A 143,041-nucleotide genomic window follows, 5' to 3' on the forward strand; every position below is an offset into this window, starting at 1 on the left:
GGAAACAAAACTCAAAAACCCCCCAACGAAACTTAACCAAAATTCCCATGCCCATAACACAACCCACAAGGTACAAACATATCTACTCAAAATGAAAAACAACACAACAACACACTCACAAAACGGCAAAACAACAAAACTCAAAAATCCCCCAATGAAACTTAACCAAAATCCCTGTGCCCATAACACAACCCACAAGGTACAAACATATCTACTCAAAATGAAAAACAACACAACAACACACTCACAAAACGGCAAAACAACAAAACTCAAAAATCCCCCAACGAAACTTAACTAAAATCCCCGTGCCATAACACAACCCACAAGGTACAAACATATCTACTCAAAATGAAAAACAACACAACAACACACTCACAAAACGGCAAAACAACAAAACTCAAAAATCCCCCAACGAAACTTAACTAAAATCCCCGTGCCATAACACAACCCACAAGGTACAAACATACCTACTTAAAATGAAAAACAACACAGCAGCACACTCACAAAACGGCAAAACAACAACACTCAAAAATCCCCCAACGAAACTTAACTAAAATCACCGTGCCCATAACACAACCCACAAGGTACAAACATATCTACTCAAAATGAAAAACAACACAACAACACACTCACAAAACGGCAAAACAACAAAACTCAAAAATCCCCCAACGAAACTTAACCAAAATCCCCGTGCCCATAACACAACCCACAAGGTACAAATATACCTACTCAAAATGAAAAACAACACAACAACACACTCACAAAACGGCAAAACAACAAAACTCAAAAATCCCCCAACGAAACTTAACCAAAATCCCCGTGCCCATAACACAACCCACAAGGTACAAACATACCTACTCAAAATGAAAAACAACACAACAACACACTCACAAAATGGCAAAACAACAAAACTCAAAAAAAACCCAACGAAACTTAACCAAAATTCCCATGCCCATAACACAACCCACAAGTTACAAACATATCTACTCAAAATGAAAAACAACACAACACACTCACAAAACGGCAAAACAACTGAGCATGCGCATTGGTGCCCAGCCGCAGAAGAGAAAGAAAAAGGGGGAAGGAAAGAGGTAGAGAAGGAAGAAATGAGAGACAGAGGGAGGGAAAGAAAAAGGGGGAAGGAAGGAAGGAGAGAAGGAAAGAAAAAAGAGAATGAAGGAAGGAAAGAGGGAGTGAAGGAAGGGCGAAGATATAGAGAAAGAGGGAGGGAAGGAAAGAAGGAAAGAGAGAAGGAAGAAAAGAGACCAGAAGAGAAAGAAAAAGGGGGAAGGAAGGAAGGAGAGAAGGAAAAAAAGGGAATGAAGGAAGGAAAGAGGGAGTGAAGGAAGGGGGAAGATGTAGAGAAAGAGGGAGGGAAGGAAAGAAGGAAAGAGAGAAGGAAGAAAAGAGACCAGAAGAGAAAGAAAAAGGGGGAAGGAAGGAAGGAAGGACAGAAGGGGAAAAAAAGGGAATGAAGGAAGGAAAGGGAGTGAAGGAAGGGGGAAGATGTAGAGAAAGAGGGAGGGAAGGAAAGAAGGAAAGAGAGAAGGAAGAAAAGAGACCAGAAGAGAAAGAAAAAGGGGGAAGGAAGGAAGGAAGGAGAGAAGGAAAAAAAAGAGAATGAAGGAAGGAAAGAGGGAGTGAAGGAAGGGGGAAGATGTAGAGAAAGAGGGAGGGAAGGAAAGAGAGAAGGAAGAAAAGAGACCAGAAGAGAAAGAAAAAGGGAAGGAAGGAAAGAGATAGAGAAGGAAGAGGAGAAGGAAAGATGAGAGGGAAGGAAGGAAGGAAACAAAGGAAAGAAGGAGAGAAAGAGGGAAGGTTGGCCACAGCAACACGTGGCGGGTAAAGGTTGTTATTTCTATTATTATGATGATGCTATTATTCCTCCGAGACCCTTTTAGGCCAACGTTCCCTCTGCGGAAACCATGCCCACTCCAAGCCCCGCTGCGCCGCTTCCCGCACACACACACACCCTGCCGCACACACACACGCAACCCCACTCCTCCCGCCGCTGCACACACACACGCAACCCCAGGCTCCATCACTCCCCCCCGCCGCCGCACACACACGCAACCCCACGCCCCATCGCTCCCCTGCCCCAATCTTACCTCCTTTTACTTCAGGCCACCTCCAAACCCCACCCCGCCCCTTCCCGCCCTGTCAAAATCTAGGAAAGACAGGAAGGAAGGAAAGAAGGAAGAAAGAGAAAGGGAGGTAAAGAAAAAGGGGGAAGGGAGGAAAGTTAGAGGAAGAAGAAAAGGAAAGAAAAGGAAAGATGGAAGGAAAGAAAAGAGAGACAGCAGAAGAGAAAGAAAAAGGGGGAAGGAAGGAAAGAGATAGAGAAAGAAGAGGAGAAGGAAAGATGGGAAGGAAGGAAGGAAGGAGGGAGGGAAAGAAGGAGAGAAAGAGGGAAGATTGGCCACAGCAACACGTGGCGGGTAAAGGTTGTTATTTCTATTATTATTATTATGCTATTGTTCCTCTGAGACCCTTTTAGGGGGAATGGGAGAGGTGTCAGGTCCCAGAGGCAATGCATTGCATTATTGTTATTGTAATGATGGTGGTGAAATAAAAGGAAATAAAAGTGAAAGAAGGAAGCAAACAGGGAGGGAAGAAAGGCAAAGGAAGAAAGGGGGAGGGAATGAAGGAAAGAGAGAAGGATGAAACCAAGTAGTGAAAGAAGGAAAGAAAGAAAGAGGTAGAGAAGGAAGAAAGGAGAGAAAGGGGGAGGAAAAGGGGGAAGGAATAGGTAGGTACCTCTCTTTCATAAAAGTCCAGATATCTACCTCAACTTTGATAAGTTTTACTATAGGCCACAGCAACGCGTGGCAGGGCACAGCTAGTTATTCAATAAGAATACTGCACAGGGGCCCATGGCTGTGATCTGTGTCACCTAGATATTTAAAGTGCATCTTGGAAGACAAAGAGTGCCTCCCAATATGTACGATACTTCATGCCTTTCATTCCAAATGGCATCAGGGTTTCATTTTGGGATGAGCTAGACTACAGCGGGCTGAATGGGAGGTTTTGCTATAAACACAAATGTTACCTTAAGCTGTGGGATACAAAAAGCCAACTGCATGAAGCAGATAACCCCAAATGCAGCTTTCAAAGTAGCTGCTAGGAGCGATGATTATTAGTTACCAAGTCAATCTAATATGGAAAATGGTTCCCTTCTGGTGTTGCATCTTTTCCTTGACAAGGAGATAAATATCTCTCAAGATGTCTACCACTTCACAGCATGTGCAGGTCACATTTTTAAAGCATCCCTACTGCTATTCCAAATTAAAATTTGTGTCTAACTGGTCTTTAAAAAAATTCACAATTTTGATGAATGGGTTACTTGTAAGGTATTTCAGGCTGCTATATTTGAGTTCTGTATTTGAGAACGTCTTTGGTTTTGGGCCTGCTCAAATTCTCTGATCATGTACTATGGAACCACATAATGCTACTTATCATATCCTGTAACAATTTCATAACTGCAACTTTTTAAAACTTAATTGATAAGGCTTGGGAAATTACCTTGCAATTTTATCATATTCAGATTCCTCAGGGGGGAAAGTAATTTCACATATACAAAATACACTTACAGTATTATGAGCCATTCCTTCGTACCTGCATTCACTTCACACTGAAATCCTGTTCCTTGGTACCAGTCTACAGGGGCATCTCCAATGGATTAAAAAGTGTTCATGTATTGGACTTCTTCCAGAGCCCTGTCCCTTTTTTCTATTAAGCACTGCTTGACAACTGTATCTTGGTTTTTCCAGGGCCTCGGCAAGTATTCTTGCTGCTCATATCAAGTATTTCGTGGCAACTTGTAAAGACTTACACTTACCATAACAGCTCCTATTTCCACTGTCCAATAAGTCACTTGAGCCTTTGGCTTTTTATGATCTATATGATTTCTGATGTGAGAAAGAGCTGTTCAAGTGGTGGCTGCTTCCAGCAGAAGAACATATGAGCCATTATATCATACAAAGTCACCCCTGCTTTGTTAGTCCTGGGACGGGATATTACTTTTTGCTGACAGTTGTGTCTGCTCTCACCTTATAGGACATCCAGTGTTCTTTGGAATTGGCTTTGACATGTTTCCTGCAGTTTCCTATCATTAGCTTTGACATGTTTCCTGCAGTTTCTATTAAATGTATCTTCAGATGGGTTTAGCTAGTATTTAGCTTGTGTGTGGGATAGCAGCCAAACAGCCTCCTGTTCAGGTGGATGACTTTGGCTTCACAGAGGAGCACAAGTGGGTTTACATGTTGAGGTTCGTGTTAAGAACTTTGGCTATGTAATTTAGCCAAAAAAAGGTATATGTTAGACTAGTAACTTGCAAGTTATCAATCGATCTGATTCACAGAAACCATTAAGAAAGATTGCTTACCTGTAACTGTGTTTCTGCAAGTGGTCATCTGTGAAATACATTACTGCACCCATTCACACCCTCCCTTGTCATGTTCTGCTTCTCTTTAGATGCTTGGCTGCTCCTTGGGTGCCATGGAACAGGCTTAGGAGGGAATTGTAGGGATGTGGCTCCCAAGGGGTGGGCAGGGCATCTACCCATATGTTCCATTAAAGCTCTAGAACGGGTCTGCACAACTTCCTAGGTGTTTGGGACCCAGACTCCCAGAAGCCCTATCCAGCTTGTCCAATGATCAGGAATCCTGGGAGCTGGGGGCCTCTGGGTTGCACAGGCTTCCTCTAGAAGATCCTGGATAGTGCTCCATGCAGGATAACAAGGGGAATGCCACAGTAATCATGGATACAGAACAATACAAGGAGAAGGTCAGAAAACTCCTGGACCCTACTATATACAGAAAACTTAAACAAGACCCAACTGCCAAAATAACCAAGAAGACCAACACTCTGATTAAGAACTCCTCAATCAACTTCGACATGTGACAACAGCTATGTAAATCAGAAGCCCTTCCACCTAGGTTTTATGGAATCCCAAAAATTCATAGGAATCTACCCCACTCAGACCCATAGTGAGTGCCATTGGATCCCCCACGTACGACTTAGCAAAATTTCTTGCTGCACAGTTGCAAAGCCATATTGGGCTCACTACACACTACATCAAGGACTCAGCCCACTTCATAGAAAAAATCAGCAATCTCAAGTTAAATACCAACGACAAACTGATCAGCTTCGATGTGGTGTCTCTATTTACCATGGTCCCGGTAGCAGACACTATGGCACTCATCAACCAGAGGTTCCCAGAAGACATCATAGTTCTGTTTCACCATTGCCTCACCACCAGCTACTTTCAGTGGGACAATGAGTTCTATCAACAGAAAGATGGAGTAGCTATGGGGACCCCTCTCAGCCCAGTCATAGCTAATTTCTACATGGAACACTTTGAAAAACAGCAACCAAAAAGCCCACTATTTGGTTCAGATATGTGGATGACACTTTCACCATTTGGAGCCACGGAGAAGAAGAATTCAACGGGTTCCTGGACCATCTTAACAGCATCCACCCAAACATCCAGTTCACCATGGAAAAAGAAAATGAAAGAAGACTGCCTTTTCTAGATGTCCTAGTCATCTGCAAACCAGATCAACAATTGAGTCACACTATTTACAGAAAACCCACACACACAGACAGATATCTACATAAAAACTCCAACGATCACCCAAGTCAAAAAAAGAAGCACCATTAAAGCCTTGGCAGACCGTGGAAAACTAATCTGCGAACCCCACCTCCTCCAAGATGAACTGAACCACCTAAACTGGGCTCTACAGGCCAATGGATACTCAACCTCAGACATCAGAAGAGCTGCAAGACTGAGAACAAGCCACGAGAATAAAGATGAAGATCCACCCAGAGAAAAAGGGTTCTTGCCATACATCAAGGGAACCACTGACCGCATAGAGAAGCTGATGAGGAAACACAACATACAAACTATCTACAGGCCCACCAAGAAAATCCAACAAATGCTACGTTCAGCAAAGAACAAGAGGGATCCTCTCACTTCTGCAGGAGTCTACTGTATACCATGCAGCTGTGGACAAGTCTACCTAGGGACCACCAAACGCAGCATTGCCCAAACACGAATCAAGGAACATGAAAGGCACTGCAGACTACTTCAACCAGCAAAATCAGCCATAGCAGAGCACCTGATGAACCAACCTGGACACAGCATATTATTTAAGAACACAGAAATGCTGGACCACTCTCAGAACCACTGTCAGACTACACAGAGAAGCCATTGAAATCCACAAGCATGTGGACAATTTCAACAGAAAGGAGGAAACCATGTAAATGAACAAAATCTGGCTACCAGTATTAAAAAAAACCTCTAAAATTGCAACAGCACAACAACAGAGAGGAAGCAGGCAGGGACATCTAATTACCTCTCAACAAAAGTTTGCCCCAGGCGCAGTCAGGCCATTGTATGCTAATCAAGGTGGTCAGTTGAAACAACACACCTAGCTCCAGCAGAGAAGAGTCCTTTGTCTCACCCTGGTCATTCCACAGATATATAAACCCTTTTGCCTAGTTCCAACAGACCTCACTACCTCTGAGGATGCTTGCCAAAATGCAGGCGAAACATCAGAAGAGAATGCCTCTAGACCATGGCCATACAGCCCGAAAAAACCTACAACAACCCAGATAACCTCTTTGTTGTCATTTCACAGATGACCACTTGAAGAAAGACAGTTAGTTACAGATAAGCAATCTGTCCTTTTATGTTCTGCCGCTAAAACGCTTTTTAACTTTCAACTTGCTTTTTAAAAGGCCATCTCATTTTAAAAATAAACTTCATCTTTAAAAGCACACTGCCATTTATTTGGCAAATTCTCTCAGAACGCGCAAGTTCAATTTGATAGCACTGTAGCACAGCTGCTGTGTTCAATGACCTTTGATCATATTTCCATGTCACGCCTTCAGGCAGTACAAATGGTCCCTCAACTTGGATCTTGTTCTAAAAAGACACAACCTGGGATCCCCTAAATTGTTCCCAGTAGAAGGAGGTACACTGAACATGATGGACCAAAAGGCCTCACCCAGCAGAGTCTCAGGAACTCTGCTTGCCAGATCTGATATGCCCATTTTAGGCTAATCCTTTGAAGTGGGCACCTATAGTAAATGCATTACTGTGCTGATTCAGGCTGAGCAATAAGAAAGGTCACAAAGGTGGCTGTCTTGAGCAACAGTTCAGAAGGATTGTTTTGTGTTTTTTCACAATGGTCAAAGTACATTGTCTCAATTGTGAAGCTTGTTGCCAAAAGGTACCAAATCCCAACTGAATAAATCATAGAACCATTGAGTTGGAAAAGACCTCATGGGCTATCCAGTACAACCCCCTGCCAAGAAGCAGGAAAACCACATTCAAAGCACCCCTGATAGATGGCCATCCAGCCTCTATAAAAGCCTCTGACGAAGGAGCCTCCACTACACTCCGGGGCAGAGAGTTCCACTGCTGAACAGCTCTCTTTCCAGTTAGGAAGCTCTTCCTAATTTTCAGCTGGAATCTCCTTTCTTGTAGTTTGAAACCATTGTTCCGTGTCCGAGTCTCCAATCAGCAGAAAACAAGCTTGCTCCCTGACTTCCTCTCACATATGTAGCCATGGCCATCATGTCTCTTCCCAGAGGAGACATGGAATTGGAGGAATTCTTAGAGGAATTGGAAAAATATATTGTTGTACCAAAGTGATTTGATACATTCTGATAGTTTTGATCTGTACATAATATCACAGGGATTCAGAAAAGGTTCCACTTGCTTTTAGCAAGTCAGAAGACTAGCTGAGCCCCACAGTTGAGGGAGCAGACAACCCTGAGATATACTCCTCATCCAAGGGGGAAAATCCCATGTGAATTTATTTATTATTTATTACTGGTGCTTTTACCCCGCCCTTCTCAACCCCCGGAGGGGGACTCAGGGCGGCTTACAAAAAAGGCAGAATTCGATGCCTATACATAATAATACATAGTATACAAAATATAAAATATAAAAGAACAATATACAAAATGTAATTAAAACGATTATCACAATAAAACATCAGCACTGGTACCTAAAACATTATATAAACATCGTATAAACATCATATAAAAGCATTCTTGTAAACAGCGTTTCGTTTCCAGAGTTCCACATAACCAATCCATTAGTCATTTCCTAGCCATCAGTAGAGTTCTTCTTTATTTACCCGCTTGTCCAAATGCCTGGTCCCAGATCCATGTTTTTAGTTTTTTCCTGAAAGAAAGGAGCGTAGTTGCAGATCTGATTTCCCCGGGGAGAGAATTCCATAGGCGGGGGGCCACCACCGAGAAGGCCCTGCTCCCCGTCCCCGCCAATCTCACTTGTGATAAAGGCGGGGTCGAGAGCAGGACCTCCCCAGAGGATCTTAGGCTCCGGGGTGGGACGTAGAGGGAGATCCGTTCGGACAGATACACTGGGCCGGAACCGTATAGGGTTTTATAGGTCAAAACCAGCACCTTGAATTGTGCTCGGAACTGGATTGGCAGCCAGTGGAGCTGACATAACAGGGGGGTGGTATGCTCCCTGTATGACGCCCCGGTGAGCAATCTGGCTGCCTCTCGCTGGACTAGTTGAAGTTTCCGAGCAGTCTTCAAAGGCAACCCCACGTAGAGTGCGTTGCAGTAATCTAATCGGGATGTAACAAGAGCGTGGACCACCGTGGCCAAGTCCGACTTCCCAAGGTACGGGCGCAGCTGGCGCACAAGTTTTAATTGTGCAAAAGCTCTCTCGGCCACCCCTGAGACCTGGGGCTCCAGGCTCAGCGATGAGTCCAGGATCACTCCCAAGCTGCGAACCTGTGTCTTCAGGGGGAGTGTAACCCCGTCTAACACAGGCTGTAACCCTATGCTCTGTTCGGCCTTCCGACTGACCAGTAGGACCTCTGTCTTGTCTGGATTTAATTTCAATTTGTTAGCTCTCATCCAGTCCGACAGAGCGGCTAAACACCGATTCAAGGTCTGGACCGCCTCCTTGGTGACAGGTGGGAAGGAGTGACAGATTTGGACGTCATCTGCATAGAGATAGCATCTTAGTCCGAAACTCCGAATGATCTCTCCCAGCGGCTTCATGTAGATGTTAAATAACATCGAGGACAAGATTGAACCCTGTGGGACTCCACACAACAACGGTTGTGGGGCCGAACAGGTGTCACCCAATAACACCTTCTGGGTCCGTCCCTCAAGGAAGGATCGGAGCCACCGCAGAGCAGTGCCTCCGAGCCCCATATCCATGAGGCGGCCCAGAAGGATACCGTGATCGACGGTATCGAAGGCCGCTGAGAGGTCCAGCAGAACTAACAGGGACACACTCCCCCTGTCCAGTTCCCTGCGCAGATCATCTACCAAGGCGACCAAGGCTGTCTCAGTTCCATGTCCCGGCCTAAAGCCAGACTGTGCCGGGTCTAGATAATCAGTGTCTACCAGAAATCCCTGGAGTTGTGTCGCCACCACACGTTCCATGACTTTGCCCAAATAGGGGAGATTGGAAACTGGCCAATAGTTGTCGAATTGAGTGGGATCCAGTGATGGTTTCTTCAACAGCAGTTTTATAATAGCTTGCTTTAAGCTCGCTGGAAATATTCCTTCCTGTAAGGAGGCATTAACCATCACCTTCACCCACTCTGCCAAACCCCCTCTGGCTTCCTTGACCAGCCAGGATGGGCAGGGGTCTAGGATGCATGTAGTGGGTCGCACCTCTCCAAGGATCCTGTCCACATCCTCGAGCTGAACCAATTGAAACGAATCCAACAAACCTGGACAAGCAGATGCTCTCGTTACATCCCCAGAGACCGCCGTTAACATGACGTCAAAACCCGACCGAATCCGCTCAATTTTATCCGCGAAGAATCGAGCAAATGCTTCACAGCGAGCCACCGAGTTGTCTGAGGCCTCGCTTTTTGGCGGATGTAACAGACCCCTGACAACTCGGAAGAGCTCAGCTGGACGATTTTTCGCAGATGCAATATTGGCTGCCAGAGATGTTTTTTGCGCAGCCGCTATTGCCACTTCGTAAGACCTTAAAAAGGTCTTCAGAAGTGTTTGAGCTGGTTTGGTGGGGTTTCGACGCCACATGCACTCTAGCCTCCTCTTTTCTCGCTTCATTGCTGCCAGTTCCTTAGTAAACCAAGAGGCTGGTTTAGCTCGGCTATTCGAGAGGGAGCGTTCCGGGGCGATCATATCAATGGCCCTGGTCAACTCACTATTCCAGCGAGAGACCAGGACATCGACAGGATCGCTAGCCAAGGAGGTGGGAGAATCCCCAAGAGCCATCAGGAATCCATTTGGATCCATAAGTCTCCTGGGGCGGACCATTCTAATGGGTCCACCACCCCTGCGGAGGTTGGGAGGTGCAGTTAGTCTAAACCTGATCAGATGATGATCGGTCCATGGCAAAGGAGCGATGGTCAGCTCCTCCACCCCGTCACCCCCATCCCATCCTTGAGAGAATACCAAATCCAATGTGTGCCCGGCGCTATGGGTGGGACCAGATATTAGTTGGGACAGGCCCATGGTTGCCATGGCGGCCATGAAGTCCTGAGCCGCGCCGGAAAGAGAGGCCTCGGCATGGACATTGAAATCTCCCAGGACTAAAAGCCGTTGGGAGCTCAATGCCATGTCCGAGACCACTCCTGCTAGCTCAGGTAGGGAGACTGTAGTGCAGCGGGGTGGTCGGTACACCAACAGAATCCCTATCCTGTCCCGGTCACCTATCCTAAAGCCGGCACATTCAAATGCAGTTGATTGTGGGATGGGACGTCTGATCAGGGGGATAAAATCCTTATAGACAACTGCAACTCCGCCTCCCCGCCCTCCAAGTCTTGGTTGGTGCTGCACAGAGTAACCCGGTGGGCAGAATGTTTCTGCAGCAGAAGCTCGTGATCAGAACACTAACCGGGGTCAAAGCTAAATGAAAGAAATATAAATTATTGTGACATTCTATCATGACTCCCCAGGCCCTGCTGATACTTTGCATATAGGCACACAATTTCCTTAAATACAAACCAGTACCTGCTGGAGGCAAAATCATTCAATTGCTTATATGTTGGCAGCTCTGGAAGCAGAACAAACAGCACGGGCTTCTTTCCAACCAACTAGACCTGTCCTGGAAAATAGCACAGCTCACCTCAAGTATTTCCCAGCTTTTGTCTCTAGCAGAAAAATTTCCACTTGGCGACACACTTGTAAAATAAATTGCACTTTAATAAGAAAAACCATAGTGCAGCAACAGGGGAGGTTCAGACTGCAAAGGTCAGTCTTACTGTGCTGCTCCTTTAACCAAGGTACGAAAGGCATCTCACAAGCTAAGTCCCCAAAAGTCAGGCTCCACTACCACCCAAGATAAAACTGCTGGGGGCAGTGGAAGGAAAGTGTGTATAAAGTTCCCACTGAGTCTCTGGGACAACTACCCTGGCACGTTGCTGGCCACTGCAGTCTCCCCATGACACAACGGCAGTGCTCAGGGCTAGACATCCCTTTCCAGATTCTTTGGTTTTCTCAGTACAGGAGCAATGTCAAGAGGAAGGATCTTGTTCCATGCCACTCCGAAACAAGCGCCTCACGTGGACCGTTGCATTCCCTTCTCAGTGCCAATGAAGACAGTGATATTTGTGTAGAGAGGGTGCAATTCCTTGGAAAGCAGCTGGTACTCCAATGTGTTCATGCCATCCTGTTTCCACGTTCTTCTTGTCTTGGCCAGCAAGTTAAATCTGGAAGAAAAAGTAACAAGAAAAACCTATTCAAGCATTGCCTTCTCTCTCTCTACTGATACGTTTGTAGTTTAGGGGGAAACTGCATTCTGTTTACAGTAATTTCTAGTGAAATAGTATTATTTAGACAATATTCTGCAGTATGGTAAAGAGCACACAATCAGTTTTCTATAACAGAGTATATCAATTATTTCCTATCGTGGTCAACTGTGAATCGCACAGACAGCTCAGGCGCTCCCGCGCCATTTTTTTTCCAAGATGGCACGGGAGCAGCACCTCCTTTGTCCGCTCCCAAGGGGGATCTAAAAACTTTCCCCTCGACCTCCCCATCGGACCCCTTTCCACCACACTGAGTCCTCCTGAGGGACTTGTGGAGATCCAGGGAGGCTTTCAATAAGAGGACCAGCAGCGATGGCCTGAAATTCGCCGTTTCCACCGCGGCACGGTTGCGAGCTCTTACCTCCAGCCGACATCTTGGAGGCGAGGCTTGTGGGGCCTGCATTGGCTGGCGACCGGGCCCTGACGAAGAGCTTTAGCGGAGAGCGGATTGGCGACCCTGGGAGCCCCAAATTCTACCTGGTGAGGCTCCCGGCCCTTCCACCGCCCCGGGGGAGGTTCCATCGGGCCTACTAGGCCCCCGCCGCTCCTGCCGCCCCGGGGGAAGGGAGAGAAGGAAAGGGCCCGGCCGAACTCCATCGGGCCTGCTAGGGCCCGCCGCTTTGCGCCCCCCCCCCTCCCGCCGCGCCGGGGGAGGGGAGAGAAGGCAAGGGCCCCCTGCTGATCTCTTTTTTTTCTGTTAAAATTGTTTATTTTGATTATGGTATATAACAGAAAAGCAAACCATTGCAAATCAGATATAATCAGGTACCAATATTTTTGACGTGTACATGCCTATCTACCTTATTCAATCAATCAGTTAATTTTGACGTTATGTACAAATTATTATCATTTACATATCTTAATACACATAAACTTGCTATTTCCGGCTGTTTTCCACTACTTTCAGTCAGAGCTTAGTATTAAATTTTTTCATAACATACAGGAAATCAGCACATGGCATTTTACACACATACCCCAGACCTTAGACTCAACCCAAAACCCCTATCCTGAACAAACTAAACCCTCATCCCCACACCCGTGCACCCTTCACCATGACTTCCCGCACTGAAACACTATGAAGCCTTTAAGCCTATTTATCTATCCTTATTCATGGTAAACCTAAATTCCTAATGGAGCTCCTCTATATTACTGACTCTCTATTCAGATATGCCATGGCCAACCTCCATTTTTCTAGAAAGTCCTCATTACTCTTATTCCTCCTGTTATAAGTTAGTCTGGCCATTAGCATATATTCTCGCATTCTTTCCCTCCAATCCTTTTTGGTTAGACCTTTTTCCCCTTTCCAATCTTTGGCTATGGTTAATCTTGCCGCTGCAAAGCTATATTGATATATTCTTGGTCCTTTTGATTATTATTTTCTCTCTGTAGACCTAGCAGACACAGTCCTGGGCTTTTTTTAATCTTGTTATGTAATATTTTATTTGTCTCCTTAATTACCTTATCCCAAAATTCCTGTACGATCACACAGGTCCACCACATGTAGAGAAATGTCCCTTTCTGTTTCCTTCACCTCCAGCAAATACCTTGTTGTGATTTGTCTATTTTAGCTAATGTAGCTGGGGTGATATAACATCTGTAAAACATTTTGTATTGATTCTCCCTGATTGAATCCGGGGGAGGGGAGGGGAGGCAAGGGCCCCTGGCTGATCTCCATTGGGCCTGCTAGGCCCCGCCGTTGAGCGCCCCCCTCCCGCCGCTCCGGGGGAGGGGAGAGAAGGCAAGGGCCCCCGGCTGATCTCCATCGGGCCTGCTAGGTCCCAACGTTGAGCGCGCCCCCTCCCGCCACTCCGGGGGAGGGGAGAGAAGGCAAGCGCCCCCCGGTTGATCTCCATCGGGCCTGCCAGGCCCTGCCGTTGAGCGCCCACCCTCCCGCCGCTCCGGGGGAGGGGAGAGAAGGCAAGGGCCCCCCGACTGATCTCCATCGGGCCTGCTAAGCAACGGAGAAGTGTGGAACGTTGACAATATTTCCATCATTGTTGCTGTGATCTTTGCCATCTGACTCTTTTAATTTTGTTGTTTTAATTTTTCCTACTTTTCTCTTTTTTGGCTAGTCACTATATAGTTATAGTTTGGCTGTATGTTTGTATGTTGTATGTGTTGTTGCTGATTGTATCAGGAGGTACGAAGAACTAATAGGGTTATATATATAGGAATTGGAAGTAGAGGATACTTGCATGAACACCTTGCATGAAAGGTAACCTGTATGAAGTGACCCAGGAGAGCACATGGGACCGGCTGTGGTAAAGAAAGTGGAGACATAGGAAGGGGTGAATGGTAGTTGGATGTATATACTTGTGAGAAGTGTGAGGGTGAGTATTAGCTGGTGAGAGAAATTTGGAGTGTTGAAAGAATGACTGACTGTGACGGATGTTGGATGTGAGTGAGAGTTTGGTAAGAGTGGGTGTATGTTAGTGGTGTGAGTGGCATTTAATATAGACATGGGAATGGCTGAAACAGAGTCTCATGTGAAGAACGACCTACTGCACTTTTACGACCTCCTGAAGGAATCGTTCAGTCTTTTGTTGCTTCAACTTAAGATCCTGAATGAGAAAATGGACCACCTTTTTAGAGGCTTTGCCTCCCTATCAGGAATTTCAGTGCAATCCGATCCCCCAAGGACAGACAATCTTTCGTGTGCAGATCTGGCCAAGGATTTGGGCCCAAGTGAGGAGAAAGGCACCTTGGACCTTGGGGTGGAAGGAGGAATGGATGATGAGATGATTGAGGGTGGGGGAGGGTCGTCGGGCATACATAGGAATGAGAACATCTTAGAGTGGCAGTGGACTTTGATGGCCTCCCAGAGGACAACTAATAATGTAACATCAGATCATACTGCTCAGCCAACTGCAGCTTATGCCCAGGAACAACTTCTCCTAACAGACAATTTTGCGGTAGACATTGCTGACCTAATGGTAAATAGAGGCAGATGAACCTCTAGGAGGGCGGTCTGTGACTCATTAGCCCAAATCTTAGGAAAAAGACCACGGGAAATAAGATTGGAAGCCATAACATGGCTGCGGAAGGACTTTCAATCTCCTGACCGCTCCACTCGTCTTATAATCACACCAGAAGACAATTTATGGCTTGGTGAGCTAAGGACAATGTGATCCTGTCTAAAGAAATGGGGCATCACCATCAGAAGGGTAGTTGTGGACCCCTATATTCGCCCCCTCTTTGACACCGGGGTACCTTCCCGCCTTGTTCCATCAGGTCCCCGTGAGAATTCCACAGACAGTTCCCCGGTTAGGGCTCCCCCTCCTGGTTTGTATCATTTCGAGACCCCATCTGCCCCAGTTGTCCCCACACAATCAACCACTCTTTCCCGCCCAAGAACACTTCCCTTGTTCAGCCCACTCAGTTCCCTCGCTGACTCTCTGTCCTCCCCATCATCGGAAGCATCCCCATCTAACACCCAAGGGAGACCATACTCCAGCCCTACCTCTCCTGAGAGTTGACTAGCCGCAGATCCCAACCATGTAGGGGGGGAGTGGGCCCGGAGGAGGGGGACATCATTCAGGTCTTGTGGGGGAGGAGATCTGTGGGTCACCAACATCCCAGGGAGAAGCGCAACAGAGTTCTTGCGACCCTGGAGAAGGTAGGAAGTGGTAGGCTCCATGGCAGTCCCCTCAGTCTTAAGGTCCTGCTGATTAATGCCAGATCCGTTAATGGTAAGACCGCTGCCATTCAGGACCTGATCCTGGATGAGAGAGCGGACCTGGCATGCATCACTGAAACCTGGCTGGATGAGCTGGGGGGAGTAAATCTCACTCAGCCATGCCCACCGGGCTTCGGAGTGCATCAGCAGGCCAGACAGGGGGGGCGGGGAGGAGTGGTCGCAGTAGTCTTTCGGCATTCCATCGCCGTGACCAGATGCGCTGTTCCGCAAGCACCTGGGTTTGAGTGTGTCCACCTGAAGGCGGGGAACCGTGACAGTGTGGGGTTTCTGCTGGTGTACCACCCACCCTGCGACCCAGCAGTTTCCCTGTCTGAGCTGGCAGAAGTGGTCTCCAATTCGGCCCTGGTCTCCCAGCGCTTGGTGGTGCTGGGAGATTTTAACATCCATGCTGAGACCTCTTTGCCCGGCACAGCTCAGGACTTTATAGCCACCATGACGACCATAGGACTGTCATAAATTATATCAGGACCCACCCATCAGGCTGGACATACACTTGACCTAGTTTTTATGGCGGACAGTGGAATGATCAGAGTGGAAGAACAAAACATCCTTCCAGTGACATGGTCTGATCACTATCTGATCAGTCTTCGACTGTCTGCGACCCTCAACCTTCGCAGGGGTGGAGGACAGATTAAAATGGTCCACCCCAGGAGACTGATGGATCAGGATGGATTCCTAAGGAATCTTGGGGTTCTTCCTGTCATGGAGCCTGGCGATTATATCGATGCCTTGGTAGATCTCTAATAAGGAGATGTCCAGGGCGATAGATACGATCGCTCCCGAATGTCCCATCTCGTTGCATCATGACAGATCGTCTCCCTGGTTCACCGAGGAGCTGGCTGTGATGAAGCATATGAGAAGGGGGCTAGAGCGCAAGTGGAGGAGATTTCTGGACATATCTGACCAAGCAGGGCTAAAGCCTCTCTTAAGGCATATTCCGTGGCTATGCGGATGGCCAGGGAATCTTTCACGACCATCCGTATAGCGTCTGCAGCAAATAGATCATCGGAGCTGTTTCGGGTTGTCGGGGAGCTTCTTCACCCACCTATGGTGGAGGAGATCGTTGACGACCCAGCAGCTTGGTGTTGCAACTTCGCACACCATTTTGCAGGCAAAGTTGCTCAGATACGCCTTGAGCTTGACTCCAATTCCATCGCAGTGCCAGAGGAGGTGACAGAGGCATCTGCTTGTCCAACTTTGTGGGATTATTTTAGGCTTGTTCTTCCTGAGACCATAGAGGAGGTCCTTGGGGCTGTGAGGGCGACCACTTCGACTCTAGACCCTTGCCCATCTTGGCTTATTAAATCTGCCAAGGAGGGGTTGGTTGATTGGTTTGTGTTGATTGTTAACGCATCGCTGGAGCAAGGGATTTTTCTATCCAACTTGAAACAGGCTGTGGTTCGCCCACTCCTCAAAAAGCCTTCCCTTGACTCCACAGTGCTGAACAATTATAGGCCAATCTCCAACCTCCCTTTTTTGGGTAAGGTGCTGGAGCGGGTGGTCGCCTCCAAGCTCCAGGGCTTCCTAGATGACATCAGTTACCTAGATCAGGCACAGTCTGGCTTCAGGCCTGGTCACGGCACCGAGACAGCCTTGGTCGCCTTGGTGGATGACTTCCGTAGAGAGCTGGACAGGGGGAGTGTGACCCTGTTGGTTCTCTTGGACATCTCAGTGGCTTTCGATACCATCGATCATGGTATCCTTCTGGGTCGCCTTTCTGGGATGGGTCTCGGGGGCACGGTTCTGTCGTGGCTCCGGTCCTTCCTGGAGGGACAAACCCAGATGGTGAAGCTGGGAGACGCCTGCTCGGATCCCTGACCTTTGACCTTGGGGTCCCGCAAGGCTCTATTCTTTCTCCCATGCTCTTTAACATCTACATGAAACTGCTGGGAGAGGTCATCCGGAGTTTTGGAGTTGGGTGCCATCTCTACGCAGATGACACACAACTCTACTACTCTTTTCCACCTAATTCCAAGGAGGCCTCTCGAGTGTTGGACAAGTGCCTGACCGCTGTGTCTTATCTGAATGAGGACGAACAAGCTGAAGATCAATCCCGACAAGACAGAGGTCCTCCTGGTCGATCGCAAACCGGACCGGGGTATAGGGTGGCTGCCTGTGTTGGATGGGGTTACACTCCCCCTGAAGCCACAGGTCCGTAGCTTGGGTGTCCTCTTGGACTCATCGCTCACGCTTGAGGCTCAGGCATCGGCAGTGTCCGGGAGAGCTTTTGCACAATTGAGACTTGTGCGCCAGCTGCGTCCATACCTCGCGAAGGCTGATCTGGCCGGGGTGGTCCATGCCTTGGTCACCTCTAGACTGGATTACTGCAACACGCTCTACGTGGGGCTGCCCTTGAAAAGCGCTCGGAAATTCCAGCTGGTCCAACGGGCAGCAGCCAGGATGTTAACCGGGGCTCATTACAGAGAGAGGTCAACCCTCCTGTTTAAGGAGCTCCACTGGCTGCCGTTTATTTTCAAAGCCCAATTTAAGGTGCAGGTGCTTCCTACAAAGCCCTGAACGGTTTGAAACCACCCTACCTGCGTGACCGTATCGCTGTCTACGAACCCACACGCTCCATGAGTCATCTGGAGAGGCCCTGCTCATGATCCCGCCCGCGTCGCAAGCGCGCTTGGTGGGGACGCGAGACAGGGCCTTTTCTGTGGTGGCCCCCGACTCTGGAACACCCTCCCGAAAGATCTCAGACAAGCCCCTACATTGGCAGTCTTCAGGAAGGAATTGAAAATCTGGCTGTTCCAATGTTCCTTTTCAGATTAGGAACCTCCAGCACCAAATCCTAGAAGCACCTTAGTAGAACCAAAATCACTGCACACTGCACACCGCACTTATATTTAATCCCACATCCCTCCTGCCACATCAGCACTTTTAACCCTGTACCCCTACTTCGGACGGCCCAGTTTTAATAGTGTCTTGTATTGTTACTGTTATTGTTTTCCTGCTTAACTGTTTTTAATTTGCTTTGGGTATTGTATTGTTGTATTGTGTTTTTGGGGCTTCGGCCTGTGTAAGGTGCATCGAATCCCTTGGGAGATGCTTGTTGTTGTTCATTCGTTCAGTCGTCTCCGACTCTTCGTGACCTCATGGACCAGCCCACGCCAGAGCTCCCTTTCGGCCGTCACCACCCCCAGCTCCTTCAAGGTCAGTCCAGTCACTTCAAGGATGCCATCCATCCATCTTGCCCTTGGTCGGCCCCTCTTCCTTTTTCCTTCTACTTTCCCCAGCATAATTGTCTTCTCTAGGCTTTCCTGTCTCCTCATGATGTGGCCAAAGTACTTCAGCTTTGTCTGTAGTATCCTTCCCTCCAATGAGCAGTCGGGCTTTATTTCCTGGAGGATGGACTGGTTGGATCTTCTCGCAGTCCAAGGCACTCTCATAACTTTCCTCCAACACCACAGTTCAAAAGCATCTATCTTCCTTCGCTCAGCCTTCCCTAAGGTCCAGCTCTCACATCCATAGGTTACTACAGGGAATACCATGGCTTTGCGGATCTTTGTTGCCAGAGTGATGTCTCTACTCTTTACTATTTTATCGAGATTGGACATTGCTCTCCTCCCAAGAAGTAAGCGTCTTCTGATTTCCTGGCCACAGTCTGCATCTGCAGTCATCTTTGCGCCTAGAAATACAAAGTCTGTCACGGCCTCCACGTTTTCTCCCTCTATTTCCCAGTTGTCAATCATTCTTGTTGCCATAATCTTGGTTTTTTTGATGTTTAGCTGCAACCCGGCTTTTGCAAGATGCTAGCGGGGTACAAATAAAGTAATAATAATAATAATAATAATAATAATAATAATAATACCATATGTGCGAATTCACAGGTGACCACTCAGGAAACTATGGTTAAAGGTAAGCAACCTATATTTAAGTGGCTTGTCTGAAGAAAGTTCACAGGGTATGATGAGGAACACATAGGTTGAAAAAGGGATAGAAGAGTAACACTGGTCAAAAAAGTCCAGTTTTAAAAACAGGAACTTTATGGTAATGAGTTCTGAGTTAAAGAAATTATCTCAGGAAACACACAACTGGACCAAAAAAAACAACAACATGGAGCCCTCAGAAGAAAATATTACCAATGAATAAGAACCAAGCAGCATTCAGTGCTGTTATAGCTTAAATTTAAGATTGATTAGAATTAGTAAGCTTTCTATAGTGACAAGCATTTAGTCCTGATTATTTGGCTCCAGAAAAATGGGATTGTAGGAGGACCTGCCACACAATGACAAAAAAAACACCCATAGCATAAAAATAAAAGCACCTATATAGCTCTAACATAACTGCACTGGATCCCTTCTTCCTCAACTTAGGTGCATCTTAAGGAATTGTCCCAGGTTGTCATCTCTAGTGTGTTAATCCTAGCTAAACACACAGATTTCTTTTCTTTCACTAAGTTCAGTTGAAAATAATACAAGTCATTATATAAGTTTGACGACAGTCAGGCATCAATGTCACATGGACAAAACAATAAATTATTCTCCATGAGTTGTTGAAGGCTTTCATGGCCAGAATCACTTGGTTGCTGTGAGTTTTGTGGGCTGTATGGCCAGGTTCCAAAAGCATTCTCTCCTGACGTTTTGCCCACATTTATGGCAGGCATCCTCTGAGGATGCCTGCCAAAGATGTGGCCAAAACGTCAGGAGAGAATGCTTCTGGAACATTATTATTATTATTATTATTATTATTAACTTTATTTGTACCCCGCTAACATCTCCCGAAGGACTCGGTGCGGCTTACAAAGGCCAAGGCCCTCAACAGAACAACAACATAGCAAGTACACAATAAAACTCAAGCAAACCAATAAACATTAAGCAAAAACAATAAAACATTAAACAATAACATCATGACACAGTTAAAACTAGGGCCGGGCCAAATGTAATGAATAAAAAATTAAAAGTGCTGGACATGACAGGTAAATGTAAGGATTTTAGGGTAGGTGCGATGTGCCGGCAATCTTAAATCTCTAATAAAGTGCATTTGGGACATGATGCTGGGAGTTTCCTATTCTGGAAAGGCACACTGAAACAGCCAGGTCTTCAAGCTCTTCCTAAAGTCTGCCAACGTTGGGGCTTGTCTGATGTCATTGCCATACAGCCCGCAAAACTCACAGCAACCCAATATTCTCCATGAGTTGTTTACTCTGGTACCTTCTGCATCACAAACACATCCTGAGTAGCACAGATTCTGCAGGTATTAACAAAGCTTGCAGGGAATAAAAAGGAAAGTGTTTGTGTACATTTGGCTATCTGGGTTTGTGTAGCAGAAACCTGGTTGTCCAAAAGTGGTTTCTTCCCCTAAGAGTTCTCTCCCACTCACCTCTTGGGGTTCTGCTCATTGCCCTTGTCATGTCCATGTTTGATCATACGGTAATGGCCATGCTGAACAGATGGGCGGGAGATCACCATCCCGCTCAACGCCACCCTGGAGGAGAGCAGACAGACATTTTGGCATCGGTTGGAACCTGAAAGTGCCTCCAGCACATGTACACGTATGTCAACATTCAAGACACCCCATGCAGTACACTCGGTTTCAGCATCTTCAGATCTATCCCACTGCATTTGTGACATTCTTCCTACACCCCAGAAAAAATATATAAACTCGTTTCCTGATCCACCCCAATCCCTGCCCAGCTTCTGCTTGTTTATTTTTTTATGACATTTATATCCCGCCCTTCTCACCCCAAAGGGGACTGAGAGCGGCTTACAAGTTATATGTACATACAATATATTATATTATTAGCACAGCACAATATTAGTATTATATATTACTATAGTGTACTATACCACTATACTGTAATGTCATTAGTAATATTACATGTAATATAAAATGATTATTATATTATTATATTGTATTATTAGTATTATATTGTTTTACAATATTATGATCAATATTCTATGTACATATAATATATTTATTAGCATGGCACAATATTAGTATTATATATTACTAGCTGTGCCCTGCCACGCGTTGCTGTGGCCTATAGTAAAACTTATCAAAGTTGAGGTAGATATCTGGACTATTATGAAAGAGAGGTACCTACCTATTCCTTCCCCCTTTTCCTCCCCCTTTCTCTCCTTTCCTCCTTCTCTACCTCTTTCTTTCTTTCCTTCTTTCACTACTTGGTTTCATCCTTCTCTCTTTCCTTCATTCCCTCCCCCTTTCTTCCTTTGCCTTTCTTCCCTCCCTGTTTGCTTCCTTCTTTCACTTTTTATTTCCTTTTATTTCACCACCATCATTACAATAACAATAATGCAATGCATTGCCTCTGGGACCTGACACCTCTCCCATTCCCCCTAAATGGGTCTCAGAGGAACAATAGCATAATAATAATAATAGAAATAACAACCTTTACCCGCCACGTGTTGCTGTGGCCAATCTTCCCTCTTTCTCTCCTTCTTTCCCTCCCTCCTTCCTTCCTTCCTTCCCATCTTTCCTTCTCCTCTTCTTTCTCTATCTCTTTCCTTCCTTCCCCCTTTTACTTTCTCTTCTGCTGTCTCTCTTTTCTTTCCTTCCATCTTTCCTTTTCTTTCCTTTTCTTCTTCCTCTAACTTTCCTTCCTTCCCCTTTTTTCTTTACCTCCCTTTCTCTTTCTTCCTTCTTTCCTTCTTTCCTTCCTGTCTTTCCTAGATTTTGATAGGGCGGGAAGGGGCGGGGTGGGGTTTGGAGGTGGCCTGAAGTAAAAGGAGGTAAGATTTGGGCAGGGGAGCGATGGAGCGTGGGGTTGCGTGTGTGTGCGGCGGCGGGGGGAGTGATGGAGCCTGGGGTTGCGTGTGTGTGTGCAGCGGCGGGAGGAGTGGGGTTGCGTGTGTGTGTGCGGCAGGGTGTGTGTGTGTGCGGGAAGCGGCGCAGCAGGGCTTGGAGTGGGCATGGTTTCCGCAGAGGGAACGTTGGCCTAAAAGGGTCTCAGAGGAATAATAATAGCATCATCATAATAATAGAAATAACAACCTTTACCCGCCACGTGTTGCTGTGGCCAACCTTCCCTCTTTCTCTCCTTCTTTCCTTTGTTTCCTTCCTTCCTTCCCTCCCATCTTTCCTTCTTCTCTTCCTTCTCTATCTCTTTCCTTCCTTCCCTTTTTCTTTCTCTTCTGGTCTCTTTTCTTCCTTCTCTCTTTCCTTCCCTCCCTCTTTCTCTACATCTTCCCCCTTCCTTCACTCCCTCTTTCCTTCCTTCATTCTCTTTTTTTTCCTTCTCTCCTTCCTTCCTTCCTTCCCCCTTTTTCTTTCTCTTCTTGTCTCTTTTCTTCCTTCTCTCTTTCCTTCTTTCCTTCCCTCCCTCTTTCTCTACATCTTCCCCCTTCCTTCACTCCCTTTCCTTCCTTCATTCCCTTTTTTTTCCTTCTTCCTTCCTTCCTTCCCCCTTTTTCTTTCTCTTCTGGTCTCTTTTCTTCCTTCTCTCTTTCCTTCTTTCCTTCCCTCCCTCTTTCTCTACATCTTCCCCCTTCCTTCACTCCCTCTTTCCTTCCTTCATTCCCTTTTTTTCCTTCTCTCCTTCCTTCCTTCCTTCCCCCTTTTTCTTTCTCTTCTGGTCTCTTTTCTTCCTTCTCTCTTTCCTTCTTTCCTTCCCTCCCTCTTTCTCTACATCTTCGCCCTTCCTTCACTCCCTCTTTCCTTCCTTCATTCTCTTTTTTCTTTCCTTCTCTCCTTCCTTCCTTCCCCCTTTTTCTTTCCCTCCCTCTGTCTCTCATTTCTTCCTTCTCTACCTCTTTCCTTCCCCCTTTTTCTTTCTCTTCTGCGGCTGGGCACCAATGCGCATGCTCAGTTGTTTTGCTGTTTTGTGAGTGTGCTGTGTTGTTTTTCATTTTGAGTAGATATGTTTGTACCTTGTGGGTTGTGTTATGGGCATGGGAATTTTGGTTAAGTTTCGTTGGGGTTTTTTTGAGTTTTGTTGTTTTGCCGTTTTGTGAGTGTGTTGTTGTGTTTTTTTTCATTTTGAGTAGGTATGTTTGTACCTTGTGGGTTGTGTTATGGGCACGGGGATTTGGGTTAAGTTTCGTTGGGGGATTTTTGAGTTTTGTTGTTTTGCCGTTTTGTGAGTGTGTTGTTGTGTTGTTTTTCATTTTGAGTAGATATGTTTGTACCTTGTGGGTTGTGTTATGGGCACGGTGATTTTAATTAAGTTTCGTTGGGGGATTTTTGAGTGTTGTTGTTTTGCCGTTTTGTGAGTGTGTTGTGTTGTTTTTCATTTTGAGTAGATATGTTTATACCTTGTTGGTTGTGTTATGGGTACGGGGATTTTGGTTAAGTTTCGTTGGGGGATTTTTGAGTTTTGTTGTTTTGCCGTTTTGTGATTGTGTTGCTGTGTTGTTTTTCATTTTGAGTAGGTATGTTTGTACCTTGTGGGTTGTGTTATGGGCACAGGGATTTTAGTTAAGTTTCGTTGGGGGATTTTTGAGTTTTGTTGTTTTGCCATTTTGTTAGTGTGTTGTTGTGTTGTTTTTCATTTTGAGTAGGTATGTTTGTACCTTGTGGGTTGTGTTATGGGCACGGGGATTTTGGTTAAGTTTCGTTGGGGGATTTTTGAGTTTTGTTGTTTTGCCGTTTTGTGAGTGTGTTGTTGTGTTGTTTTTCATTTTGAGTAGATATGTTTGTACCTTGTGGGTTGTGTTATGGGCACGGGGATTTTAGTTAAGTTTCGTTGGGGGATTTTTGAGTTTTGTTGTTTTGCTGTTTTGTGAGTGTGTTGTTGTGTTGTTTTTCATTTTGAGTAGATATGTTTGTACCTTGTGGGTTGTGTTATGGGCACAGGGATTTTGGTTAAGTTTCGTTGGGGGATTTTTGAGTTTTGTTGTTTTGCCGTTTTGTGAGTGTGTTGTTGTGTTGTTTTTCATTTTGAGTGGATATGTTTGTACCTTGTGGTTTGTGTTATGGGCATGGGAATTTTGGTTAAGTTTCGTTGGGGGGTTTTTGAGTTTTGTTTCCTCGTTGGATGCCCCTAACAAATTTATATATATAGACTATATTGTACTATACCACTATACTTGTTCTACACAGGCTCAAGGGCAGTGTTTCTCAACTTGGGGGTCGGGACCCCTGGGGGGGTCACGAGAGGTTGTCAGAGGGGTCGCCAAAGGCCATCGGAAAACATAGTATTTTCTGTTGCTCATCGGGGTTCTGTGTGGGAAGTTTGGCCCAATTCTATCATTGGTGGGGTTCAGAATGTTCTTTGATTGTAGGTGATCTATAAATCACAGCAATTACAACTCCCAAATGTCAAGTCTCTTTTCCCTAAACTCCAACGGTGATCACATTTGAGCATATTAAGTATTCATGCCAAGTTTGGTCCAGATCCATCCTTGTTTGATTCCACAGTGCTCTCTAGATGTAGGTGAACTACAACCCTCAAATTCAAGGTCAATGCCCACCAGACCCTTCCAGTACTTTCTGTTGGTCATGAAAGTTCTGTGTGCCAAGTTTGGTTCAATTCCATTGTTGGTGGAGTTCAGAATGCTCTTTGATTGCAGGTGAACTATAAATCCCAGCAACTACAACTCCCAGATCACAAAATTAGTCGTTGTCTCCCAACCCCACCACTATTCAAATTTGGATGTATCAGGTATTTGTGCTACATTTGGTCCAATGAATATAAATACATCCTATACATCAGATACTTACATTACGATTCATAACAGTAGAAAAATTACAGTTATGAAGTAGCAATGAAAATAATGTTACGGTTGGGGGTCACCGCAACATGAGGAACTGTATTAAGGGATCGCGGCATTAGGAAGGTTGAGAAACACTGCTCTAGGAATTACCACATGCCTTGGGAGCCAGGATTCCAGAGGTCCCCCCTGCACTTATGACAGGCCTGCTTGTGCGCAATAGGTGACTGAATGCCTGACAATATATCTGTTTGCTCTTCTGTCACTAAGATTTGGCAGGAGAATTCTTACCGGGCTGCAATGTCGTCATCTTCACCGCCCCAGCCCCAGTAGTTGTTGGAAAAGCCATTCATCTTCATATATTGCTCTGGACTGAGTGCTGCAACACCTCCAAAGTAGGACTTGTAGGGAAGCCTAACAGAATATTAATTGAAATTGGCATTTATAAAGCAGTAGGTTACAGAGAATCTCAAGAGAAAATCCTACAGAATATCTTCTGGCATTTAGAATCCCCTGAGATAGAACAGGGTTGCAATCTAAGGATGATAAAAGAGCGACATGGGATAGGGGAAAAAAGGAAAATAGATTCAAATGTGAAATCTTATGTAACTGTTACATAAACTGAATAAAACAGCAAATTCTGTGAGAGAAGAGGTAAAATAGCAGTAAAGGTAAAGGTTTTCCCCTGACATTAAGTTCAGTAGTGTCCAACTGGGAGTTGGTGCACATCTCCATTTCTAAGCCGAAGAGCTGGCATTGTTCATAGACTTCTCCAAGGTCATGGGGCCAGCATGACTTCATGGAGCGCCGTTACTTTCCCGCTGGAGCGGTACCTATTGATCTCACATTTGCATGTTTTTGAACTGCCAGGTTGGCAGAAGCTGGGGCTAACAGCAGGCAGTCACCCCACTCCCTGGATTTGAAGCGCCAATGTTTCGATCAGCAAGTTCAGCAGCTCAGTGGTTTAACCTGCTAATCCACCAGGGGCTTCATGTTACTCTTAACAGCGGGAGTTCACGCAGCTCTCCGGATTCGAACCTGCAACCTTTCGGTCAGCAAGTTCAGCAGCTCAGCAGTTTAACCCACTGTGCCACCGGTGGCTCCTCAGAATAACAGTGAGTCCAGTCAAATTAAAACTCCACTGTACCCTCTCCTCTCCCTCTGACATAGAAATGATTTTAGGTCTTTCATGAGCAGCACTAGTTTATTTCAGAGGAGGCCATTTTGAAGCTATAGTCTTTCTTGCAGCAATATTCATAAGCAATTGAAGCCCAAAGTACGGATTCAAGCCCAGGTCTCCCTGAGCTTAAGTCTAACAATAAAGCTATTACAACACACACTATTCCCACTGGGTTAGAAGTAGGAATAGTGTAAAAAGGAACTCTTTTTAGCACAGTTTTATTTTTGAAAAGAACAAAAACATAAAGGATATCTATTTTGGAAAAGGAAAGAGTTGAGGTGGGCAGAAATAAGAGAGGGACACTCTGGGGGGAAGGAATATCATGCCCGTTTAACTCACTTGTAGCCAAACTTGTCCATAGCAACAGCCACGTGTTTAGGAAACCGGTCACAGGTATACATGTTGCGATCATCTTCAGGGATAAGGTCCACATCATGGAAGAAAATACAGTCCCAGTCCTCATCCTTCATAGCCTCCTTAAAGCCCACATTCAAGAGTTTGGCTCTAATAAAAATATAGTTCTCAGCCTGAGAAAGATGAGTGATAGAATCAAATGCACATATTCACAACCCACACTGAAAGACTTCTTTCATGACACAATTTTTTTCACAATTAGACATTACTGCTCATGATATGCATTCCAGCTTTACGAACTTTTAATAGGACCTCAGTTGTCCAACTCTAAGGTTCCCTGGCTGACCGCATCCCACTTCAAGGATCTCAAGGATACTGGCTTACTCCCAACACTCCCTTCTGTTCTACTGTTGTCAGTACATCTGGCTTGGGTTCAGCTCTTCAGCACAACTTGCTGCTTACTGCCCCCCCCCCCCCCCCCCCCCACTATTGCCTAGCACTGAAACCATCTTTGGCTATCTGTCTATTGTGAGAATTACAAAGGAGAAAGACAAAGATGAGACTGCTTGGGTTGCACTCCATTCTCCTAACTGCAGGGAAAATACACCAATGGAGAAACAGAGAGAGGGTATGGGGCCACTGCAAGGTTCCTGCAACTGGCAGAGAGGAACTGTGGCTCTCTTACCCACTGATGTTGCTGGAAATGTAAGATACTCCAATTAGGTAGAAAAAAATGAAATGCAAAAATACAGAATGGGGGAAGTCTGTCTCGATAGTACGTATGAAAAAGATCTTGGAGTCCTTGTGGACAACAAGTTAAACATGAGTCAACAATATTATGTGGTAGCTAAAAAAAGTGAATGGGATTTTGGCCTGCATAAACAGGAATCTATTGCCTAGATCCAGGGAAGTCATGCTACACCTCTATTCTGCCTTTGAAAGACCACACCTGCAATCACACTGTGTCCAATTTTGGGCACTGCAATTGAAGGGAGATGTTGACAAGCTGGAATGTGTCCAGAGGATGATGACTAAATAGATCAAAGGTCTGGAGAACAAGCCCTAAGAGGATCGGCTGAAAGAGCTGGGTATGTTTAGCTTGAGGAAGAGAAGGTTGAAAGGAAACATGATGAGGGCCATGCATAAATATGTGAGGGGAAGTCATAGGAAAGAGGGATCAAGCTTGTTTTCTGCTGCCCTGAAGACAAGGACTCAGAACAATGGCTTCAAACTACAGGAAAGGGCCCCTCCCAGGGCCATTGAGGTCTCTTCCAACGACTTAAATCAAGACATAGTTTTCTTAGATCTACAGAGACACTCGCTGGAACACCCCAGCAAGCGAGAGTCCAAAAGTGGCAGGCCCAAACCCAGCACCTCAATTCATGGGTGATACCAGATGAGAGACTCCCCCCTGGGCACACAGAAGATTGGGCGACTTGGAAGGCGCTGAACAAACCGCTCTGGCACCACGAGATGCAGAGCCAACCTTCAAAAATGGGGCTACAGGGTGGAATCCTCGGCATGCGAGTGCGGAGAAGAGCAAACCACTGACCACCTGCTGCAATGCACCCTGAGCCCTGCCACATGCACGATGGAGGGCCTTCTTGTGGCAACCCCAGAGGCACTCCAAGTGGCCAGATACTGGTCAAAGGACATTTAACCAAATACCAAATTTGCAAAATCTGTGTGGGTTTTTTTCCTTTTTTCTTTCTCTTTCTAATCTCTGTGTTTGTTTTTGCTCTGTTAATTGTAATACAATGGTTGCTGATGACACGATAAATGAAAATAAACAGGAAAGGAGATTCCACCTGAACATTAGGAAGAACTTCCTGACTGTGAGAGCTGTTCAGCAGTGGAACTCTCTGCCCTGCAGTACGGCGAAGACTCCTTCTTTGGAGGCTTTTAAGCAGAGGCTGGATGGCCATCTGTCAGGAGTGCTTTGAATGAGATTTTCCTCCTTCTTGGCAGGGAGTTGGACTGGATGGCCATTGAGGTCTCTTCCAACTCTATGATTCTATGAAAGACCCTGCACTCCCAGTTTTAATTTCAACATTTGCCTCTTTCCTGAGAAATAATTATGCTATTTAATTACAGGTAAAAAGTGACCCATTGAATCTATTGTTTTTGTGATGAGCCAACACATTGGCCAGTCCAATTGATTCAATGGATCTGTTCTAGTAAGAACATATAGTAGGATTTATGTCCGCGTTTCCTCCATTTCCAGCACAATCCTATGTTTCCTGCCTCCCAGGGCTCTCAACTACTACTATACCTGATGGATGGTGTAGATGCCATAGCTAAGCTGCTGCCTTTGTAAAAACGGGTGCAGGTAGTAGAGCAGATACTTCAAGTGCTGCTCACAATTGCAGTGGGGAATGATCACAGCTGTTTTATGGGTGGAATCACAGTCTGGGGGCCAGTAGTGACCCCCTTTGCTCACATAAGGATTCTTCCGCACAATATCTTCCAGTATCAGGCCTGGAGGAAAGGACACACGAATGGGGCCTCCTGCAGATGGAAAGAGACGTGTCAGTAAACACACCATGTGTCAACAGATTGGAGGCCTCCCTCACAGCAAACCAAACTTCCAATAGAAAACAACTCAACATATTTTCATTATAGATCAAACAGAGTTACAAGACTAATTTGTTTTTTATTCTAATGTCTTTATTTTCACCACCCACTTTATTTCTGGTCATATTGTCAACCTTCAATTATGTTATCATTATTTATTTATTTGACCAGTCATATGACCATTTCAAAATACAGCTTCAATGATGTATTTAACATCTTCAGTTACCATTTCTAGGAGAGGAAAAATAAGTGAAAGGAGAGTCAATTCTTTTTGTTCATGAATGTGTAAACATATACAACTGACTAAAGAGTCTGTTTAAAGATGGACCCATAAATTGCAAGTTCCATTTTTGTCGGTTCCTGAAACTACAGCTTTCTTTTTTTAAAAGTGTTTTTATTGTTTTATCATAGTTATTACATTTGTTATACATTTGTTTATAACAGTTACATATTATTCAACACACTCTTTAACATATAGTCTTATTGTTCTACTTAAACATTCCCCCCCTTTTTTTTCCACCACTGTGCTCCCCTCCCCACATGTCAAGCCACAACTTTTACATATCATCTGTCCAAAATCTCATTTCTTCTTGTGGCGGTAACTTTTCTTCTTTATTTTTTAAACCATTTGCTACAAATTTTCCCCATACAACATCAAAATCACTTTGTTTCCATATACCTTTTTTAACTTTTAATATACATGCAAGCTTATCGTTTATTGCCAGTTTCCATGCTTCCTTGTACCACTCCTCTATTTGTATATTTATTTCTTTTTTCTAGTTCCTTGCTATGAGCAGTCTTGCTATTAGGTTCTTGTAGGTTTTTTCGGGCTATAGGGCCATGTTCTAGAGGCATTTCTCCTGACGTTTCGCCTGCATCTATGGCAAGCATCCTCAGAGGTAGTGAGGTCTGTTGGAAATAGGAAAATGGGTTTATATATCTGTGGAAGGACTGGGGTGCAGCAAAGAGCTCTCTGCTGGAGCTAGGTGTGAATGTTTCAGCTGACCACCTTCATTAGCATTTGAAGGCCTGCCTGAGCCTGGGAAAATGTTCTTTTGAGAGGTGTTAAGATGTGCCTGGTTGTTTCCTCTCTGCTGTTTTGCTGTTGTAATTTTAGAGTTTTTTAAATACTGGTAGCCAGATTTTGTTCATTTTCATGGTCTCCTCCTTTCTGTTGAAATTGTCCACATGCTTGTGGATTTCAATGGCTTCTCTGTGTAGTCTGACATGGTGGTTGTTGGAGTGGTCCAGCATTTCTGTGTTCTCAAATAATATGCTGTGTCCAGGCGGGTTCATCAGGTGCTCTGCTATGGCTGACTTCTCTGGTTGAAGTAGTCTGCAGTGCCTTTCATGTTCCTTGATTCGTGTTTGGGCGCTGCGTTTGGTGGGGTGCTTGCTATTGTTAATAGGTTTGTTATCGCTTCTTTATCCTCCTTTTTCAGTTGTTTATTGTTATATAATGATAATAATGCTATACTAGGACTTTTCTCAATTTTCATATTCATTATAAACTCTATTTCTCTAAATACTTTATCACAAAAATTATTTACATATTTACATTGCCACCACATATGTATATATGTTCCTGGTTCTTGACACCCTCTCCAGCAATTTTTTGAATTATTTTTATTTATATATGCTATTCTTACTGGTGTCAGGTACCACTTCCATATTAGCTTATAATAATTTTCTTTAACCCGTATTGATAAATTTTTTAGATGTCTTTGTCTCCATAATTGTTGCCACTCTGTTTCATTTATTTTTATCTCTAAATCTTCTTCCCAAACCTCTTTAAGGGTATTGGTTTTTGTGTTTCCTTCCTTTATTTCAATTATTATTTTATATATTTTACTAATTGTTCCTCTCAAATTTTCATGCTCTTCTACAACCCTTCCATTCTGTATTATTTGTTCAAATTTATTAAGTTTGCTTCCATTTTTATTATTTTTTCCCCAATTTTTGAACCATTGTTTTAGTTGTATACAATGGAACCATGTCAATTTTATTTCTTTAAACTCTTTCATAATCATTTCCTTCTTCATTCCCACCTTTATCCAATCCCCTATCTTGTCTAATTTTTTTTCCCTTAACTTTTTATCCATTACTTTTTTTAGATTTTTTGGAAACTTCTTTTCCATTACAATTGGGATTATAATTGACCCATCCGTTATTAACTTTCTGCTATATTTGTTCCATACTTCTAATGTATTGCTCATCATTGGGTTTCTGATTTCCCTAATTTCTTTTCTCGTGAACTGTTTGAAAAATATATTCCAAATTTCTTCTTCCACTTCTTCTGAGTCTTTACTAAGCCAATCTGCTCCCTCTTTTTTAACCATTCCTTCTATAACCAATCTTAATCTACTCGCCTCGTAATATTTTTTATATTAGGTAATGCTAATCCTCCCTCTCTTTGTGATCTATACCATAACTGTTTATTTAATCTATTTCGTTTATTACCATAGCAGTACTTATTTATCATTTGTTGCCATCTATTTAATTCTCCTTCTGTAATTTGAAGTGGCAGCATCCTAAATATGAAATTTATCTTTGGAAGTATTTTCATTTTGACTAATGCTATCCTTCCAAACCAAGATAATCATATATCTTCATACCCTATTATTGTTTTCTGAACCACTTTCCTCAATGTTACTACATTTACCTCTTCCATTTCTTTTAAATCCTTTGTTATTATTACTCCCAGGTATTTTAATTTATTCTTAATTCTTATTCCCATTTTACTCTGTTCTATAAAGTCTTTTTCTTCTTTCTTTGTATAATTGAGTAGCATCATTTCTGACTTATCCCAATTAACTTGTAAACCTGTTGTTTTCCCAAATATCTCCAAATGATCCTTTATTTTATCCATTTTCTTTACTATATTTTCTATAAATAGCAATGTGTCATCAGCAAATAGACTCACCTTCTGTTTCTCCTTTTTTCCCAACCCTTCTAGACTCTTGTCTTTCCTAATGGCATTTGCAAATAATTCTATCACCATGGCAAATAAAATTGGCGACAAAGGGCAACCTTGTCTTGTTCCTCTTGTCTCTTTTATTTCATTTGTCACTCCGTCGTTTATAGTTGCCACTGCTGAGTTTCTTGAATAATATTGTTCTAAAATTCCTTTTATTCTATTTCCCATTCCAAATTTATTCATAATTTCCCTTAATGTCTCCCATTCCACACAATCAAATGCTTTAAAAATATCTAATGATAATACCCTACTTTTTTCTTCCCCTCTTTAGCCAAACAAATTTTATTTAATACTCTCCCTATCAAATTTGACATTTGTCTTCCTTTTACAAATCCACACTGATTTTTTTTATATATACTTATACATGCATTTACTCATTCTATTGGCTATTATTGCAGATAAGATCTTTGCGTCCTGAATAAACTAACGATATGGGCCTATATGACCCCGGGTCTGTTAAATCTTTATCCAGTTTAGGTATTAATATTATTAATGACCTCCTCCATGATTCTGGCATTTTATCTCCCTTCATTATTCCATTATACAATTCTAATAATTTTGGAGTCAAAACTTCTCTAAAGCTTTTGTAATATTCTGTCCCTAAGCCATCCAAACCTGGGGCTTTCCCAACTTTTAAATTCTTAATAACCTCCTCTTCTGTCTTCTCAATAGGTTGTTCCAGTAGCTCTTTATCTTTCTCCTCCAACTTACTCTCCCAATTTTCCTCCACATATTTCCTGATTGTTTCTATAGAGCTAGCTTTTGTTTGGTATAATTCATTATAAAATTCTTGTTTTATCTTTTATCATATTTATCATGCCTTCCATTTTCTTTTTTTGTGTGGATTTGGCTAACATCTTGGAATTCCTATCACTAAACTCAAAATATTCCCTCCTTAAATATATTAAATTTTCTTGTACTTCGTATATTTCCATTTTATCCAGTTCCTTTTTTGCTCTCAACCTTACATAAGTTCATGTATCTCTATTACATATGCTTTTTCAATCTCTTCAATTTCTTTTTCTAGATTCCTTTTCCTTTCTTCTTCCCTTTTTGAGATTAATTGTCTCTTTTATACATAACCCTCTAGCCACCGCTTTCATAGTGTCCCATAGCACTCCTTTTGTTGCCTCCTTTTCATTAAAACCCCACGTTTCTTGCCATTCCGCTTTCACTCTATCCACTATCTCTCTATGATTCAATTTTTTTGTATTTAATCTCCACCTCCTCATTTTATCATAGTCACATTTCAAAGCGATCTCAATTGACACCAGGGCATGATCCGAAATCTTAATTGTTCCGATATCAGCATTTAACACTTTATTTAACATATTTTTAGAAACAAAAATATAATCTATTCTTGTATACACCTTATGCACAGCTGAATAATACTGTATGTATATCTATTTTCATTCCCCTTTACCAATCTCCACACATCCTTTAATTGTCATTTATTCATTACTCTACTTACGTCCGTTGTTTCAATATTTTTGATGTTAGCATAGTTTTATCCCTTTTTGGGTCCATATAACAATTACAATCTCCTCCAAATATTACATTTTGTTGGTGATAGTTCTCTATTTGCTCTAACACTTTTTCATAAAATTCTTGCTGTTTTACATTTGGTGCATATACATTTACTAATACATATTTATCTTACCCTATTTCGCCATACATTATTATGTATCTGCCCTCCTCACCTTTAATACCTTGTTTATGACAAAATTACATTTCTTAGCAATTATTATAGCTACCCCTCTTGATTTTGATGACCCAAAGGATTTTTCATAATTCCTTATCCAACTCGATTTTAGCTCATTCGAACCCGGTTTATTCTGATGTGTTTCCTGTAGGAAGATAATGTCTCCCGCGTCCTTCAGTAAGGCTTCAATCCATCTTCTTTTAATTACCGTCCCTAGACCTTTAGTGTTAAATGTTCAAATTCTTAATTTATGGAACCTCATTTCCATTTCCCTTTAAAAGCTTTTTTGTGGCTTGAACCAATGTGAACCCTTGTCCCTTGTACTCCCCTCCCCTTCCCCCTGCTCCCCCCTCCTCATTCCCCCCTTTCTCCCCTTCCATTCTTCAGGACTTCTAGTCCCAACCATGGCCCCCGGCCTTCCCAATTGGGGAGGGGGGGTGTGAAGTCATCCCATGGCCCAGAGTCTCCCTCCCCCCGAGTGCTCATTTTTAAGTAAATAAATTTGATTGCAGTGCTTTAATTTCTTCTTACATCTCGATTCCTCCAATGGTGCTGATTATTTCCTTCAATTCTCCTCCCTCCGGTCCTTTCTCCTCCTCTTCCTTTTGATCTCTCTCTTGTTTTCTTACTATGCCAAGTATAACGATCCTATAAATCAGATCTCACTCGCTGCCACCAATTATAAAGAATCTAGCAAATCACCAATCAATGCTGTCACCATTAGTTTCTTCAAAACTGATTAAAGTTGCTTTGGAAATCTTCAAGCATAGAGGGACACTTGAGTCAGGTTTTGATGAACAATAATCAACAAAGTTTGTTATTTAGAATGGGTATAAATGCATCAATATCTTGGCTGTTACAGAAAGTTGTGTCTTAAAAACGTGATGTTACAAGAATAGTTCTGTTTTTGTTACTTAAGAGATTCTTCTCTCCCTCCACACAAGAATACTGACAGGATAGTTTGTCTGACAGTAATTCTTAAAACAGCACAGATTGTCCTAACCTGCATCTATCTTCCTACTTCTCAAAACAAAACAAGAATCCTAACAGGACTGAATCTCTGTCAGAAATTCTTCAGTAGCCCAGATAAACTTAATCCTAGTTCTATCCTGCTACTACCCAGCTATACTCCTAATAGCTGTTAGTTTGCTTTAGCTACCCTGCTGGCAAACTTCTGGCTAGGCCTTTGCCTTTTTCTTCTAACCCTTAACACCAAACTCCTAAACACCCCTTCTCTTCAAACCCCAAACTCCAACAAAACTCTATAACTTAAAACGCTCCTTTTTTCCCTCTCAGTTCCTCCTAAACTCCGCCCCCTTTTTCTCCACCAATCCCGGCCATTCCCTGCTGGCTTCTTGACTAGGCCACGCCTCCTGCTCTGAACTACACTAAAATGGCCGCCGAGGCTTCACCATGCCCACATCCTATCTGTATTAAGCTTTCAGGCTTCTCTAGGCTCTCCATCCTGGCTGCTAAAAGGTAAGGGTTCTTTACATCCCTCCACATCTCAAGATGTTTTGCGGAGTGAAGAGGTTTGCTGACCTCTTCCGAAGCAAAACCTACTTAATATCCTAATCTAACTAGACCCTCTAACTAATCTACCTTCCCTATAGTACACAACACCTCTGAATATATTTTGCAATAAACACATTTGCAAATGTTAACATTACATATCAAGCAATAAATACATACAATAAATACACTCCTGTAAAAAGAAAACATGTTAAATACATTGCAGTTATGCATATAAACAATCTATCATAGCAAACACAATACCTTTTCCAATCCTGGATTCTAATTTTTACTCAAGCCTCTGGACAACGTATCTGCGATGACATTTTGAGTGCCCTTTATATGTTTCACCTCAAAATCATAACCTTGAAGTGCCAAGCTCCATCCAATTAACTCACTATTGGTGCTCTTGACATGATCTTCTCCTGATATTCTATGGATATACAATCTCAATATTTTTATATATATCAATCTTTTAATATCATCAAGTCTTCTAAACTTATGAACAAGTCTAAATAATTTGGAGAGATTCAAGTCTCTGTATCCAATCACAAGTTATTTCATTAATAAGAGTCTTTCTGTCTTCCATGAGGTTACAACACTGTAGTAGGAAGTTTCCTTCATTCTTATAAACAATCTATCCAAACATTTCTATATTTATACAGTGACTTTCTAAATACTCTTTGCCTATTGCAAAACCTACATACCTAACACACTTCAATATAATGTATTTATACATCATACCTATTGTATAAAACATATACAGTTCACCATTGTAATGACACCATACATTTTACAAGTCTGCAATAAAACAGATTAACCATTTTTTAAACATTACAGTACTGTATATTCTGGGGTACAAGACGACTTTCTAAGCCAGGAAAATCATCTCAAACGTGGGGAATCGTCTTGTACCCCGGCACAAATTTTGTTGGATCATTTTTCCCTCGTGTCCCTCGCCCTTGGTGTCCCCGCATGGTGGAGCCTGAGGAGGAGGGAGGGCGGAGGGAGGGAGGGAGGGGGCGAGGAGGAGCAGCAGCAGGCTTCGCTACCAAGCTGGCAGCATGGTAGCCTACTGGGCTGTCGTCATCCTCGCCGGCATTGAGTTGGCTCCGCCTCCGCCCTCTAATCCCAGAACAGGAGCCAAAGCTGAAGGGGTGGGGCCTCTGACTACTCAGGCCCCACCCCCCGCAGAGGGTCCCGCCCCTGGTCCCACCCTCCCGCTCTGGCTTTAACTGCTGTTTTACCAGGCAGGCAGGGGGTGTTTGGTCTGCTGCTAGCTCTGCCTCTGGCCTCAAGTTCAGAGCAATTGCCGAGGGAACCAAAACCGGAGCATGGGGCGGGGCCACGAGGGGCGGGGTCCTCTTCTCCCACTGCCTCCTCATTCCGGTTTTGGTTCCCTCAGCAATTGCTCTGAATCTGAGGCCAGAGGCAGAACTAGCAGCAGACCAGTGGCAGAGGGGACAGCACAGCATGCAAACACCCCTGCCGGCCTGGTAAAGCAGCAGGACTTGAAGCCGGAGCAGAGGAGCAGGACCGGGGGTGGGGCCGTCTACGGGGGTGGGGCGGAGCAGCCAGAGGCCCCACCCCCACCCCTCTGGCTTTGGCTCCCTCCCGCAGCAGCTGTTCTGAGATGGAGGGTGGAGGCAGAGCCAACTCAATGCCGGCGAGGGTGAAGACAGTCCAGTAGGCTACCACGCTGCCAGATTGGTAGCAAAGGCTGCCGCTCCTTCTCCTCGCCCCCTCCCTCCCTGCACCCTCCCTATGACTTCCTCTCACATATTTATACATGGCTCTCATCATGTCTCCTCTCAGCCTTCTCTTCTTCAAGCTCAACATGCCCAGCTCTTTAAGCCGTTCCTCATAGGGCTTGTTCTCCAGACCCTTGATCTGCTCTCTCCTCCCTATGACTTCCTCTCACATATTTATACATGGCTCTCATCATGTCTCCTCTCAGCCTGCTCTTCTTCAAGCTCAACATGCCCAGCTCTTTAAGCCGCTCCTCATAGGGCTTGTTCTCCAGACCCTTGATCTGCTCTCTCCTCCCTATGACTTCCTCTCACATATTTATACATGGCTCTCATCATGTCTCCTCTCAGCCTTCTCTTCTTCAGACTAAACATACTCAGCTCTTTAAGCCGCTCCTCATAGGGCTTGTTCTCCAGACCCTTGATCATTTTAGTCACCCTCTTCCTCTGGACACATTCCAGCTTGTCAACATCTCCCTTCAGTTGTGGTGCCCAGAACTGGACACAGTGTAATTCCAGGTTTGGTCTAACCAAGGCAGAATAGAGCATGGGGAGCATGACTTCCCTGGATCTGGACGCTATGCTCCTATTGATGCAGGCCAAAATCCTATTGCAATCAATCAAAATATTTATTTCGGTCATTGACCAGCACAGGAAATAGTGTCAGATTTCCAGACAAACCTGGCATGTTTGGTACATTAAAAATATAAATATAACTACTAAAAACACAATATGGGTGAGGGAGCGGAAAGGAAGGGGAAACAGGGTAAAAACATACAATGCCCAGATTCATCACCAAATTGTAGATTCAGGGAAGAAGATTACTGGACACATAGTTAACTTTTGGAACTAGTCATTCCCTGGCGGATTTTGTATGCTGCTGCACAGAACTTTGCAACACTGTAGGTTGTAGCTGAATTAGTATCTGCAAGTAGCAGGGAGGTATAAAATTGTCCTGAATGGCCTGGGTGCTTGTCTATCAGAGGTAAGATAAGCCTGGCACGGATATCCCTGTAGAACGGGCACTGAAGGAGCACATGTTCTATTGTTTCTACATGACCCAAGTCACAGGGGCAGAGCCTCTCTGGGAAAGGGATCTTCCGGTAGCGGCCTTCGAGTACAGCTGATGGGAGAGCGTGGCATCGGGCCAGGGTGAAAGCCCTTCGATGAATAAGAACCTCTAAGTATGTTAAATATGCCATAGGGGAGGCAAGGTATCTGCTGTCTTCACTGATAAGGAAGCTTGGAGCCGAGGCCAGATCTAGTTGGCGCTCTGTGTCTGTGATACGTTGTTTAATAAGTGCTTTGGCTTGATTGTAATCCATAGCTAATAGTAGACCTGGAGAAAATCCCAACGAGGAGATTTTGGATGCTACCGCCTGCTTCCATGTGGATTGGAAGTCATCCTCCATGGTTAGTGGGGCTTTCTTCCTCGTTGGAAGCAAATAGACATTTATTATCATCAAGGTATGATACTTAAGTTGAATTAGCACTGCCATTGCAGTTGTTTTTAATGAGGGAAGGGGCCTTGTTATGGCACGTAAAGTGGTAGAGACTAAAATCCCTAATCCACCTTTTGCTCTTCCATGTGTAGCTCCTGGCTCTGCCCCTACACAATACGAGTGGAATCCATTAGCTATCAGATCACCTACTGCCCAAGATTCCTGAATCAGAATAATATCATAGTGGGAGAGAAAGTCTATAAAACAAGGGTCTCTAATGGATGCAAGCCACCCAGCCACATTCCAAGTCAATAGGCTGACCCCGTGCTGGCCCTGTAGCTGTCATAGTCCCAAGGAATCTATGGCCTGGTCACGATCCTTCTGTATCAGGTCCAGGTCATTGTTTGGTGAGAAAGAAACTTGGCCTTCTGGTGAAGGGGCTGGATGGACCAATGCCACATGAGTAATGAAATGTGGGTCATTGGCGAGTAGAGAGCCAAACTCATTTGCTGTCTGCAAGCCCTCACCTATGACCTGTGGAGAGGCAAGCTCCATCTGGGGTTGAGGAGAGTCCATAGTGTGTGGAATATTTAAAGCAGCACCTGCAGGAGTATCTTTGATCTGCTTTTCTGTTACTTGAGTCATTACTGGAATCACAGATGGATTACTGTCATTGTTGTTTTCTTTTGTAACGGTCTTAGAGGGGGGCTTGACTTGGGAGGAGCCGTGGAAGAGTCTGTATTAGGGTCTGCTTTAAGTTCCAAATCAACGTAAGCAACTGCTGGGTGACAATTCCTGTCTTGAAGCTGTGTTAACTGTGTTAGGTTTCTTTCTTGTACCCATGTATCCAATGTACTTCGAGGAATGAGATAATTGACTGTCAGATCCTTAAATACCCTACTGATAGTTATGCCATGCCTGTTCCATAAGATGTCCTTCATTTGAGCCAGGCGGTCTGACATCTCAAGGGAGTTGAAGGTAAGGAGGATTCGTTTTACACCATTCTGTGTTGGAAGAAAATGGTGATCTTTTAAGTCAATAAGTTTGGGCTGGGTTCTGAGCAAGTAAGCCAGTGATTTTACAATTTGTTGTTTATGGTTCCAGCCCAAAGCATTTTGATTGAGCTGCAGAACTATCTGGGTTTTTTGCAGAGTGAGGCATGCTTTAGTTTCAACTGTTGATTTATTACTGTGATTAACAGCAGCTGTGGTCAGAGGAGTGTCCTCATGTGAGCACCTGGGCATCTCTGCAGGCTTGACTCCCTGAAAACATTGTGGGGGGTGCAAGTCAAGTAGCCTTTGAATCTGTTGTGAGATTTCACCTAGTCTGTTCAAAATCAGCATCATTGATTCCACTGACAGCAAACATATCTCCCGATATTTCTGCATATCATGGTCTAGGGAGGGGCTGCACCCCGGAGAGTTCAAATGACCATTATCTCCATTACCCTCTGGCATTTGTCCTGGGCTTGTCTCCTGGTCAGAGAGGGGGGAACCCACATTAAGTGAGTTTATCGAAGGTGTTATCAGTGCTCCACTACTCACAGTTTGTGATGTTGCTATATCCAGAGAGTTCGGAAGGTAAGCATCCATTCTCATCTGTTTCCGTGCTTTTGGTGATTTATGGGACCCTGTTCCATTGCTGGGGCTGGTCCGGGACCTTTTCTTACCTTTGAATGTCATTTTGGGTTATAAATCCTGGGGGAGTTGTGGAAAAACAGCTATTTCCAGGAGCAAATTCCGGAGCTTATCTTAGGAGCTGCTCGTTCGTCGCCATCTTCCCTCAGCACCATACTCAGCTCTTTAAGCCGCTCCTCATAGGGCTTGTTCTCCAGACCCTTGATCATTTTAGTCACCCTCTTCCTGGACGCTATGCTCCTATTGATGCAGGCCAAAATCCTATTGGTTTTTTTTTTTTTTTGCCACCGCATGACATTGCTGGCTCATGTTTAACTTGTTGTCCACAAGGACCCCAAGATCTTTTTCACACATACCGCTCTCGAGCCATGCGTCCCCCATCCTGTATCTTTGCATTTCATTTTTGACAGAAGTCAAACTGGAAAGTTCTTATTAACCCAGGGTCCCCGTTCCTCTTTTCTGATCTCTTTTCCCCTTCTAACAATTAAACATCACCTGGCTATGTTCTTGAGAAACTCTAAAACAATTCAAGCTGTCACAGTGATTTAAGAATAAAGACATGTCAAGATGTGACCCAGTAAACATGTGCCATGCCAAATGCTACATTTCTGAAGGATGAGGGTCCAATCTGCCCCTCTCGTCTGATAGGAGGTCCTGATTTATAAAGACTGCTTATAGATAAAAATTCTACAAATGCTTTGCCTTCACCTCAGTACTCATAGTACAAAGCCTGACTTCTATTTGCATGCAAGCTTCTATGCCAACATAAATGTAATCTGAACCATTTAAAGCCTGCTTTCATACTTGCCAGCATGATGTAAAGGATCCAGAGTGTAAATGAAATTCAAGGGAGGAAGAGCAACTATAATGTCCAATGTAAGGTACAATGTCCCTCTCATAGGAACCTGCATGTCAGAAGAATTTGAATTAAAATTACCATATTGAATTCAAATCTGATTTTTTTTTAAAAAATTATTTGGTGTGCATTGGAAGAGGGGTGGTCTTATACGGCGAGTATATCCCAAACTCTATATTTTAACTGGAAAAGTTGGGGGTTGTCTTATTCGCCCAGTCGTCATATGCCGGAATATACGGTACATTATACCTACATTATCTTTCTACATTAACACTTTCATTACTCAATGTGTTATTTGGTCTGGCCCTTGTAGAGAATAAAGTTGCTTTTTTTTCTTTTACCCAATTCCAATTCTCCTTTCCTTGATACCCAGTCTCAAATTACAACCAGCCAGTACACTCCCCACAGTACCACATTCTTCTCCTTTCTCCTCTCCACTGCTAGAGTTATCCTCTTTCCACCTGGTCTTCCAATTATCAGGAACAGTTCTGCTTTTAAGAAGTCTTAAGGCTCGAACAAAGATTTGCTTCAACGTAGCATCATGTTGTTGTGAAGAATCAGTACTTCCTTGAATATCCTCTCCTGGCCTTGAAGAGAACTCGCCACCATTGGAAGAATGAACAAAAACACCTTCTCTCTTCATTGCAATCTCATCACTGTAGTCCGGACGAATCTCCAAAGCTGGAAATTGTAGATTTTTCCTTTTATCACCAATAACATCGTCAGTGTATATTATTTTTCTCGACAGTCCATCAGCTTGGTTTTTTCCATCTTTCTCTGGTGTATGATTAGATCTTCTCTCTACGTTTATTTTCTTTTCAGTTATAGGCATATTGAAATGTTCAGGTTTAGTAAGGAGGATTTTATCTAATGGTTTATTCTCAACAAAATGTCTCTCTTCTTTTTGACGGAGTCAAGAGTGTTTGAGAGTCTTATCTTCACCGTTAACTGTTATAGTATACGAGCTTGCTTCAGTCAAATTGTTGATGATTGCTTTTTGATAGGGTTCACTTAGATTCTTAACTTCAACTACAGTTCCAATCTTTAAAACTTCTTTTGTGTGATCTTCTGGAACCCTTATAGTGAAGGAATCATGTTTGGAAGTTATCTTAACTTCAACTAGTCTTTCAGGTGCATGGTCCTTTGCTTCACTGAAGGCACTTTGATATTTTGTACCCTTATCAGTTTCTATTGTCAAATCAAGAGTCTGCTTTTCTTCAGCTTTCTCTTTTGATTGTATTTCATTGCCTTTGTCAATAAGCTCGGCAGAGGTAATTTCTTTACGTGGAGCTGAAAGAAATACACCTATTAAGGTCAAGGATTCTTTTTTCTCCTCAGAGTTTATCACTTGTCTTTCCAGACCTATTGTTTCTATATTCTCTTCACTGGCTCTCGCTTCCCTGGCAACCATGACAGGCCCCTTGGTAACTTTCTGTACCACTCCCTTAGCCACGCCATCCAGCCCAGAGTGAGCTCCTTCATCTTTGTCTTTCTCATCCTCCTGAGCCACATTTCTAGCAACCTCAGCTAACACCTTGGCTCTCTTGATGAGGGACAAATGGCCTGGAGTCCCTGGCTGAAACTCCTGGTGCCACGCAACAGCCTGTGCCACAACTTCTATAGCACTGTCTAAATCTCCTCCTTGCCTCAAACATGTCGCCGTTGACAAAACTAGATTTGCGGAACTCTTCAGCACCTCTGTATCTTTCAAAATCATGTATGCTTCATGTACATGGCCTTGATTCAACTTTTGTATTGCCATAGTCAATTTTTCATGTTCACTCTTTAATTCAGCCATGCTTTCTTTCTCAGCCTCCTTTTGTTCTTCTGAAGTAACTGTCTGCTGCTGACTCTCATGTTCCTGTGCTACCTCCTCTGCCATCTCTTTCTCAGTTCCAGTTTTCTTGTTTTTAGGAGGAACCATTTAGCTCACTTTCTTTCTGATTCCTCAGAAGTACCCTTCTTTGCTTTGGGCGGTGCCATGGTGTCTATTGTATTTCAAAATGGTGCTAGTGATGTTCTTTCTCTGAGGTAATTTCAAAATGTCAATTTTTGGTAAAAGTTTACCTCAGGATTATCTTAAAATGTACTGGATTTAGGTGTTACATGATCCACACCGCTGCAAACCAATTATAACGATCCTAAAATCAGATCTCACTCACTGCCACCAATTATAAAGAATCTAGCAAATCACCAATCAATGCTGTCACCATTAGTTTCTTCAAAACTGATTAAAGTTGCTTTGGAAATCTTCAAGCATAGAGGGACACGAGTCAGGTTTTGATGAACAATAATCAACAAAGTTTACTATTTAGAATGGGTACAAATGCATCAATATCTTGGCTGTTACAGAAAGTTGTCTCTTAAAAGCGTGATGGTTACAAGAATAGTTCTGTTTTTGTTACTTAAGAGATTCTTCTCTCCCTCCACACAAGAATACTGACAGGATAGTTTGTCTGACAGTAATTCTTAAAGCAGCACAGATTGTCCTAACCTGCATCTATCTTCCTACTTCTCAAAACAAAACAAAAATCCTAACAGGACTGAATCTCTGTCAGAAATTCTTCAGTAGCCCAGATAAACTTAATTCTAGTTCTATCCTGCTACTACCCAGCTATACTCCTAATAACTGTTAGTTTGCTTTAGCTACCCTGCTGGCAAACTTCTGGCTAGGCCTTTGCCTTTTTCTTCTAACCCTTAACACCAAACTCCTAAACACCCTTTCTCTTCAAACCCCAAACTCCAACAAAACTCTATAACTTAAAACGTTCCTTTTTCCCTCTCAGTTCCTCCTAAACTCCGCCCCCCTTTTCTCCACCAGTTCCGGCCATTCCCTGCTGGCTTCTTGACTAGGCCATGCCCCCTGCTCTGAACTACACTAAAATGGCCACTGAGGCTTCACCATACCCACATCCTATCTGTATTAAGCTTTCAGGCTTCTCTAGGCCCTCCATCCTGGCTGCTAAAAGGTAAGGGTTCTTTACACCAAGCTCCTCAAGTAATTGATGTCCTTGTTCCAATGAGTTTATTCTGTATCTCTTGCCTTTCCATTGGAATTTGAGAAAGGTAGGATATCCCCAGGTGTACAAAATTCCGGCCTTCATTAACTGGATCGTAATAGGCTTCATTGAGTATCTCCAGTTCTTGGTTTCAGGACAATAGTCATTGAATATTTCCAGTTTTGATTCACCCATCTTTAAATATTCTGGGTTCTTCTTTAGTATTTTCATCAGATCTTTCTTTGCAAAGTTATGAAATTGGATTATGTTCCTGGGTATTATTTTATTTCTTCCAGCCGGAAGGCGATGAACTCGTTCTAAATCCAATTCTGACCAGTTTAATGTTGGCGTGGTCTTTTGCAACCACTTCAAAATTTCAGCTTTCGAATCTTCTCTTTTATTCCCTTCTGGAAAATTTTTAATTATTACATTGTTCCTTCTTTGGTTATCTTGCATGTACACGAACCTTCTTTCCACGTCTGAAAGCCTGTTTTCGTTTTGTTATGTTTGTTGTTTGAGTACCAGTTGTTCTTGTTTATTCTTTTCAATTTCTGCTTTATTTGTTTGTATTTCTCCATGTGTTGTTTGCAAAGCTCCTTTTATTGTCTGAAATTTTTCATCTGAACTTTTCCTTTCTGCCTCCAGCTGTATTTTCATTTCCTTGGCACTGGTCAAAATATCTTGCTTCAATGCCTGAATATCACACTTCCTCATTTCTCTTTCTTTGTCAAACATCAAGTTCAGCTCCTTTGTTTTCCTCTCACTCTCCTCTTTAATCAATTCTGCTATTTTACTTAACAATTGGCTATTGTCCATTTCTTTCCCCATTTCTTTCTTCTCATTGTTTCCTTCTGCTTCTGCCGTTAAAGATGGCAGTGAAGTAGAGATCCCCCCCCCCCGAAAACTATAGCTTTCTATTCACTAGTTAGTGTTACAGTGCAATGACAAAAAATTGCTGTTCTTTTTCATTGGACCAGCCAGACATGTATAAGTGTTCCAGAAGAATATCATAGTTAATGGTATCAAAGCCGCTGAGATATCTAGAAGCACCAATAGGGACGGAGACCCCGGTGGCATAATGGGTTAAACCCTTGTGCCAGCAGGACTGAAGACCACCAGGTTGCAGGTTCGAATCTGGGGAGAGTATGGATGAGCTCCCTGTCAGCTCCGGCTCCCCATGTAGGGACATGAGAGAAGCCTCCCAAAAGGATGGTAAAACATCAAAAACACCCGGGCATCCCCTGGGCAACATCCTTGCAGACAGCCAATTCTCTCACACCAGAAACGATTTGCAGTTTCTCAAGTCACTCCTGACACACACACGCGCGCGCGCGCGCACACACACACACACACAAAACCCAATAGGGACTCACTCCTCCTATCAGTGTTAAGACGGAGACCGTCCACTAAGTCAACCATAGCAGTCTCAACTCCATATCCTGCTGTGAAGCCAGTTTGAAATGGGTCAAGGAAGTGTATGTCATCCAAAACTGCCTGGAGTTGGCGAGCAACTACCTTCTCAATCACCTTGTCTAAAAAGAAATGAAGATTGGACAGTGGTCTGTAGTTATTAAGTTCCACAGGATCCAGAGAGGGGCCCTTTCAGTAGCAGTCTAACTACTGGTTTTTTTTTTTTAAACAGGAGAGAAAGTTCCCTTCCCTGAGAGATGCACTGATAATGTGTTGTATTTGAGACTGAAATGCATCTCCTCTCTGGATGACAAGCCAAGAGGGGCAGAGGTCAAGAAAACAGATTGTGCCCCTTACTTGTCCCAGCAGCTTGTCTGCATCAGCAGTACTCACCAACTGAAACAGATCCAGTGTAATCCCACCCAAAGAGTCATTAAAGGCATCACAATGAGCTACTGAAGGTACTACCAGCAGGTTCAAAGGGGAGGGTACCTAGGATAGACTGCTCACTATCCTGAACAGCTCAGCTAGACACAAGATGTGCGGAAAAGAAAGCTTAATTTGCTGCACAAGGGTGGGTCATTTTAATAGATCCTCGACCCCTGAAAGAGTAGATTGTGTCATATATTTAAAATTAACTAGATATTTTAATTACATTTTTGTAATTGAGCTGTGAAAGGGTTAATGGATGCAATGACTCAGCAAAAGCTGTAGTTTAATATAAGAAGGTGTGCCTCAGTGTGACAGAAGCCTCTTTGTTTGAGAGAATGCTTCAGTAGGAGAATAGATCTCAGTGGTAGTAGGCCTCACTGTGGGAGAAAGGCCTCAGAGTGTGAGAAGGCCTGGTGTGAAAACCTTTGTTGAGAGAAGCCTCAGGTTGTAAAGCCTTGTATGTAAAGCTCCAGTGTATAAAGGCTTGTGTGTAAAAAGCTACTGTGTGAAGCTCCAGTATAAGTTAATTGTGAGAGGAGGCTCTGTGAGAGTAAAGCTGTTTATCTGCATGAGGAAGAAGCCCAGCATGGAAGCAAAGAAGGAAGTATAAATGACTTTGTGTTATGGAAACCTTGCTTTGGCTCAAACCCAGAACCTCAACCAATGGCTATACCAAATGAGAGACTCCCTCTTGGGCACACAGAAAACTGGGCGACCTGTAAGGCACTGAACAGACTGCGCTCTGGCACCACGAGATGCAGAGCCAACCTTCAGAAATGGGGCTTCAAAGTGGAATCCTCGACATACGAGTGTGGAGATGTCAGGTACCGCTGGGTCTTAGAATGAAACACACACTCACAAGTACAGATCCTGGAATTGCGGTTTATTCAGCCCATACAGTACAACAGCAAAGAGAGAACTGAGGTTTCCTGCCAGGATTCTCCCAATCCCCCTCCTGGCCTCGCTCACCCCTTTCCCCCTTGGCTTATCACAGTTTAGACTACAATTCCTTTCCCACATCTTCAAAGTGAAAGCTTGGCCCAGATGGCCCTACTATAAACTAATCTATCATGGCTACTCCCTCTAGTGTCAAGACAGTGTCAGGAAGAAGGCTTCTTGGAATCTTTTGGAAACATGAAGGCACATCCTGACATATCTCCCCCCCCCCTCGGAAGATGGCCCCCATCGCCTGACGTCTTCACGATCTTCCTGTTGGCGGTGCCTCTTACAGGAGATCTTGCCCGTTTCCCGCCAGGTAGGAATCTCTGTCTGCGTCCTCCAGGTCCGCCGCCTCCTCTGCAGGAAGCTGGTGCGGGGCCAAAGCGGTTTCCACCGCCGTGGAGGCTTTCCCCTTCGTGGATTTGGTTCCTGGCGCTGGCCTCGCGGGAGGTGTCTTGTCAGGCTTGGGAGCGTTGGGAGGGTTGCGTCCTCTTGGGCATTCCGCTGCTCTGTGCCCCTCCTGGCCGCACGCGAAGCAGGGGCCCCTCCTCCCTTTCCTCTCGCGGCTGGCTGACCTTCCTCTGGGCGAGGGGCGTCGCAACCCTCCCTGCGGGCCTGCTGCGGGGTGCCGGGTTCGCCCTCTCTCTCTCACTCTGCGTGGCATCTGCTCCTGGTCACACTCGACCCTCCCCGCCAGCACAATCCACTCCTCGAGTGTGGTTGGGTTGCTCCGGTGCAGTGACCATTCCAACACATCGGAGCGCAAGCCTGCTCGGAAGTATTCGAGCTTGGTGGCTTCCGACCAGTCTCTAATCCTGCCTGCAATGGCTTTGAACTCCAAGGCATATTCAGAGACAGTCTTGTTGCCCTGGTAGATTTTTTTAAGCTGTCCTTTCGCCTTCTCCTCCGCCAAGGGATCCTGAAATCTCTCCCGGAGCGCTCCCAAGAAGTCATCTAGTCTCCTCAACTCAGGCGCCCGGGTATCATACATTTGCATGAGCCAATCGGCTGCAGCGTCCTTCAAATTGGCCCCCACTGCATGGATCATCGCTCCCTCTGAGGGGAAGGATTCACCATAGTCCTCCATAAAATGTCTTACGTTTGTGATGAAATAGGAGAGCTGCTTGGGGTCTCCATTGAACTTTACGCGCAGCTCTCCTCTCCCGGGGCCTCCATGTAGTTGGCTTCTCCCCGCCCATCCCGAGGTGAATGCCGAGGTCCCGGGGGGGGGGTGGAGCGGCTCTCCCTCCATGGCGAACGCCACTCTCCCCGAAGGCCGATACCCACGCCCCATACCTTGTGGATTAGAGCGTCACTGCCCTCTCTCTTCTAGCGTGGTTCTCCACAACGTTGCTATCTCTTTTCTCATCTCATCCAGTTGGAATGAAAAAGTTTGCAGCATTCTCTCCATCGCATCCACTTTCTCCCCGAAGTGTTGCGCCGGCAGCGCCAATGCGCTGCTGAGGGGCGAGGGTTCCCTGCGAGGTTCTTGCAGTCCCAGCATGGGTAGCTTGCGTTTCACGGTTACATCCTTCCTGGAAGGCATCTGCGTGGAAGTCAGGGGGCCCCTCCAGTCTTCAGGCACTGCTGGGCCCTCTCCTTCTATCTCCACGTCTCCTTCCTGGGACGATCCCTCGTCCTCGATCCTCTCGGCCTCCAGCCCCTGGGAAGGGGAAGCTCCGATGCTTCCCTCGGCTCCCATCAGGATCTCTCCTTCCTGGAACATGCTCTTTCCCCGGATGGTTGTAGTCCTCACAGGTTGAGCAAGAAGTTGTGAGTTCTCTCTTTATGTCAGGTACCGCTGGGTCTTAGAATGAAACACACACTCACAAGTACAGATCCTGGAATTGCGGTTTATTCAGCCCATACAGTACAACAGCAAAGAGAGAACTGAGGTTTCCCGCCAGGATTCTCCCAATCCCCCTCCTGGCCTCGCTCACCCCTTTCCCCCTTGGCTTATCACAGTTTAGACTACAATTCCTTTCCCACATCTTCAAAGTGAAAGCTTGGCCCAGATGGCCCTACTATAAACTAATCTATCATGGCTACTCCCTCTAGTGTCAAGACAGTGTCAGGAAGAAGGCTTCTTGGAATCTTTTGGAAACATGAAGGCACATCCTGACAGGAGAAGAGCAAACCACTGACCACCTGCTGCAATGCAACCTGAGCCCTGCCACATGCACAAGCTTTGCATTTTATCTGTTTGCTTGCTTTGTTCTGTTAGAAATGTAATATAATGGACTGGTTGCTCTGACACGACAAATAAATACTATTGTAAATAGTACAACTATATTATTTAGATATAAAGAAAAGCCTCCTATGGAAGATATAACATCGGTCTGTGTGTTTTTGTTCTTTTTATCACTTTGAGCTACTGGTGCTGGGTCATGCAGCTGCTAATAAGTTACTCTGCTGTACATTTATGAGGAACATATTTTGTTAATAAGCCCACTCTATAGATTGTAGCTGTGATACTTTAGATATTCTTTGTGTTTATTTCTATGTTTCTAAGTTTCAATCTCAGTCAAGAGAATTAAAAGTCTTGGCTAAGAACTCAATGTTCACCAGAACTAGGAATGAAAATCTAGGTGCTTTGGTTCTCTTACCAAGGAAAGGAGATACCTCTGGACAGTAAGGAAGGTCATCCGGGGGCAGAGGGGGTCGGGCAATCAAGCTGAGGTTGGCGTAGACATCCCCTGGGAGGGAGGCATTGTGTAAGCTGGCCAACATTGTCAATGCTCCCCCTTTGTAGAAAATGCCTAGGAAATAGGCAACACGTTTCCGGTAGCCCTCACGGTACAGCAGGGCCATTACCACCAGCTGCACTCCCAGGAAGAGCAGCAGGTAGCGGCCACGCACCTGCAGCATGGCGGAGCAGGGCCACGATCATCTATCCATAGTGTAGTTGGGCCTAAAGGTGCCAGAAACAAAGGAGAAAAGAAACAGTAACCTGCTGGGAACAAAAGAGTTTAAAAAGACGACTTAGTCAAATGAATCCATTCAGATAAAGAGATAGATATTTAGTCCCACAGATTTTTTTAAAACTGTAATTTTGATACAGGATCTTATAAAACCTTATGATAGCAAGCAACAGCTTAAGGTCATCCTTCACTCTTTCTCTTTCACATGAGAGGACATTGACTGCAACACACACATGCAAGCCAGGCAAACACTATTTTGTTTTGATGTATTATTCATTTGTTTATATCCTACTCTTTTCCCAGGCTGGACACTCAAATTGGTCTGAAAATTTAAAACAAATACATACAAAAGTCCACATCACCAAAATTTTACGAATATTAAATAATTAGATCAGCAATTAGAATTAAAAGCATAATGATTAAAACACTACACATGCAGACAATGTAGCAGGTTATCAAAAGTTATCTCCACATAGTCATTTTCCAAAGGCCGGACACCGCAAAAAGCCTTCATCAGCTGCCAGAAGGTCACCACGGAGGTCTTGACTCCGGCAAGTGAGTTCAACAGCACAAGAAGAGTGGGTTGCTGTGAGTTTTACAGGCTGTATGGCCATGTTCCAGAAGCATTCTTTCCTGATGTTTCGCCTACAAGAGGCATTTTCTCACCTCTGCAGGAGTCTACCATATGGCATGCAGTTGTGAACAAGTCTACATAGGGACCACCAAACCCAGCGCCCAAATACAAATCAAGGCACTGCAGAGTAATTCAACCAGAGTAATTCAACCAGAGAAGTCAGCCATAGCAGAGCACCTGATGAACCAACCTGGACACGGAATATTATCTGAGAACACAGAAATGCTGGACCACTCTAACAACTACCATATCAGACTACACAGAAAAGCCATTGAAATCCATAAGCATGTGGACAATTTCAACAGAAAGGAAGAAATCATGAAAATGAACAAAATCTGGCTGCCAGTATTTAAAAAAATCTCTAAAATCAGGACAGTAAATAAAGAACAACATTCAGAAAACAGAGGAATTCCAGACATGAATCAATTAGGGCCAGCTAACACATCCCAACAAAAGATTCCCCCAGGCAGTAGGCAGCCAAGTCTTGGAGCTGAAAGGTTATTCAATGCTAATCAAAGTGGCCAATTGCAACATTCATACCTGCCTCAAACAGACAAGAATTTTTTTCCCACTCTGAACATTCCACAGATAAATAAACCTCAGTTGCCTGGTTTCCAACAGACCTCACAACCTCTGAGGATGTCTGTCGTAAATGCAGGTGAAACATTAGGAAATAATGCTTCTGGAACATGGCCAGACAGCCCAGCAAACTCATAGCAACCCAGTGATTCTGGCCATGAAAGCCTTCGACAACACACAGCACAAGAACTACCAAGAAAAGTAAGTTTATTAAAATCTTGACTCATAGATAAATTAATAACTCACTTGAACTGGAAATGGTCCTAGTAAAAAAAAAATAGATATGCCAGAGATAACTGTTCCAGTCAGTAATTATCAGAAAAGCATATTTGTCACTTGAGTGCAGGTACTAAAGCTCAAATTCCTCATCCATACATCCCAGTAAGAGTCAATCTACAGCCTGGGAATTCCACGCACCAAACAGAAGACAAAGCTTCTCACCACGATCTTAAACATGCAAATGACCAGACAAGGCATATTAACAACTTATCCCTAGCTCTCCAGATGCATGATAAGCCACATTGAAGCAAAACTAAATGTAGACTCACTATTTCATGAGTCTACATTAAGTTTTGCTTCACAAAACAAAGTTCTCACAAGAAAAGTGAGGAAGGATTAAGATGACAAAGGATATATCAATACAAGCTTAAGTATGAGGAAAAGGAAAAAGGCATGAGTGAAACTAGAAGCAGGGTGGGAAGAAAGAAGGTTTTTGTCACCCTACTCTACATACTCAGTCACATACAATCAGGAAATAAAAATAAAAAAGCATTGGGCCACACGAAAAGGTTAAAAATACTGTCAAAAGGACAGAAATGCTTTTTCCCTGTTGTATCCATTACCCAAAAGCACAGGATAATATAAGTATTTTCTCAGCTTCACAAAATCCTTGTTGGGAAAGATTCTGGTCACCCACACATCCATGGCTGATTTAAAATTATGTGCAATTTGACCACGGAATGGTCTTACACCTTGAACTCTGGATGGCGTGTTTTAACCTTGAATGTATTTTTTACTATATTGTAATTTTAAACCGGGAACCCCCAGTGGCGCAGTGGGTTAAAGCGCTGAGCTGCTAAACTTGTTGACCAAAAGGTCGCAGGTTCGATTCTGGGGAGCGGCATGAGCTTCCGCTGTCAGCCCTAGCTTCTGACAACCTAGCAGTTAGAAAACATGCAAATTGTAAGTTGCTTACCTGTAACTGTAGTTTCCTGAGTAGTCACCTGTGAATTCGCACATTTGGTATCTCTGTGCCTGTGCAGTACAGCTTTCAGAACCTTCTGGAAAATAAAAATCAGACATTTTACCCCTACCTAGCCCAGCCCACTCCCCAAGTGCATAAATAGCCATGGGCTAGCCACCAGTTCTCTTCCGCCTCAAAGCAGCCAGAAGGCGGGACATGACACTCGAGGGGAGGAAGGGCGGGGATGTGCAAATTCACAGGTGACTACTCGGGAAACTATAGTTACAGGTAAGCAACTTATAATTTCCTGTTGTAGTCAACTGTGAATTGCACATTTGGTAAATTAACGAGTTACTAACCGTGGATGGTGGGCATCATGCCACCGCTGAGAACAGGACTGCTCTGCCAAACTCTGCATCCCTCCTGGAGACGACTTCCAGTTTATAGTGTGACACAAAGGTAAGTGGAGAAGCCCAGATGGCCGCTTGACAAATGGCATCCAACAGCACACCCCTCATGAAGGCGGTTGAGGCAGACATCGACCTCATCAAGTGTCCCGTGATGTACTGAGGCAAGTCCTTTCCGGCCAAACGGTAACAAAGCCGGATAGTAGACACAATCCAAGATGAGAGTCTCTGAAAGGATAATGATAAACCCATGGAGCCCTTACAGTATTTGATAAAAAGTCTGGACATCCGTCTACAAGACGCCGTCCTATCCACATAAAAGCACCCTACGTACATCCAGCATATGCAAATTCTTTTCCAACTGTGTTTGGGGATTTTGGAAAAAGGCAGGCAAAACTAGATCTTGAGACATGTGAAATCGGGTGGAAACCTTAGGCAAAAAGGTGACATCTGTGCGAAGCACAGCCTTGTCTTTGTGGAACTTAAGATATGGAGGGTCAACCCTTAAGGCACACAATTCACTGGCCCTTCGTGCAGAGGTTATAGCCACCAGGAACGCGGTTTTCCAAGAAAGGTAAGGAAGGTCTACGGTAGCCATAGGTTCAAAAGGGGGGTTTACTAATGAAGACAACACAACATCTAAACTCCACCCCGGGACGATGGGCGCAACAGGAGGCCTAACATTTGCCACACCCCTTAAGAACATCTTAACTAAAGGGTCAGCAAAGCAGGAGGGAAACCCCAACTTCATCCTAAACCATGATATCGCAGCCAGATAACATTTAAGGGAAGAATGCGACAAGCCTGCATCCAATAAGGATATCAGGAAGTCTAAAATGACAGGTATAGAGGCCGTGTCCGGGTCCAGCCCTTTTGACCTAACAAACGCAGAAAAACGCAACCATTTATAAACGTAAGAACATCTTGTGGACGCCCTGTGGGCCTCTTCAATGAAAGCCAACACCGGATGAGAGAGTTCCGAAAAGGAAACTAAGGGCCTGGGAGGACCCGCCAAGCAATTAACCTCAGCTTGTCCACTTCGGGGTACAATACCTGGCCTTGTTGTGAGGTCAATAGATCCACTCTGTTCCGCAGACGGACAAACACACCCTTGGCCAACTGTCGGAGGAGGGAAAACCGTATTTGTCTGGGCCACCAGGGGGATATTACAATGCACTGAGCATTGTCTTCCTGTAGTTTTGCTACCACCCTCAACAGGAGGGGAAATGGGGGAAACGCGTACATTGGAAGGCTGGTCTATGTCAACAGAAAGGCATCCACCAGACAACCCTTCTCTGGGGCAGCACGCTGGCGGGTGCAGAACAGGGCAACCCGAGTTGGCTTGGGTTGCAAACAGTCCACCTCAGGGGGTCCCCATGCTAGGAAGAGCCTGTGGATCTCCTCCTGATTGAGTGACCACTTGTGGTTCACCAGTGGATTCCTGCTGAGTGAATCCGCCAGTGAGTTCTAATCCCCCGGGAGGTGGGTTACTTGGAGGTGAACTCCCCTCTCTAGGCACCAATTCCAGATTTGTAAAGTCTGGGCCAGAAGGGAAGCGGAGTGAGTGCCCCCTGTTTGTTCAAGTAGAGCATCACTGTGGTGTTGTCAATAAGAACCTGAATGACTTGTCCTGACACGACCCTCTCGAAAGACTGTAGTGCCTGGCAAGAAGTTCTAACATGTTTATATGCATGTCGCTTTCCTGCTCATCGCACATGCCATGAGCGATGAGGCCTTCGGAATGTGCCCCCATCCCGTGAGTGAGGAGTCTGTGCTGATAATTCTGGATGGACGGGGGAGGTGGAATGGAAACCCCAAAGAGACCCAAGACCCGTCCAACCAAATCCAAAGCGATTGTCAGATAGGGAAAGGGAGGGAAAGCCTGGTGTGGGGGTTGTCCGTGAGCAGATTGAAGACTGGCAGAAACCAAGCCTGGAATGGAAGCATTCATAGCCTGGTGTATGGAGTAACAGAGGTTGTAGAAGCCATATGACCCAAAAACACCTGGAAAGATTTGGCTGACAGAACGGGGTAGCAGAGGGATCCACAGGGGAAACAGCTCCCTTCTGCAACAACATTTCAACCTCCTGTAACAGTGCAGCAGACACTGATGTCTGCTTAACGTGGCCCAGCCTGGGTTGGTCTTCAAATTCATAGAATCATAGAATCATAGAATCATAGAGTTGGAAGAGACCTCATGGGCCATCCAGTCCAACCCCCTGCCAAGAAGCAGGAATATTGCATTCAAATCACCCCTGACAAATGGCCATCCAGCCTCTGCTTAAAAGCTTCCAAAGAAGGAGCCTCCACCACACTCCGGGGCAGAGAGTTCCACTGCTGAACGGCTCTCACAGTCAGGAAGTTCTTCCTAATGTTCAGATGGAATCTCCTCTCTTGTAGTTTGAAGCCATTGTTCCGCGTCCTAGTCTCCAAGGAAGCAGAAAACAAGCTTGCTCCCTCCTCCCTGTGGCTTCCTCTCACATATTTATACATGGCTATCATATCTCCTCTCAGCCTTCTCTTCTTCAGGCTAAACTCAATAAAATAACCTCTGGCGATAATGGACAGGACCCACTTGTCTGTGGTAATGTTACGCCAACTATCATAAAACAAGGGAAGCCTATCCCGAAACAGAAGGGTAGAAAAACTTGGGGAGGGTATAGCAACAACAGAGCAAAGATGGGAACCCAGAGGAACAGGTACAAATGGCTCCGGTGTTGGATCGTCTCCTGATAGCGATCCATCAATAGAGCAGAATACGTCAAAGATGCTTCTTTTGAGCCGGTTGGGATTTTGGCTTATTCTGGTAAGGTTGAGCCCTAGACCTGGAGGAAAAGGAACTTCTCCTACCCCCCTGAAACCTTGAGGAGGCGTTGCCTCTATTTCTGAAGGGGCCTGTAAAGGAATTGATAAAGGTAGAAGTAGAGGGCTGCCATCTGGGCTGTTGTTGGAATGGGTGCCACGTGTAGCCAAACTTATTGGCCGCTTGGCACACATCCTGTTTCTGCTTCAAATTGTTGTCAGTGTTGGGGTTAAAGAGGCCAGTCTCATGGAAGGGAAGGTCTTCTACAAGGGCTTTTCCCTCCTCAGACAGATTCGAGGCACGAAGCCACGTGTGCCTCTGAAGAGACGTGGCAGTGGCAAACAGATTGCCAGCAGCCTTTGCAAGATGCTTTGCAAAGTCCTTCTGTAACTTGGACCGTGCAAGAAATTCCGCCTGCAGAGCCCTAGGGAAGACGTAGTTCATCCTGGGGCAAAGTCTCAATTTAAGGTAACATCCTTCCCCACAAAAAGGTTTGATACCCACTCATGTAGGTAGCATAGTGGGCCATGCGGGTGAATAGCCCTGCAAAGATGTGCGCCTTTTTGCCTAGGGAATCTATCTTTCTACCCTTCCCCCCCCCCCCATCAGGAGGGGTTGTAAGTGTGCCCTTGGGGCCCTTCGTTTTGACCACCTCCGCAACTAGTGTTTGGCTTGGGGGGGGGCGACTACCCACTTATAGGAAGTAATATCTATTTTATATATTGAGTCCAGACGCCTTGGCACGGCGGGGACTGTACAGGGAGACATGTCACAATTTTGGCTAATTTGAGTAAATATAGTAACATTGGGAGCGATGTTGAGGGAGTGACATTCTATTCTTCTGAGGGGAACATAGGGTCATCCACATGTTCGGGTGGTTTTGGAGCGGGGATATCTAAGGCTTTGATCATCCTATCCACAAGGGCCGTGAATTTATTAAAATCAGCAGGCAAAACCGGCCCATTATCCTCACCCCCTAGGGTCTGTGCAGCATCAGGAGAATCAGACTCTGAATCAGTATCTCTCAACACAACCATGTCCTGCTCCTGAACAACAAGTGAGTCATTAGAGTTAGTCCCAAAGGGGGCTGCATTGTTCATCAAATGACAAGGCTCCCGTCAGACCAAAGGCAGGGGGAATTGGAGACTGCATGTATAGCAGCTGCCCCGAGAGGCTGAGCTGCCAAAAACCAGGAAGAGGCATGGGGCCCGGGCGCCCCCATCGGGAGGACGATCGCAAAGAGCGGGAGCGCCTCCTGAGTCTCGACCAGCCAGAGGAGGAGGAGGAGGAGGAGGAGGAAGGCCGGGATCGGGGCCTCCTCCCCGAAGGGGAGCGGTACTGTCGATGCCGGTGGGAGTGGCTCCAGTGAGATGGCGACCTTGAGCAGCAAGGGCGCTTGCTGGGGCAACGCACCGATCACCTATGCCAGGTGTCCTGTGAAGGCGGTACCAGCATCAGTGTGCCCATCGATGCCTGTAGCACCCCAGCATCCACTGAGGAAGGCTCCACGGTAGCGGGGGAAGCACCCTTGCGGTATAGGCCGGCCCTGGGAACAGGCAGCGATGCGGCGATCTCGGGGGCGGAGCCAACCACCCCAGAAGGAGGCCCGTTGAACACGCCCCAATAGGCGCTGCTCCCCAATAGGAGGGGGGAGCAGAAGCCACTGAAAGGAGGCCGGTATCGGAGGCAGCAGTTTCGGCCATGCCCGCTTCGCTTCCCTGCACAGAGGGAGACGACAGCGGCATGCCAGGTGTCGACAAAGACCCCGGTGTCGGCTCCTCAGCGAGTGCTTGCGCCGTGTGGACCGGGGTCAGCTCAGTCACTACAGCAACACCCTCAGTAACCGGCAGAGGGAGCACAGGAGCCCCTTGACTCCTCGCAACTGGTTGCGAGATCGGCACAGAAGCGGCAGCCTGAAGGCTTCCCACCTTTTTAGATGGCGCTTTTTTGCGACCACAGTCTGGTGGCCATATTGAGGGGCCTTATCTCTTGGCTTCTTGGCCTTCTTTCTCGGTGGGGCCTCAGGAGAAGCAAGATCAGGTAAGGTCAAACCACCGGAGGAGGGAGTCCGTCCCTGAGGCGCTGGGGGAAGAAGGGCCCTCTCATAGAGGGCTGCCTTCAGACGAGACTCCCTATTCTTCCACGTCTGAGGAATAAAGGACATACAGACGGCACAAGATTGGGTAAGGTGCCCTTCCCCCAGGCAAGCCAGACATAATGAATGCCCATCTGTGTCAGGCAGTATATTGGGGCAATTGCCACATTATTTAAAAGCCATAGTCGCCATGTTTGAACGGAAAAGCTAAAGAATAGTCAGATTCAGTCCAGTCAGGGTTCCAGAATACCTCAGGCCGATAACACAGTCCAGTCATGTCAAATAGCAGTCTGTGAGCTCGCAAACGACAGAAAGGTTCTCCAGCTGCTTAAGCACGGGAAAAAAGAACTGGTGGCTAGCCCCGCCCATGGGCTATTTATGCACTCGGGGAGTGGGCAGGGCTAGGCAGGGGTAAAATGTCTGATTTTTATCTTCCTGAAGGTTCCGAAAGCTGTACTGCACAGACGCAGAGATACCAAATGTGCAATTCACAGTTTACTATGACAAGAAATTTGAGTAGATCAAAAGGTACCGCTCTGGGGGGAAGGTAACAGCGCTCCATGCAGTAATGCCGGGCACATGACCTTGGAGGTGCCTATGGACAGCACCGGCTCTTCGGCTTAGAAATGGAGATGAGCACCATACGCCAGAGTCAGACATGACTGGACTTAATGTCAGGGGACAACCTTTACCTTTACCTTAATTTTAAACCTATTTATTTTAGGTGAATTTTGTTGTTTCAAGACATTGTGTAGGTGCCATTGTAAGCCACCTTGAGTTCCCTTGCTCGGGTAGAGAAAAGCAGGATATAAATATGGCAAGTAAATAAATAAATAAATAAATTTGGGTGGGAATCCAAGTAATTTTAGTACAGATCTAACACTCCAACTAGTATGATACTATTATGCCTTTCTACAAGCACCTGCTATACTTCAAGTGGTAGAAGAGCATACTTTGTAAGCACATATAACATAGGCCCACTAATTTTATCTTGAGACTGAAATACAGGCAGTCCCCAAGTTACAAACATCCAGCTTACATACGACCTAGTTACGAACAGGTGAGACAACAGAAAATGAGAGGAAATCTACCACTATGAAGGGAAATTCACTCCTGAAAGTTATCATAGGGAAAAGATGTCTCCACTGAAACTTTTATCACCAGTCCTTGTTTCCTGTCGTAGTCACTGAATCATACATTTGGTATCCCTGCACTTGCGCAATACAACTTTTCGGAACCTTCTAGAAAGTAAGAACATTTTCAGCCCTCAGCTAGGCCTGCCCCCCCCCCTCTCCCGAGTATATATAGCCTATGGGCGGGACTAGCCGGCAGGTCTCTTAATTCGCTCGCGTGTTAAGCAGCTTTGAGAACCTTCTGTCACTGCTATCTTCGACATTGGACTGTTTCTCAACGATTCTTCTGCTAAGCCCTCTTGTTAAGATTTGGATTGGACTGATTTTTTGAGGTATTTTGACACCAGACCGGAATCGACCCCCCCCCCCCCCCCTGCTCTCAACAAGCCCTGAGTTATGGCGACCACTTCTTTTAAGAAGTGCACTAGATGCCCGAATATTTTACCAGACACCGATGGGCACACCCTTTGCCTTACTTGCCTAGGAGAGGCCCACCTGACTCAATCCTGTGCCATATGCCTCTCCTTTACTCTTCAAACGAGGAAAAACAGGGTGTCTAGGCTCAGGGCAGCCCTCTATGAGAGGGCCCTCATGCCACCCTCCGCCCCGGCCCAATCTACCAAGCGCCCAGACCTACCTTTTCTGACTTCTTCCAGTGGCCTGGCTAAAAAGAAGGCCAAGAGGCCCAAGCCCAAAGAGGCTCAAGATGGCCAAACCTCCGCTCAGGAAAAGACCTTGGGAGAAAGAGCGGGAAGAGCACTGGAGGCCCACCGCGCCGCTACGCTGCTGCCAATGCCGGAAGGCCTGGCTGGAACTGCGCTCCCCCTAGAGGTGGCTGAAATACCCTTGGCGGCGCTCTCGACATCTACTCCTTTGTCTGCGCATGGGCCGGCTGTGGCGCAAACTTGCAAGACTCCTCCCACTGCTGCGATGCCGATCGTCTCGCCCCCACCCCTTAGCCGGGCTCGGAAGTCCCCGATGCCGCCGTAGTCGGTGGGGACTGTTGCTGCGGCCCCAGTGCCTCTGCCTTTGCTGCCGGCTCCCCTATCGGAGGGAGCCTTCACGACTCCGCCCGCGTCAGGGCCGAGTGGAGCGGCCGAGGAGAATCCCCATCGCGCCCAGCTGGATGATGGGGATGCCCCCAGACGGAGCGAGCTTGTTGGGGAAGGAGCCCTCGCAGGGCTGGTACCGGCACCCCCAACCAACGAGATCTCTGTCTAGGAGTGGGAGGTCGCATCGCCACCGGCGTTGGTTGGCCTCCAGGCGTTCGTGTTCCTCATCCTCATCCTCCTCCTGCTCCTCAGCTTACTGCAGGAGGAGCAGGTGATCTCGGGCCTCAAGGTCTTCTCGCTGGCATCGCCCTTCTATGGCCCCTCCTCCCTGCCCAGGGTTTTGGCAGATGGGCCCTTCGGGCCAAATGATGTTTGTGCAGGCTCCGGTGCCTCCTGTGCCTCCCATGCCTATACCCTCCTTCCCAGCGTCGGCGACAACAGGGGTTTTGCCCCCTCCAGCTGCTTGCCCCTCCACATCGGTTGCCCAGCCTTCCACCTCTTTTCAACATGTTCCAGGGAGAGCTCCTCCTTGCGAAGCCTCCTTTGTGTTAGCCTCTGACAACTCAAATTTGCGTAATGTGTCATCTGTGTCAACTTCATCTCGACCTCACAGGCGATACCTACCTGCACTGAGGACAGACTGCCTGGGGACAATGCCGCCATTTTGGCTGTTTCACAAGCCAATTTACAAGGTGATTCTACCCCCATGGGACCATCCAGGGCATCTTTGCCTGAAGGCTTTGAACAGAGAGCTGCTGAGCTGGATAGCTCTGATTCTGATCAAGAACCATTGGATATTGCTCAACATGGGGAGGGGGAAAATGCCTCATTTATCCACCCTGCTGAGGTCAATAAATTTGCGGCGCTCACTGATAGAATGATAAAGGCTCTAGACATCCCCACCCCCAAACCTCCCGAGCACATGAAGGACCCCATGTTTCCATCAGAGGAGCAGGTTGTAACCCCCACATCTCTTCTACCTGTCCTTCCCTACATCCTGAAATTGGCGAAAGTGTCTGATATGTCCCCTTCCTCGGTCCCGGCCGTTCCTCGGCATTTGGATTTGTTGTATAAAATTGATGTGGCATTGGCAAAATGGGTCACAGCCCCTCTTAGACCAAACATTGTGGTGGCTGAGGTGGCAAAGATCAAACGACCCAAAAATTCACTTACCGCCCCCCCCCCTTGACAGGGAGGGTAAGAAGATTGACGCTCTGGGAAGAAAAGCCCACCTCTCGGCAGGGTTATTCACCCGGATGGCTCATTATGTCACCTATGCCAGTGGCTATCAGACCTTCCTATGGGGAAAGATGTTACAGTATATTGAGTTGTTACCGGCCGACCAGCAACATTTCCCTAGAGCATTGCAAGCAGAGGTGCTTGCATTGTCTAATATACAAAAGGACTCGGCTAAACACATGGCCGAGGCCACAGGCAAACTGTATTCTACCGCAACTTCACTAAGGAGGCACGCGTGGCTGTGTGCCTCGAACTTATCCGAGGAAGGTAAGGCCCTCGCAGAGGACCTCCCTTTCCATGAGGATGGTCTTTTCAATCTGCAAACGGATGATAGACTGAAACAGAAACAAGACGTCAGGCAGGCAGCGGGCAAATTCGGATATGCCTGGCAGTCTATCCCCAACAGCGTCAAAGGTGGACCTTACCTTCCTCTGGCTTCCGTAGGAACTACGGTAACTCCTATGGGAATTCCTTTAGAGCTAAAAACAGTAACTCCTCCAGATTCCAGGGTGGGCGTCGGGACCCTTACTTCCCGAGACCCCGTAACCAATAGGGCTGGGCGGTTTCGTTTCGTTAATTCGTAATTCGTTAATAATTCGTTAATTTTTTTCGATTACAAAACGATAACGAACCATTCTGGAGCAATTATTAAAAAAACGAATTTTCAAAAACATTTTGTAAATGCTTCGTATTTCGATATTGTATTCGTTTCGTTATTGTTTTGAGGTCGTTTCGTTATTATTTCCGCATGTCTGGGCCACTTTTATGGTTTAATTAGTGAAAAAAAATTTATAATATCACACCAACAGTCAACAACAGAGGGAGAGGGAAGCTTCAGAAGGTTTTGGAGGTTTTTTAGCGTATTTCGCGGTCGCGTCCGCCATTAACGAATCAATTCGTTATTGTTTCGGAAATCGATTCGTTAATTTTTTACCATTTACGAAATTTCGTAAATATCGAACTTTTTAAAAGGAAAATTTTGTAATTATTTTAAATATCGAAACAAAAAAAACCCCCAAATACAAATCGATTTTAGATACAAATTTTTCCGTTGTTACCCAGGCCTAGTAACCAAGCCTTCGGTAATAAGTCCAAGACCCAGCAAGGGCCCAAGAAGTGCCTTTGATGCACTGGCCCCTGAAATTGCCCAAGGGGCATCTGAAGTGGTTCTGCCTGTTACAGTTGATTTGGTTTCCGTTGCTCAGGCCACCCCGCAGTTTCCCCTGTGTTTGGAGATAGGTTATTCCCATTCCGTCAAGCTTGGTCTAACATCACCACGGATGGCTGGGTGCTTTCCATTGTTACTCAAGGTTACACAATTGAGTTCTGTGACTTACCCAGGGTGGGCCATGTCCGGCATATGCTGCCATCAGGTCCCCTGTTGGATGAAGTACAAATGTTAATGGACAAAGGCGCGATTCCCCCCTGGATCCTGCAATGTTCCAGTATTGTTTCTTTTCCCGTTATTTTCTGGTCGCTAAATGCGGAGGTGGGCTGCGTCCCATCCTTGATCTCAGGCACTTGAATAAACATATTCGACCAAAAAAGTTCAGAATGGTCACTCTTGCGTCCATCTTACCTTTACTATCTGAGGGTGTATGGTTTGCCAATATCGACTTGAAGGACGCATATTTCCATTTATTGATTGCACATCACCACCGTAGATTCCTCGCCTTTATGGTGGGGAACAGGGCTTATTGTTTCAATGTCCTCCCTTTTTGACTGTCCACAGCTCCCGGGTGTTCACAAAATGCATGTCGGTGGTGGCCGCATACCTATGCACAAGTGGCGTAACAGTGTATCCATATATTGACGACTGGCTTATTGTTTTGAGGTCGCGGGACCAGCTTCAAACCCACATTTCCTTTGTTCTGTCCCTTCTCAAGTCTCCTGGCCTGGTGGTCAACCTCGACAAGTCGTCCCTGTCCCCCTCTCAGAGGATCAACTTCATCGGGGCCATGCTGGATTCGGTCGCCCAGAGGGCCTTCCTCCCACCAGACCGGTTTGCCAACCTGAGGGAATTGGTGTTACAGACCGTAACGTCCCACTCCGTGTCAGCCAAACAAATCCAGATCCTGCTGGGACATATGGCCTCCACCACGGCTATTACCCCATATGCCAGGTTACGCATGCATCCCCTTCAATCATGGTTTGTCTCAACGTTCAACCCATTTATGGACAATCCGTCTGTGCAACTCACAGTATCTGCCGCTGTTCATCAGTCCCTTTGCTGTTGGCAGGATGCTCTGTGGGTATGTGCGGGACTTCCCTTCCACCTGGCCCATCCCACCCGAGTGATTACTACAAACTCTTCCCTCACAGGCTGGGGCACCCACTCTCAAGGCCTCATGGCTCAGGGCATTTGGGTAGGAAAAGAAAACACCTTTCACATAAATGTCTTAGAGTTACTCGCGGTGGAAAGAGCACTGCTCTCGTTCGAGAGGGTCATAAGGGGACAAGTAGTACAAATTCTCACCGACAACACCACGGTGATGTACTACCTCAACAAGCAAGCGGGCACTCACTCCCTCCCCCTTCTGAAGCTGACCATTCAAATTTGGAATTGGTGTCTGGATCGAGGTGTGCATCTTCTGGCGACACATCTTCCGGGAGAGCAGAACCTGTTGGCAGACTCACTCAGCAGGAGCCCGTTGACACACCACGAGTGGGCTCTTCACCCTTGGGAAACCCAGAGGCTTTTCCAGGCATGGGGCACCCCAGAGGTGGACCTATTCGCGACCCAGGCCAATTCGAAGTGCGCCCTGTTTTGCACCCAGATTCAGGCCTCGGCCAAGAGGGGGTGCCTGGGAGATGCGTTTCTCCTGGACTGGTCGACTCGGCCAGTGTACGCCTTCCCTCCGTTTCCCCTTCTTCTAAGGGTGGTGGCCAAGATCCAAAGGGAGGGTGCACGGTGCATTTTGATAACCCCGTGGTGGCCTCACCAACCATGGTTCTCCCCACTCTATCAGACGGCGAGGGGAGTGTTCTTCCGATTTCCAGACAGGACAGATCTTCTAACGTTACAGAGCTCTCTGGTTCTGTACCCAGACGTTTCCAAACTGAAACTCACAGCGTGGAGGATCGTCCCACTCCCTTAGTTCCGTTTGGGACCTTGTCCTCTCCTGTACTGGCAATCATTGATGCTGCACATAGGGCCTCGACGAAGCACTCTTATGTTTATAAGTGGACAAGATTTAGTTTGTTCGCCCGTTCTAGGGGACTTAATCCTGTTACTGTTCCAGTTCCTGTTGTTTGTATTTCTTGGTGTCCCTGGCGGACTCGGGACTATCCCATTCTTCATTGAAATGTTATTTGGCGGCCATTTCCTGATTCAGAAGGAAGTCAGGATTGCCGTCGTGTTTTATGGACCCGTTGGTCAAAACCTTTTTAAGGGGTTTTGCTAATATTAGGCCTTTGGTGGCTCCGATTGCTCCATCATGGAGATTGGAACTGGTGTTATCTTGTCTTTCAAAAAAATCCTTTGAGCCGTTAGCCAGGGTTGATTTTTCCTTTCTGTCATAGAAAATGGCTTTCCTGGTGGCGATTACATCTTCTAGACTTTCTAGTGAGCTATGTGTTTTGCGAGTAGACCCCCCCTACCTTAAATTTCATGGAGATAGGGTGGTTTTTCAAACTGATGTGGCCTTTCTTCCTAAAGTTTCTACTCGATTTCACATATCTCAGGAATTGGTGCTTCCAGATTTTTTTCAGAACCCAGTTACACCCACAGAGCGTTCTCTGCATTTGCTCGATGTCCGTAGGGCTCTTGCCTTCTATGTCGATAGAACGGCTCCCCTAAGGAAAACTCCCAGGTTGTTTATAAAATATCGCAAAGATACACTGGGTCTTCCATTGTCTTCCCAGAGGCTTTCCTCCTGGATAGTTTCTGTTATCCGTTTATGTTATCCCCTGGCAGGCAAGGATTTGCCTTTGCAAATTAGGGGCCATTCCACTAGGGCTGTTGCAACGTCCACAGCTTTCCTAAAGGGAGTGTCCCTAGATGCTATATTTGCAGGGCTGCTGTTTGGTCGTCCCCTCTGACATTTGTGTCACACTATAAGGTGGACGCAGTCTCTCAAAGGGATTTGGAATTTGGTCGAGCGGTGATGTCTTCGGCGGTGGCATGATCCCGCCAGCCGAGATTTGTACTCGCTAATCTACCAAATGTACGAATCACAGTGACTACGACAGGAAATTATAAGTTGCTTACCTGTAACTGAAACTGTAGTTTCCTGAGTAGTCACCTGTGAATTCGTACATACACGCCCTTCCTCCCCTCGAGTATCATGCCACGCCGTTTAGCTGTTTTTTGCGGCTAAGAGAACTGTCGGATAGTCCCACCCACAGGCTATATATACTCGGGAGGAGGGGGGGTGGGCCTAGCTGAGGGCTGAAAATGTTCTTACTTTCTAGAAGGTTCCGAAAAGTTGTATTGCACAAGCGCAGGAATACCAAATGTATGAATTCACAGGTGACTACTCAGGCAACTACAGTTACAGGTAAGCAACTTAGAATTTCCACAACAACCCAAAATTTTCAAACTCCAATTATGACAGGGACAGAAGGTGAGGTGAAATATCCTGACAGGGGCACAGACAGCAGAAGAAATGTCACGGGGATATGAATCTTGCCCTGTGCTATGAAAACCTTAAAAAATGGCTGGAGTTACACATAAGAAATGTACCTCCTCCAATTTACATACAAATTCAACTTAAGGATAAATCTATAGAACCTATCTTGCTCATAACCTAGGGACTGACTATAGAGGCAAGTCATTTCCATACACTCCCTCTGTATAAGCACCCTTTTTGTAACTGAGACAGGAAAATGAGCTGATAATCCTGAGAGAGTCAAACTGGCCCTGGGGCTTCTCTCGAATTCATGGAAGGATTTTTTTTTTCTGTTCTACCTCTCAAATGTAGTGTGATGCTTCTGACTGATGCAGTGGATGATATGGTGGGAAAAAGACAAAGTCCTTTCATAAATTAAGATTTGTGAAAGAACTTCATAGAGTGGCCTCCTCATCTTTCTTTATCAGCTTGGAACATCTTGCTCTGAAAGTCTTGAGTCATTTCCTTGTTCCTTCTTAATTTTTGCATATTGGCTTTGCTCCAAGATAACTATTATGCTGGGCAGGGCATGGGCTGCCATAACAACTGTCACTCACAGTTAATGTGGAAAAGGCATTTACAGGTGCCCTGAATTTATGGCTGTGAAATTTACTTTTCCACATTGCAATCCTCCTGCCCTGTCTCTTCAGAACCTGTAACTAGGTAGACACAATATTTATGTGATCTCCATAAAGATACATCAGCTCAGGGACAATAAGGGACATGCACACAAGTGCATAGTGAAACTTCACAAGAGCAGTACACTTTGGATGAAACTTGGAAATATATTCCTAGAATATCTTCTCAGATCCTATGAGCTGGAATTCCCCCTTAAAAAGAAAAAACAGTACTTCTTAAGCTCTGCCTATAGCCATCTGTATCTTTTGGCTGAACCATCTAAAGAAACTACAAAAAGAGAAAACTACCTATATGAAAAAGGACATTTATTTGGACTTGAATTATTTATGCAATTTTCTAATGTAAGCAGATTTGGAATGCTATTACAACTTCTGGGATAAGGTTCCCTTTGAGGGGAAAGGAGATCTTTCCACCACAACTGGAATGTCCATTCTTTTGACCATCCTAAATCAAAGTCTGGCAAAGTGTGGTTGTGGAGATATCAACTAGGCAAAGGAAGAGTATTTATTATCTATTTATTTACTTCATTTGTATACCGCTTTTCTCACCCCGGGGGGGGGGGGGGGGACGGGCGACTCAAAGCAGCTTCCAACATATTCAAAATGTAATGCCTCACAAACATGAAAACCTAACATAAAACAACAATAACACATATCAATTAAATAATAAACATAACAACATTTAGACATTAAAACATGAAGTTAAAACATATAAATATTAACGTTAAAATCACATAACCCAAAAATCATAGTCCAAGGCCATCCCATAATCAAATATCAATTGCACATAATCCCTGATCATTCCTTGTATTGCTTACTGCTCAAATTCTTGGTCCCACAGCCATGTTTTTGCTTTTTTTCCTGAAGGCTAGGAGGGAGAATGCTGATCTAATTTCATTGGGGAGGGAGTTTCATGGATGAGGGGGCACCACTGAGAAGACCCTGTTTCTCGTCCCCACCAGTCGCACCTGCGAAGGAGGTGGGACAAAGAGCAGGGCCTCCCTGGACAATCTTAACCTCCGAGATGGTTCATAGAGGGAGATACATTCAAACAGGTAAGCTGGACTGGAACCGTTTAGGTCTTTATAGAATCATAGAATCATAGAATCAAAGAGTTGGAAGAGACCTCATGGGCCATCCAGTCCAACCCCCTGCCAAGAAGCAGGAATATTGCATTCAAATCACCCCTGAGAAATGGCCATCCAGCCTCTGCTTAAAAGCCTCCAAAGAAGGAGCCTCCACCACACTCCGGGGCAGAGAGTTCCACTGCTGAACGGCTCTCACAGTCAGGAAGTTCTTCCTAATGTTCAGATGGAATCTCCTCTCTTGTAGTTTGAAGCCATTGTTCCATTGCGTCCTAGTCTCCAAGGAAGCAGAAAACAAGCTTGCTCCCTCCTCCCTGTGGCTTCCTCTCACATATTTATACATGGCTATCATATCTCCTCTCAGCCTTCTCTTCTTCAGGCTAAACATGCCCAGTTCCCTAAGCCGCTCCTCATAGGGCTTGTTCTCCAGACCCTTGATCATTTTAGTCGCCCTCCTCTGGACACATTCCAGCTTGTCAATATCTCTCTTGAATTGTGGTGCCCAGAATTGGACACAATATTCCAGATGTGGTCTAACCAAAGCAGAATAGAGGGGTAGCATTACTTCCTTAGATCTAGACACTATGCTCCTATTGATGCAGGCCAAAATCCCATTGGCTTTTTTTGCCGCCACATCACATTGTTGGCTCATGTTTAACTTGTTGTCCACGAGGACTCCAAGATCTTTTTCACACGTACTGCTCTCGAGCCAGGCGTCCCCCAATCTGTATCTTTGCATTTCATTTTGTCTGCCAAAGTGGAGTATCTTGCATTTGTCACTGTTGAACTTCATTTTGTTAGTTTTGGCCCATCTCTCTAATCTGTCAAGATCGTTTTGAATTCTGCTCCTGTCCTCTGGACTATTGGCTATCCCTCCCAATTTGGTGTCGTCTGCAAACTTGATGATCATGCCTTCTAGCCCTTCATCTAAGTCATTAATAAAGATGTTGAACAGGACCGGGCCCAGGACGGAACCCTGAGGCACTCCACTTGTCACTTCTTTCCAAGATGAAGAGGAAGCATTAGTGAGCACTCTGTGTTCGTCCACTTAACCAATTACAGATCCACCTCACCGTAGTTTTGCCTAGCCCACATTGGACTAGTTTCCTTGCCAGAAGGTCATGGGGGACCTTGTCGAAGGCCTTACTGAAATCCAGGTACGCTACATCCACGGCATTCCCCGCATCTACCCAGCTTGTAGCTCTATCGAAGAAAGAGATCAGATTAGTCTGGCATGACTTGTTTTTGATAAATCCATGTTGACTATTAGCGATGACTGCATTTGTTTCTAAGTGTTTGCAGACCGCTTCCTTAACAATCTTTTCCAGAATCTTGCCCGGTATCGACGTGAGGCTGACCGGACGGTAGTTGTTTGGGTCGTCCTTTTTTCCCTTCTTGAAGATTGGGACCACATTGGCCCTCCTCCAATCTGCTGGAACTTCTCCCGTTCTCCAAGAACTCTCAAATATGGTTGCCAATGGTTCCGAAATGACTTCCGCTAGTTCCTTCAATACTCTTGGGTGTAGTTGATCTGGCCCTGGGGACTTGAACTCATTAAGAGCGGCCAGGTATTCCCGGACGACTTCTTTCCCAATTTGGGGTTGGATGTCCTCCAATCCCTCATCCATCTTGCTGAGGTTGAAGACTCTCTTTTTGTGAGAAGACCGAGGCAAAGAAGGCATTAAGTAGTTCTGCCTTTTCCCTATCCCCTGTCAGCATTGCCCCATCTTCTCCTCGAAGAGGTCCTATCGCCTCCTTGTTTTTCCTTTTTCTACTGACATAAGAATAGAAGCCCTTTTTATTGTTTTTAATGTCCCTGGCAAGTCTGAGCTCGTTTTTTGCTTTAGCTTTGCGGACCTTTTCCCTACAGGTGTTGGCTATTTGTTTGAATTCTTCTTTGGTGATTTCTCCCTTTTTCCACTTCTTGTGCATGTCTCTTTTGTGTCTTAGCACAGTTAGAAGTTCTTTGGACATCCATTCTGGCTTCTTTGCACTTGTCCTATTTTTTCTCTTTGTTGGCACAGTTTGCAATTGCGCCTTGAGTATTTCACTCTTGAGAAATTCCCATCCATCCGTAGCTCCCTTGTCTTTTAGTATCTGTGTCCACGGAATGCTGCTCAGCGTTTCCTTCATTTTTTGGAAATCAGCTCTCCTAAAGTCCAAAATGCGGGTTTGACTTGTCTTAGTTTCGGCCTTCCTTTGTACCTCAAATTGCAGGAGTACATGGTCACTTGCCCCTAAGGATCCTACCACTTCGACCGCATCGATCAGGTCTTCCGCATTTGTTAGGATGAGATCAAGAGTAGCCAATCCCCTTGTTGCCTCTTCTACCTTCTGGACCATGAAATTGTCTGCAAGGCAAGCGAGGAATTTGTTGGACCTTGTACTCTTGGCCGAGTTTGTTTTCCAGCAAATATCGGGATAGTTGAAATCGCCCATGACTACTACATCTCTTTTCTGTGCCTGTTTGGTCAACTGTTGGCAGAAGACTTCATCAAGATCTTCCTCCTGGCTTGGGGGTCTGTAGTAGACGCCTACAACGACATCTTTTTGAGTCCCAGTTCCCTTGATTCTTATCCAGATGATTTCAAGCTGGTTTCCCAGATTTCTGTCTTGAATTTCTTCTGCAGCATAAGAGTTTTTGACATATAAGGCTACTCCGCCTCCTCTCCCCTTTGTTCGGTTTCTGTGAAAGAGGTTATACCCCTCGATATCTACATTCCAGCGATAGGAGTCATCCCACCAGGTTTCAGTGATGGCTATGATATCATATTTGTGGTGTTGTGCTAGAAGTTGGAGTTCGTCTTGTTTATTTCCCATGCTCTGTGCATTAGTGTAAAGACATGTGAGCCCCTGGGATCTTCCCTTGAGCTGTTTAATTGGGATTATTGTGCTTTTGGTACTTGGTCCTTGTTGTGTTTGTGCAGCCCTCCGTTTAGCCTTCTGGCGATTCCCAGACATTATGGGTAAAGTAGTGTTCGCAAGGCTGTTGTCCCCCTCCCCCGGTGGACCTGGTTTAAAGTGCATCTAATGAGGTTTGCGAGTCTGTGAGCAAAAAGGTGTTTTCCTACTTGTGTGAGATGCACCCCATCCCTTCCCAGTAGGCCATCCTCCTGGAATAGCAGGCCATGGTCGAGGAAGCCAAAGCGTTCCTCCTGACACCATTTTCTAAGCCAGTCATTGACTTGTACTATTTTTCTGGCTCTTGTGGGTCCGTGTCTTACAACAGGGAGGAGGGATGAAAAAACCACCTGTACATTACATTCTTTTAGCATTGCTCCTAGAGCTCGAAAATCATTTGTGATCTTTTGAAACGTATGCCTTGCAGTATCATTGGTTCCTACATGAATCAACATGAGGGGAGGACGGTGATAGGGCTTGAGGAGCCTGGTGAGCCTCTGAGTGATATGGTGTATTTTTGCCCCCAGTAGGCAGCATATTTCTCGAGCCATCCCATCTGGTCTGGAAATGACAGCTTCCGTTCCTCTAAGGAGGGAGTCGCCTACTACCAATACCTGTTTACTTTCAGGAATGACAGGGCCCCTTTTGTGCAATGTAGTGTGTAGGTCTCCAGAAAAGTGATCCTGTTGGTGTGAATTGTGTAGGTGAAAAGTGTTGTCCTCCTCCTCGACATCCCCGGTGCATTCGTCAAGGACAATCCATTGAGATTCGTCCAAGAGCCTATGGTTCTCCTGTATGTGTTCCTGTTGCTCCTGGTCTATGGTTGGGGATGGTACACCTGCACGATTGTGCAAGTGTGAATGTTGTGAAGTGTTGTCCCAGTCAGGGCTATCCCCTGCACACTGATCAAGGATGAGCCACTGATCAGTATCTAAGCCATTCTGGTCTTCCCCAATATGTTGTGTTTCTTGGTCAGGTGCTAGTTGTGTGAGAATTTGGAATCTATTGTGTAACTGCAGCTGTAACCTATACCCTGTTTGGCCTTAGACTAGGTCTGTTTTAATCAGTAAGTATTCTGTAAGTATTCTGTAAGTATTCAGTAAGTAATCAGTAAGTATTCAGTAAGTAATTCAGTAAGTAATCAGTAAGTATTCTGAGGAGGCTTCCGGGTCCTATGTGTCCTTCTAAGGGTGACATTTCTCCAAGCCTGAGGGTTGTCCACATCTGAGGTGCTGTTCTGTTGAGCCTCCCCGTAATGTTGGTGTGATATGGGCTGCGTGTCTAGGCCAGTGTGGTGTGTGGTGTCTAAGAACAGCACAAGTTCCTGAATGTCCTTAAGGGTCTTAATACGGTCCTCGAGTTGTCGTATCCTGTGTTCCATGCGAGTGATCTGTGTACACTTGGGGCAGACGTAATTGAGTAATTGTAGTGTGAAAAAGCTGAACATGCCACAGCTTGTGCATGAGATGGGAAGTTTTCGTGTTTGTTCCATCTGGAGGTTGCTAATGACCTCCTCTTGGTGTGTGTTTGATGTTGTTGTCTGTATGCAGGGGTGAAAGTATAGGTTACTGAGTGTACAAGTATGTATGTGTATGGCTGTTAAATTTAAACAAAGCTTACCCTGAAGCAGAAGGAAACAAAATGGGTTCCTGCTTCCTCAACTTCTGTGGAAAGCCCAGCTGCCCCTTGGGTTCAGACACTGGTTTATATAGGATAACCAGGAAGCCCCGCCTCTCAGACAAAGCAGTTAATTTTTAAACTCAGGAAGCCCCTCCCCTCAAACAGAGCAGTTAATTTTTAAACTCAGGAAGCCCCTCCCCTCAAACAGAGCAGTTAATTTTAAACTCAGGAAACCCCGCCTCTCAAAGAAAGCAGCGCTGAAAGCTGTTAAATTTAAACAAAGCTTACCCTGAAGCAGAAGGAAACAAAATGGGTTCCTGCTTCCTCAACTTCTGTGGAAAGCCCAGCTCTTTGAATGGTGCTCGGTAACAGACTGGCAGCCAGTAGAGCTGGAGTAACAGGGGAGTTGTGTGCTCCCTGTACCCTTCTCCAGTGAGGAATCTAGCTGCCATTGGACCAAGTGAAGTTCCAAACAGTCTTCAAAGGCAACCCCACATAAAGCACATTGCAGTTATCTATTTGGGATGTAACTAGAGCGTGGACTACCATGGCCAAGTCTGACTTCCCAAGGTATTGGCACAACTAGTGCACAAGTTTTCATTGTGAAAAAGCTCCCTTGGTCACCGCTGAAACCTGGGGTTCCAGACTCAGCGATGAATCCGGGAAAACTCCCAAGCTGTGAACTTGCGCCTGGGGGGGGGGGTGACCAGGGGAGCATTCGCACAGTTAAAACTTGTGTGCCAACTGCGCCCGTACCTTGGGAAGTCTGACTTGGCCACGGTAGTCCATGCTCTGGTTACATCCCGTTTAGACTACTGCAACGCTCTCTACGTGGGGTTGCGTTTGAAGACGGCTCGGAAGCTCCAATTACTCCAACGCTCGCCAGCCATGATACTAACAGGAGCGGAGCGCAGGGAGCATACAACTCCTCTGCTGCACCAGCTCCACTGGCTGCCGATTTGCTACCGGGCTCAATTCAAAGTGCTGGCGTTGACCTATAAAGCCCTAAACGGTTCTGGCCCAAGCTACCTATCCGAACGTATCTCTGCCTATCAGCCCGCCAGGACCCTAAGATCTTCGGGGGAGGCCCTGCTCTCTATCCCGCCTGCTTCACAGGTGCGGCTGGCGGGGACAAGAGACAGGGCCTTTTCTGTGGTGGCCCCCCGGCTGTGGAACGCCCTTCCTATGGAGGTTAGATCAGCCCCCTCGCTAATGGTGTTTCGAAGAAGGTTAAAAACTTGGATGTTTGAACGGGCATTCGGATCAACAGTGCAATGAATGTGATGATTACAGGAATGGAAATATGGACGACGAATTGGACCACGACTCTAGTTATGAGATGTATTACGCTGTCTTATTGTTATATCAATTTTGTATACTATGCTCTTATGGTTTTAAAGTGTTTATCACTGATTGTTTTTTATCCTTGTTGTAAACCGCGTTGAGTCGCCTGTTGGGCTGAGAAATGGCGGTATACAAGTAAAGTAAATAAATAAATAAATAAATAACCCCATCTAGCACAGGCTGTAACCTATACCCTGTTTGGCCTTAGACTAGGTCTGTTTTAATCAGTAATATTAAAAAGTAAATACAGCAGTGAAATCTAGTAAAGAGCTCTTGCCCAACCTTTCACATCTAATCCAAACTCCCCCCCCCCCCCCAGTGGAATGTATAGACCTTGCCAAGCAAGAGCTTGTTTCAGCTGTGGTTTCCAGTGTCAATCCTGACCAATTCTTAACTCCTGCCTATCAGGATTATTACTAGAGAAATCACTTTCAAAATATCCTCCTCCTAAGAGCACATCTCTAACAACAGTCTTGTTGATTGTGTTCTATCAATATTACACTACCTGTTTCTGATTAGAGTGTGAAAAGTTGTACTGCTTGGGAGGTTGTCAATTTCCAGAGAAATGGGTAAAATATGATAATCTTACAAAGTTCTGAAACACAAAAGTATTTCCTTCTGTTAGGAAAGATTCCCTGAAGCAAGATCAGAGAGGCTTGTTATCTAAACCCCACACTTAATGTTAGCATCTATGTCAGGTATGGGCAAATCCAGGCCCAGGGGCTGGATGTAGACCCCTTGGGGTCTTTTCTCAGGCCCTCCTCTCTGTCCATCCTTTCCTTCCTCTTTCCCTTCTTATTTCTCCTTCCCTTCTTTCTTCCCTTCCACCCTTTCGTCCTTCCTTCCCTCTTTCCTCCCTCCTTTCCTCTTTCTCTTTCTCCTTCCTTCTTTCCTTTTTGTCTTTTGTTCCTTCTCTCCTCCCTCCATTCCCTTCCACCCTTCCTTCCTTCTCTTCCTCCCTTCTTTTCTTCTTTTTTTCCTTCCTCCTGGGGGATGTTTAGCTGGGAGAAGAGAAGGAAGAGAGGGAACATGTGAATCATGTTTCAAGATTTAAACAGGTGTCCCATTGAGGAGGATGAAACTAGAGTGCAAGGGACCAATGGTTTCAAATGGCAGGGGGAAAGATGTGACTGAAAAGATTGGGAAGAACTTCCTGGAGAGTGGTATAGGCTGCCTGGGAGTGTGGTGGAGTCTTCTTTTCTGGAGGCTTTTCCGCAGAGGCTGTCTATTGGGAGTGCTTTGATTGTGCCTTCCTGCATGGCAGGGGGCTGAAATGGATGGTTCTTGGGGTCTCTTCCAGCTCTAGGAATCTATATCAGGAGTAGGCAATATGGGGTCTAACTGATACAATTTTTCTCTCCTGTCCACCATCTCATCCTGACCAAGGCCAACCCTTTTGAGATCCAAACATTTCCTGTCTTTCCTTCTCATTCTCCCTCCGAAAGAGAAGAGGAAGGGGAGGAAAGGGCAGAGAGAGGGCTTGGGGAGAACCTCCTCCTTCCTGGCCTGCCCATTCCGCTCCGGCCCACAATGCAGCCCCAAGTTAAAAAGTTTGCCCATGCCTTATCTATGTGTGATGTGAGGTCCCCCAAAGCAGAAATAATCTACTGGCAAATCTGTGAGTGATTTGCAGTCCTTTAACAAGTGCCTGGAGCCCGCAATGGCACAGCAGGTTAAACCGCTGAATTGCTGAACTTGCTGACCGAAAGGTTGGCAGTTTGAATCCGGGAAGCAGGGTAAGCTCTTGGTGTTAGCCCCAGCTTCTGCCAACATAGCAGTTCAAAAACATGCAAATGTGAGCAGATCAACAGGTACCGCTTCGGCGGGAAGGTAACAGCACTCCATGCCATCATGCTGCCACATGACCTAGGAGGCATCTATGGACAACCCCACCTCTTTGGCCTAGAAATGGAAATGAGCACTACCCTCCTAGGCCAGACACGACTAGACTTAAGGTCAAGGGGAAACCTTTATCTTACTTAGCAAGAGCCTTCAGTTCCCAGATGTTTAAGAATAAAAGCTTTAACTCTAACTTGACCAGAATTCCTGAGCTGTAGTGATGTATTTGAATATGGAGGTCATAAACATATATTTTGACAAAAGGGCTGCAGCTCGGTCATTGAGTTCATGCTATATAGGTACTTAAGGTCCCAGTACTTCAAGGCAAAGTGAAAAGAGCTTTTGATCTGAAAATCTGTAAAGGCACCTGTAGAGATGTATTTATTATAAAGTGTTATTTATAATGTGTTTAAACTGTATTTATAATGTTTATTATAAAGTGTTATCTATAATGTGTTTGAATCTGTATTTAGGGATTACATTTGTTGCCAGGGCCTAGCTGAGAGAGATAGGTTGCCATGGTGACAAGACAAGGCAGCAGAGGAGGTGGGCGGAGCTTAAGGAGAAAAAGGTTTGAAAGTGTCAGCAAATTTCCAGTCAGGAGGAAGAGACCCTGAGGGGAAGAGCAGAGCCAGTTAAGGGCTCTGGGAAATAGCAGAGTCAAGAAAGGACTCTGGGAAAAGTAGTTTAGTCCGGTGGATGAGACCCGGGGAAGAGGAGAGCCAGTTAAGGGCTCTGGGAAATAGCAGAGTCAAGAAAGGACTCTGGGAAAAGTAGTTTAGTCCGGTGGATGAGACCCGGGGAAGAGGTTAAGAGTGTTGTGAAGCTGTGAGAATTCAGTAGTTCTTAGAATTTGTGAATATTTCTTCAGCAAGAGAGCTGAAGGTGTTACCTTGTTAGATTGCTTAGGTTAAAGAATCTAACAGAGGGGGTTTAAAGGATCGCCAGTAAGGAAAGACTGGTGATCAGTGGTTTGTTCCGAGTATAGGGCAAACAGTGTGGATATTCACAATAGGGAACTCTGAAGTAGTATAAGCACTTCACTAAAGAAGGAGTTTGTAGAATTGTAACATCAGAAGCCTGTATGTATCTCAAACCAGCCATTTTGTAACATCAAGCCTTGTGCCAAGTTCAAATTCTCAAAACTGCAACAATTACGTTCTGTTAACAATAAAACTTGTTCTCTTTATATTTCAAACCTGCCTCCTCCATTGCTTTTATGCTTGGTGCATTTCACACTACCAAAGTCACCTCACAACACAACTAAAGATAAACAGAGACATAAACCAGCGTCTCTAAACATATTGGTGGCAGCTTAATTGATATCTAAAAGGAGGTTCCTCACAGAATATTGGTGACATTAAAGAAGATTAATGCTTCCTCACATAATTTTGTTGAGAAGCGGTGGGATTAACGCTTCCTCACAGCATCCAGTTGGCATTGAACTATGAGGCTAGATCACCATGGAAATTATATGGCCTTCTAGGCAGCTCCCTGCATTTCAGCACATGACCCTTGAGCTCTTGTTTAAAAAATAAACAGATCCTGCATGTCTGCGCCCTGGAGAAATTAGCTCAATTTCCACATCAAACAAAATATAGTATTCAAGTCTTATTCTGTCTCTATCATTACTGTCATTTATATTTTGGGGTGGCACAGACAGTTTCAAGTTTAAACCCTTTTTCTAATCCCTGGTCTTCACAGGCAGTTAAAACCTTCCTTGGATTCTTTTCTCTTGTTACCAATTCCACAATATTAAGAATAACTACAAAAAAAATCTCTAGCACCCCACAATTTCACTGTAAACTCCAGGTGTTTTCCTTATCCTGTTTATTTATTTATTTATTTATTTTATGTTTTTGGAGAAGGAGATGTGGCTTTCCTTTAGCTTTAAAAATCACCATGTACAGCCAACAGCACTTCGATGTACATGGTGCTTATTAAAGAACAATAGAGTTGGACGAGACCCCTCGGGCCATCCAGTCCAATCCCCTGCCATGCAGGAAAAGCACGATCAAACCACCCCCAACAGATGACCATCCAGCATCTGTTTAAAAAGTCTCCAAGGAAGGAGACTCCACCACACTCAAAGCAGAGAATTCAATTGTTGAACAGCTCTTGTGGTCAGGAAGTTTTTACTAATGTTCAGGAAGAATTTTCTTCCTGTAATATGAACCCATTGCTTCAAGACCTAGTCTCCAGAGCAGAAGGAAACAAGCTTGCTCCCTCCTCCTTGTGACATCCTTTCAGATATTTAAACATGGTTAGCATGTCTCCTCTCAACCTTCTCTTCTTTAGGCTGAACAGACCCAGCATTTTAAACCACTCCTCATAGGGCATGCTTTCCAGACCTTATAGTCTTACGAAGCTTCCTCCTTACAATGAAATTATGATTCATTACATGGAAAGCTTAGTGTCACAATACACTTTGATCTAGATGACTACTTCTAAAACCGTGCGTCCCGACCCCAAATTAGCTCAATGTTGGGGTCACAAAAGATTTGGCAGCAGTAAAAGGTTTCTGAACACCATCTATTACACAAATCTGGATTCTGTAGAAATTGCTCAAGATGCACTTCATAAAAAGGCAAATTAGCCCGTTTATCAAGCATTGAAAATTATGATTTATTATCAGTAAGAAATACATTTATACCTGTTTTATTCTCCTGAGGTCACAGGTAGAAAGGAGTCGGGAGTGGGAAAAAGTTTAAGAAGCCCTGGTCTGGATAACCTAGTATTTGATCAATTATGATTGTGTTGTTTAAAAGGTTAAATTATCTAAACCAGATTCATGAGGCCAATCTATATCTATATCTGTATCTATATCTATGTATATAATAAAAGTCAATGTATGTAAGCAGCGGAAGTGTGGCGGTGCGACCGGGTATGTGCCAGTTTTCTGATTGGATGCCACTGTGGTGCTATTTGCATATGGTCTCTGATTGGCCAGCTGCAACAGGAGCCCCTGTTGGAGAAAAGGGTTCATGACAGAAACGGAGACATGAGAAGGAAATTTGCATATGGTCTCTGATTGGCCAGCCTCAATTCCAAGATTCCGAGATGACAAAGAGAGGAAAGGAAAAGGCCAGGGGCTTTGTCAGAAAATTACCAATACAGACCAAACTTGGCACACAGAGCCTGTAAGACCCACTCGACATCCTACTGCAGTTTGGAGGAGGATGAACCGTGGATGATGGAACTTGCAGTACCATCACTCACATTCTGAGACCGCTGTAAACCTCATCCAATGACTGATCAGGACCAAACTTGGCACATAGACCTCTCATGACCCAGTACCTTGGCTCAATTCTTGAGACCACTGCAACCCTCATCAATTAAAGACCAAACTTGGCACACTGACTCTCCATGATGCACTCTACATCCAGGTGCAGTTTGGAGGAGGATGCACCATGGACGATGGGACTTGCAATACCTGCACTCGCTTCCTAAGACCATTACAACTGCCAACAATGATGGATCAGGACCACAATTAACACAGAGAACCCACATGACCCACTGTACATCCTGGTGTGGTTTGGAAGAATTTGACAATGGATGATGGAACTTGCAGTCACTTCATTCACTTCCTGAGACCATTGAGACCCTCTCCAATGACTGATCAAGACCAAACTTGGCACACAGAGTCCCCATGACCCACTCTACATCCTGGTGCACTTTCGAGGAGGACAGACCATGGATGATGGGACTTCAAGTACCTCCACTCCCTTCCCAAGACTGCTGCAACCCTCATCTAATGTCTGATCAAGACCAAACTTGGCACACAGAGCCCCCATGACCCACTCTACATCCTGGTGCGGTTCGGAGAAGGACGGACGAAGGATGACGGGACTTGAAGTACCTTCACTCACTTTCTGAAACTACAGCAATACTTATGCAAATACCAAGAAAGATTAAACTTGGCACAGAGAGCCCCCTTGGCCAACTCAACATTCTGGTGAGGTTTTGGGGAGAACAGACTATGGAGGATGGGACTTGCAATACCTAAACTCACTTTCTGAGACCACTGTGACCCCCATCCAATGATTGATCTAGACCAAACTTGGCACACAGAGCCCCCATGACCCACTCTCCATTCTGGTGCAATTTGGAAGACGATGGACTACAGATGATGGGACTCACAGTACCTTCACTAACTTCCTGAGACCACTGCGAGCCATATAATAACTGATAAAGACCAACATTGATACACAATTCACTTCTCAAATAACCCGGGCAGCGTCGGGTACCCAAGCTAGTATATAATAAAAGTCAAAGTTTGTATGCGGCGGACGTGTGGCAGTGTATGTGCCAGCATTCTGACTAGCCAGCCTGAAAGTTGCAAGATTCTGATTGGCTGCCACTGTGGTGCTATTTGCATATGGTCTCGGATTGGCTAGCTTTACAGGAGCCCCAGTGGAGAAAAGGGTTCATGACAGAAACGGAGACATGAGAGAAGGAAATTTGCATACGGTCTCTGATTGGCCAGCCTCAATTCCAAGATTCCAAGATGACAAAGAGAGGAAAGGAAATGGCGAAGAGCTGCGTCAGAAAACTACCAATACAGACCAAACTTGGCACACCGAGCCCCCATGACTCACTCTACATCCTACTGCAGTTTGAAGGAGGATGAACCATGGATGTTGGGGTTTGCAGTACCATCACTCACATTCTGAGACCGCTGTTAACCTCATCCAATGACTGATCAGGACCAAACTTGGCACATAGACCTCTCATGACCCAACTTATGTCCTGGTGTGGTTTGGCCGGGGATGGACCATGGATTATGGAGCTTGCAGTACCTTTGCTCAATTCTTGAGACCACTGCAACCCCCATCAATTAGCAATAAAGACCAAACTTGGCACACTGAGTCTCCATGACACACTCTACATCCTGGTGCAGTTGGAGGAGGATGCACCATGGACGATGGGACTTGCAATGCCTGCACTCCCTTCCTAAGACCATTACAACTGTCAACAATGATGGATCAGGACCACAATTTACGCAGAGAGCCCACATGACCCACTCTACATCCTGGCACGGTTTGGAAGAATTTGACAATGGATGATGGAACTTGCAGTCACTTCACTCACTTCCTGAAACCATTGAGACCCTCTCCAATGACTGATCAAGACCAAACTTGGCACAGTCCCCATGACCCACTCTACATCCTGGTGCACTTTCGAGGACAGACCATGGATGATGAGACTTCAAGTACCTCCACTCCCTTCCCAAGACTGCTGCAACCTTCATCTAATGACCAATCAAGACCAAACTTGGCACACAGAGCCCCCTTGACCCACTCTACATCCTGATGATGTTTGGAGATGGAGGGACGTTGGATGATGGAACTTCCAGTGCGGTTCAGGGCAGGATGGGCCACTAATGATGGGATTTGCAGTACCTTCACCCGATTCACTTCCCACAGAACATTGTAGCCCCTACAAATAACAGACCAGGCCCAAACTTGGCACACAGAGTACTCGTGGCCCACTCTACATCCTGATGCAGTTCTAAGGGGGATGGACCATGGATGATGGGACTTGCAGTATCTTTACTCACTTACTGAAACCACTGCGACCCTCATCCAATGACCAATCAAGGCCAAATTGGCACACAGAGCCCCCATGACCCTATCTACATCCTGTTTCAGTTTGGAGGGTGGACTTTGGATGATGGGACTTGCAGTACCTTCACTAATTTACTGAAACCACTGCCACCCTCATCCAATGACTGATAAAAACCAAATTTGGCACACAGAGCCCCCATGACTCACTCTATACCCTGCTGCTGTTTGGAGGAGGGTGGACCCTGGATGATGGGACTTCAAGTACCTTCACTCACTTCCTGAAAACAATGCAGCCGTTATCCAATGACCAATAAAGGCCAACCGTGGTACACAACCCCCTTTACCCACTTTCTCTAATAACCCGGGCAGCGCCGGGTCCCCAATTAGTATATAATAAAGTGTTTGTGGCGGACGTAGGGAGGATATAGGTAGGAGTTAGTGGCAGCATTATGATTGGCTATCACTGTGGTGCTATTTGCATATGGTCTCTGATTGGCCACCCCCAATAGGACCCCCTGGTAGTGAAAAGGGTTAATGAGAGAAGCAGGGACATGTATGTGCTAGTTTTCTGATTGGCTGCCACTGTGGTGCTATTTGCATATGATCTCTGATTGGCCAGCTTCAATAGGAGTCCCTGGTGGAGAAAAGAATTCATGACAGAAACAGGGACATGAGAAGGAAATTTGCATATGGTCTCTGATTGGCCAGCCTCAATTCCAAGATTTCAAGATGACAAAGAGAGGAAATGAAAAGGCCAGGGGCTCTATCTGAAAATTACCAATACAGACCAAACTTGGCACACAGAGCCTGCAAGACCCACTCGACATCCTACTGCAACCATGGGACTTTCAGTACCATCACTCACATTCTGAGACCGCTGTTAACCTCATCCAATGACTGATCAGGACCAAACTTGGCACATAGACCGACTTTGGAAGAATTAGACAATGGATGATGGGACTTGCAGTCACTTCACTCACTTCTGAGACCACTGAGACCCTTGCCAATGACTGATCAAGACCAAACTTGGCACACAGAGTCCCCATGACCCACTCTACATCCTGGTGCACTTTCAAGGAGGACAGCCATAGATGATGGGACTTCAAGTACCTCCACTCCCTTCCCAAGACTGCTGCAACCCTCATCTAATGTCCGATCAAGACCAAACTTGGCACACAGAGCCCCCATGGCCCACTCTACATCCCGATGCTCTTTGGAGGAGGGTTGACCATGGACGATGGGACTTCCAGTACCTTCACTCACATTCTGAGACCTCTGCGAACCTCATCCAATGACTGATCAAGACCAAACTTGGAACACAGACCTCTCATGAACCACTTTACGTCCTGGTGTCATTTGGAAAAATTTGGAGACGGATGATGGGACTTGCAGTAACTTCACTCACTTTCTGAGACCACTGAGACCCTCGCCAATGACTAATCAAGACCAAACTTGGCACACGGAGCCCCAAAACCCACTCAACACCCCGGTGCAGTTTGGAGGAGGACAGACCATGGATGATGGGACTTCAAGTACCTCCACTCCCTTCCCAAGGTTGCTGCAACCCTCATCTAATGACCAATCAAGACCAAACTTGATACACAGAGGCAATATGAGTCACACTACATCCCAGTGCTGTTTGGAGGAGGATGGTTGATGGGACTTGAGGTACCTTCACTCACTTCCTGAAACCACAGCAATACTTATCCAAATACCAATAAAGAACAAACTTGGCACAGAGAGCCCCTGTGTCAAACTCAGCATTCCGCTGAGGTTTGAGGAGAACAGACTACGGATGTTGGGACTTGCAGTACCCTCACTCACTTACTGAAACCACTGTGACCCTCATCCAAAGATTGATAAAGACCAAAGTTGGCACACAGAGCCCATGACCCACTCTCCATTCTGGTGCAGTTTGGAGGTGGATGGACCACAGATGATGGGACTTGCAGTACCTTCACTAACTTCCTGAGACCACTGCGAGACACTGAAATAACTGATAAAGACCAACCGTAGTACACAACCCCCTTTACCCACTTTCTCTAATAACCCGGGCAGCGCCGGGTCCCCAAGCTAGTATATAATAAAAGTGAACGTTTGTTTGTATGAGGAGGGTGGAAGAGTATGTGGCAGCTTTCTGATTGGTTCCCACTTTCGCAGGCCACAGTGACCAACATGGGTGACCGACCTGCACCAAACATGGCACACATAACCCCCATGACCCCCTTTATGTCCTGGTGTGGTATGGGGGAGGTGAACCACAGATTATGGGATTTGTACTACTTTCAAACAGTTTGGTTCCCACGGACCACTGCGGCCCCCAACAAAGACCGATAAAGACCAAACTTGGCTCAGAGAGCCCCCATGACCCACTCTACATCCTACTGAGGTTTGGAGGAGGGCAGACCATGGATGATGGGACTTGAAGTACCTCCACTCACTTTCCAAGACCGTTGTGACCCACAACAATGACTGAACTAGACCAAACTTGGCACACATAACCCCCATGACACCCTTTATGTCCTGGTGAGGTTTGGGGGAGGGTGGGCAATGGATGATGCGATTTGTAGTACTTTCCTACACTTCGGATCCCACAGACCACTGCAGCCCCCAACAAATACCGATAAAGACCAAACTTGGCACACAGAGCACCCATGATCCAGTCTTGATCCTACTGCAGTTTGGAGGAGGATGGACCATGGATGATGGGACTTGAAGTACCTCCACTCACTTACGGAAACCACTCCGACCCTTATCAATGACTGATCAAAACCAAAGTTGGCACACAGAGCCTCTATGACCCTCTCTACATCCTGGTGCAGGTTCGAGGAGGATGCACCATGGATAATGGGACTTGAAGTAACTTCACTCACTTCCTGAGACCGTTGCGACATTCATCCAATGACTGATCAAGATCAAACTTGGCACAAAAAGTCCCCATGACCCACCCTACAAACTGGTGCAGTTCAGAGGAGGATGGACCATGGATGATGGGACTTCAAGTAACTTCACTCACTTACTGAAACCACTCCAACCCTTATCCAATAACCAATAAAGACCACACTTGGCAAACAGAGCCCTAATGACCCACTCTATATGCTGCTGCGCTTGGAGGAGGGTGGACCATGGATGATGGGACTTGCAGTGCCTTCACTCATTTCCTGAAACCACAGCAACATTGATCCAATTACCAATAAAGATCAAGTTTTGCACACAGAGCCCCCATGACCCACTCTACATCCTACTGCAGTTTGGAGGAGGATGGACCATGGATGATGGGACTTGCAGTACTATCACTCACTTTCTGAGACCTCTGTGACCTTCATCCAATGAGTGACAAAGACAAAACTTGACACATACACCTCTCATGACCCACTTTATGCCCTGGTGTGGTTTGGATGGGAATGGATCATGGATTATGGGACTTGCAGTACCTATGCTCAATTCCTGAAACCACTGCAAACCTCATCCAATTACCGATAAAGATCAAACTTGGCACACTAAGTCTCCATTATGCACTCCACATCCTGCTATGGTTTGGAGGAGGATGCACCATGGTTGATGGGACTTCCAAAACCTCCACCCCCTTCCTGAGATCAATAAAACTGCCAACAATGATGGATCAGGACCACAATTCACACAGGACAACCTGCATGATCCACTCTACATCCTGGTGCGGTTTGGAAGAATTTGGAGAAGGATGATGGGACTTGCAGTCACTTTGCTCACTTCCTGAGACCACTGAAACCCTCGCCAAATTTGGCACACAGAGCCCCCATGACCCACTCTACATCCTGGTGCTCTTTCGAGGAGGATAGACCATGGATGATGGGACTTCAAGTACCTCCACTCACTTCCCAACACTGCTGCAACCCTCATCTAATGACCAATCAAGACCAAACTTGGCACACCGACCCCTCATGAGCCACTCTACATCCCGGTGCTGTTTGGAGCAGGACGGATGATGGATAATGGTACTTGCAGTATCTTCACTCACTTCCTAAGGCCACAGCGACACTCATGCAATGACTGATCAAGATCAAGCATGGCACACAGAGCCCCCATGACCCACTCTCCATCCTGGTGCAGATTGGAGGAGGATGAACCACAGATGATGGGACTCGCAGTACCTTCACTAACTTCCTGAGACCATTGCCAGCCATATAAATAACTGATAAAGGCCAAACTGGATACAATATTACTTTCTCAAATAACCCAGGCAACGCCGGGTCCCCAAGCTAGTAAATAAATAAAATCCACCACAAAGTCACAATCTCTCCTCAGAAAAAAACAATATTGTCTGAAACTTGTTAATTACTTAAAATGTTGGAAAGGCCATGTTGATATTACAGGTATTCATAGAATCAGGAGTTGTTAAGCTGCTAAACCACTTCCCTTGCATTATGCAGTCACAGGCTCCATAGTGCAAAAACACTACGGCTGCCTTTTAAGACATGTGCTGAAGATTCCAATAATGAGGGGAGGAAAGGAAGCCCATCTCCTAATGCTAGAAATGTATGTAGACCTCTCATACATATTCCTGAAAACAGAATGTTCTAATATGGGGCAGAAGCACTCCAGATATAAAACACCAATACAAAATATGCAGAAACAAAAGTGTCCAGGTTAACCTTCAATTTTCTCTGCTCCAGCTCATCCATGCCATTCTACCCAGAGCATTGCCCTTTGAAATGCAGATGTAAGAATTGGCCACACATTAATATAAAAACTGTATTTCTAGGCAATCGTAACCTTATTGTAAAGAGACCAGCACCCTTGGCACTAGGACAAAGGTAGGCAAACCAATTGTGCATGGTTAAATTCCTCTAAATTGTTGTATACAAGACTGTAACATTTCCTAGCACTTAGTATGTGACATATAACCAGAAAAGTAGGATGCTTCACACACACACACAAATTAAGCTGGTCTGTAATTTGTCACACAGCAACAATTACAAAGCTTGTACAGCAGGCATGGGCAAACTTTGGCCCTCGAGGTGTTTTAGACTTCCTATCGGCTGTTAAGAATTGTGGGAGTTGAAATCCAAAACACTTGGAGGACCAAAGTTTGCCCATGCTTGTTGTAGAGGCTCCACAACATTCTGGTCAGCTCTGCTGCTCCTCAAAACTGAATGTATCACAGTTTCAGTTCCTGGCATTGAAGTCCATCCCCACAACTAAGGACATACGTATTCTGTGCCATTAGAAGATGTTTACTGACATATGTAATTGGACTTTTAAAGATTGTTTCAGAACAATTGGTGGAAAAGTGGACATACAATCCATATGAAAATCTACCATTTCATCAGGGTAATTTCCCAATTCTGGGTATATATATATATTAATTGGTTTTGTAGCTTAAGTCCCCAATGGCACAGTGGGTCAAACTTCTGAGCTGCTGAACTTGCTGAAAGATCAGCGGTTTGAATCTGGGAAGCAGGGTGAGCTTCTGCTGTTAGTCCTAGTTTCTGCCAATCTAGCCGTTCAAAAACATGCAAATGTGAGTAGATCAATAGTACCGCTCTGACGGGAAGGTAACAGCACTCCGTGCAGTCATACTAGCCACATGACATTGGAGGTATCTACGGACGACACCGGCTCTTCGGTTTAGAAATGGAGATGAGAACCAACCCCCAGAGTCAGACACGACTAGACTTTATGTCATGGGGAAGCCGCCTTCACTTTTACTAGCTTACGCAGAGAAAAGGAGTACTTCATAGTAGAGCCACAGAAATAAAGCAGCAAAAAAAGAAAAAAGAAAGAAAACCGACACCACACAGAAATCATGTCCCCAAAGAGAAGGGATTCTACACCTGGGTATATTGCTGGGTTCAGCTATATGAAAGGCAATTAGAAAAAATATCCAGATAAGTAAACAAGAATTTCATATACCTACCTTAAATGTGCAGATTGAATAATTTTGCTCAGCAAAATCTGGAAGTCGTTTTTTGGAGCTCAGCCCATGTTCACCCCCAACTTCCATAGAGTTTCTGCAATATAGAAGAGAAGGTAAAGGGAGATCATTACATAGAAGCTGTGCACACAAAGAAATCAAGACAGAAAACTCTAAGTACAGTATAACTTGGCATTTTCACACAGTAATGAAAGCCTCCAAGCCTACAGTATGCAACCAATTTAAACAGGAAGTGGAAAATGCCTACAGCAAAATGAGATGAGGAAACAGAGGGGTGTAAGTGGGACAGGAATATACAATATATTCAGAACACGGGTAGGAGGCAATCACTACCAGCAGTCTGTTTTCCCTGCCAGAAATTGAGATAAAAATTCTCTGTATCAATGCATGCAATTTGTCACTCAGATTTTTACCCTAAGATTAAGCCCTATACTTTTCACAGTGGCAAAGGGGCAAACTATTCATAACCCCATTTCCTGTGATATGTACCATATCTCCCTGAAAATAACAAAATTAAGATGATAGAAGCATTTCTCTTCTATAAAAAGAGGAAGTCTTTTTCATTGCTTTGTTTATTTTCTCACAGAAGAAGGGACAGGGATCTTGTTACAGGATATGCAGTCACTGGGATTAAGCTCTCTAGGGTTCCCAGTGGAATGGCACTTAGCATTCTGTTGCTTGGACACCCCAGACATTGTCAAGATTTAATGCTTGTGCTTAATTTTTTCTTCTTAAAGGGCTACATATGGAAGAAGGAATAATTAAGGATAATAAGTCCTGATATTCTACCTCCAACTCCCTCTGCAATTAAATGTACCATTGCACTATACAAACACAATACACAATATTTACTGTAGCAAGATAGCTATCCAGTGAGTTCAAGTAAACCATGAATTGGTACAGGAATATCATGAATAATATAAATATTATTCAATCCTAACCTTACAGAACTAGAAACAGTCTCCAAAGAAAACTAAGCCTGATCTCATAAAAATCTTAATTAAAAATAAAATACAAGCATTTAAAAATGCTGTACAATCAGTACAGTTTAGATAACAGCGAACAGCCATCTTCTAAAGCAGACTAGTTGTGTGACATGCTAACAGAAACACGTGCATCACTTACTTTGAACAGGAACACTGCAATTGTAGGTATGGCAGATGAAAGCCATCCTTAAAACCACTGAACAAACAAGGCAGGCTCTGAAAAATGGCCATATGCTGCTGGTAAGATTTTCAGGAATAGCACATTCATAACATTCTTCTACAATTCATATTGCTATTAGTTGCAGGGTATCCTTTACAGGTGGCCAGAAACAGGAGTTGTGTGATAAGGCACATCAGCACTATCCTCTAGTTCAGCTTTCACTGTTTTTAAATGGTGGAATGAGCTGGTGAAGAAAATGCAGAGAAAAGTTCCTGTCATTTGAAAAATTGTATGTAGTTGATTTGCCTTTGGCTACCTTCCAACTTCAGCTTTGCACTGAGATCACCAATGAAGGGAGCGAAAAACAGGAAGCAACTCTTAACATCCCTAAATTCAATAATTTAGCCTCTGCTGAAATATCTCCAGAAAATGAAAGCCTAACCTCTCCTGAAGACATCTGTTCCATGCTCATGTAGGTCATATTATGGAGGTTCTCATAATAATTACGAGTAAATTGCTTTTCTGCACTTTCCATATAATTTTAGTGCTGCCTTCAGATGCAACAGAGAGCACATCTGATTACAATGTAATGAAACATGTAACTTATGAGACACTCTAACCCTTGAGATAATCTGTCTATGGGAAAAGTGCTGTAGTCTGCACCAATCACATCTAATAATGAATCCCATGCACAAGTATGTACACACTCCTCCATACCTTTGTAGACTGTTTTATATGCTGAAAAGGGTAATCAAAGTTATCAGAGTTTGGAACTGGCTCCTGAAAAGAAGCAAGGGAGCTGAGGGATGATTTATTGTTGCCACCAATTTGAAAGGAACCAGTATTCAGGAGATTTTACCCCAGTTCCCAATTTTAAAAAGAACTGGCCGATTTGCAAAGGAGGTTGCCGATTAGGAACCAAATTTACCATCAAGTTGGAAGGGAGGCTATTCAATTGCACCTCCTCCTTTATTAAGAAAGTAATAACTTAGTAGTAATTACACTGTGTATACTGGAGTGTGACTGGAGTGTGAATGTAAATTTATTTGGTTACTCTTCCCTGCGTTTCTGCCACCACGTGAGGTAAGTTGTAATATTGTGAGAAATGGTACTTGGTACACAGAATAGACGGAGCTGAGGCAATATTCAAATAAAAGTTAACAATTTTATTAAGTACTAGCTGTGCCCTGCCACGCGTTGCTGTGGCCTATAGTAAAACTTATCAAAGTTGAGGTAGATGACTATTATGAAAGAGAGGTACCTACCTATTCCTTCCCCCTTTTCCTCCCCCTTTTTCTCCTTTCTTCCTTCTCTACCTCTTTCTTCCTTTCCTTCTTTCACTACTTGGTTTCATCCTTCTCTCTTTCCTTCATTCCCTCCCCCTTTCTTCCTTTGCCTTTCTTCCCTCCCTGTTTGCTTCCTTCTTTCACTTTTTATTTCCTTTTATTTCACCACCATCATTACAATAACAATAATGCAATGCATTGCCTCTGGGACCTGACACCTCTCCCATTCCCCCTAAAAGGGTCTCAGAGGAACAATAGCATAATAATAATAATAGAAATAACAACCTTTACCCGCCACGTGTTGCTGTGGCCAATCTTCCCTCTTTCTCTCCTTCTTTCCCTCCCTCCTTCCTTCCTTCCTTCCCATCTTTCCTTCTCCTCTTCTTTCTCTATCTCTTTCCTTCCTTCCCCCTTTTTCTTTCTCTTCTGCTGTCTCTCTTTTCTTTCCTTCCATCTTTCCTTTTCTTTCCTTTTCTTCTTCCTCTAACTTTCCTCCCTTCCCCCTTTTTCTTTACCTCCCTTTCTCTTTCTTCCTTCTTTCCTTCCTTCCTGTCTTTCCTAGATTTTGACAGGGCGGGAAGGGGCGGGGTGGGGTTTGGAGGTGGCCTGAAGTAAAAGGAGGTAAGATTTGGGCAGGGGAGCGATGGAGCGTGGGCTTGCGTGTGTGTGCGGTGGCGGGGGGAGTGATGGAGCCTGGGGTTGCGTGTGTGTGTGCAGCGGCGGGAGGAGTGGGGTTGCGTGTGTGTGTGCGGCAGGGTGTGTGTGTGTGCGGGAAGCGGCGCAGCGGAGCTTGGAGTGGGCATGGTTTCCGCAGAGGGAACGTTGGCCTAAAAGGGTCTCAGAGGAATAATAATAGCATCATCATAATAATAGAAATAAGAACCTTTACCCGCCACGTGTTGCTGTGGCCAACCTTCCCTCTTTCTCTCCTTCTTTCCTTTGTTTCCTTCCTTCCTTCCCTCCCATCTTTCCTTCTCCTCTTCCTTCTCTATCTCTTTCCTTCCTTCCCTTTTTCTTTCTCTTCTGGTCTCTTTTCTTCCTTCTCTCTTTCCTTCCCTCCCTCTTTCTCTACATCTTCCCCCTTCCTTCACTCCCTTTCCTTCCTTCATTCCCTTTTTTTTCCTTCTGTCCTTCCTTCCTTCCTTCCCCCTTTTTCTTTCTCTTCTGGTCTCTTTTCTTCCTTCTCTCTTTCCTTCTTTCCTTCCCTCCCTCTTTCTCTACATCTTCCCCCTTCCTTCACTCCCTCTTTCCTTCCTTCATTCCCTTTTTTTCCTTCTCTCCTTCCTTCCTTCCTTCCTTCCTTCCCCCTTTTTCTTTCTCTTCTGGTCTCTTTTTTTCCTTCTCTCTTTCCTTCTTTCCTTCCCTCCCTCTTTCTCTACATCTTCGCCCTTCCTTCACTCCCTCTTTCCTTCCTTCATTCTCTTTTTTCTTTCCTTCTCTCCTTCCTTCCTTCCCCCTTTTTCTTTCCCTCCCTCTGTCTCTCATTTCTTCCTTCTCTACCTCTTTCCTTCCCCCTTTTTCTTTCTCTTCTGCGGCTGGGCACCAATGCGCATGCTCAGTTGTTTTGCCATTTTGTGAGTGTGTTGTGTTGTTTTTCATTTTGAGTAGATATGTTTGTACCTTGTGGGTTGTGTTATGGGCATGGGAATTTTGGTTAAGTTTCGTTGGGATTTTTAGAGTTTTGTTGTTTTGCCGTTTTGTGAGTGTGTTGTGTTGTTTTTCATTTTGAGCAGGTATGTTTGTACCTTGTGGGTTGTGTTATGGGCACGGGGATTTTGGTTAAGTTTCATTGGGGGATTTTTGAGTTTTGTTGTTTTGCCGTTTTGTGAGTGTGTTGTTGTGTTGTTTTTCATTTTGAGTAGATATGTTTATACCTTGTTGGTTGTGTTATGGGTACGGGGATTTTGGTTAAGTTTCGTTGGGGGATTTTTGAGTTTTGTTGTTTTGCCGTTTTGTGAGTGTGTTGCTGTGTTGTTTTTCATTTTAAGTAGGTATGTTTGTACCTTGTGGGTTGTGTTATGGGCACGGGGATTTTAGTTAAGTTTCGTTGGGGGATTTTTGAGTTTTGTTGTTTTGCCATTTTGTTAGTGTGTTGTTGTGTTGTTTTTCATTTTGAGTAGGTATGTTTGTACCTTGTGGGTTGTGTTATGGGCACGGGGATTTTGGTTAAGTTTCGTTGGGGGATTTTTGAGTTTTGTTGTTTTGCCGTTTTGTGAGTGTGTTGTTGTGTTGTTTTTCATTTTGAGTAGATATGTTTGTACCTTGTGGGTTGTGTTATGGGCATGGGGATTTTAGTTAAGTTTCGTTGGGGGATTTTTGAGTTTTGTTGTTTTGCCGTTTTGTGAGTGTGTTGTTGTGTTGTTTTTCATTTTGAGTAGATATGTTTGTACCTTGTGGGTTGTGTTATGGGCACAGGGATTTTGGTTAAGTTTCGTTGGGGGATTTTTGAGTTTTGTTGTTTTGCTGTTTTGTGAGTGTGTTGTTGTGTTGTTTTTCATTTTGAGTAGATATGTTTGTACCTTGTGGGTTGTGTTATGGGCATGGGAATTTTGGTTAAGTTTCGTTGGGGTTTTTTTGAGTTTTGTTTCCTCGTTGGATGCCCCTAACAAATTTATATATATAGACACAGCGTGTGGTTGCAAGACGTAACTTTTGTTATAGAACTTAGAACAATGCTTGGTTAGTTGAATGTTACACTCTTTCAAGTTACACAGTATCTTCCTGAGGTGAATCACTTATTACAAAACAAAGTTTCAATACAGGGATGTCTCCCTTATCTGATCCTCCCTTGATCAGATACTTAATAAGATTATTCTTTAGCCTTTCCTTAGACTAAAGGAATACTGGCTTCATTTCCCTTATCAGCCTCTCTAGGCTAAGAAATTTCCAGTAGCTTAATCTGGCTTTCCAAAGCCTCGAAACTTTGCTTCACAATTTACTCTCTTTCAGCTACAACCTCCTAATCCTTTCCTCTACCAACTCCTCTAAACCTAAACCCTCACTCCTCACTCCTCAGAACTGATTTTTAACTGTCGTTTTTTCAAACTCTCCCCTCTAAGCTCCTCCCACTTCTCTCTCTCCTGCATCGGTCTCCATGGCAACACACATGGAGGACTCCTCTGACTTAGGCCGCTCCAGCATTACTGCAGCCAATCTAAACACAAATAGTTAAAATCATACAATTTATAATCAACTCCTGTACAGCTCCATACTGAGAAAGGCTATATTTGCATCTTCCATAAGACTAGGACCACAAAATTAAATTGATATATAGCAAAAAAGAAAAGAAAGTGCTTCACACAATATGCAACTAACATAGGGAATTCACTGCTTCCAGTTTTGGTGATGGTCGGGAACTTAGACAACTTTGAAGAGCATTAGTGAAATTCAAATAGAAGAGGTCATATGTAGTAATTGGCCACCACAGCTAAAGGCAGCCTCTGTAAGTTTTGCAGAAAGCCATAACAGGACTACTGATTCCAAGCATTCCAGGAGAATATAATCAGGCACTGAATGAAGAAAGCAGGACACTGGATTAGATGGGCCTATGGTCTGATCCAACTGGGCTCTTATGTATCAGAACAACCCAGGAAAAAAGAGAGCATGAGCACTGCTCAACTTTCACAGAAAGGCTATACAAAAGAGAATTCAGTTGCTTCCCCTATTCCTAGGTTCTTCTTTGTGTTGACTTTTCCAGAAGGTCTGCAGTATTTTGCCCTTTTTGCTACTTTTGACCTCCCTTCTCGGATGAAATAGAATGCATTGAAAACCCTGTTCACTAAAACAAAAGGTTCATCAAGTCTGACATTCAAAGCCATTATCGTACTTTATTTAAAAGGCACCTAAAATTATAACACTGCACAATAAAAATACAGAAAGAAAGAGATTATTCTCTGCCTGCCCACTCATAATCTAAAATAATTCAATTAACTTCCATACTGTAAAGGAAAAAGAGGAGGGAAACAAAATAAAGGATCCAAAACCCCACTCATCCAATTTCTAAGTGAGCAAATTTCTCAGTGCCTATAGACTATTCATAGTAAACTCTAAAACGCACCAAAATTTGCAAAAGCACTGTATGCAGAACAAACTCTATGAAATAGACAACAGCCAAAAAAAAACCACTTTCAAATTATTCTTGGTTGCCACTTGCAGCTATATTCTGTCTTGACAATGTTAAAGGGCTCAGATGCTGAAAGATGAATGTCAAAGACGTCTTTCTTAAGCCTGAAAAATAATCTATTCTCTACCTACATGTAAGTTTTATATGCATGATACAATACATGTAGCCAACACCCAAAATAAGTGCCTGTCTGCACTATCATTATTTTAATTACTAGCTGTACCTGGCCATGCATTGCTGTGGCCCTCAGAAAACAGAAGATTTCCAGACATGTATCTATCTGGGCTAGGGAACTTCGCTCACCAAAGGTTTTCCGCTGGTTGGTAAAAGCCAGGATTTTAAGGTGCAAGGCTATTCAAAGGTAATCCAGGTGGGCAATTGTAATATTCACACTTGGCTCAAGTAGAAATGGAGAGGGTGGGGTCATGGGGTCGTTTTTGTGCATGTGCTGTAATGTAATTTTTTTGTTTTTTGGGATTTTAAGTCCTTTCCACTGTGTGTGTTTTTTGTTTTTATGAGTGATGGTCACTTGTTGGCCTGAAAAGTGTCTTGTGGCCAAATTTGGTGTCAATTCATCCAGTGGTTTTTGGGTTATGTTAATCCCACAAATGAACATTACATTTTTATTTATATAGATTCTGTAACCTGTCTTGAGCCACGAGGAGAGGCAGGAAAGAAATATAATGATGATGATGATGATGATGATGATGATGATGATGACAGGGTCCAACAACAAACAAAGAAATCACACAGCATTGAACTTCAAAGGAAAAAAGACAAGAAAATATCAGGAATTATGAACATAGTTTAAGACTTCGCCATTTCTTTATGCTTCACAAGACTAACTATATCTGATTTGAGATGGGAATCCAAAGTATTTGTAAAATACTAACTGGAAGGCATTTGTTCCGATCATGCGTCAAAGCGTGATAAAGAAAACAGAAACTTACAAAGAAAGTATTCAATATACAAATACAGCAGAATAGAAGACAAGGAAATGTCCTTCCCATGAATAATTTCTGATATTTACATATTATCATGTGTTTACATATCACAAAGCACACAAAAACATTTAGCTAGAAAACACAAACCTGGATACAGATTAGTGCTCTACTGGTGACATATGTAAAACTGAAACAATATATAGCTTGATTAGTCAGGGTTATGATTTATGAGTTTCAGCAATGACAGACAATGGGCTATAGAAACCTTACTATTTTCTAGCATGCCCTTTGCCCACATTAACTTTTGTATCCACCAGTGCAGACAAACATCTGGGATTAAGAAACATCAAATTGTGAACATTTGTTTAAAAATCTAAGCATATTATCTTATCCTAGCCAACCAACTAGAATCACTGCAACCCTGAATGCTGTAAACTAAAACCACACAACTACTTCTAATCATAAATTAGCATCTTTATCAGTGAAACACCATAGAAACTTTATGGCAAGGCATGGAACTGTCAGAGGGTAAACACATCTAAAACTAGATCAAACTTTGAGGCCCATTTCAAATGTAAAATTTTCATAATGCAAAGTCTGGGTTTGGGAAAGCAACGATAAGCCAACTTCATCTCCAATTCTGCAAAAAATACAACTGTCATATCTTTGTACCTCTATGCCCATTTCAACATAATGGAGGCACAGATTATGAGTAGTATAGATGAATCACCAATATTATGTCCATATGCAAAATTGTCTCCATTACAAGAAACAAAAAGCAGGAACTAAAAATGGAATGAATCATCATGGCATAGAACCATCACATCCAGACTTCTATCCAGTGCCAATTTGGAGCTCTTAGATTGTTTCTTCAAAACAAAAGAGAGAGAAATCAAGACTGAGAAAACAAAACCAAAGAAATCAAAGGAATAGTCAGAAGCTGTATTTTCATAGAATCATAGAATTGGAAGGGAGCTCGAGGGCCATCAAGTCCAATTCCCTGCCAAGAAGCAGGAAAATCACATTCAAATCACCATCCAGCTTCTGTTTAAAAACCTCCGAAGAAGGAGCCTCCACTGCACTCTGGGGCAGAGAGTCCCACTGCACCTCTCACAGTCTGGAAGTTCTTTCTAATGTTCAGGTAGAATCTCCTTTCCTGTAGTTTGAAGCCATTGGGTTGCGCTAAGTTTTTCCGGCTTATGGCCATGTTCCAGAAGCATTCTCTCCTGGCGTTTCACCTGCATCTATGGCAGGCATACCCAGAAGTTGTGACCTCTGATACAAGTGAAACATCAGGAGAAAATGCTTCTGGAACATAGCCATACAGCCCAGAAAATTCGCATCAACCCAGTGATTCTGGCCATGAAACCCTTCAACAAATTTGAAGCCAATGTTCCCCCTCCTAGTCTCCAAGCAGCAGAAAGGAAGCTTGCTCCCTCCTCCCTATGACTTCCCCTCACATATTTATACATGGCTATCAGGTCTCCTCTCAGCTTTCTCTTCTGCAGGCTAAACATGCACAGCTCTTTAAGCCACTCCTCATAGGGCTTGTTCTCCAGACCTTTGAATCATTTTAGTTGACCTTCTCTGGACACATTCCAGCTTGTCAACATCTCCCTTCAACTGCAGTGCCCAGAACTGGATACAATATTCCAGGTGTGGTCTGACCAAGGCAGAATAGAGGAGTAGCATGACTTCCCTGAATCTAGACACTATACTATTTATGCAGGCCAAAATCCCATACGATGCCACATGATATTGTTAGCTCATGTTTAACTTGTTGTCCACGAGGACTCCAAGATCCTTTTCTAACATCACTAGATAATATGGATATGTATATCCACTACTAACAGACATGCTATATGTCCATGGGTTAAAATTATATTTCTCCCTCCCTTATGCTATTTCTTTGCAAAAATCCAATTATTAGTCCCAATTACAGTACAAAAGGCCTCCTGGTGGTGCAGTGGGTAAAACCGCTGAGCAGCTGTACTTGCTAACTGAAAGGCTGGCCATTCGGGAGCACAGTGAGCTCCCGCTGTCAGGCCCAGCTTCTGCCAACATGGCAATTCGAAAACATGCAAATGTAAATAATAGGTACTGCTTCTGCGGGAAGGTAACAGTGCTCCATGCAGTCATGCTGATCTTGGAGGCATCTACGGACAACGTCGGCTTAGAAATGGAGATGAGTACCACCACCCCAGAGTCTGACACAACTAGACTTAATGTCAATGGGAAATCTTTACAACGTCGGCTTAGAAATGGAGATGAGTACCACCACCCCAGAGTCTGACACGACTAGACTTAATGTCAATGGGAAATCTTTACCTTTACCTTTTTTTTTTGACAACCTTGGCTCATGTTTAACTTGTTGTCCACAAGGACTCCGAGGTTCTTTTCTAATATCAAAATGTATTGTCAAAGGATGTTATGCCTGGAATCACTGGGTTATTGTGAGTTTTCTGGGCTGTATGGCCATGTTCCAGAAGCATTCCCTCCTGACGTTTCACCCACATCTATGGCAAGCATCTTCAGAGGTTGTGAGGTCTGTTGGAAACTAGGAAAATTGGGTTTATATATCTGTGGAATGGCCAGAGTGGGAAAAAGAACTCTTGTCTGTTGGAGCTAGGTGTGAATGTTTCAATTGGCCACCCTGATTAGCACTTAATGGCTTAGGAGTTTCAAGGTCTGACTTCTTACTGCCTGGGGGAATCCTTTGTTGAGAGCTCATTAGCTGGTCTACCCTAGCCATTCCACAGATATATAAACCCCACTTTTCTAGTTTCCAACAGACCTCACAACCTCTGAGCATGCCTGCCACAGATGTGGGCAAAACATCAGGAGGGAATGCTTCTGGAACATGGCCATACCGCCTGGAAAACTCACAACAACACATCACTAGATAATATGGATATGTGCATCTACTACTAAGATATATACTATACATCTATGGCTTAAAATTCTATTTGTCTCTCCCTTATGGTGATTCTTTGCAAAAATCCAATTATTAGTCCCATCCACAGTACAAAAGGGGCCCGCCCCCAGTGGCTGGTCTACCCTAGCCACAGTGGGTTAAACTGCTGACCTGTTGAACTTGCTATCCGAAAGATCACAGGTTCAAATCCGGTGAACGGTGTGATAACCCACTATTAGGTCCTGCTTCTGCCAACCTAGCAGTTCGAAAACATGTAAATGTGAGTAGATCAATAGGTACCACTTCGTCAGTCATGCTGGCCACATAACCTAAAAGGTGTCTATGGATAATGCCGGCTCTTTGGCTTATAAATGGAGATGAGCACCACCCCCCAGAGTCAGATACGACTGGACTTAATATCAGGGGAATACCTTTTTATGACGTTTTTATCCTTTTCTAGCATCACTAGATAATATGGATATGTATATCCACCACTATACATCGATGGCTTACAATTCTATTTCTCCCTCCCTTATGCTGCTTCTTTGTAAAACAATCTAATGATTAGTCCCAACAAAAGTACAAAATCAAGTACAATAAATTACACTGCCAGCTTCAGAATGCAGTTTAACTGCATGACAGTGTTCCCTCGCTACTTCGCAGTTCGCTTATTGTGGACTCGCTGTTTCGCGGATTTAAAAAAATATTAATTTAAAATATAGATAATGGTATTTTCACTGTTTTGTGGGGTTTTACCACCGCCACTCTCAAAGGAGCTTTCCTTCCTCAATCCTCTCTCCTTCCCTCCAGCCTTGAAGGGCCTTTCCTTCCTTTCCTTCACTTTATTTTAAGTTTATAAAGACTTAAAATAGTGTATAACTACCAAAATAATGTATAAATATTAAAATAAACAGAGCATCTCTACATCATGGTTTTTCACTTATTGCGGGAGGTCCTGGAACCTAACATCAGCAATAAGCAAGGGAACACTGTATCCAATCATTAGTCCCAACCACAGTACAAAATCAAGTACAATAAATTACACTGCCAGCTTCAGAATGCAGTTTAACTGCATTACAGTGTTCCCTCACTACTTAGCAGTTTGCTTATTGTGGACTCGCTGTTTCGCAGATTTCAAAAAAATTAATTTAAAAATATATAATGGTATTTTTGCTGTTTTGTGGGGTTTTACTGTAACCACTCTCAAAGGAGCTTTCCCTCCTCAGTCCTCCCTCCTTCCCTCCAGCCTTGAATGGCCTTTCTTTCCTTTCCACTTTATTTTAAGTTTATTAAGACTTAAAATAGTCTTAACTACTAAAGACTACTATAACTACTAAAATCTATATAAATAAAAATGTAATGTTTGTTTGTGGGATTAACATAACTCAAAAATCACTAGACGAATTGACACAAATTTGGACACAATACACCTATAAGGCCAACAAGTGACCATCACTCATAAAAACCCTTAAAACCACAGTGGAAAAGACTTAAAAAGCCAAAAAAATAAAAAAATACATTCCAACTCATGCGCAAAACCACATACAGATATACAAACACACATATACACAAATATATAGACACACATATATACACACACAAAACACATATACACAGACTGGGCCACAGCAAAACATGGCAGGGGACAGCTAGTCTTATATAAATAAAAATATAATGTTTGTTTGTGGGATTAACAGAACTCAAAAACCAGTGGACGAATTGCCGCCAATTTTGGCCACAAGATACCTACTAACCCAAGGAGTGATCATCACTCAAAAAAATTGATTTGTCATTTGGGAGTTGTAGTTGCTAGGATTTATAGTTTACTTACAATCAAAGAGCATTCTGAACTCCACCAATGATGGAATTAAACCAAATGTGGCACACAGGACTCCCATGACCAACATAAATCACTAGAAGAATTTGGTGGGTTGACCTTGAGTTTGAGAATTGTAGTTCACCTACATCCAGAGAGCACTGTGGACTCAAAACAATGATGGATCTGGACCAAACTTGGTATGAATACTCAATATGCCCCAATGTGAACACAGATGGAGTTTGGGGGAAATAGACCTTGACATTTGGGAGTTGTAGTTCCTGGGATTTATACTTCACCAACAATCAAAGAGCATTCTCAACCTCACCAATGACAGAATTGGGACAAACTTCCCACACAGGACCCCCATGACCAACAGAAAATACTTAAGGCCATCCAGTCCAACTCCCTTCACCAGGACAAGAAAGCGTAATCAAAGCCCTCCTGACAAAAAAGCCATCCAGCCATAGATATAGGTAGATATATGTGATTCACACACAGAGAGAGATATAGTATCATAGATTTGAAGGGAACCCCTAAGGAAGGACAGTTATATGTTGCATGCTCCAGAGAAGGCAAACCAGACAATCTCCACATCAACACTGACAAAAACAACAAGAAATACTGTATACCCACAAGCATAAAGGCATTGCGTATATTAGAAACCAACACTTTCTCATTACTTTATTTTCCAGATCACCAGGCTGGGCCACAGCAACACGTGGCAGGGGACGGGAATAATGTGTAAATATTAACATAAATAGAGCATCTCTACATCATGGTTTTTCACTTATTACGGGAGGTCCTGGAACCTAACCTAACCCCAGCAATATGCGAGGGAACACTGTATCCAATCATTAGTCCCAACCACAGTACAAAATCAAGTACAATAAATTACACTGCCAGCTTCAGAATGCAGTTTAACTACATTATATGAGTAAACTTTTGCCTTGTATTACAATTTAGTGTCATTAAATTGCATTATATGGCTGGAGAAGCCACCAAAGAGAACACAGCAGATGGACTGAACCACTGGTTTCCAAGCATCAGGAGTGCTGTGTGGAATAGTTGAGCCAAAAAGACCTCTATGTCTGTGAGCCTCCAATTCAATAAGTTAGGATTTAATGCTACCCCCACCCTCCAAAAAAGTGCTAAAATGCCAGTTTAGTCAGGAGATTGACTCTCTCTGTCAGCCCAACTGAAAAACTGCCTACCAATCTCAACTCATACACCAGGCCTGGGCCAACTTGGGCCCTTCGGTGTTTTGGACTTCAAGTTCCACAATTCCTCACGGCCTCAGACCCCTTCCTTTCCCCCCTCAGCTTAAGCGGCTGAGGGGGAAAAGGAAGGGGCCTGAGGCCTGAGGCCATGAGGAATTGTGGAACTTGAAGTCCAAAACACCTGAAGGGCCTAAGTTGGCCCAGGCCTGCTCTAAGAGAAAGGATATAGCTACACTCAGTTGGGCCGGGCTCAACTCACCTTCCGCCGAGTCGCCGAGTGGGAGCCCAGCCAATCGCGTAACGCCGAACGAGCGGCGTGGGGAGGGGAGAGGCGCGCGCCAGGTCGGCCAATCAGAGCCTGAGCGCCCGTGATGTCAAGGCGACGCGTCGCCTGTGATTGGTAGCGAAGTGATCCAAAGCCAAAGAAGAAGAAGAAGGGGGCGCGTGGTAGACAAAAGGACGGGGCGAAGAGGAAAGAAGGCATATCAAGGCAGGCTCCGAAAGAGGGCGCTGCGCGGAAGTATACGTAACAAAGGAGGGGCTTCCGGTTCCGGTATGGCGGCTGGCAGCAAGAAACGCTGCGCTCCTTAGCCAATTTCTAATCCTGAGGAATCCTGAGCCTCCCCCTCGCCTGCCACCCCAAATTAAGGAGAGAGAGGACCCCCAATCCTCAGGCTCTCGATAGAGGGGTGAAGAGCCGGGAAAGAACCAGGGAGGCCTAGAGGAGGCGGAGGAAAGACGGAGAAGGAGAAGGAAAGAAAAACGCCCGCCGCCATTTCATCGCGGCTGCACTACCTCTCCGCCGACTGGCTGCTGGCTGGGCCCTGCCGCTTTGCCGCTTTGCCATAAGACCTCAAGCCTAGCTGGCTGGGCTAGCTGGCCGGACCATCACCACGGCTGCTGGGGCCTCCGCCGCCGTCGCCCTTTACTGGGGCCGCCGCCGCCAGACTGGTCCGCCGTTGCTAAGCTGGGCCGCCGCCGGGCCGCCGCTGCTGCCGCCGCCGAGTGGGGCCGAGGAGGCCAAGGAGGAGGCCGAGGAGGCCAAGCCATCGCCGCTCCTTCTGCCGAGGCCAAGCCATCGCCGCTCCTTCTGCCGACCGCCATTGCCACCGCAGGGAGGCCGGGCGCTGAGGGCAGACGTTGCTCCTCCGGGCCTCCGCTGCTGTGGTCACCACCATCATCCGCCGCGCCGCCAGGACGGGCTCCCCAGCTCCCGGCGAGGAAGCGGTTGGCCCCGTTGGCGGCTTGAAGTGCCGCTCGGGCCCGCCTTGCTGTCGCCGCTGCTGCTGCTGCAGCTGAGGAGTGAACTGGGGAGCTCGGACCCTCAGCTGCGGCAACTGAGGAGAGAGCTGAGGAGAGAGCTGAGGAGAGAGACACGCCACGACTGCCTCTCCCCTTGGGAGGAAGATCCAGCGCCGAGTCCCTGGAGGCTTGTAGGCTTGCCGCTTGAGCCGCAGCCGCTTTGCCGAGCCATCGCTGCGGAGGCCCGCCTCCACCGCCGGGCCGTTGCCGCCGGGGTTGCCGCCGCCATCTTTTCCATCAGGCCGTGGCTGCTGCCTCCGCTGGACCGCTGCGGAGCTCCTCTACTGGTGAGTCATCGCCACTGAGGCACGCCTCCACCGTCGCCGCCATTTTCACCAGGCCGCGACCACCATCTCCGCTGGGCCGCGGTGGGGCTGCGGAGCTGCGGCCTCCTCTGCTGATGAGTCATCGCACCTGGGATTAAACTAACGCAGTCCTCCGCAGGGCCAAACTACGGCCGGGCCGCCACCGCTGTCACCGCCGGGGGACCACCACCACCGCCCCACTAGGCCGCAGACGTTGCCAGCAGGACCGCGCCTTCCATTAGGCCGGACCACTGCCGCAGCCTCTATCATCACCAGCTTGTAGCTGGACTGCGGACTGCGGAGGGTCTGGCTGTCCCTGTACGGACCCCAGAGCAGACATCTTGTGCTGACCTTTTTGTATAGATCTGATATTGTGTTGGCCTCTTCTGTGCAGTTCTTGTGTAACCTTTTGAGCAGACCGTTGTGTAGATCGTTATGCCAGCCCTTGTAGACCTTAGGCTGGCCTCTCTGTGTTAGTACAGAGTGTGTAGTTCTGTAGCCGACCAACTGTGTGGCCCTTGCCGAGTTACCATCTCCGGAAGCCCCCATCCGCTTCATTCCAACTGTCTTGAGACTCCATCTGGGTCATAATAGCATTGAGTTAATTGACCATCATCTCAGCCCCATAGGAGGGTGATTATATACCATCAGCTGTACATTCCTGGGCCTATATCGGCTGAATATGTGATATTAACACGAGATATAGCACTTTATATAAGAGAAGCACTTTAAGGCGCCTGCCTGTGCCGCCAACTGCATTAGCACTTTCGCCCCTTCCTTCCCTCCGTGCCGCACTTTAGTACTGCACCTTAGCTATTGCACTTTAGCTACTGTAGCGATTGCACTTTAGATCTAGCTCTTTTTGTGCACTTTATTAACTACTCTAGTGGTGTGGCCAGAACATCCAACACTGCCTGTATCGTTGTTATCCATGTGGTCCCCCATCCCCCTCTGTGTGCTATCTTTGTTACTATTGTATAGTGTGAGGGACGGGGGGAGTGGTGGGTTGAACCCTATAAATAAAAATGAGGTGGGGAGGGGGGTAGTGAGGAAGAGAGGAGATTGGCAAAGACCGGATAGTCAAGCAACGAAAAAAGCAGAAAGCAAGATCTTGGCGTTAGTCTGCGGCATGGAGGGGGGGAGGTGTTCCACGAGCCGAGGGGCCCCCATAGAGGTCGTGGTGGGAAGGAGGAGATGCGGGAAAAGGAGACCTCGAATTCGGCCTAATTCGGACCGCGTATCCATATTAACAACCCCCAACCGGTCTCCTAAGGTAAATTGGTGTAACCAGGTGAGCGGGCCCTCTGGTTTGAAGGTGGTGTTGTTGAACGCCAGATCTGTCAACGGTAAAACGACCTGGATCCAGGATTTAATCCTGGAGGAGCGGGCAGATCTGGCGTGCATCACGGAGACCTGGCTGGATGAAGCTGGGGGCGTAAACCTCTCCCAGCTTTGTCCTCCAGGCTTCTCCGTGCAACACCAACCAAGAGCCGGAGGACGGGGAGGCGGGGTCGCAGTGGTCTATAGAGATTCCATCCATCTGACCAGGAGTCCCATCCCGCAGACCACAAATTTCGAATGCGTCCACCTGAGGGTGGGTGACCGGGACAGAATAGGGATTCTTGTAGTGTACCGTCCACCTCGCTGCACTACAGTCTCCCTGCCTGAGCTAGCGGGGGTGGTCTCGAGCCTGGTGGTGGAGTCCCAACGGCTCCTTGTGCTGGGGGACTTCAACATCCATGCCGAGGCGACCCTCACAGGAGCGGCTCAGGACTTCATGTCTGCCATGGCAACCATGGGGCTGTCCCAACAAATAACTGGCCCCACCCACTGTGCTGGACACACATTGGACTTGGTTTTCTGCCAGGGATGGGAGCAAGGTGGCGGTGTGGAGGAGCTGGCCATCTCTCCGTTGCCATGGACCGACCACTTCCTGATCAGATTTAGGCTCACTGCGCCCCCTAACCTCCGCAAAGGTGGAGGACCCATTAAGATGGTCCGCCCCAGGAGGCTTATGGATCCGAACGGATTCCTGACGGCTCTTGGGGATTTTCCCGCCACCTCGGTAGGTGACCATGTCGAGGCCTTGGTCGCTCTCTGGAATGGGGAGATGACCAGGGCAATTGACAGGATCGCTCCGGAACGTCCCCTCTCAAGTAACCGAGCTAAACCAGCTCCTTTGTTCACTGAGGAGCTGGCAGCGATGAAGCGAAGGAAGAGGGAACTAGAGAGCGTGTGGCGCTCGGACCCAAGCGAGCCAAATCGAGCACGGTTTGTGTCCTTTTTAAGGGCATATGCCGCGGCAATAAAAGCCGCAAAGAAAACTTTCTTTGCGGCTACTATTGCGTCTGCAAAAAACCGTCCGGCGGAGTTGTTTCAGATTGTCAGAGGTCTTTTAACTCCCCCTACTTTAGGTGGGAGCCCTGATAACTCGGACACGCGCTGTGAAGCATTTGCTCGGTTCTTTGCAGACAAAGTCGCTTTGATCCGTTCTGGACTGGATGCCACATTAAATGCAGTCTCTGTGGATGTGACACAAGCACCTGCTTGTCCTATTTTGATGGATTCTTTTCAGTTTGTGAAACCCGAGGATGTGGACAAGATACTTGGAGGAATGAGGCCTACCACGACCATCCTAGACCCCTGCCCATCCTGGCTTCTGAAAGAGGCCAGAGGGGGATTGGCTGAGTGGGTAACGGTGGTGGTTAATGCCTCCCTTCGGGAAGGCACGATTCCAGCGAGCCTAAAACAGGCTATTATAAAGCCGCTGTTGAAGAAACCATCACTGGACCCCACTAAATTTGACAACTTTCGGCCTGTTTCCAATCTTCCCTTCTTGGGCAAAGTCATGGAAAGCATGGTGGCCTCACAACTCCAGGTATTCTTGAGAGACACGGATTATCTGGACCCGGCACAGTCTGGCTTCAGACCGGGACATGGTACCGAGACGGTCTTGGTCGCCTTAGTGGATGATCTCCGCCGGGAGCTAGACAGGGGGAGTGTGTCCCTGTTGGTGCTTCTGGACCTCTCAGCGGCCTTCGATACCGTCGACCATGGTATTCTTCTGGGACGCCTTGCAGAGATGGGTCTTGGGGGCACCGGTCATTTCTGGAGGGTCGTACCCAGAAGGTGTTATTGGGGGACTCCTGTTCAACACCACAGCCTTTGACCTGTGGTGTTCCTCAGGGCTCCATACTGTCCCCCATGCTGTTTAACATCTACATGAAGCCGCTGGGTGAGATCATCCGGAGTTTCGGGGTGCGGTGTCACCTGTACGCAGATGACGTCCAACTCTGTCACTCCTTCCCACCTGCTACTAAGGAGGCTGTCGAAGTCCTGAACCGGTGCCTGGCCGCTGTGACGGTCTGGATGAGGGCGAACAAACTGAAATTAAATCCAGACAAGACAGAGGTACTCCTGGTCAGTCGCAAGGCCGAACAGGGTATAGGGTTACAGCCTGTGCTGGACGGGGTCGCACTCCCCTTGAAGGCGCAGGTTCGCAGCTTGGGTGTGACCCTGGACTCATCGCTGAGCCTGGATCCCCAGGTTTCAGCGGTGACCAGGGGAGCATTTGCACAGCTTCGGCTCGTGTGCCAGCTGCGCCCGTATCTTGGGAAGTCTGACTTGGCCACGGTGGTACACGCTTTGGTCACATCCCGCCTCGACTACTGCAACGCTCTCTACTTGGGGCTGCCCTTGAAGACGGCCCGGAAGCTCCAGCTAGTCCAGCGCGCGGCAGCCATGTTGTTAACCGGAGCGGGACGCAGGGAGCACACAACGCCCTTGCTGTCCCAGCTCCACTGGCTGCCGATCAGCTACCGGGCCCAATTCAAGGTGCTGGTGCTAACCTACAAAGCCCTAAACGGTTCCGGCCCAAAATACCTTGAGTACCGCATCTCGGCCTACGAGCCCACGAGGACCTTGAGATCATCCGAGGAGGCCCTTCTCTCGGTCCCGCCTGCCTCACAGGCACGCTTGGCGGGGACTAGAGAGCGGGCCTTCTCGGTGGTGGCCCCCCGGCTGTGGAACTCCCTCCCTGCTGAAATTAGACAGGCGCCCTCCCTCTTGGCCTTCCGCAAGGGCCTGAAAACCTGGCTCTTCGAAAAGGCCTTCAATTAAGTGCTATGTTTTGGAATGACCACCGGAATGGACCATGACTATGAGATTGATTATGACTCAAACAAGACGAGCGGATTTTTAGTTTAATTAACTGTGTGTTAGTAAGATGTGTGTTATGGCCATGAATTTACTGTAACTGTTGTCTTTATGTTCTATGTTCTGTACACCGCCACAAGTCGCCTCCGGGCTGAGAGTGGCGGTTAACAAATGCAAAAAAATAAATAAAATAAATAATAAAATAAAGGAGCCCCCCCCTCCCTCATTCCCCCCAGCAAGGACAAGGCTGTTATTTGCAGGCTTTCACCCTATGGAGTGTTATCAGCAACCTAGCTCAATATCAGCCAGTGAACAAACAGGTGGAACTGGCTTAATCCAGTCTTGACATAGTGCACACAATATGGTGTACTTTCTGATAACCTGCAATAAAACGAGTAGGAGTTTATGTGGAGCTGAGTAAACATTACCCAGCACTGCAAAGCATTGATGCATGGCAATTAAATTAGAGGTGACATCCCTCAAACTGCTCCTGAAACAGCTTCCCCAATTGCTTTGATTCAGCAGAAGTGAAAGAGTTTCATCTATGCTGACGATTGTGCCATCACCACCCAAGCAGGGAGCTTGGAAATGGGAGTGTGTTTGCATCCATCAATGTTTAACATCTACACAAATGTCCAGCCTCTGCCAGAAGGGACAAGGAATTTCATCTATGCTGATGATCGTACCATCACCGCCCAAGCAGGGAGCTTGGAAATGGAGGTGTGCTTGCTCCATCAATGTTTAACATTTACACAAATGACCAACCTCTGCCAAAAGGGCCAGAGAGTTTCATCCTCCTGACTTAGGCGATCCCTCGTTGCCCGAGTAGGATTGTCTTTCAAGATTAGTATAGTGGCAGTGGGTCCGTAGGTGACTATGGAGCCTACATGTTCTCCCGCAGTGAGGACATTGCTTTCCAGGTGGAAGGTGGTCCCGGTCAAGGTTGGCTTGACGCGCCTTTCTTTTGGCACGTTTCTCTGTTTCGCCCTCCATTCGTCCCTCTTCAAATTCTACAGCACTGCTGGTCACAGCTGACCTCCAGATGGAGCACTCAAGGGCCAGGCCTTCCCAGTTCTCAATGTCTATGCCAGAGTTTTTAAGGTTGGATTTGACCCCCTCTTAAATCTCTTTTCCTGACCACCAACATTCTGTTTTCTGTTCCTGAGTTCAGAGTAGAGCAACTGCTTTGGGAGACAGTGATCGGGCATCCGGACAATGTGGCTGGTCCAGCGGAGTTGAAGGCAGAGGACCATCACTTCAATGGAGGTGGTCATTGCTTCTTCCAGCATGCTGACATTTGTCCTCCTGTCTTCCTAAGAGATTTGCAGGATTTTTTTGGAGGCAACACTGATGGAATGGTTCTTGAAATTGCATGTGATGTCTATAGACTGTCCATGTCTTGCAGGTGTATAGCAGGGTTGGGGGGACAATAGCTTTATAAGCAAGCACTTTGGTATCCTTATGAATGTCCCGGTCCTCAAACAATCTCTGCTTCATTTAGAAAAATGCTGCACTCGCAGAGCTCAGGCAGTGTTGCATTTCAGTGTCAATGTTGTTGTTGTTGTTATTATTATTATTATTAACTTTATTTATACCCCGCAAAATCTCCCGAAGGACTCGATGCGGCTTACAAAGGCTGAGGCCACAACAACAACAGCATACAAATACAACAATACAACTCATAAGCAAATAATAAAACATCAAGCATAACAATAAAACAGTAAAAATAATGACACTGTGACGCATTTAAAACCTAAAGGCCGGGCCAAATGTAATAGACAAAATTTAAAAGTCCTGGACTTGACAGGTGATATGTAGAGGTATTTGGAGGCAGGTGCAATGTGCAGATAATCCTAAATCTCTAAACAAAGTGCATTTGGGACTTGATGCCAGGAGTTACCTAGTCTGGAAAGGCACACTGGAACAGCCAGGTCTTCAGGCTCTTCCTAAAGGCTGCCAACATTGGGGCTTGTCTGATGTCCTTGGGGAGAGAGTTCCAGAATCGGGGGCCACCAGAGAAGGCACTGTCCCTCGTCCCCACCAAACGCGCTTGTAATGCAGGCGGGATCGTGAGCAGGGCCTCTCCCGATGATCGTGTGGGTTCATATATGGAGATGCGGTCACGCAGGTAGGCGGGTCCCAAACCGTTTAGGGCTTTGTAGGTAAGCACCTGCACCTTGAATTGGGACCAGAAGATGAATGGCAGCCAATGGAGCTCCTTAAACAGGAGAGTTACCCTCTCTCTGTAAGGAGCGCCAGTTAACAGCCTGGCCGCTGACCATTGGACCAGTTGGAATTTCCGAGCCGTTTTCAAGGGAAGCCCCACGTAAAGCGCTGTGCAGAAGTCATTGAGACTATGTATATGTTTAACTGTTAGAGTATATGTTTATGTTTGTAACAGTAGCTAAGATTAGAGTTATCTGGTTTGAACCAACAGGGAGCATTGCCAAGGAAACCAGGCAGGCTAGCTCAGTGAGAAGTGCGCGGAGCCAAGGAGGAGAAGCTATCTGCATCTTTGAAAAAGGGGCAGTTAGAGCGAGAGAGAGTGGAGAGGCTTGGAAAAGCCTGGGAGAGAGGTGTGAATAGCTGGAGGTTTTTCAGTCTAGGTGGGTTGAAGGGAGAAACCTGTCCAGTTTCTTTAGTTAAAGTAGACTAAAGGAAGCTTGTAAGATCCCTAGTCGAGGAAGGACTAGAGATCAGATATTTGATCAAGAAAAGATCAAATAGGAAGGCTATTCGTATTAGGAAACATTGTTTACTAAAGTGCTTCACCTCAGTAAAAGTTAATCACGAGCTGTGTCATCTAGAAGAGTGGACTGTGTAACAAAATAAGTTATATTCAAAGTTCTATAAGTTATTTAACAGCCTGCAACCATACGCTTTGTACAAAATAAACTTGTTAACTTTTGTTGAAGACCGTCTCATCTTCATTAATCTGCGTCTGTAGAGCTAGATCTCATCAGTGGTACCTCCAATACCTCACGTTGGTGGCAGTTACCTTAAATTACAAATAACAATTGGCCTCCTCTATAACATATTCTTATCAACAACAGAGGCTTGAGAATAATTCCCTCCATAATCAACCACACCTGTACATTTGGTAGCATGCGTCCTTTATAATTGGGTTTGCATCTGTACAGTTAGTTCGAGACCTCTACAATTGGCTAACGTCCTCTACAATTGGCTCCACACTTTCACAGCACATTATAGTAATCCAATCTAGAGGTGACCAAGGCATGGACCACCCCAGCCAGATCAGCCTTTACGAGGTATGGTCGCAGTTGGCGCATGAGTCTCAATTCTGCTAAAGCCCTCCCAGCTACCGCTGACGCCTGAGCCTCAAGCGTAAGTAATGAGTCCAGGAGGACACCCAAACTGCGGACCTGTGGCTTCAGGGGGAGTGTAACCCCATCCAGCACAGGTTGCCACCCTATACCCCGATCTGGTTTACAATCGACTAGGAGGACCTCTGTCTTGTCGGGATTCATCTTCAGCTTGTTCATCCTCATCCAGATAGACACAGCGGCCAGGCACTCGTCCAGCACCCGAGGGGCTTCCTTGGAATTTGGTGGAAAAGAGTAGTAGAGTTGTGTGTCATCTCCATAGAGATGGCACCTAACTCCAAAAGTCTGGATGACCTCTCCCAGCGGTTTCATGTAGATATTAAAAAGCATGGGAGACAAAATGGAGCCTTGCGGGACCCCACAGGTCAAAGGCCAGGGGTCCGAGCAGGCATCTCCCAGCTTCACCATCTGAGATCTACCCTCCAGGAAGGACTGGAGCCACAACAAAACTGTGCCCTCAAGACCCATCCCAGAGAGTCGTCTCAGAAGGATACCATGATCAATGGTATCGAAAGCCGCTGAGATATCCAAGACAATCAGCAGAGTCACACTCCCCCTGTACAGCTCTCTGCGGAGGTCATCCACCAAGGCGACCAAAGCCATCTCGGTGCCATGGCCAGGCCTGAATCCAGACTGTGACTGATCCAAGTAGTTGATGTCATCAAGAAAACCCTGAAGCTGGGAGGCGACCACCTGCTCCAGAACCTTGCCCAGAAAAGAGAGGTTGGAGATTGGTCTGTAATTGTTCTGCACCGAGGAGTCAAGGGAGACCTTTTTTAAGGAGTGGTCGGACCACAGCCTGTTTTAGTCGAGATGGAAAAAAACCCTGCTCCAATGATGCATTCATGATCAACACAAACCAATCAGCCAACCCATTCCTGGCCAATTTAATTAGCCAAGACGGGCAAGAATCTAAAGCCAACGTAGTCGCCCTCACAGCCCCAAGGACCTCCTCCACGGTCTCAGGAAGGACAAGCCTAAAAGAATCCCACAAAATTGGACAAGCAGATGCCTCAGTCACCTCCCCTGGCACTGTGATGAAATTGGAGTCTAACTCAAGGCGTATCTGAGCAACTTTGCCTGCAAAATGGTGTGCGAACTCGCAACACCAAGTTGCTGGGTCATCGAAGGTCTCCTCCACCACGGGTGGGTGAAGGAGTTCCCCAACAACCCGAAACAGCTCCGAAGATCTATTGGCTGCAGACGCTATATGCCAATGTTGACTTTTGTGGAGAGGTGGCTGTCAAGGTAGTGGAAATGGGCAACATTTTCTAATGTTACACCATTAAGCTGTATTTCTGGCATTGGAGAGGGATTGGCTGGTGACTGCTGGAAGAGCACTTTGGTTTTCTCAATGTTGTCTATGCTGATGATCGTGCCATCACCACCCAAGCAGGGAGCTCCGAAATGGGAATGTGCTTGGTCCATCAATGTTTAACATTTACACAAATGTCCAGCCTCTGGCATAAGGGACAGAGAGTTTCATCTATGCTGATGATCGTGCCATCACTGCCCAAGCTGGGAGCTTGGAAATGGGAGTGTGTTTGCTCCATCAATGTTTAACATTTACACAAATGTCCAGCCTCTGCCAGAAGGGACAGAGAGTTTCATCTATGCTGTCAGCAGCTTGTGATAATGTAAATCATTGTCTTCTCCTGAGAAAAACTTACAATATCACAAAGGACTACCACCTCATCCGCTTTGTAGGAAATCTGCTACAAAACAGGAGCTTTTTTATTGAATTCCAGGGCCAGAGAAACAGATGGTGAAAACAGAAGAACAGCCTGCCTGCCTCAGGGGAGTGTGCTATTTCCATCCATTTTTAATATTTACACAAATGACCAGAGGGGACAGAGAGTTTAATCTATGCTGACGATCATGCCATCACCTCCCAAACAGGGAGTTTTGAAATGAGAGTGTGCTTGGTCTATCAATGTTTAACATTTACACAAATGTCCACCCTCTGCCAGAAGGGACAGGGAGTTTCATCTGTGCTGACAATTGTGCCATCACCGCCCAAGCATGGAGTTTGGAAACGGGAGTGTGCTCGCTCCACCAACCTTAAGAAATGGGGCTACAAAGTGGAATCTATTACATGCGAGTGTGGAGAAGAGCAAACCACAGACCACCTATTGCAATGCAGTCTAAGTACAGTGGGAGGACCTTCTTATAGGAAAGCAGAAGCACTCCAAGTGGCCACCTACTGGACAAAGGACATTTAGTATAATTGCAAGTTTTTAAACTTTGTTTATGTTTTAAAATACATTACAACTGTACCCTCAATTTGCTTCTTACACAATAAACAAATAAACACTAAGAGGATAGATAGAAATGGCAAAGCATTTTTAGTCACTTGCTATCTAGAGTGTAGCAGTTCAGGGTGGTTGTGATTTGGAAATTGTAAATCATTTCATGAACCATCATCCCACAACATAAGATTATCATAGTATGTGAATCTAATGTGCACCCTAATTTTGGGAAAGCACTTTTGCCAAGAAAAGAAAAGAAAAGGTGAGCATTAGATTTGAGCAAATAAAGTACCTTTCATGGATACAATTCAAAGTCTTACTTTACCTATTCCAGGCTTTCAAGTCTAGGTGGAAGTCTACAATATATTCACAAAGATGTGGCTAGTGAATGCTAACATGACTTGGCAATAATAATAATAATAATAATAATAATAATAATACATTTAATGTGTTGTCAAAGGCTATCAGGGCTGGAATCATTAGGTTGCTGTGAGTTTCCAGGCTGTGTGGCCATGTTCCAGAAGCATCATCTCCTGATGTTTTGCCCACAATTATAATCAAGGTGGCCAATTGCAACATTCACACTTGTCTCAAACTGACAAGAGTTCTTTCTCCCACCCTGTGTCATCGAGGGCAACGGAGGCCCCCACCTTCAAGTTGGTTTGACCCGCAGCAGAGAGTTCCGCAGTTCCTGGAAGTCACGATTGGGACAAACTGATGAAATATGCCCCAACAGACAACTCAAACTAGGACTGCGCTCAGCCTCTATGCCTTTCTATCACTTTCCCCCTAGCCCTAACATTGTAGCAATTCCCTAATAAAGGTACTTGAAATTGCAACTTTTAAACTTTTCCGCTTGATACTTTGTGTCTTTCCTTGCCTAAACTATCAATTGCATGAAATAAACCTTTTTCCAGGCCCCAGGGAACCGCGGGCCTGCCCAGAACGCCTTCCTGGCGCTCCGGGGACGGCGAATCTGCGTTTCATGAAACCGCGGATACGAGATTTTTCCTTTCAGATCCCGGTATCCACAAAATCATAAAATGACGGATCGGCTCCATTTTAATACCATATTTTTCTGTACTAAATTCTAAGCCAAACTGCTATCTCACTTTTCTCATTTTGGACCCCTGTGCCCAGAAAATAATCTTTAAAGTTTTAAGAATATTTTATCAGAAAACAGCTGATTGTCAAAGTGCTGGTTACATATGGACAATTCAACCGCTCCTTGCTGCTGTCCGCCCCTGCCTGGCTCCAGACCCGGGGGCTTGATGCGGTTCCCCCATGGGACTTCGGAGAGGAGTCTGGCCAGGGGCCCCAGCCCTTGAGAAGGGATTATAGTTTCCCAAGGACCAAGACGTGGATTCGTGGCAGCTCAGCCAGAGCCCCTTCTGCTAACTTTTATGAACTCAAGACTTTCTCTGTTGCCTGCCTTGGACTTCAGGAGAAATTTATTCCTCATGGATCTTCCCCAAGAACATTGGACTCAGAGTTTCTAAATAAAATCAATTCCTTTATTAAATATATTTGGGACATGGGATAGGGATGGGATCTTTGTACTATGTAATGCCTATGATTTAAATGCTTACGTATCTTGCTATGAAATATTATTTTGCCCCCTGCTTTGCCCCTTGCCCCAAAGGGGTGACCAGGAAACACTCAGTGCCTGAGGGAAGGCTATTGTCCCCCCCCCTTCTCCCAAAAGCCCCTCTCTAGACCCTTTACCTCCTCCTGAGGAGGATCTCCTTGAAGTTTTTGCTTGTCCCCCTCCGTATTGCCCCAGACCGCCACCCACCTCTCCGCCAGCCCCCACTCAATCCCTTTCCCCACCCCAGGGAGCCCCTTCTGACCAGTCCCTTCTTTCTGGGATCCCCACACTCCAGGTTTCCCCAGCCCAGCGACAGGGTCACCCCAAATCCCCTGTGGCGGAGAGTTCCCCTTCCCAACCCCCTAGCTACTCCATCCAAAGTGCCTACACCCCTCTGTACCCTCTTCAAATCTCCTCCAACTCATTCCCACAGCCCAATCCCCTTCCCTCTTGCCCAATCTCCATCCCTTTGCCCCCAAAGTTCATCCCAGACCCCTTCGCTGGGTCTCAGCTGTCCCATCTCTCCACTTTCCTCTTCATTTGTCCCATCCATACACAGCTCCTTTGATCCTTTGTCTCCCTCTGTCCTGGCCCCCCAGGCACCCTCTTGCCCTCAACCTGGTCCTCTTGCCCTTCGTATGCCCGACCCCCTTGCCCCTTCACGCACCCCCCCCCACACAGCCAAATCCTTCTGCCCCCTGCACACTAGATCATTTGTTCCCTTACACACATCTCCACAAGCCCCCTGCTGCCACAGGACAGCCCCACCAGCACCTGCAAGAACCCCTCCACCTGCCCAGCAGCCCCTGATTCCTTCCCCTGCCTCCTGCCCGGCCTCTGAAGGCACCTCCATCGACCCAAATGACCCCTTTGAGCTTCTCATTACCAAGGGCAGCCTGCGTAATCACCCTACAAACATTCAAGCCCCCATGAGAGAGGTAGTAGGGAGTGGAGGGGACCCTGTCTTCATCCATGTCCCCTTCTCCACTTCTGACCTCATAAATTGGAAAAGGAACACTGCCCCCTTGGCTCAGGACCCCACAGAAATGTCTGAATTGTTTAGGACCATCTTCCTCACTCACCGCCCCACTTGGGGGGACGTGATAACTCTGCTGGCCTCTCTCCTCACCCAAGAGGAGAAGTGCCGCCTACTGGCAGCTGCTCAAGCAGAAGTCATGAAGGCAGATGTGGATGATGGGTAGGATAGTGAGGCAGTTTTCCCTACCAAGGAGGACCCAGGGTGGGATTACAACACTGATGCTGGCAGGCTGGCCCTGAAAGGCTTCCACCGTGCCATCTTGGTCACCATGCCTTTGGTTTACCCTCGCCCATTGAACCTGTCCAAAATCTTTGACCTCAAACAAGAGCCAATGAGAGCCCTTCCGACTTCTATGACAGGCTCTGCCGCGTGGCCAAAACTTGGACCAATATTGACCCCACTGGCCCTCAGAGCCACAAAATCTTGAACCCATTGTTCATTGGGAGATCAGCAAGGGACATCTGGCGCAAACTCCAGAAGCTGGAGGGGGGGGGAGCAATGCCAATCTCTCAGCTAATCAATGTTGCCTTCAAAGTTTTCCACAATCGGGAGGATGCTGCTGTCCAGAAGGAAGAGGATGATCGGAAGGCTCAAGCAGAGGTCCAGGCCACCAGCCTGGTAGCTGCTTTGGTAGAAAGGGATAGGGGCAGAGGACAAAGGGACTATGGAGACAGGCCAGCTTGGAGGGATCGGGAACAGGGGAGGCAGGGAGGGAGAAGGGAGGTCAAGTGCTACCATTGTCAGAGGATGGGCCACATCAAGAGGGAATGCCCTGATCTCAGGGAGAGGGGAGCACATGAGAGGGTCTTGTGACTAGGAAAACGGATTGCCTTGGCCCCCAGTGATCCCATTGTGCCACTGAAATTTGGGAGAAGGACAGTTGACTTTCTCCTGGACTGTGGGGCAACCCATTCAGTGATCACAGAGGGATTTTGAGGGACTGAGTTGGGAAGCAGGAAGGCTCAGGTAGTGGGGGCCTCAGGGAAAGAGGCAAAACATTCTTTCCTGAAGCCCATGGAGTGTGAGGTGGGAGGGAAGACATTGTCTCATGAGTTTCTTTACATGCCTGAATGTCCTGTTCCCCTTTTGGGCTGAGACGTCCTTTGCAAGATCAGGGCCCAAGTTGCCTTTGGTCCAGAGAAAATCATCCTAGCTGTGCCAGAGGAGGAAGGGTGGGGGGCACAGGCCTTTTTGCTCCACCAGCCCAGCCCAGAGGTGATCTGATTCCCTTAGCCATCCTCCGACAGGTGGACCCTATTGTTTGGGCAGATGGGGTTCCAGGGAGGGCCAAGAACATTGCAACTGTGTCCATTACACCTGTGTCCAGACACAACACCTCTTAGGATCCCTCAGTATAGGATCACTAGGAAAGCCCGGCAAGGGCTCCAGCCCATCATCGACAACTTCCTACAGCACTCTTTGCTGAGAGAGTGTGCCTCACCTTACAACACTCCAGTCCTTCCTGTTCATAAGCCGGGGTCGAACAAATTTTGCTTCGTCCAGGACCTTAGAGCCATCAATGCCATAGTAGTGGACATAGATCCCGTGGTGCCAAATCCTTACACTCTTCTCTCCACTATCCCTCCTTCTTGCTCCTGTTTTACTGTCCTTGATTTGAAAGATGCGTTCTTTTCCATCCCAGTTCATGAAGATAGCCAGGAGATCTTTGCCTTTGAGTCAGAGCATGTGGGCACTGCCAGGTGGGCACAGCTCTGCTGGCAGTTCTTGCCTAAGGGCTTCACTTGTTCACCCACAATCTTCAGCCAGAGCCTCGCCTCACAGTTGGAGAAATGGACAGATCGTGACCAGGGAGTCCTGCTGCAATACATAGACGACCTGCTTCTTTGTTGTGGAGACAAGGACACCTGTGAGCAGCTTGTGTAATGGAGACAGGTGCAATGTTCTTGGCCCTCCCTTGTTTATCTGGGTCCACACTACCATACAATCCAATTCAAAGGACAGATTTTGGGATTTTCCGCTTTTCATAACTTATACTGAGTTATATGGCTCTGTGGAATGGCCCTGGGATACTCATTTCGACACCGCCATGTAATCTAATTCAAAGCACATATTGTGGGCTTTTCCGCTTTTATACTGAGTTGTATAGCTGTATGGAATGGCCCTGGGATATCTGAGTCCACACTGCCATATAATCAAATTCAAAGCACATATTGTGGGATTTTCCACTTTATATACTGAGTTATATGGCTGTGTGGAATGTCCCTGGGATATCCGAGTCCACACTGCTATATAATCCAATACAAACACATATTGTGGGATTTTCTGCTTTATGTTCTTTGTTATATGGCTGTATCGAATGGCCTTGGGTTATCTGAGTCCACACTGTCATATAATCCAATTCAAAGCACATATTGTGGGATTTTCCTCTTTTCATTCTGAGTGATATGGCTGTGTGGAATGGCCCTGGGATACCCATTTCCACACTGCCATATAATCCAATTCAAAGCACATATTGTGGGATTTCCCCCTTTATATACTGAGTTATATGGCTGTGTAGATTGGCCCAGGGATGTCCGAGTCCACATTTCTATATAACCTAATACAAACACATATTGTGGGATTTTCTGCTTTATATTCTGTGTTATATGGCTGTGTGGAAAGGTCCTGGGATATCTGAGTCCACACTGCCATATAATCCAATTCAAAGCACATATTGTGTGATTTTCTTCTTTATATTCTGAGTTATATGGCTGTGTGGAAAGGCCCTGGGTTATCTGAGTCCACACTGCCATAAAATTCTATTCAAAGCATATATTGTCAGATTTTTTGACTTTATATTCTGTGTTATATGGCTGTGTGAAAGGCTCTGGGTTATCTGAGTCCACACTGCCATATAATCCAATTCAAACACATATCATGGGATTTTCTGCTTTATATTATGCGTTCTCAGGCTGTGTGGAATTGCCCTGGGATATCCGAGTGCACACTGCTATATAATCCAATTCAAACACATATCGTGGGATTTTCTGCTTTATGTTCTGTGTTTCATGGCTGTTTGGAAAGTCCCTGAGTTATCTGAGTCCACACTACCATACAATCCAATTCAAAGCACATATTGTAGGATTTTCTCTTTTATATTTTAAGTTATATGGCTGTGTCGAATAGCCCTGGGTTATCTGAATCCACACAAGCATAAAATTCAGTTCAAAGCACATATTGTGGGATTTTCCACTTTATATTCTGAGTTATATGGCTGTGTGGAGTGGTGCTGGGATATCTGTTTCCACATTGCCATATAATCCAATTCAATGCACATATTGTGGGATTTTCTGCTTTATATTCTGTGTTATATATCTGTTTGGAACGGCTCTGGGTTATCTGAGTCCACAGTGCCATATAATCCAATCAAAAACATATTGTGGGATTTTCTGCTTTATATTCTGTGTTATATGGCTGTGTGTGATGCGGAGCATCTCCCCCCCCCCCCAAGTATTTGTAGTTCGCCAAGGGCCGGACAATGGATTCTGTTGCTTCCTGACCCAGCACACATAACTGGGTTCCTGTTTCCTCTCTGTGAATTCTCTGGCTTGTGCACTGGACCCTGGCCCCTGATCAGGGAAATGTAGTTTCCCAAAGGACACTGCTTCACAGATCGCAACCCGGAAGCCCCCCTTTGAACTCTCTTGCTTGCCCTCTCCTATTGACTTTCTGCTCCACATCCCGGACTGTTTTCAGCCACACTTTTGGACACAAACCTCAGACCAGGCTAGCTTGGAGGGACAAGCAGCCTCAGCCTACATGCACCTTCACCAAGGAGACTATGATTCCAACAAGAATGAAATACATTTATTATTGTTGTCTTTAATAAACTTTGCTGGGTTGGGGATGGGGATTCATTTATGGAATGTATGAAGGATATGAAGCATGATGAAATGTATATAATGGAAATCTATCATATGAAATGTACCCTGACCCTCTTCCCCACCTTTTCTCCCTCTGAACTTTGCCCCAAAAGGAATGTGACCTGAGGTTACTGCCAAGAGGAAATCCAATTTCCTCAAAAGTAAATCCATCCACATTTGCATCTGCATGGGCCGTGGTTGATCCTAATCTCGAGGCTCGTTTTCAGAGCAGACAATGAGCTGAGAGATAGGTCAACAAAAACTCCGGTAAAAGACTGATTAACTCAACTTTTGGTGTTTGTGCAGCTCCTTTGTTTGCAGGGCTCCCCTGTTTACAGAGTTTTGAGATCCAAATACCATCATCAGCCCCTTTTCATATTTCCTCCAAATCTCATCAACAAAACCAGGAAGCCCTTTGTCCCCCCTGTCTGCCACCCCTTGACAAACACAAAGGCTCGGAAATCAGCTGGGGGACGCCTCCGGGGCGTCCCGCCTCCCCTAAGCTGTCAAACTGAGTCCCGCCTCCTGGCTGCTGATTGGACCATCTTCGGAGGCGCTAGGAAGGCTCCGATTGGCCCCCTGGAAGCAGCAACACTCGCCGATTGGAGGAGAGGCGGGACATGCGGCCAAGCCTCCTCCCAGCTGTTCCAGGGCCAGCCAATCAGGGCGAAGCCAGCTGAGGGAGGGAGGGCGGGAGTTTCAACTGATTTTCCTTTGTTCTGAGTGTATAAAAATGCTGGAAAACCTCTGTACCGTATGCTTATGGTGGAATTATCCCTGTAACGCATCTGATCTCAGCTGAATCACAATAAACGCTTCGGTCACTGGATACCTCTTCAGCCTCTGGTTAGATTAATTCTTAATATTCCTGCGCTTTGGATTGGCTCTCGCTGGCTGCTCACCAAGGTCAAAGACCCCATTAGCGGTCTTCAGGGATCTCCCTCACTGGGAGGGCCCCACAAAAAGAGCTCGGCAACACGTGGAAAGGCCCTGGGATATCTGAGTCCACACTGCCCTATAATCCTATTCAAAGCACATATTGTGGGATTTTCCGCTTTATATTCTTTGTTATATGGTTGTGGGGAAAGTCCCTGGGATATCTGAGTCCACACTGTCATATAATCCTATTCAAAGCACATATTGTGGGATTTTCCGCCTTATATTATGTGTTATCAGGCTGTGTGGAATCGCCCTGGGATATCCGAGTGCACACTGCTATATAATCCAATTCAAACACATATTGTGGGATTTTCTGTTATATGACTGTTTGCAAAGGCCCTGAGTTATTTGACTCCGCACTGACATATAATCCAATTCAAACACATTTTCCGCTTTATATTCTGTGTTATATGGCTGTGTGGAAAGAACCTGGGATATCTGAGTCCACACTGCCATATAATCCAATTCAATGCACATAATGTGGGATTTTCCGCTTTATATTATGTGTTATCAGGCTGTGTGGAATCACCCTGGTATATCCGAGTGCACACTGCTATTTAATCCAATTCAAACACATATTGAGGGATTTTCTGCTTTATGTTCGGTGTTATATGACTGCAAAGGCCCTGAGTTATTTGACTTCGCACTGACATATAATCCAATTCAAACACATATTGTGGCATTTTCCACTTTATATTCTGTGTTATATGGCTGTGTAGAAACGCCCTGGGATATCTGAGTCCACACTGCCATATAATTCAATTCAAAGCCCATATGGTTGCATTTTCCGCATTATATTCTGAGTTATATGGCTGTGTGGAAAGGCCCTGGGTTATTTGTGTCCACACTGCCATATAACCCAATTCAAACACATTTTGTGGGATTTTCTGCTTTATATAATGTGTTTTATGGCTGTTTGCAAAGGCCCTGAGTTATTTGACTCCGCACTGACATATAATCCAATTCAAACACATATTGTGGGATTTTCCGCTTTACATTCTGTGTTATATGGCTGTGTGGAAAGGCCCTGGGGTATTTGACTCCGCACTGACATATAATCCAATTCAAACACATATTGTGGGATTTTCCGCTTTATATTCTGTGTTAGATGGCTGTGTGAAAGGCCCTGGGTTATCTGAGTCCACACTGCCATATAATCCAATTCAAACACATATTGTGGGATTTTCTGTTTTATGTTCTGTGTTATATGGCTGTGTGGAAAGATCCTGGGATATCTGAGTCCACACTGCCATATAATCCAATTCAAAGCACATATTGTCGGATTTTCCACTTTATATTCTTTGTTATATGGCTGTGTGGAAAGTCCCTGGGATATCTGAGTCCACACTGCCATATAATCCAATTCAAACACATATTGTGGGATTTTCCGCTTTATATTCTGAGTTATATGGCTGTTTTGAAAGGCCCTGGGTTATCTGAGTCCACACTACCATACAATCCAATTCAAAGGACATATTGTAGGATTTTCTCTTTTATATTCTGAGTTATATGGCTGTGTCGAATAGCCCTGGGTTATCTGAATGCACACAACCATAAAATTCAGTTCAAAGCACATATTGTGGGATTTTCCGCTTTATATTCTGAGTTATATGGCTGTGTGGAGTGGTGCTGGGATATCTCTTTCCACATTACCATACAATCCAATTCAATGCACATATTGTGGGATTTTCTGCTTTATATTCTGTGTTATATGTCTGGGTGGAAAGGCTCTGGGTTATCTGAGTCCACAGTGCCATATAATCCAATCAAAAACATATTGTGGGATTTTCTGCTTTATGTTCTGTGTTATATGGCTGTGTGGAAAGGCCCTGGGATATCTGAGTCCACACTGCCCTATAATCCTATTCAAAGCACATATTGTGGGATTTTCCGCTTTATATTCTATGTTATATGGTTGTGTGGAAAGTCCCTGGGATATCTGAGTCCACACTGCCATATAATCCAATTCAAACACATATTGTGGGATTTTCTCTTTTATGTTCTCTGTTATATGGCTGTGTGGAAAGGTCCTGGGATATCTGAGTCCACACTGCCATATAATCCAATTCAAAGCACATATTGTGGGATTTTCCGCTTTATGTTATGTGTTTTCAGGCTGTGTGGAATCGCCCTGGGATATCTGAGTGCACACTGCTATATAATCCAATCCAAACACAAATTGTGGGATTTTCTGCTTTATGTTCTTTGTTTTGTGGGTGTTTGGAAAGGCCCTGAGTTATTTGACTCCGCACAGACATATAATCCAATTGGAACACATATTGTGGGATTTTCCACTTTATATTCTGTGTTATATGGCTGTGTGGAAAGGCTCTGGGTTATCTGAGTCCACACTGTCATATAATCCTATTCAAAGCACATATTTTGGGATTTTTTGACTTTATATTCTGTGTTATATGTCTGTGTGGAAAGGCCCTGGGTTATCTGGGTCCACACTGCTATATAATCCAATTCAAACAAATTTTGTGGGATTTTTTGCCTTATATCCCGTGTTATATGGCTGTGTGGAAAGGCCCTGGGTTATCTGAGTCCACACTGCCATATAATCCTATTCAAAGCACAAATTTTGGGATTTTTTTGACTTTATATTCTGTATTATATGGCTGTGTGGAAAGGCCCTGGGATATCTGAGTCCACTCTGCCATATAATTCAATTCAAAGCACATATTGTGGGATTTTCCTCATTATATTCTGAGTTATATGGCTGTGTGAAAGGCCCTGGGTTATCTGAATCCACACTGCCATATAATCCAATTCAAACACATATTGTGGGATTTTCTGTTTTATGTTCTGTGTTATATGGCTGTGTGGAAAGACCCTGGGATATCTGAGTCCACACTGCCATATAATCCAATTCAATGCACATATTGTGGGATTTTCTGCTTTATGTTCTTTGTTTTATGGCCGTTTGGAAAGGCCCTGAGTTATTTGACTCTGCACAGACATATAACCCAATTCAAACACATATTGTGGGATTTTCCGCTTTATATTCTGAGTTACATGGCTGTTGTGAAAGGCCCTGGGTTATCTGAGTCCACACTACCATACAATCCAATTCAAAGGACATATTGTAGGATTTTCTCTTTTATATTCTGAGTTATATGGCTGTGTCGAATAGCCCTGGGTTATCTGAATCCACACAACCATAAAATCCAGTTCAAAGCACATATTGTGGGATTTTCCGCTTTATATTCTGAGTTATATGGCTGTGTGGAGTGGTGCTGGGATATCTGTTTCCACATTGCCATATAATCCAATTCAATGCACATATTGTGGGATTTTCTGCTTTATATTCTGTGTTATATGTATGTGTGGAACGGCTCTGGGATATCTGAGTCCACAGTGCCATATAATCCAATTCAAACACATATTGTGGGATTTTCCGCTTTATATTCTGAGTTGTATGGGTGTATGCAAAGGCCCTGGGTTATCTGTGTCCACACTGCCGTATAATCCCATTCAAAGCACACATTGTGTGATTTCCCCCTTTATATCCTGAGTTATATGGCTATGTGGAATGGCCCTGGTTTATCTGAGTCCACACTGCCATATAATCCAATTCAAAGCACATATTGTGAGATTTTCTGCTTTATATACTGAGTTATATGGCTGTTTGGAATCGCCCTGGGTTATCTGAGTCCACACTGCTGATCGTTCGGCTGTTAGTGTCATCGAGGGCATCGGGGGCCCCACTTTCAAGTTGGTCTGACTGCAGCTGGGAGTTTCGCCATTCCCGGAAGCCACAATTGGGGCAAACTGATGAAATTTCCCCCAACAGCCCCCTCAACCACGGCCTTTCTTTCAGTTTCCTCGACCCCTAACTTTGTAACAATCCCCCAAATAAAGATACATGAAATTGCAACTTTTAACTCTCGAGCCTGATACTTTGTGTCACGTATTGCGTGAACTATCCAAATGCTTAATTCTAACACTATCTGTCATCTCTCTTTTCTTATTTCGGCTTTCAACGCTGAGGAAATAACCTTTCAAGTTTCTAAAATATTTTGCCAGGAACAGCTGATTGTCTAAGTGCCGGTTTCATTGTTGTTGCACCATTGCACCTCCGCTATCCTCTCACCTTCGCCAAGCACCTGATCTGAAGACTCGATGCAGTTCCCTCATGGGATTTCGGGGAAGGGCCTGGTGTTGATGTCCCGGACCTTGGGGGATTTCTAGCTTCCCAAGGACCAAGGACTGGATTGGTTGTAGCACTGCAGGGTCTCCATGTGCGAGCCCAGTTGATACTAACCAACCTTCCCAAAGATCTTGAACTCTCTGCCATATGTTTTGGACTCCGAAAAGCACCCTTTCCCACAAGAACTCTCTTTAAAGAACTCTGAAATTAATTCTTCATTAAACATCCTTGGAGGGTGGGACGAAGATGGCATTTACTGCTATGAAATATTTACAATTTATATGTAATATATTGACAACCATGGCCAAATTCCCAAGGATTGGGGGCTTGCAATCATTGTTCCCATCTATAAAAAGAAAGGGAAAAAGAATGATCCTGCGAACTATCGACCAATCAGCCTCCTTAACATGATCAGCAAGCTATATGCTAGACATCTCCAATGGAAACTCCAAGATTGGTTGGAACAAGAAAGCATATTAGCTTAGGAGCAAGCTGGATTCAGGGAAGGTTGATCCACCGTAGATCAGTGCCTAGTGTTGCAACACCTTGTGGAAAAATATTGCTCCCAAAACATAACCTCACTATATGCTGCTTTTATTGACTTTAAAGCAGCATTTGATTCCATCTCGCGAGTTAAACTTTGGGAAATACTGGAGAGTTCTACAATTGATCGCTGTCTATTATATCTAATATGCCAACTTCATGAAAAGACCACACTCAAAGTAAGATGCAACCCACAGGGCCATCTCACTGAGGCTGTTGAAACAGGCAAGGGTGTCGAGCAAGGCTGCATCCTGGCCCCTTTGCTGTTCAACTTCTATATACACTCCATAGTGGACCAGCTTCAAAATATGGACTTCCACCCCCCAAAGCTGGCGGGAAGACACATCTCCATCCTGCTTTATGCAGATGATGCTGCTGTACTCTCTAGAACACCCATTGGGCTCAAAAGAGCTCTGAGAGCATTAACATTGCAACACAGATCAGCTCCAACTTAATTACAATAAAACCAAAATCATGGCTTTCGCTAATAGGCCCAGGACTTACTCTTGGAGCATAGATGGTCATAAAATTGAACAAGTTACATCCTTCAAATATCTAGGTGTAGTTTTCCAATCTAATGGTAGCAGAAGAGCTCATGGGGATCAAGTATCCAACACTGCGCAAGGGAGCTCAATTGCCATTCTTAAATATCTTAGGACAAGAGCCCCTTCCCCAGTTTTGCCCCATTAGAGCTGGTTCAGTCAAAGTTTCTGAGATCGGCCTTGCGGGTTCCTAAATGCATTTCTAATGCCACCCTGCGACTAGAGACGGGCTTTATGAGAAGGATGACTTCCAATCCACATGGAAGCAGGTGGTAGCATCAAAAATCTCATTGGGATTTTCTCCAGGTCTGCTATTCGCTATGGATTACAATCAAGCCAAAGCATTTATTAAACAACGTATCACAGACACAGAGTGACAACTAGATCTGGCCTCGGTTCCAACCTTCCTTATCAATGAAGACAGCAGATATCTTGCCTCCCCTCAGACATCATAAGAGCTGCAAGACCGAGAACAAGCCACGAGAGTAAAGATGAAGATCCACCCAGAGGAAAAGTGTTCTTGCCATACATCAAGGGAACCACTGACCGCATAGGGAAACTGATGAGGAAACACAACATACAAACCACTACAGACCCACCAAGAAAATCCAACAAATACTACGTTCAGCAAAGGACAAGAGGGATCCTCTCACCTCTGCAGGAGTTTACCGTGTACCATGCAGCTGTGGACAAGTCTACATAGGGACCACCAAACGCAGCGGCGAGACACGCATCAAGGAACATGAAAGGCACTGCAAACTACTCCAACCAGAGAAATCAGCCATAGCAGAGCACCTGATGAACCAACTTGGACACAGCATATTATTTGAGAACACAGAAGTACTGGACCACTCTCACAACCACCATGTCAGACTACACAGAGAAGCCATTGAAATCCACAAGCATGTGGACAATTTCAACAGAAAGGAATTAACCATGAAAATGAACAAAATCTGGCTACCAGTATTAAAAAACTCAAAAAATTACAACATCAAAACAACAGAGGGGAAACAAACAGGCACATAAAATCACTCTCAACAAAAGATTCCCCCCAGGCACTTCCAAGCCATTGAATGCTAATCAAGGTGATCAGCTGAAACATTCACACCTAGCCCCAGCAGACAAATGTCCTTTGTCTCACCCTGGTCATTCCACAGATATATAAACCCATTTTTCCTACTTCCAACAGACCTCACTACCTCTGAGGATGCTTACCATAGATGCAGGTGAAACGTCAGGAGAAAAATTGCCTACAGAACATAGCCATATAGCCCAGAAAAACCTACAACAACCCAGTGCTTCCAGCCATGAAAGCCTTCGACAATACATTAAAGTTGGCAGTCTTATCCTAAATTACAGTTTTATGTAAATATTCAAAAACATTTAACCTACTGAGCCTCAATTAATGTAATTTTATTGGTATCTATTTTTATTTTGAAATTTACCAGTAGCTGCTGCCTTTCTCACCCTTAGCTTAGACTCAAATCAATATGTTTTCCCCGTTTTTTGTGGTAAAATTAGTTTTTTAAAAATCAGTAGTGATTTTATCAGGAAAGTAAACCAAGAATGGTTTTTTTAAAAAAAAAAATGCTAGGACCTGCAGGCCATTTTCAAATGGCTTTGAGGCTGCTCTCAGCAAAGTTTTCTTTTGACTACCAGATTTTCCTGAAAATAAGACCAGGTCTTATACTCATTTTTGCACCAAAAGACATGTTATGGCTTATTTTCCATAAGCTATTTTCCATAAGCTTATTTTCCATAAGTTATGGCTTATTTTCCATTTTCCATTTTTGTTTTTTCCATAAACAAAAATGTCACATTGCTGCTTTCGAAACTGCTAGGTGGGCAGAAGCTGGGCTAAAGGCCAGGAGCTCACCCTGACACAGACTTCGAACTGTCAACCAGTACAGGATTAGTGATACTGTAGATGGGCATCCACCTCTGAGTCATCACATTTCTAGTTTTTTGGGTGTGAAGGAGGAATCTCAGGGCAAGAACAATGTCTGTAAAATATCTGTGCATCCATTTGTGCATAAGAAAGCTGGAACACAAAAGCAGCTGAGCAGAGGACAATTAATTCATTTAAAGTTGTTGCTAAGGAAGAAAATGATAGCTACCATTTGGACTGCCAAATGAAGCTTGAATGTTGTTGTTTATTTGTTCAGTCGCTTCCAACTCTTTGTGACCTCATGGACCAGCCCATGCCAGAACACCCTGTCAGCCATGGCTGCCCCCAGCTCCAGAATGCCAAGCTTCCAAAGGACCAGATAAAACACAGATAAGCTAAAGGCAAAATCAGAAGCTTTATTCTCAATGGCCAGAGAAGATGTCAGTGGAGACCGCACTGACATACTGCAATTGCAAATAACAGCATGTTGTTTATTTGTTCAGTCACTTCCAACTCTTTGTGACCTCATGGACCAGCCCACACTAGAGCTCCCTGTCAGCCGTGGCCACACCCAGCTCCTTCAGAGTCAAGCCAGTCACTTCAAGGATACCATACATCCACCTTGCCCTTGGCCGGCCCCTCTTCCTTCCTTTTTCCTTCCATTTTCCCCAGCATCATTGTCTTCCCTAAGCTTTCCTGTCTTCTCATGATGTGGCCAAAGGACTTCATCTTTGCTTCTAATATCCTTCTCTCCAGTGAGCAGTCGGGTTTTATTTCCTGAAGTATGGACTGGTTTGATCTTCTTGCAGTCCAAGGCACTCGGAATTTTCCTCCAACACCACAGTTTAAAAGAGTCTATCTTCCTTCACTTAGCCTTCCCTATGGTCCAGATCTCACATCCATAGGTTACTACAGGAAATACCATTGCTTTAACTATGCAGATCTTCATTGCCAGTGTGATGTCTCTACTATTCACTATTTTATCAAGATTGGTCATTGCTCTCCTCCCAAGAAGTAAGCATATTCTGATTTCCTAGCTGTAGTCTGCATCTGCAGTGATCTTCACACCCTTGAAATGCAAAGTCCGTCACTACCTCCACATTTTCTCCCTCTATTTGCCAGTTATCAATCAGTCTGGTTGCCATGACCTTGGGTTTTTTTTATGTTTAACTGCAACCCAGTTAACTTTCTTCTTTCACCTTGGTTAGACGGCTTCTCAGCTCCTCCTCACTTTCAGCCTTTAGATCCACTTCTTCATTGTATCCTCATATTTATCCACCCGAGGAAGATTTGGTATTTTGGAGAACTTCATGTCCACTTCATTGTACTCTTCACATTTCTCCACCTGAGGAAGACGTTAGAGTTGAAACCTGTCTGGAAATCCTCTACGTGGATATCCTCTTACAAGGGATTGGAAGCTCCATTCAATAGTATCTTTATAGAAAGTAAGGGATCTTATGTCCTTGGGAGAAGTCTGCTTTACAGCAAGATATGACTACTTTTGTGACTGTTGTAAAAATCACTGTATAACAGTTTTTTGTTCCTTCTATATCGCTCAATGCTGTATTATATAAGTTGCATATACATTTAATCTTGTATTATATACGCTGCAAAAAATACCTTTGTGATTTATGTACTACGGCTTGTAGTGTGTTTCTGTTTTTTGCGATTTTGGGAATCCATTGTCTCTTGTCATTATACAGATTACTCAGGAGACAGACAAGGTGGCTTGGTATCCCCATCCCACCAAAAACTTGCCACAATTTATTATGATCCACACAATCAAAGGCTTTAGAATCTATATAAATAAAAATGTAATGCTCGTTTGTGGGATTAACAGAACTCAAAAACCAATGGACAAAATGACACCAAATTTGCAGCAAAACACATTCTAATCCAATCTATGTCTTTCAAACAAACAAAAACCATAAAAAATGAAGGGGAAATAACTTGACACTTCCCAAAAAGAAAAATGCCTTACAGAGCATGCGCCAAAGCACCTCTCCCCATTGCGTGAGAAGAATGAAGCACCAACGTTTTGAGGGAAGAGAAGCCTCGCTGTGAAGTCTCGGCCTAGTTTTACCCCTCTGTTTATTTCCCTGTTTGCTCCCTGGAGGTGGACTGTTCCATTCTGCTAAGTTTTAGAGTAGGAGCTTAGGATCCCCCTAGAGGCCGAGCTCTGTTGGTTCAGCCCATTCTGGCTCAGAGCTTGGGGGAAGGACTATTTCCTGCATTCTTCTTTGACAAAGCTTGTAGTAGTTAGCCAGAAAGTGTCTGGTCTGGCTTGGTGGTCTGAAACAGCACATATTTGCCTCAGAGACCAAAGTTTATAGATGTACATGCCAAAGATCTAAGCAGTACATGTCCAAGAGTTTATAGATGTACTTCCTACAGAATATAGATGTATATGCCTCCATAGAGTGAATTGTGCCATCATAGAAAGTACTTGCCTCATAGAATATAGTTTTGTTCTTTATCTCAGAGTTGAACATTATTCCTGTACCTTACTTTTCTAATTCTATACCATCAAGAATCAAACTACACTTTTGTATACCATGTTTTGATTCACCTTGATTATTAAATAAACTTAATTGGTTAAATTTAGTCTCATCTCTAGAGTCTTATTTTGGAGGTGTTAAAGTACATATAGGGCATACTGATGGTCACTGGGAAAAGAGCCGGACATGTATAGTTTTCTTATCATTCTTCCTGGCGTGCCATCACACTCGCCATGGAGTCCCTTTCCATGTGTGCCCCCCCCCTTCCTTCCTTCCCTCATTCCCAGTCTCCTTCCTCTCCTTGTCAGCCCCACCAAACACAGATCTCTCCTCCTTCTTTTCCCCCTGGAGAGGTGGGTGTGTGGCTGCTCCCTGTGGAAGCTGCTCACCAGGCTTCACCTTCCCTTTTCTGGGCACCAGCAAGAAGGGAGTTCTGCAGCCCTCAGCTTTGCTGGGCCAAGCGGGGGCGGGAGGCTTTTTTCGAGGTGGGCCTTGCTCACCCACATTAGCCCCTTCATTCTGCCTCAGATGCAGGGTGCCTTCCATATGACCCTGCTTGCATGCCCACCCACCATATAGAGAAGGGGCCCTGCAGCCATGGCAGAAAGAAGAAGGGGCAGCACTGTATGAGCGAGGCCTTCCTCGAAAAGCGCCTCCTGCCTGCCCCACGCCTGGCCCAGCAAGACTGAGGGCTACAGCAAGGCTCCCTTACTGCCAGTGACCAGGCAAGAGGTAGAGAAAGGAAGGAAGGAAGGAAAGAGGGAGAGAAGAAAGGATTGAAAGAGGGTGGGAAAGAAAGAAGAAAAGAGAGAAGGAAGGATGAAAGCAAAGAGCAAAGGAAGGGAGGAAAGAAAGAGGTAGAGAAGGGAGAAAGGAGAGAAAGAAGGTAAAGAAAAGGGGGAGGGGGAAAGAGAGAAGGAAAGAAAAAAGGAAGGAACGAAGGAAAGAGGGAAGGAAGGAAGGAAGGAAGGAGAGAGAGAAAAGGGGAGGGAAGGTTGGTCACAGCAACTCATAACGCCCCCCCTCCCAAAAAACAGTGGAAAGAACTTAACACCCCTCCCCCCAAAGATAAATGACAAAAAGATAAATGACATACAGAAAAAAAGGGAAGAGGGAAGGAAGGAAGGAAGGAAGGAAGGAAGGAAGGGGGGAGGGAGGGAGGGAGGGAGGGAGGGAAGGAAGGAAGGAAGGAAGGAAGGAAGGAAGGAAGGAAGGAAGGAAGGAGAAAAGAAGGAAGGAAGGAAGGAAGGAAGGAAGGAAGGAAGGAAGGAGAGATGGAAGCATGGAAGCAAAGAGCAAATGAAGGAAGGAAAGAGGTAGAGAAGGAAGAAAGGAGAGAGAGGAAAAGAAGAGGGATGGAAAGAAATGGGTAGAGAAAAAAGGAGGGAGAGAAGGAAAAAAAGAAAAGGAAGGAAAGAGGGAGCAAAGGAAAAAGAGAAAGAAAGAGAAAGGGGAGTGAAGGAAGGAAAGATAAAAGGAAGGATGGAAGCAAAAAGCAAAGGAAGGAAGGAAAGTTGCAGAGAAGGAAGAAAGAGAAAGGGAAGGAAAAGAAAAAGGGAGGAAGGATAGAGCTAGAGAAGGAAGGAGAGAAGGAAAGAAAAAAAGGGAAGGGGGGAAAGAAGGAGAGAAAGAGGGAGAGAAGGTTGGCCACAGCAATGCATGGCTGGTACAGCTAGTCTATATAAACAAAAAGGTAATGCTCATTTGTGAGATTAACATAACTCTAAAACCACTGGAAGAATTGACACCAAATTTGGACAGCATATACCTAACAACCCAATGTATGTCCTTCACTAAAAAAAATTGATTTTGTCATTTGGGAGCTGCAGTTGCTGGGATTTATAGTTCACCTACAATCAAAGAGCATTCTGAACTCCACCAATGATGGAATTGAACCAAACTTGGCACACAGAACTCCCATGACCAACAGAAAACACTAGAAGGCATTGGTGGGCATTGACCTTGAGTTTGGGAGTTGTAGTTCACCTACATCCAGAGAGCACTGTGGAATCAAACAAGGATGCATCTGGACCAAACTTGGAACAAATAGTTCTTGTGGGTTTTTTCGGGCTATATGGCCATGTTCTAGAGGCATTTCTCCTGACGTTTCGCCTGCATCTATGGCAAGCATCTTCAGAGGTCAAATTTGGAACAAATACTCCATATGCCCAAATGTGAAATCAGATGGAGTTTGGGGGAAATAGACCCTGACATTTGGGAATTGTAGTTACTGGGATTTATAGTTTATCTACAATCAAAGAGCATTCTGAACCCCACCAACGACAGAATTGGGGAAAACTTCCCTCACAGAACCCCCATGACCAACAGAAAATACTTAAGGCTACTCTGTCCAACTCCCTTCATCAGGACAAGAAAACGTAATCAAAGCTCTCCTGACAAAGAGCCACCCAGCCATAGCTATCGATAGATTGATATGATTCACGCACACGGAGATATAGTATCATAGATTTGAAAGGGACCCCTCAAGAAGGACAATTATATGTTGCATGTTTCAGAGTACACAAACCAGACAATCTCCACACCAACACTGACAAAGAAACAGCAAGAAGTGCTGTTTACCCACAAGCATAAAGAAATTGCATATATTAGAAAACAACACTTTATCATTACTTTATTTTCCAGATCACCAGACTGGGCCACAGCAACGCATGGCAGGGGATGGCTAGTGGTCAATAAAACAAAAATAGATGTTTTTCTGAAACTCCCTGCCTTTCTCCATTATCCAATGGATATTGGCGATTTGGTCTCTCGTTCTGCTGCCTTTTCTAAAGCCAGCTTGAAGTTGACTAAATATTGAAACACAGAAGGTGTTGAGTTGTGTTGTTGTTCATCCGCTCAGTTGCTTCTGACTCTTCGTGACCTCATGGACCTTTTCATGCCAGAGCTCCCTGTTGGCCGTCACCACCCCCAGCTCCTTCATGGTCAAGCCAGTCACTTCAAGGATACCATCCATCCATCTTGCCCTTGGTTGGCCCCTCTTCCTTTTTTGTTCCATTTTCCCAAGCATCATTGTCTTCTCTAAGCTTTCCTGTCTTCTCATTATGTTGCCAAAGTACTTCATAACTGCCTCTTATATCCTTCCATCCAATGAGCAGTCGGGGTTTATTTCCTGAAATATGGACTGGAGTATGAGTTGTGTTAAGCAGGAAGGAAGAAAGAGGGGAAGGCAGGAGGAATTAAGGAAGTTAGGACATGGTACCGAAACAGCCTTGGCCGCCTTGATAGATGATCTACGGTGGGAGCTAGACAGGAGGAGTGTGTCCCTGTTGGAGGAGTTTGTCCATGTTGGTTCTGCTAGACCTCTCAGCGGCCTTTGATACCATCAATCACGGTATCGTTTTGGGACACCTCAGGGACATGGGACTTGGCGTTACTGTTCTGCAGTGGCTCCAGTCCTTCCTTGAGGGATGGTCCCAGAAAGTTGGGGGATACCTGCTCGTCCTCACAACCATTGACTTGTGGGGTCTCGCAGGGCTCTATTCTGTCCCCCATGTTGTTTATTTTAAATAAATTTTTATTAACAGTTTATATAGTTGCATGGAAAGTGGGGGAATATATTATAAGAAGATAGAAAAGTAGGAAAATAAGATACAGAGGACAATAAAATGCAAACATCAAAAATCACCACACCTTGAAAAAAAATTGAGGAAAATAAAAAAAAATGAAAAAAAAATAAAAAAGGGACTTCTCTCTAATTCTGCCCACATTGTCTCTTTTGTGTATATGCTCTCCATATATAAATATCCTGATATTTTTTACAGTTTCACTTTTAGCCAATTCATCCTCTTACATCTCCTTATATTTCTTTTCTATAAAGTCCTCGATTGGTGACCAGTTTGTTTGTTTGTTTAACTGGGTTGCCTGTGTTCTTTCTTAACAAAAAAGATAGTATATCCATGTCCTTGATTTCAATTATCTTTTTTGACCAATTTATCTTCTCTGGTATTACGTTTTGCTTCCATAGTTTCGCATACACCATTCTGGCGGCCGTTGTCAAATAAGTAAACAAAATATCCTCATTTGAGTTCAAATTTATGTCTCTGTAATTCCCAATAAATAATATTCCAGTTCCCTTGGGAATTTTTTATTGCAAATTTGTTGGGTTTCCTCATGTATATCTTTCCAAAATGTCTGGGCTTCCCCACAACTCCACCAGAGATGGAAGAAGCTCCCATCATGATCCTTACATTTCCAACAGGTTTTTGATGAGTTTTTATACATGTGGTTTAATTTAATTAGTGTCATATACCACCTATGAAACATTTTCATCTAATTTTCTTTTAAGTCTGTTGCATACATGTATTTTAGTTTTTTATTCCACATTATTTCCCAATCAGTCATAGCTATTGATCTTTTGAAGTTCTCAGCCCATTTCAGTGTTTTATCAGTTCCCCCTCTGTTGACCATTCCAGCAATTTATCATATAATTTTGTTATGCATTTTGATTCTATTCTCAAAAATTCGTCCCAAAATTCTTCTTTGATTTGAAATTCTTGTTTAATGTCCATATTGTAATATTCTTTAATTTGTAAAAAATGTAACCAAGTGATATTTGGGAATTTTTGTTTTATCTCTTCATGTGATTTCAATTCTGATGAGTCTTTTACCAGGAGATCTTTGTAAGTTGGCCATTTAGTCCACCCCAAGAGTCTTCTTTGTTTAGCTTCCAATGGGGAAACCCAAAGTGGGGTTTTAGTATAGAAATATCTCTTGTATTTATTCCAAATTCTTAAAAGTGAAGATCGAACAAAGTGGTTACCAAAGTTTCTTTCCTTCTTCTCTCTGTCATACCAAAGATATGCGTGCCAGCCGACACGCAAATCATGGCCTTCCAAGTTAAGTACATTTTCCCGTTTTAGCACAATCCATTCTTTTAACCATAACAAGGCACAGGTTTCATGATAAAGCTTTAGATCCGGGAGGCCAAAGCCTCCTCTTGATTTTTTTATCAGTTAATACTTGGTATTTTATCCTTGATTTTTTCCCCTTCCAAATAAATTTTACCAGGTCTTTTGTCCAATCTTTGAATTATTTTAATGTTCCTTATTATGGGAATGTTTTGAAACAGATAAAGTAACTTTGGTAAGACCAACATTTTAATTAAAGCTATTCTGCCCGTAAATGATAATTTCATATATTTCCATTGTTCCAGGTCTTTTTGTATTTCTTTCCACACTTTTTCATAGTTATTAGAAAGAAGTTGTCCATTTTTTGCAGTTAACCAGATGCCCAAATATTTAATTTTATTTACGATTTGAAGATCTGCAATCTTTTTAAATTCTTCTCGTTTTTCCTTTCCCATATTCTTAGTTAATATAGTAGTTTTTTGTTTATTTAGTTTTAAAATGGCAAGCTTTCCAAATTCTTCGATTTTATTTAACCAATTCTTAATATTGTCCCTGGGATTTTCTATTATTGCAATGATGTCATTTGCATAATAATAATAATAATAATAATAATAATAATAATAATCCTTTATTTGTACCCCGCTACCATCTCCCGAAGGACTCGGTGCGGCTTACAAGAGGCCGAGCCCAAATACAACAATAAAAACAGCAGCAGCAACAACAACGCAATAACTCAAAAAACAAAACAATAGCAAAGAATAACAATAACATTAACAACACCTAATGACGCAGTTGAAAACAATGGCCGGGCCAAATGTAATAATTAAAATTAAAAATTAAAAGTGCTGGGCATGAAAAGGTGGGATGTTTGGAGGGGGATGGACATGCAGATATCCTGAATCTCTGATAAAGTGGGTTGGGACATAATGCTATGTCATGTCCAAAGGCCTTCTCCATGTCCAAAGTGAGGAAGGCCACCTCTTTCTGAGGGTTTGCTTCAAAGTATTCGATCATGTCAATTACGATCCTCAAATTGTCTCTTACATTTTTTTTGAGGAGGAAGCCTACTTGATCCTCCCCAATCCAATTGCTTAAAAATTCTTTTAGTTTTTGGGCCAGTATGTTTGAAAAATTTTTATAGTCCATATTTAAAAGTGAAATAGGCCTATAATTACAAACATTTTTCAGCTTGTTCCTTATGAATTACTATTATTTCGGCTGAATTCCATGTTTCCGGAACTCCCTGATTTTGAAGTACTCCATTCATCACTTTTTTTAAACATTGGCATCAATTCTTTTTTGAAGGTTTTGTAATAACCCGCTGTGAATCCATCAGGGCCAGATGATTTATTAGCATCCATCCTTTTTATTGCACTCTCAATCTCCTCTTCTGTTATTTCTTTATTAAGATTTTTCCTTGAGCATCTGAAATTTTGGGCAGTTTAAAATTGCCTAAATATTTAGCAAGGTTGTCTTTTGGGATTCTGTCATTTTTATATAACTTTTCATAATATTCTTTAAATTCTGCTAAAATTTCACTATCTGTTATCTCCTTGTTGTTTTTCATAATTTTAACAATTTGTTGTGACTGTTTCTTCTTCCGGACTTGTTTAGCAAGCCATTTGCCTGATTTGTTTGCATTTTCAAAATGCAGTTATTTTAAATATTTAAGCTGTCTGGCTTGTTCCTCTAATTCTATATGATTTTTCTGATGAAGCCGTTCAATTCTTTTGATTACAGCTTTATTCCCTGGATTTTGCTTTATCTCTTTCTCTTTTATGTTTAACCAGCTGTCCCCTGCCACGCGTTGCTGTAGCCCAGTCTGTTGATCTGGAAAATAAAGTAATGAGAAAGTGTTAGTTTCTAATATATGTAATTTCTTTCTGCTTGTGGGTAAACAGTATTTCTTGCTGTTTCTTTGTCAGTGTTGATGTGGAGAGTGCCTGGTTTGCCCACCCTGGAACATAGAATATATAGTTGTCCTTCTTTAAGGGTCCCTTTCAAATCTATGATTCTATATCTCTGCGTGTGAATCATATCTATCTATCTATCTATCTATCTATCTATCTATCTATATCTATAGCTGGATGGGTCTTTGTGAGGAGGACTTTGATTACATTTTCTTGCCCTGATGAAGGGAGCTGGTATAACGGAATTGGTTCGAGGATCAATCGATATCAGATCCCACTCCGCTGTACACCAAATTATAAAGGACTGATCACTAACATATCGAGCATCTACACACAGCTTGGACAGGGTGGTCAAACAATCCCACCGCTGTCTGGTCAAATATAAAGATGGGGATATACTGAAAAATCAATCCCACATCACTGGAAACCAATTATAATGTTTGAGGGGTATCTTTTAAGTTTCTTCCGCTGCCACCAAACTGTAAAAGGAACTCCCTAGCTGACAAAACTAAAGATCTATTTGAGACCACCAGGCACTATTGTCTTCTTTTTGTTCTTTTAAAACAGTGTTGTTTAGGAAACTTCAGCCACAAAGGCACATTTGACTCAGGCTTTGAAATTTAAATAATCAGTGAAAGTTTATTGATTGAAAACAGGAAAGTAAGTGCAGTTCAATATCTTGGCTATTACAGAAAGTCTTTTGTCTTGAAAGCGTAGCGATTACAATATTAGTTCTATCTTTGTTACAATAAAAAGAGTTTCTTCTCTTCACCAACAAGAAAACTTAACAGGAACTAAATCTCTGTCAGGATTTCTTCTGTAGCTCAGATACACTAACCTAGTCCTATCTAGCTACAAGCCAGCTATATCCCTAATAGCCGTTCAGTTTGCTTCAGCTGACTTGCTGGCAAACCACTGGCAAACTTTGCCCTCTCCTATCTCTTAAACCACAAACTTCTAACACATCTTTTCTCTTCAAAACCTAATCTTCAACTCCCCCTTTCTCTCTGACTTAAAAGGCTCTTTTTCCCTCCAAGCCTCTCTAAACTCCGCCCCCTTTTCTAAACCAATCCTGGTCGATCTCTGCTGACTCAGGCCTAAGACACACCTCCTCTCTAAACTCTCTCTAAGATGGTGCCTTCCCTGATCTAAAATGGCTACTGCTGCTTCGCCAGGTCCACCTAATCTGCAAACTAGCTGGCAGACTTTCTCTAGGCCCTGCAATCCTGGCTGCAAAAAGTAAGGGACCTTTACAGCTGGATTGGATGGCCTCAAGTATTTTCTGTTGGTCATGGGGGTTCTGTGTGGGAAGTTTGCCCTGATTCTGTCATTTGTGGGGTTCAGAATGCTCTTTGATTGCAGGTGAATGAGAGGTTGCTTACCTGTAACCGTGGTTTACTGAGTAGTCACCTGTGAATTCGCACATTGTGGTATTCTTGCGCCCGCGCAGGCCAACTTCGGAACCTTCTAGAAGCTTAAAATCAATGTATCCCCCTCTAGCCCCCCCCTCGAGTAATAATAATAATATTTATTTATTTGATCAGTCATATGACCATTTCAAAATAAAACATGAGTAAAAAACAAGGTGATAAGTCAGAATTTTATTTTCCTGGTTCTTCTTTCAGGAAATCTGCTTTTTTCTTAATAGCTTTCAGAATAAAAAGGCTTACTCTGATTATGCTGGATCTTTCCTGCCCTTGCAAGAGGGATGTCAGAATATCATTTCTGTTGGGAGACCTGCAGTTGGATAATATTGGATGTAAATATCTGTCTCGCAGTTCGGTGTATGCTGGACAGTCAATTAAGAAATGTTCAATGTCTTCCACTGTTTGTTCTCCCCAGACACAGAATCCCTCACTTCTTGGGATGTTACAGTAATGCACGGTTTGCACCATAGTACCAAGTTGTTCAAACCTAGCCCTAGTATATATTCTTCTTAAGTGTAGAGGAAGTGGAATAGTTAGGTAGTGCTCTAAATGAATATTCCTTTTGTGGGAAGCTAAAAACCTTGTGGCTGAAGACCTACCTATGCTCTCTAGGTCCCCAGAAGGGCCAGCCTCCATTCCTCTTCCGCCGCAAAGCAGCCAGAAGGTGTGGCATGACACTCAAGGGGAGGAGGGAGGGTATGTGCGAATTCACAGGTGACTACTCAGGAAACTACGGTTACAGGTAAGCAACCTCTCATTATCTGTCGTAGTCAACTGTGAATCGCACATTGTGGTAGACTAGCGAGCTATAATTCTGGCTGGTGGGGTCATGCCACTGCCGAAAAAAGCACCGCTCTACCAAAATTAGCCTCTTTCCTCGATACTCTGTCTACCTTGTAATGGGAGACAAAAGTAGTGGGAGAAGCCCAGATAGCCCCTCTACAAATGGCATCCAAAGGGACACCTTTCATGAAAGCAGCTGAAGCAGCCACTGCTCTTGTAGAGTAACCCCTGACCTGTTCTGGCAGTTCCTTACCAGCTAATCTGTAACAGGTACGAATCGTTGATACAATCCAGGCTGAAAAACGTTGTGATGAAACTGGAAGTCCCCTAGTGTCCTTGCGATATTTCACAAAAAGCTTAGGGGATCTCCTGAATTCAGCTGTTCTGTGCACATAAAAGGCCAATGCTCTTCTAACATCCAAACAATGCAATCCCTTTTCCAATAGAGTTTCAGGGTTCTGGAAAAATGCTGGCAGAACCAGGTCCTGAGAAATATGAAATCTGGTGGCAACTTTAGGTAAAAATGCCACATCCGTGCGCAACACTACTTTATTACTATGAAACTTCAGATAAGGAGGGTCCACTCGTAAGGCGCATAATTCTCTCGCCCGTCTGGCTGAGGTTATGGCTACTAAAAATGCCACCTTCCAAGTCATCGGCCCTAAATCTGCTGACGCCATCGGTTTGAAGGGGGCCCTCATTAAGCTAGAAAGTACAAGCTCCAAGTTCCAGGACGGAGCAATAGGTGTCACAGATGGTCTGACATTTTGTAGACCTCTTAAAAAACATTTAACCAAAGGGTCAGCAAAACAAGAAGGTAGACCCTTCTTTCTCCTGAACCATGAAATGGCCGCCACATAACACTTCAACAAGGAATTTGAGAGGCCAGCGTCGTAAAGAGTAGCTAATCTAACACTACCGAGATCGGAGCGTCGTCCAGCTCGTAATTCCTTGATCTGGCAAAATTACTGAATTTGTTCCACCTAAAGATGTAAGATCTTTTCGTAGAGGGCCTGTGAGCTGCCTCGAAGGTTTACATCCAAACCCGATGGAGTGGAACTACAAGCCATGCTGTAAGCTTGAGTAGGTGTACATCCGGATACAGTACCTGCCCTCTCTGCGAGGTTAGCATGTCCAATCTGTTCCTGAATCTGTAGAATTGTCCCCTCGACATTTGCAGAAGAGGGGCGAACCACTGTTGGCGAGGCCACCAAGGGGTTACTACGATGCAATGAGAGTGGTCTCTTTGCAGTTTCGCTATTACCCTCAATAGTAATGGGAACGGGGGGAAAGCATACAGTAGAGCGCCCCCCCCCCCCAATAATGGAGAAATGCATCTCCTAGTCCCTCCCTTGTTCCCTGAGGATCCCCGCGCGAACAAAACTTGTCGCACTTCGCATTCTCCCTGGTCGCAAACAGATCTATCTCTGGGAATCCCCATAACTGAAAAATTCACAGCGCTTCCTTGTGGTTGAGGGACCAATCGTGATTCCCTAACGGGTTCGTGTTGACGGCATCCGCTAAGGAATTCTCCTGTCCTGGGAGGTGTGTGACTTGGAGGTACACTCCCCTCCGAATGCACCATTCCCAGATTTGCAGTGTGAGTTTCAGTAACTGCAGGGAGTGAGTTCCTCCCTGTTTGTTCAAATAATACATCACTGTTGTGTTGTCTGTTAGTATTTGAACTGTTTGACCCTGGATTAATCCTTCGAACGATTTTAGGGCCTTTTCTACTGCCAGTAACTCTAGAATGTTTATGTGCAGCCCTGATTCATCTGGTGACTACCTGCCGTGAGCGACAAATCCTTGGGAATGGGCCCCCCATCCCGTCAATGACGAATCCGTCGTAATTATTCTGGTAGGGTACGGCATCTGGAAAAGGAGGCCGACACAAACAAATTGGGGAAGAGTCCACCATTCTAAGGAACGGTGGACCTCCTGTGGTAAAATAAGTCTGGTTTGGGGGGAATCCCTGAGAGGGTTAAACATTGTGCCAAACCAAGACTGGAGGGGGCACATACGTAAACGTGAAAAGGGGGTCACTGCTGTGGTGGAAGCCATATAACCCAGTAGGGTCTGGATTTGATTGGCAGATACCACTCGGGCCTCCATAATAGTCCAAACCTGCATCTGCAAATTGGGGAACCTGTCCGGCGGTAGGTATGCCCTCTGCGAAACCTGCGAATCTAGGAAAGCTCCAATGAAAAGGATCCCACACGTAGGTCGTAGGGAAGATTTCTCCATGTTGACCACTAGCCCAAGTGACTGCAAGAGACACAAAACAATATGGACGTGACTCTGGAGCTCTTCTGCTGACTGTGAAACTATAAGCCAGTCATCAATTTATGGGTAAACCATGATCCCGCGTGTTAGGTGGTGCGCCACCACCACCACCATATACTTAGTAAACACTCGGGGGGCCGTGCTTAAGCCAAATGGGAGTACATTATATCAAAATGCCTTGTCGCCCACCGTAAAGGCAAGAAATCTACGGTGATGTGGCACTATTGATAAATGAAAATAGGTGTCTCGCAAATCTATGGTTGCAAGCCAAGCGTTTTCCGGTAAAAGGGCCATTAGGGAAGAAAGAGTCACCATGCGAAATTTCTTCGGTGAAATTGATTTATTTAACTCTCTCAAATCAAGGATAGCCCTGAATCCACCTCCTTTCTTGGATACAAAAAAATATCTTGAAAAGAAACAAGATGCAAACTCTGAAGAACGAACCAGCGAAATGGCACCCTTACTCAGAAGCGTCTAAATTTCCTGGGACAGCACCTGAGAAGGGGGAGTAATCTTAACTGTTCCAACTGAAGGCATCTCATCAAATTCAATGGCATATCCTTGCCTAACTATTGATAAAACCCATTTGTCAGTGGTTATTTCATTCCAATTGTACTGGAAGGCTTGCAACCTATTCCCAAACAAGGTAGGGGAAGGAGAACAATCACACGGTGGTCCAACGTGACCAACCGGGTCAACGGTTAACTCTTTGAAACTATCTGCTGGCGAGTCAGTTTGGGCCAGAGCAGTACCAGTCTCTAGGGCGGGAGCATCAAAGACGCTTCCTCGAGATCTCCTAATTTTTAGGTTTTCCCTGGTAGGGTTGGTACCTTGATTTGGATTGGTAAGAGTTCCTTTTGTTGCCCTGGTATCTAGGGGATGAGGAGCCCCACCCTCTGAACGACCCAGAGAAGGAATTATTATAGTTCTTACAATAGCTGTTTGTTGGTTGCCATCTGCTTCTATTTTGATAGGGCTGCCAAGTATATCCAAACTTATTGGCCACTTGTCAGACCTCCTGTTTCTCTTTTATGGTGACATCTGTCTCCGGGTTAGAGACCCTCCTCATGAAGAGGGAGGTTCTCCGCTAAAGCCTTGCCCTCTTCTGAGAGGTTGGCTGCTCTCAGCCACGCATGCCTTCTAATTGATGTTGCTGTCACGAACAAATGGCCTGCAGACTCAGCTAAATGTTTCGTGAAATCTTTCTGGATTTTCGACAGCAGGAGGGCTTCAAACTGCAGCACTTTAGGAAGGCGCTGCTCCTCTGGAGGAAGTTTATCCAAAAACGGGAGCATCTTAGATCAGAGGAAGGCCTGGTAGCCGCTCATATACGTCACGTAATGGGCCATACGCGTGACCAGCCCCGCTGCAAGGTGTGCTTTCTTTCCCAACAGGTCAATTTTCTTACCCTCCCTATCAGGTGGGGAAGAAAGTGCTCTTTGGTTTCTTTGACTTGACCACCTCTGCCATAACAGTGTTGGGTTTTGGAGGGTTTGACACACATTTTGCTGCTGTTAGATCAATTCTATATAGGGAGTCCACCTTCCTAGGTATGGCAGGCTCTGTAGCTGGAGATGTATCCAATATCTTAGCAAGTTTGATCAGATATGGGAGTATGGGCAGCGATGTAGAGGACGGAATGTTCTGTTCATCCGAAGGGAACATGGGGTCCTCTACAGGCTCCGGCGCTCTCGGGGCCGGAATGTCTAATGCCTTAATCATTCTATCCACAAGGGATGAGAATTTATTAAAATCAGCAGGCAGGGGCGCTGCATCAGACGCTGTCTGGGTCTGTTGTAATTCCTGTGATTCTGCGGAGGAATCTGAGTCCTCTAATTCATGGGTGCTGTGTTCCCCTGTAGGTATGGCCACTTCCTGAGATATCTGTGGGGTGCACGGTGGCTCAGGGTTGGCAGGGGCGAGAGCACCTACAACATTATCAGCAGTATCTTGTACAGCACAGAGAGGTCTACACAATTACAGTCAACACAATTAAGCATACGGTCTACACATGTTTGTCCAAGTCCACTCAAGGAGGGACGTGTTCCAGTGGCAGGCCTAGAGACCTGTGGGAAAACTGTCGTTGTGGTACCATATCCCCTCTGTTGGATTCCCTGGATAGCGTCCATTCTGGAAAGCGGAGCAAAAGGAGGGGTGGGATGTTGGGGATACATGAATTGCCCCTGCGGCCCCATTTGCCAGAACCCTGGGTGGGCATATGGGCCAGGTCCATACGGGCCCCACTGAACTGGAGTTGAGTGAGGGTGCCTGGAACGGTGCGACCTTCTAGAGCTCCTGGAAGAGGAGGAGGAGGAGGAGGAGGAGGAGGAGGAGGAGGAGGAGGAGGAACCTGCCGAGGAAGATGGTGATCCTGGCCTGGATCTTCCCCTTGAGGAGCGCCGATGCCGGGAAGCTCTGGGCCGGCGGCTGCGGCACGATGGGGACCGCGATCTCCTTCCTCTTCTGCGCCTCCCTGCCGATGCCGGTGGTACCGGCGCTGTTGGCCTGGGGAAGAGGCCGTCGTCAGCTGGTGGAGGGAGGAGCCCCTCCCTGCAGCCGGCATTGCGGCTTGCTCCTCTGCCCTGTCTGTGGGAGGGGCTTCAGACAGTTGAAGAGAGGCCACGCCCCCTGAGGACGCAGGCCTCTCGATGCCAGGAGAATAGAGCCCGGCGCGCAGCGAGGCGGATGCGGGGACGGGAGTCGCCTGCCTTGAGCATGCTGCGGCCTCCGGCTCCGTTGCCGATCTCATAGATGCCATCGGAGAAGGAGCAGGCCCCGATCCGACCCCCGAGGTGCTCTCCAGCCTCGGTGAGGTCTGGCTAAGGATCGGTGTCGGGCGGCCCTCTTAAACTTCCTCTATGCCAGCCGGCAGAGGGAGCGCGATCGCTCTCTGAAGCTTTGGAGGAGCAATGCCAGAGAATCTTCCCGCCTTTTTGGTGGAAGGCTTAGGCTGTGCACCCTCGTCGTGGCCATCTTGAGGGGCCTTCTTTTTTAGCCTCTTCTTCATGCCCGCTGGATCAGGCCTAGATGGGACAGGTAAGGCCGCGGTTTCTCCCGTAGCTGGTGGTCTGGCCATGGGTGCGGTGGGAGCAGAGCCCTTTCATAAAGGGCTGCCTTAAGCCGCAATTTTATATTTTTACGCGTTTGTGGTGTAAACGCGGCATAAATCCCACAAGGCTGGGAGAAGTGCCCCTCTCCCAGGCAAGCAAGGCAGAGGACATGTCCGTCCGTCTTCAGGAGGATATTTGGACATGCCGAGCACTTCTTAAAAGAAGTTGTTGCCATGACCACAATCCGATAGGGAGAAGGCAAAGAAGAGTCGAAGTCCGGTCCGAGGTGAGGGGGAATTAGAGTATCTCGTCATCAAAGTCCAGTCCAATTCAAAAAGCCAGTAAATATCAAAGCAAAGGTTCTCAAGTTGATAGCCTACTAATGGTGGAAAAAAGAGGAATGGAGGCTGGCCCTTCTTTGGGGCTTATATAGAGAGGGG

General features: G+C 45.2%; 1 protein-coding gene across 2 annotated transcripts; it reads right to left on the reverse strand.

Moving 5' to 3' along the window:
- Window positions 1–11,160: 11,160 nt before the first annotated feature.
- On the reverse strand, window positions 11,161–100,191 carry LOC137095497 (beta-1,4-galactosyltransferase 3-like). Of its 2 annotated transcripts, XM_067462240.1 has the most exons (8): window positions 100,132–100,191; window positions 86,406–86,499; window positions 49,466–49,770; window positions 28,904–29,139; window positions 26,617–26,804; window positions 25,389–25,511; window positions 20,809–20,913; window positions 11,161–11,687 (listed from the first exon to the last, which is right to left on the reverse strand). In XM_067462240.1, exons 3-8 carry the CDS (start codon window positions 49,725–49,727, stop codon window positions 11,537–11,539), a joined length of 1,065 nt encoding a protein of 354 aa, XP_067318341.1. In that variant the 5' UTR covers window positions 49,728–49,770; window positions 86,406–86,499; window positions 100,132–100,191; the 3' UTR covers window positions 11,161–11,536. The 2 variants fall into 2 exon arrangements, with proteins under 2 accessions (XP_067318341.1, XP_067318342.1); XM_067462241.1 differs by lacking the exon at window positions 20,809–20,913.
- Window positions 100,192–143,041: the final 42,850 nt, after the last annotated feature.

The sequence above is a fragment of the Anolis sagrei genome, chromosome Y, assembly GCF_037176765.1.
Source record: "Anolis sagrei isolate rAnoSag1 chromosome Y, rAnoSag1.mat, whole genome shotgun sequence".
NCBI classification, from domain to species: domain Eukaryota; kingdom Metazoa; phylum Chordata; class Lepidosauria; order Squamata; family Dactyloidae; genus Anolis; species Anolis sagrei.

Excerpts from the sequence above, each read along its gene's own strand:
- LOC137095497 (XM_067462240.1), bottom strand. The coding sequence starts at position 49,727 with ATGCTGCAGGTGCGTGGCCGCTACCTGCTGCTCTTCCTGGGAGTGCAG. Across the intron at positions 29,140-49,465 it reads AGAGGTATCTCCTTTCCTTG|GAGGCCCCATTCGTGTGTCC; the intron begins GTAAGAGAACCA and ends TTCCATCTGCAG. Across the intron at positions 26,805-28,903 it reads GCATCTACACCATCCATCAG|GCTGAGAACTATATTTTTAT; the intron begins GTATAGTAGTAG and ends CATCTTTCTCAG.